At 42.2% G+C, this 132,779-nt stretch overlaps 2 protein-coding genes across 6 annotated transcripts in view; both read left to right on the forward strand.

Moving 5' to 3' along the window:
- LOC147625950 (uncharacterized) overlaps positions 1–831 on the forward strand; it is a 16,972-nt gene extending 16,141 nt beyond the window's left edge. For all 3 annotated transcript variants that reach the window (XM_086817481.1, XM_086817482.1, XM_086817483.1), the window contains exons 13-14: positions 291–379; positions 538–831. In XM_086817481.1, coding sequence (XP_086673607.1) covers positions 291–323 — 33 coding nt within the window. In that variant the 3' untranslated portion in view covers positions 324–379; positions 538–831. The remainder of the gene's footprint in view (positions 1–290; positions 380–537) is intronic.
- A 22,107-nt stretch (positions 832–22,938) lies between these two features.
- On the forward strand, positions 22,939–99,403 carry LOC147625951 (uncharacterized). Of its 3 annotated transcripts, none has more exons than XM_086817484.1 (21): positions 22,939–23,965; positions 24,047–24,504; positions 45,878–46,526; positions 46,967–47,053; positions 47,821–47,867; positions 47,999–48,108; positions 56,040–56,140; positions 56,415–56,507; positions 58,116–58,217; positions 58,371–58,454; positions 59,034–59,102; positions 59,189–59,248; positions 59,331–59,402; positions 90,262–90,369; positions 90,474–90,550; positions 90,659–90,742; positions 96,657–96,789; positions 97,362–97,445; positions 97,569–97,634; positions 97,721–97,816; positions 97,930–99,403. In XM_086817484.1, the coding sequence occupies exons 1-21, from the start codon at positions 23,513–23,515 to the stop codon at positions 98,488–98,490; spliced, it is 3,594 nt and encodes a 1,197-aa protein (XP_086673610.1). In that variant the 5' UTR covers positions 22,939–23,512; the 3' UTR covers positions 98,491–99,403. The 3 variants fall into 3 exon arrangements, with proteins under 3 accessions (XP_086673610.1, XP_086673611.1, XP_086673612.1); XM_086817485.1 differs by having other exon boundaries at positions 90,492–90,550; XM_086817486.1 differs by having other exon boundaries at positions 45,904–46,526.
- The last annotated feature ends 33,376 nt before the right edge of the window (positions 99,404–132,779 follow it).

Here is a 132,779-nt window from a genome sequence, read left to right on the forward strand (position 1 = left end):
GGCCCATGAGACCAAAACAAGGTACAACTGATGATGATGATGTCTCATCATAACAAATCTGAAAGAAAGAATGAAAATAGTAACATCCTAAGAGAGCTAAGAGAGAGACTTAAAAGGTGATGCTAGCACATTTACTCAGTGTCAATCTTGCCAGAGTGTAAGTACTACAACTCTTCACAAAAATTATGTCTAGCATCTGTTTCCGTTTGTAATTACGTCCCATGAATGCATGGATGCTGATAACAAGAGCGTTGTTTTGAAAGACCCAAAATTTTTTGGACTTCTCACAGATTCGAATCCTGCTGAAGACATTGGGGTTTTAACAAGATAAAGGGCACAATGCTTGCAAAACACTTGAAACTATTTGAGGATGGAGCTGGTAAGTGTTCTGGCAGACCATGTTTACCCAAAAACACCTAACTTTTACATTACTATTAGATGGATGTAAAAATGTGATTTGATGTTTCAAATCTCCAAAGTTGGCCTAGTGCATGCACTAGGAATTAAAAGATGAAGGGACTGTGTTTGTGGTGACAGGTAGTTCCATGAAGCTGGAGGAGGAAGCCAATGAAAGAAATACTTTCTTCTGTACCAGAGCAGTAACAAATGTGTGCCTCTCTTTCTACGTGCTACTGCATACGGGATGCGAGCTATGCTACACCCCTTACAAGAGATTGTAATGTTGCACCTTTTTCCATTCCATGAGGGGCAGAGGAGCATTTTAGAATGATTGGCATTGAGTAAAGGTTCCTTATCTCTCCCTCTATGATGGCTGCAATCAAGTGCATAGAGGGCCAGAGAGCTTCAATTCAATCAATTTTTTTTATCATATTCAAGCTTTTACCCTTGTCCTTTTAACATTTTTATTTGTGCACACTCGTGTGACTAGTCATTCCTCGTGTCAACAAGTATGATGAAGTACCCAATTTAATGTAAGTACATACGTTCATCCCATCAAGCTAAGCAATACATATAATCAAAACAGAAAGCTTGTCACATACGCTTCTCACTCCTCACTCCTCACTCTCTATCACCCCACAGTCCAACTGCCGCCACAACCCACTCGCCCCTTCACATCTGCTATCCCGCCGTCCACACACACACCTCACGTCACACCATAGGGCAGGCCTAACCTTTACTCCCTTCGTCGGCCTTCATCCTTGCCCGTTCACACCTTGCAGTCTCCACGCCTTCACAGACGGGGCCAATTCCACCTTTTCCCTACCTTTTCACATGGGCTCTTACTCGCCCCCCTCTTGGCCCCTTTTTTACATACTCGCCTTCCCCATGGCACTTCTCATACTTGCCTCCTTCATTTGACATTGGTCTCCTCGCCGCCCCTCTAGGTTTACTCGGCTCCCCATGGCACTTCTCATACTTCCCCCCTCCTCCAAGGTGACAAAATTTATCGTACTCGCCTTCTCCTCAGGACTAAGTGCCACGAGGTCTTAAAGACCCTTGTCACGTGACATCAATGGATGGCATTGATCAAAATCGCGATGCCTTTTTTCGACCGTTGGATAAAGTAAACTAGGCCGAGTAAACTAGGTTACTAAGCGATCATAGTTTACTTCTTAGTTTACTAAACGGGCATAGTTTACTAAGCGATCATAGTTTACTTCCTAGTTTACTATGCGGGCATAGTTTACTTCCTAGTTTACTCAACAAATCATAGTTTACTTCCTAGTTTACATCATGGAATGAGGGTGAATTTGGGTTTGGGACTTAGAAAATTTTGGAGCAAGATGTTATGTGCAAAAGAGGATTTGAACTGGAGACCTTCGGTCACACTACACTATACCTTCAAGCAACGAAATGATGTGGTTTCAAGCCATTATTTTCTATGTTGTTCACCCCTAGTTTACTCAGCCTGGTTTTACTTCCTAGTTTACTTGGCCTAGTTTACTTTATCCGACGGTTGAAAAAATACGTCACGATTTTAATCAATGCCATCCATTGATGTCACCTGACAAGGGTCTTTAAGACCCCGTGGCACTTAGTCCTGAGGCTCGCCTCCCCTTGCTCCTTATCATACTTGCCCCCCATGCTTTTTCATACTCGTTTCTCCTCCAAGGTGGTCAATCTTTTTTTGACAAAAAATTTCATCCTCTGTCCGCTTCTTTCCTAATTGCCTCTCCTCTTCCGTTTTTTTTTCATCCTTTGCTCCCTTCTTTTCTCCGTTTCTTTTTGGAAAAAAAAAAAACTTGTTCCCTTTTCCCCCCCCAATATAACTTTTCATACTAGCCTTCCTTTGGCCACAACCTTCATACTTTGCCTCCCCCCTTGCCCCGATTTCTACTCAATGTCCCCATGGCCTTCCTACTCGTCCCCCTCCCCTCCTCCTCCTCCTGCTCACTCCCTTTCCTACCATCTCCTACTTGCCTCCCTCCCCATCGGCCTTTTTGACTACCTCACCCACGTTCTTCTGCACTACTCCCCCCATTAATACTCACCTTGCTTTTTGACCAACACACCCATCCCATTGATACTCACACTGCTTTTTGACAACTTCTGCATTACTCATGCCATCACCTTTTTACGGGACTACTCACCCTCTTCCTACCCTACTCACATTCGTCGAACCCCTTCTACACTATTCATGCCATTACCCTTTACTGCACTACTCACCCTATCATGCCAGATCTCCTTTTGCATCATCGCCTTTCACCTCCCCTATGCACCCTAATCACTTGGCTGCCATACTCGCCACACCTTCCTCTCCCTGTCCACACACCCTTTGGCATCCACTTGTCATTGCATCACTACTTCCCTCTCCTCCCACGCTTCCCCTTCAATTTTTAGTGTCTCTTAAAAAAAGCAAATTGTACTTTTTTTCATCCTTTTTTGCCACTAGCCTCCTTTGAGGCCACCTTCTTTTTCTATCTTACCAAGGACAATAGCACTCTAGTGGTGGGCAACTTGTCGCCACTAAGGGTGCCCACGCTGGAGTGTTTCATCTGGACCATCTTAAGGTGCCACACTGGATCACCCTGACACTAAACCTATAGCCACCACTAAGCGTGTCCACACTGGACTATTTCGGCCGAACCATCCAAGTGTGCCACACTGGATCACCCCAACACTGGAGCATTCCACTGGACCATCATGGAGCATTTGTTGGACCATCCAGAAATGGAAGTGCACCACCAAAGGATACATGAGAGGGGCATGCACCGACATTGAAGGCTCTGCACGGTCACTCTAATCGGCATCTATCAGAGATAGGAGATGCCACCGACTCCACCTCTTTGCAAGGACCATTTAAAATGGCCCCTTAGCTCATCTTGGAAGGCATCCTTTTTACCTTGACCTTCCATCTAGTCCTACAGGGACATCCTTTATCCAACCCTTGGACATCCTTTCCATCTAGTCCTGTTTATTGACTCTTGTTCATTGAGTGCTATAGTCACTTGTCATTGTGTCTGTGTTGACCTACTCACTGTGACCACTGTTGGGTGTGTGCACATTATAATGAAGGGCATGTAACAACGTCTTGGAGTAATGCAAGTTTTGTTTACAATATTCTTGTCATTGTGCGATGCTCGCATTCTAATCTTTGTCTATTCATGTGTGCATTGTGCCGTGAGTATTGAGGACTCTGGATATACTGTCTAGAGGAGAACCACCACTTTAGTGTGCCGGGCCACCAACCCTGCTACATTCATTTGAAATCATGCTTAAGCTTAATTAAAAACATTGTTCGAGAAGTGTGATTTTTTGTTATCTTTCCCTAAAGGTTGTAACATAAATATATTGGGCAAATGACTTCCAAATCTGATGTAGTAAAGGACTCTTTGTTATCTTATGTCAAAGGTGGTAACAACATAACTTGGGCAAATGACTTCTAAATCTAATGTAATAGCTCATGTAGCTTTTGTTCAAGCTTATAATGTCCCATGTATGAGGTATCGAAATCCTACTAGCTAATAAAGTTAAGCCTACCTTTGTTGCTATTTCTCAAGTTCACTGGTGATGATGAGGACTTAGCCTCTTGAGTTGGCTTAGAGTGGGTTCTTGTATTCTTAATCCTTTAATGCTTGTGGAGGCCACTAATTGCATCAAGAGCATAAGAGTTGAGCTCTAAAGACATGAATCCCAAGGGCTCAAGCGTGAGTAAGAAGAATGCAATGTAGAGTCAAAGAGCTCAAGGGCAGAAGAGTTGATCTCTAAAGACGTGAATCCCAAGGGCTCAAGTGTGAGTAAGAAGAAAGTAGAAGAGGAGGTCGAGGAATGAGAAAGATGAGGTCGAGGCCATGAAAGAGATGTTTCTGGTCACTCAATGCAAAACCAAGGTGAGAACTCTTCATTTGATTTTTAGGTTTTGTGTGGAAGGGGATTATAAGAATAATGTTATTCTTCGAGATAATATTGCTGAAGGCATTGAGGGGTATGGTGATATCCAAATTCAACTTCCTTTCAATGAGAAAGAACATATCAAAGATACTTTTCTAATTCCAAAATTAGCGAGATACTTTCTTTTTATAGGTTGTCTTATAGATCAAGATACAAAGATAGGTGCCTCATCAAGAAAATGAAGAATAACTTAAGGTTATTACGTGTGGAGGGAAAAAAAGAAATCATTATAATCTTGATACTTTTGTGGACCAACATTTGGTAGCTTCAAGGAATGACAAAAGTCAATTTTGGCATGAGGGGCTTAGACATTTGAGTTATGGAAACCTTCAATTGCTTCATGAGAAAGGTGTGGTTCTCGGTCTTCCAAAGATAACAACAATGAATTTTGATGTTTCTTAGCCATGCATGATGGGAAGTAATTAAGAGCACCATTTCCATATAGAGTAAGAGGTGTGCTTGGCATGATTCATAGTGATATTGGGGGACCCTCTTCAACATAATCTCATAGATATTCATCATATTTTATTACATTTCTTGATGATTACTCACAAAAGTGTTGGGTGTATGCATAAAGCTTTTGGATGTTTTCAAGTGCTTAAAGTTAACTTGAAAAATTAGATTGAAAAGAGGATTAAGGCCTCGAGAACAAAAATAGAGGAATCAAGAGTGTTGAATGATTTTTGCAAAGAGCATCAGCTTACAAAACAACATATTCTTTTCAACAAAAATGATTTGGCAAAGACAAACAAGTGTACTTTACTTGAACTTATAAGAAGTATGCTAAAAGCAAGTTAGCTTAATGATGGCCGAAGTAGTCCAAATAATAGTATACTTGCAAAATAGGTCTCCGCAATAAAAGCATTAGAGGGTATGACTCCTCTAGAAGATTTCTCAAGTTTCAAACTAAGTATTTCTCAGTTGAGAGTCTTTGGATGTGATATATATATTGGATGAAAGAAGGAGAAAGATTCTAAGAAGTGCATATTGGTTTTGAATGAAATAAAAAGATCATACTAAAATATTATCATTATCTTTTAGCAAAAGAGTATTGATTTTTGACATACAACAATTATTTATCTTGGTTTAATAATGATGATGATGTGAATAATGAATGTTTTTAGCATAAAAGTGACATGAATGAGTCAACCCCCAATGAAGGTGTGATATAACTTTAAAATTTGGCTAAAAATAGTTCTAAAGAGAATGCAAATAATCACGAGGTGGAGTAACTTCTAAATGTTCTGAAGAAGCCTCCAAAATGATGCTTAAAGACTATTAAAGATAGGAAGATTAGATATCCACTGAACAAGCTTCAAAGCATGTCTTGTGGAAAAGAAAGACAAAGAAATATGAGAATTTTACATTAATGGAAAATGTGTTGCAAGTTTTTGAATCCTACATCTTATATAGAAGCTTGTAAGTTGTAAAATTAAGATATGGAAAGATATCATGGATAGTGAGTATTAAATAATCATACATGGAAGCTTGTCTCACTCTCTTAAAAAAAAAAAGAAGGCAATAGAAACCAAATTAGTTTATAAGTTAAAGTATAAATTTAGATGGTAGCATTGACAAGGTAAGGTTAGTAGCAAAGGGATATGCTCAAAAAGAAGGTATTGACTATGAAGAAATATTTGCTCCACTTTGTAAAATGAACACAATCAAACAATTGCAACAATCCATAATTGGAATGTTGTTCAAATAGAGGTAAAGAGTGCTTTTCTTAATGGTTTTCTTGAGGAAAAAATTTGCATTAAATAAGTAGGGTTATGTGGTAAAAGGAATGCAAAATTTTGTATCTAACAACTTGACTAAAACTTTGTATGGTTTAAAGCAACATTTTGTATATATGTAACAACTTGACTAAAGCTTTGTATGGTTTAAAGCAAGACCAAAGAGCTGGATACTCAAGAATTAATAAGTATCTCCTCAAGAATGGGTTCATTAGAAGTAAGTTTCATCTAAATCCTTTTATTCTACGCAAAAAATGGCCATGTTGTGTCACTTCTTATATATGTGGATGATCTAATTATCACTAGCAGCTTCAATGTTCTCATTGAAAAGTAAAGCAAAGTCTTTTGAATGAATCTAATATGAAAGACTTGGGTGAAATTCACTATTATCATGGGAATTAGTCTTTAGAGATAAGAATCAAACATGTTTCTAACTCAATTAAAAGAAGCTTCAGTTAAAGCACATTAAGGAGCTTCAACATGATGGGTTTGAAAGATTCAACATGATGGTGGGTAAGAAGCTTGAACATGATGGGTTGGAAAGATTCAACATGATGGTGGGTAGTAAGGAGCTTCAACATGATGGGCTAGAAAGATTCAACATGATGACTACTTTTGACTCCAATCAAAAGCTTTTAGCTTTTACACATGAATCAAGTTTTGATAGTAATGACAACTTGTAGGAAGCCTAATAAATGTGATTATTACTCCTCTTGACATAGCTTATGATGTGAGGACTATAAGTCAACTTATGGCCGATCTAAAAGAATCGAATTGGAAAGGAGAAAAGTGCTGTGCTTAATATCTAAAGGAAACAATTAATTTTAGTATTAAGTACACATTATATTATGGCTGATCCAAAAGAATCAAATTGGAAAGGAGAAAAGTGGTGTACTTAACATCTAAATGAAACAATTAATTTTGATATTAAGTACACATTGTGATTTGATTCTTTCAAAATATTGTATTTCACAACTCCCTTCTTTTGGTGATATTTTTATGATCCCATGTTAGTACGACACATTGTGATGATAGATCAGTGTGTGGATGTATAATATCAAGATTAAGTATGGCATAAAATACCAAGCTAGTTTTCAAAGTTTGTCACAGTGCTATGACTTTTTTCCCTTTTGATTGTTGATTGATCTTGACATTTAGTAAGTGATAGATCAGTGTTTTTGGTGTTTCTTCCATGATTGATGTTTATGTGAAAACCCAATTTAGTTTTTCAAGATGCGAAAAATTAGAGTTTTCACAATGCCAAATTCTTGGGTAAATGATTAATTGAGATGTGGAATCATCCCCCTAGAATAGAAATTTTTGTTTATACCATTTTTATGTTTTTCTTGATGGCATGAAAAACCACTTTAATTTTTCAAACCACGTGATTTTTCGCGGCGGCATGAAAATCTCATGAAGGTCACTTTGGATGGATTTGAGTTTATGATAAGGTTGAGGAGAGGTAAGTAAAATTTGCATCAACTTTATCCACCCTTATATAACCGTTATCAATGGCCATGAAAAAGATTTTCAAGGTTGGTGAACATGTTGAACTTTTCAAGAGGTGGATCTACCTCTTCGATGAATATGCCCAATAATAATTAAATCTTTTTCTTGAATTGAATTGAAGATGTTGGTGTAAGCTCTCCAATTCAGCCTTTATTTCCATCTAATATATTAAAGTACCATAGACATTTTGATAGATTCTTATATGGATACGCTTGAGTTGTTCTCAGGTGGCTACCCTCCTTTTCTTAAGAGAGTGGGCTCTCGTATCTGTTGCTAAGCTTCTGCTGTTAGATCAAAAAGTGGGTTGTACATTAATATGTGCTCGATCATAAATCCATTATGGATGAAGTACATGAGGATGTTGAAGCTTAGAGTTGCTACTCATTAAGATAGTAGGACAGGTTACGTATTGGTTGCCCTTGTTGAGTAGAGTGCAAGAAAGTTCTTATGGATCCTTCGATTTTGGGAGAGTTCTCTATTGCTTTGGCCTCTGGTGGTGAATTGTTTTTGTTAATTTCTTTAGGCACCCATATGAAGGAATTTCCTTCATGGTACCCTTGCAGATGATGGAGTAAGCACATGGGGTATCTACTCCATGCACATGGGGAACCCACGTTTTCTCAACAATAACCTTTTGGATTGGGAGTCAGGGTCATTCCTATTGAGGCTTCTTCTTTTGTGTAGTCTTAGGGGATCTTATGGTATTCTTTGGAATCCATTCTTTAGCATTGCCTTCATAGTATCCTTGAGCTTACAACAAGTTACTGGCGGGTGTTAGTCATAACCTCTATGGGGATGCCCATTATTTTATTTCGAGATATTTTATTTTAGATATGCCTTTAATTTATATCCTCTACCAAGATTAATGTGTTTAATCAGTTGTGTGCGCTGAGTGATATTATTTTGGATGAAGGCAATGATTGTGTAGCAGATTATGTGTTAATTGAGAGTGAAACATGTGTTGGATCACTATGAGATATTTTGGAAGACATGTGAGCACCTATTCTGGTTTCATATTTTGACATTAATATTTTTGTAAGACTAAGGCCTCAAACCTTTGTAGATACCAATTATATTTTATACTTTTGGTAGGCCTAAGACTTTATATTTATAGCTTGCTATATTTTTGTAGAGCTTTTACACTCAAAAACTTAAAAGCATATGTGCTTTGTTTTTGGAAGTTGTCTTTTTGAAAAGCAAGTTTTTTCTAATACATATAAATATGGGTGAGTGGTACAAGGGCTACACTCATCTAGGGGAGATTCAACCCAATCTTGTGTCGACGGTGATTCTTTCTTATTCTCTAGCTCTCTTGTTTATTTAGTTGTATTTATTAAGATTTATGCTTTTAATTTGTGCAAGTATATGTTATGCTCTAATTATGTGTTTGAGAATTAGAGTTCCTTCTCCAATTGTCTTAAAGGTCTTGATATAGTGGTATCAGAACTTTGGGGACCACTCAAGGGAGAAGGATTTTTTAAGAAAAAATTAAAAGCAAGGTTTACTTTAATTACTTGGTGCAAAGATTGAATTTTAGTAGATACTAAAGCTTCAAATAAAGAAAGAATACTTGCACGAGAAGGCCAAAGAATTAGGACACTATCAAGAAATTTATTGTCAAGCAGAAGGCTACAAGTAGAAAAATCCAAGGAATAAAGAAGCCAAGGGTGTGAAAACTTTTGGACAGGTTTATGTGATTTTTGTGAACCATTGGATAGAGCTTTAGATCAAGGGCTACGGATCTTTGTCACATTTTTTCAAAGACCAATTTCCACTTACCAAATACCACCCTTAGTAGGAAAACCACATTTTGATTCTTTCACCCTTACCAAAATCCAACCATATGGAATGGAATGAGTAAGTTTTCAGCACTCCTCTTCTAATTTCAAAATTTGAAGAGCTTCTCAACTTAGCAAATCCATAATTGACGGTGGAGAGGCTTCTATTTTTCCTTTTAAGAAACTTTTTTTTCCAAAGAAAGATTTTTCAAATTCTCCTTCTCTTTGTGCACTCTGCACCTATTTATTTTCTCCATTTTGCAGTGGCTGTTTTTTTTCTCACCTCGTTGGCTGTTTTATTTTTTTCTCTTCCCTCTTTTGGCCTCTTTGCTGATTGCTCTTCTTTCATAAGCTTTTGCCAATCTATCAAGTTTTAAACAAAGCTTCACACACACACACACACACACACACATATATATATTTCATTGGCTAAATCTATTACTCTTAGCTAATAGCTAAAGCTATAAGCTATGATTTAGGCAAAGCTATTATATATATATATATATATATATATATATATATATATATATATATATATATATATATATATAATGGGGCTTTTGCAAAATGAGCATAAACGAAGTAATAGCAACAGCCCATTAATGAGATTTACACTCATAAATAGAAGATTAGCCACTTCTATTAAGGTTAATCTCAACGTTACCATAAATGCCCTTTATGACTGCCACCACAAGCTTGTACCAGCTACTACAAGCCACCAAACCAAAATCCAAGCCCACCGCCGCGTTCTTCATCATCAAAAACCCCTCGAGCTATATGGGATCAGTCTGATTTTACCTAATGATGATGGGATCTAGCTTTTTGTCAAGAAAAACAATGCCATTTTCTACATGATTTGCAGGTGATAGTAGAGAGCAAGTTGCGCGACGAATCCTTTGAGTTGCTATAGGAGCTTTGAAAGAGCTTCCTTTTGATGTAAAAATCTTGGCATCAGGTGCTCTATAGAGTGAGAACTAGCAGTTCCATTGAAGGTGGGTTTTTAGAGGAAAGAGGATAAAGGCCTAAAATTAGGATTAGTCTTAATTTGGGATTAACAGAGATTATTTGGAGGTTAACGCAAGTAGAGGGGCTAAGAACTTGGATATGATACCATGTTGGTTTTCATGGTGGATCCTCCATGATGATTGAACTCATAGTGAAGGCAACATTAGCACTAAGCAAAGTTGATTAACTTAATCACATAATGATTAGCATAAGCAAGGCATAATGTTGAGAATGAGAGAGATGATTTCCATTAGATGTGTGCCTCTTATATAGGCTGAGTACAAGATGATTAGGTCAATGCTAATCAAGCTTAAGTGCTGATAAAGTTCCATGATTCTCTCACAAATTCTCTCCATGATTGTAGCCTCCACATGCCCTAGATTCTAGCTTCCAAAGTCAACAAAGGAGGCTAATTTTAATGCCCCTAGCTCCTAGTACACCTCATGGATTCTTTCACCTTTACTGGCATAGTTTACATCTACTACAAGCCTTTTAACCTCTGAACAAATAACTTAGGCTTAATTCTTTTACATCCATAAATCCCATGTACATCAATTTGTCCAATAGTTTCTTCTCTCTCTAGCATGTAGTCAGTGTACCTTACATGTAATGCGTTAGGAAAGCATGGGTTATCGAGTTCAAGACTGATGGCATCATCAATTTAGATGTGCATTATTGGATCTTGCCTTTGTCTGCTATCCCCTTGGCTCTAACTTCAACCATAAAATGGCACTCCTTGTGATTTCGACCCAAGAACTCTTTGGGAGTTAGTCAAGAAGGTTTGTTAGTAAGGGGCCTTTTCTGTGCTGATCTTTGTTTGAGCTTTTGCTACCTTACTTGGGGCTAACCGTCTAGAAGGCAGAGCCATTCCTAGAGCTAGTGGCTTGGTCCCTTATGATAGATCCTTCGGATGCCCCCATCACCATTCTTGTTTTTGCAATCTGAGTTTCCTCATTCTCCTATATGAACTCTTTGATTTCCTCCCAATTGTCCCATGCCACTGTTCGTTGTGTGTTGTGCTAGGTTCCTACTGTGCTTACATACCATCTAGATCTTCTCTTCTACTTTGTCCTTTGTTTTGACTAGGTCCATAAGTAGTCTATTTTTGTCCTCCTGGAGTCTGCATCTACTGTTCTTTAGTGAACCATTCCTAAATTTATTTTTCAGGTTATCTTTTGTCTATACCTCTACTTTGTGCTTTTCTTTAAGCTATTGGATTTTGGCTTCTCTTTTTGCCAACTCAGCCTAGACATGCATGAGTTTAGTAGTTTTCTCCTTTGCTGCTTCTTTTTCTTGTGCTAGTCCATGAGATGGCGTAGGTGAGTTGTCCTTCACCTTGTTTTTTTAGCTCTTTTATGGCCTTTGTATCTTTTTCTTGTTGCCCTTGAGTTCGGAGTGCTTGTTCTTCATTTATTTTCACTTCTAGCTGTCTGGCAGTAGCCAGACATGACGTGCTTCCTCCTCAGGTATGTTATGTATTGGGGTATTGTTTACCTAGAGCACTAGATCTCTCTTGGAGGTCTTTTCATGCTCTATATTTGATGTCTTACCGTCTGCTTTTAGGTTCATAAACTTTTCTTTCCATTCTTGCACTTCTTTTTGTTGCAACTATTTGTTCTGCTCTTTAAGACCATCCGGGTTTCTAGAATCAGACCCCTGGTTCTCTCCAGATCCTTCTCCTACCTTTATATGCACCAATTGTGGAGTGTCCTACTATCCTTGGCCCTCATTTGGATTCTTGTCATTTTTCTTGTAAATAATTAGCTCTCTATAGGTGGGGTGGGTGCTTCCAGCATAGCTTTAAGCCCCCATCTAAATTTCTATCATTTTTCTTGTAAATAATTAGCTCTCTACAAGTGGGGGTGGGTGCTTCTAGCATAGCTTTAAGCTTGTTAATGTATTCCTCCCACACTGCTCTTAGCTCATCGTGGCATGTTCTTCCCATTCTTCTATTTTTTCAACATCGAGCTCATACATGACTAAGGCGTGGTCTCTGCATCATAAACTATCAATCTAGCCTCCGAATAGTAGTAAGCTTGACTTTGTCCTTGTTGGCTTTTTCTTGCATGCTTTGGACCACCTCCAAATGTTTTCTCAATATGTTATTTGCTCTTTGCTTGGCCTCCTCTGTTTTGGTGGTTGCATTAACCAGGCACTCCTTGATGATTATGGTTTCCTTCTTCTACTTAGCCACAATCGCCTTGAGGCTCGCCTTGCTGGCCAGCATTTGGTTATATTTCTTATAGTCCTGTGACTTATTGTTCCTTGAGCTTTTATCCTTGCTGTAGTTTAGCCTTTACTAGCAATAGTTCTTGTTTACTATCTTGGAGTCCTTATGCAGGATCATTTTGAGGTTTTGAACCTCACTTAGGCCCTCTATAATATACTTATGCATGTAAGTGCTTCCTGCACATATCTTACCTCTAGCGTGCTTGAAAATAAAGAAGTCCTAGTGGATGTCACCACTGCTTTAGATGTGTTATATGTTGGGATGGGAAAAGGTACTTCCTGCTCCATCTTTCCAAGGGCAAAGAGACCTTGCACTATATCATCTGATGCTCTATAGGTACCTCTATCATGTTGATGTAGTTGTTTATTACTTCATGCTAGGTAATCTAGTTTTCTTATCTCCAAAGTGAAACCTCCTTTTTTGAGAGGTCTCGGATCAAGTAGATTCCCTGGTTTCTGGAGTTGGCCTTAGGGGTGGCCTCTATCTCTTACTTCTATAGTTGTTTGCTGCTTCTTGCTAGGTAATCCAGTTTTCTTGTCTCCAAAATGAAACATCATTTTTTGAGTGGTCCCAGATCTACTAGACTCCCTTGTTTTTGGAGTTGTCCTTGGGGTGATAGGCCACATAGCTAGCTATGAATGAAACTATCTTGCTTGAAGTTTTTTCTTTTTTATAGCCTCTCCATATGCTTGGAGATTGATTTATAGCTCACCCCATTGTATGTAGCTCCGTGAACTCCCTTATGAGGCTGACTCTACACATGGTGCCTTTCTGTTTCATGTGGTGGGGTTGAGCTAAGGTGCTCAAACTCCACCATTTTTGCACATGGGAGATTGAATAGAGAGAGCGAGGAGGGTATGCAAGAGGTGAGGTTGCAGAGAGTGGAGATAGTTAGCAAGCACAAGGTCACAATTAGGGGAATGGGTTCATTCACCTAGACTTAGAGAGGTTCCTATGCTACTCCCTATTAGACCTTGGACCGTGCAGCACCAACACTAAACATCAAGATCCTTTATGATAGCCCATCATCAGGGTACTCGTCTCCTTTTGGGCTCTTTCTTCTTTTGAAAATTTGCTAATTTGGGTACATCTAGGTTGGGGTTTCTAGTTCTCTTGCTTGATTCAATACCATGATATGGCTTGAGCCTATATCCATTATAGCTAGCTTGTTGAGGGCTATCCCATCCAATATTATCTGTCTATGTCTAGACCATACACATGTTGAAATGTGTGAGGCGAGTCGTGTTCTAGTAGGCTATCCAAAAAGCTCATAATGCATAGTGCAGTTTCCTGTCCTAATTAATCATGTTCTCATTATCTGTCTTGATCAAAATTCCTTTCAAGATCCTCTTGGTTGACTCGGCGCCATTTACTTGTCGATAGTATAATGTGGACTTTTTATACATGACCATATGCTATTCTATTGGTTTCTTGATCACCTCATTTAGGAAGTGGGTGCCTTGATCACTTACCATCTAAATTGGCCATCAAAACCTTGTCATGATGACCTCATATAGGAACTGCAACTAATTCTTCCTTGCAATCTCTCATTGCCTTTGCCTCCATCCATTTGGTGCAATAATATGTGGCCACTAAGATGTATTTGTTTCTTCTTTTCTAGGCTGCATGTTTAAATGGTTCCTCAAAGTCCAAGCCCCTCTTTTGGAATGGTTCTAGAGGTAATCTATGAGCTTCCTTAAGAGGGCAGTGGGCCAACACAATCCGGCTTGGAATACCTTCTTTCCTGTTATATCTCCAAATACACGACTCTCCACTTATACCTTGATGTGATTCTTCTAGGACTGCTTTGCTATTCATGATTTGGAACGTCTTCTCAATATTTGGTCTATGCCCATATTGTACAACTATCATGCTATCCTCATGAATGACTTGTTCCTCAAGACTAGCTTTTTTATATGACCTCTATTCTTATTTTTCCAAAAAGAGAGATCTCTCAAGAATTGCAACATCTCATCATACCAGATTCTCTTGTATTGATTTACTAGGAATAGATGTACATCTAGAAAATCATCTTCTACTCCCACAAGGGCTCCTCTAGACTCCCATCTGGATAGGAAGTCTACCACCACATGTTCCTTATGTAGAGTGTGCTTGTTGATGAAGGTGAATTCCAATAGTATTAAACAACATCCACCTTGCTAATTTTTTTGCAGTAACAACATCCATCTTGCTAATTTTTATGGTAAATCTAGCTTGTTTACTAGGTATAGCAATGCCTTGTGATCCATATAAACTTCAAATCTAGCTTGTTTACTCGGTAGCAGAGCCTTGTGATCCACATGAAGTTCAAATAGCAATAGTAGATAACGCATAAACTTCTTAATGGAGTAGTTCCTCTCTACTTTTTCCTGAACTTCTCTATGGTGGAGTAGTTTCCCTCTACTTTTGCTAGTCTTCTGTTCGCTAGCCTTCTGCTTGCATAATACATTGATCGGAACCAACCTTTATGTGCTTCCTATATCAATGCACTCCCGATCACATTTGACGCATCCATGAATACATGAAAGCTTAGCTCATATTTTTTTGTTGGAGAATGGGTGTAGATGCCAACATCTTCTTCAAATTTTAGAATACTTCTTAGCATCTTGTAGACCATGCATACTCCATGTTCTTTATAGTTAGGCACTACAGTGGCATGTGACATTGTGCAACATTTACCAAGAATCTTTAGAACTTCCTATGCCACTTGCTTTGACCCATAAATCTAGATAGTTCCTTGATGTTTCTTGGTGCTTATAGCTTCACAATCACCTCCACTTTGGCCGGGTCTGTTGGGCCACTTACTGACACTACATGGCCTAGTAGGGATCCAGTATTCACACCATAAATGCACACTTTGCTAGATTTAGCTTAGTCTTGCTTTTTTACACTTTTCCAGACATAGCATTAGATGATGCTTGGTCTTCTTTCTAAATGCACACTTTGCTAGATTTAGCTTAGTCTTGCTTTTTTACACTTTTCCAAACATAGCATTAGATGGTGCAGATGCTTGGTCTTCTTTCTAAACACACTGAAGTCATCCATGTAGGATGGGTGCGAATGCTAACTTCTTCTTCAAATTTTGGAATGCTTCCTGGAATCTTGTAGACCAGACATACTCCATGTACAACAAAATGTATGCTCATAGGACATCTTTGATACACTCCTACCTTTGTATAATGCCAAGCAGCCATATATGGAGCAAAGCAGCCATATATGGAGCAAATAAATGCTCAAAAAGGTGCTATAAATTAACCCATACTGGTTGAAAATTAGCACAAATTTCAGCCCATAGATCAGCCAATTGATGAGACAATTATGGATGATGCAATGTATTAGGAAAGGGAAGCCATACAGGCACTAAGAGTGCCTGTATGGCTAGTGTTGACATCACAAGATAGCAAATTAGCTAGTCCTTCACTGAGTAGGACATGACACGTGCAAGTTCTGATCATGCATTTTATTCTTTTATGGATCATGCTCTCATTGCCAATATATGCAATGAAGAGGAACTTGTTTCCTTTAAGGAAGTGTAGGAAGATAATCATTGGATACAAGCCATGCAGGATGAGTATGACTCAATCCTCAAAAATGACACTTGCTATTTAGTAGATTTGCCTTACAAGAAAAAGGCCATTGGTGTATGAAGTGAGTTTATAAGTTGATGGTAGCATTAATCATTACAAGGCAAGGCTTGTTGCAAAGGGTTATGCTCAAGAGAATGGCATAGATTATGATAAGACCTTTACACCCACTTCTCGTATGACTATAATTAGGTGTATTATTACATAAACAATGCATTATGGTTGGAATGTACATCAAAAATTGGATATTAAGACTACCTCCTAAAATGGTGACTTGCATGAGGAGGTTTATGTATCTTAGCCTTATGGTTTTGTTAAGATGGGGTAGAAATCTAAAGTTTATAGGTTAAGAAAAGCTTTATATGGTTTTGTTGAGAAGGGGTAGGAATCTAAAGTAAACAGGTTAAGAAAAGCCTTATGTCATCTTAAGTAGGCTCCCATGGTATGTTGTATGAGAAGATAAACGTATACTTAGTTACAAATGATTTTTGCAAAAGTTCAACTGAGAGTATCCTCTATGTAAAGAGGAGTAAAGATTGTCTTTTAGTCATCATTTTATACGTTGATGACATGATGCTTACATGCCCTAATGAGGAGAAGATTTCTACCTTCTAGGCTAAATTATATGTGTCATTTGAGATGATAGATTTTAGCTCTTTACTTTATTATTTAGGCATACAATTTATGTAGTGTGATGATGGTATTGTGATGTTACAGTCAAAGTACATACAAAGGCTGCTTACAAGGTTTGGTCTTAAAGATTATATACATGTTGCTACAGCAGTAGAGATAGGAGCTAGGCTTAATCTCTCCAGGACGTAGGTGAACCATTTGATGCATCACTTTATCATCAAGTTATTGGATTTCTCATCTATCTATGTAATACGAGGCCAAAGATTTAGTTTGGGGTCTCCCAATTGAGTAGGTTTATGCATAGTCCCATAAGTAAGCATTAGCAGGCTACCAAGCGAGTATTCAGATACTTACAGGGCACTCAGTCTTTTGGCTTATTCTATTATAAGGGGGGGGATGTTCAATTACATGCTTTTAGTGATTTTGATTGGGCTAGATGTTATGACACGCGAGTATCCACTAGTGCCTTTTGCTTTTACCTTAGTGATTCATGTATGTCATGGTTTAGCAAAAAACCAGGTAATTCTAAGTACAAGGTAGTGACGGTGGAGTGTGTATGACTTAGATGCCTTTTGGTAGATCTTGGTATTGACCCCTACCTACAACTAATAGCCAAAAAACATTAGCCGTTTGCGAGAGGAACCCAGTGTTTTATGCTCGCACATAAAGCACATTAAGGTGCATTATCATTACATCATGGAGAGGCTTATTAGTAGGAGAGATTAGCCTGGCTTATGTCTCTACACATAACAATGTGGCAGATATGTTTATGAGAAGGCTCTCTCATAGAGAAGTTTGAAGCTTTTCACAAAGCTTCATGCTTATTTCCATTTGGGGATTGAGATCAGTCACATGATCCCTGTATATGTTCACATCATCACTACAAGGGGGATTTGTAGAATTTATATGGTAGTGGTGTGGAGATAGGCTAATAATGGGTCAAGACACTTCTTTTATGCTTATTTTTATTTGGGGATTGAGATCAGTCACATGATCCCTGTATATGTTCACATCATCACTACAAGGGAGATTTGTAGAATTTATATGGTAGTGGTGTGGACATAGGCTAATAATGGGTCAGGACACTTCTTTTATGTACACACTCTTATGAGTGTGAAGGTTACCTTATCATGTCACTTCACTTGTACTTCACTCATTCTCATCAATCTGCTCTAGATGTTGTGCTTCCATCTATCTTTCCTTGCATGTTGCTACATTAATCTCCACTCCAACACTAGAGGTGTCAGAATGGCTTAATGTTTTATATGCTTGAACTCCTTGATGTAATGAGCTTTGGTTCTTGATAGTAGTGGATTCTGAGTTGATTAAGCCCCTTAATGTAAATAACTTTTTGAGTCCACGACTATTTAGAGTGATCCGCACATAGTAAAATTATTTAAAATGGGTCAAGCTTTAGTATATGGTAAGTCTAACCATTACTTTACACACCTGTGACGCTTTGTAGGCACCTGACATCATCTACTTCCTGAAAGTATAAGGCATAGACATCAGTTTTGTAATCTAGGTAAATCTGCTTTTGATCCACATCTCTGATTTGAGTGTTCTTATAGTCAAAAATCATTTACAAAAATAACTTTCCATTTGTACAGATAGTTTGCAAGGGTACTATATAAAATGTTATTGATGTTTAGGGGAATTTATCCTTGTGTTTCAATCAAAAAGTTATATTATACAACCTTTGTCCGAAGGTTACTTCTGCTCTACAAGCTTAAAGTAATAGTTCCCAATATATGATGTCCGATGAGCATGTGGTTTGATATGCTTGAAGTATAAATATTAAAAATATCCATGCATAGCCTACGCTAAAGATGTCTGATGAGCTGTGGTTTGATATGCTTAAAGTATAAATATTAAAAATATCCATGCATAGCCTACGCTAAAGATGAATTCATTAGCAGGCCAATTTTGACATTTTAAAAAAAAAATCAACTGAATCACCCTATCTTGTCAATGCCATAATTTTTGATCCACAAATCCAACCACAATGTTCTTACTGTCAAAAGTTTTTAAAAAAATGATGCATTCGGTTTACAAAATAAGGTACTCTAGTAGAAGTTATAGATGTTTAGCGTATTGTCAGTTTTGCCCCTACTCCTAGTTCACTATTTACATGTTTTTAATGATTTATGTGAACTAGAGTTATTTCCATGATTTGTTGTTTTTATTTCCATTGTAGCACTACCCCTGGGATTATTTTCTACTTTTGTAATTTTTGATGTTGGCTTAGAATTAGAAGTATCCATTCCTCAATGATCTCTAAATCCACCACACTGTACCCTTGTCTGATCTGATGTCGATAACTGCATTGTCAATGCCAAATGAAACCTGTGTAGGTTGACATTTTCTACCTTTGGGCTTCTATCCCACCATCATGGGTTGTGTTGTGAGATTTATAGATATATGCATTTTTCATTTCAATTTATTTGTTTCGGCTGGGGATTTAGACTTCTTAACTGGGAGCACTAGTCACTTATCCCCCCCTCCCCCTCCCCTTCCCCCCCACACATAGACTACTACCCTTGGAGAGAGAGCCTCCCCTTCCCCAACACACATAGACTACTACCCTTGGAGAGAGAGCCTCCCCTTCCCCACCACACACAGAGTACAACCTTGAGAGAGAGAGAGAGAGAGAGAGAGAGAGAGAGAGGAGTCTTTGCGAATGTTCCAGCAAGCCTTGCTTGTTTTTCTTGCTCTAATGTGAGAGACATAAGGACAATAGAAAGAGCACAGAGAAAGAGAGTGAGAAGAAGAAGAAGAATGTATATTAACATCTTACAGAAGACCCAACAAGTTAAAGGTGTACAATGTGTCCATGGAATCTCATCATGAAAAAAAAGACAATACAACAAAAAGAATTAACACTAATTCTTAGTAGGTAAATGTAGATATGTATGGATCATCATCATCATGGAGGATCACCATCCTCATCATCGTGGATACAAAGTAGGTATAGAGGATACAGGGGATGTGAGTGTGGAGAGGGAGCTATCCATTGATGTGTGGTAGGGGTTCATAAAGGATGTCCAGCATGAGTGAGGGTGGCCCCTAGATCTGCAGGGCTGAGGAGAAGTTGGGGCGAGGTAGCAGCCTATAGATGCTCGGTGGGGCGGGCGAGGATCTCATCGTGAGCCTGGGGTGCTTAAGGTCCAGGAGGGTGAGGCCATCTAGTTCTTTGAAGTGCGATGGGATGAGGCAGGGTAACTCCAACCCAGGGGCGAGATGGTGGGCCCCTCATCGCTATTGTGGTGGCCTTATCCGTTTGAGTGTCCTCCTCCTGTGTGGGCAAAAAAACACGGTGATGGTAGAGTGAGTTGGGTGCCAAGGTCGAGGATCTCTGAACAGTAACTCTTTGTGTCGTCGGATCTCCAACTGGAAGAGTCTGAGACAATGTTGAACTAGATACTCCCCATAACCCAAGAATGGCCCAAACAATAGGCAGTGGAATCTCTCCCTGATCTCATAATACACTGGGGATTGACAAATATAATGCTCCACTACTCCATGGAACAATCTACAAAGTCTGCTCTCTCTAGGGATCCCTACTCCTCTGTCAAGCTTAATCTTGAGCTTATGGGATGAGACCCTAAGCACACCAAGTGCTATCCTCGTGGCACGTGACATGGAAATATCCAAGTACCCTCGCCTTTATATGAATCCATCCTTTGTAAGCCTCATAAAATGGTCAATGTAGTACTACATCTTGGGTGGTAGGGGCTCCCCTGGGGTAGTCCATGTATCTCGAATGTGTAACTATAGCAAGTTATGTCGAATTACCTAGCTCCTATCCACATGTATGACATATAGAAATGGGGGTAGTCGGCTCATCTGTAGTCTTTAATGTGTGGTGAACCATGTGAGGATAGAAGCATACCAGGATGGATGCAACCCTCTCTCTGATATCGCTCGAGAAGACTGTTGTGCCAAGTATGGTAATTGTGAATCCATTGCTAGTATCCTCTGTATGGCAATCATACGAATCCATGGCTAGTATCCTTTGTACATGACAATTCGGAATAAGGCCTCTACCACCATAGTGATGTAGCAAACTCTATTCGGATAATATGGTAAGGGATAGATGGTTTGTTGCGTATCAATTTGGAGCATCAAAATCAGTGGATAGTCCATGTGAGTGTTGCCAATATGCTGATAATATAAGCTTGGTGCCTAGAAGTGTAAGGCCTTAGTCTTCCTCCGCTTTTCTTCTTCAAGTGTCTCTTGTATAATGTTCCTCTTCTCTTCCACTATGATGGGCGAGGTGGAGGCTCGATATTTCTTGACCCATTGCTGTCCACTCCTCCTCCACTTCCTGTTTTACTACGTCAGCCCACCCTACACAAGTTCTTCCCTTGTTGCTACTATACTCTCTTGAATCTTTACCTCTACACTCTTGGTAAGCTCTTCCATGTGTGCGAGGTCCCCCTCCTTGATAGCACCTTGGCATTCTTTGAGCTCGTATGTGCTTACTCTTTGTTATGAGACTGTTATGATCCATGTTATTTGATGGACGATAGTCATGCTCATGTATTATTTGATGGGGACGCCCGAGTATTTTAACTAGTCAGTAATGGATGGATTTCCATGTGTGGGTGGACTCCCACGTGTATTTGGTGACATTTTAGTATTTGATTTATATTTTTTATGATGATGCCTATTTCTCATGAACGTGTTAGGATTGATTGATGTGATGTCAATTGATTGTTACTGACGTGGTTTATGTTTATGAGTTTAGGTGATGAGGTGTGCAAGGGTACCGACTTAGGTGTTACACATTGCGAGGGTACCAATTTAGGTGTCGCACCAGATGGTGGATTGAGCCGTGGTGTATGGACAGATCTCATTATTATATTCACAATATTTTGTGGCCGTATGATGGCGTTTGATATTATTTTGACATCATTGTGATGTGTGTGTGCGCACGTGTCAATTTATTATACAGTGTGCGTACAAGCACTAGTTGATTTATTTTGTAATGTGCACAAGTTAGATTATTATATTAGAAAATTGTGCAAACCTTTGAAGGCTTGAGGACAAAGGCTAATTAAATGGCAAAGTCCAAATATGAATGTGTACTCTATTTTTGGCAAAAAGCCTACTTTTGGAATACATCACAAATACGCACGCGAGAAGAAGCCACTCACGTTGGGGGGGGGGAGATTGTACCTAGTCTTGTGTTTTTGATCTTTCATGCTTTTGATTCATGCTCTTGATTTATGCTATGATGTTATGGTTTAATTTCTTTTATTATTGAATTTGTGGAGTAATTTAATCTCCATGTACCATGGTCCTATTGCACTCTTTCAATCGGCTCACCTCATTGAAGAGATTCTCAACTAATAAGGTGTGGGCTTCCTTCATTTCCCTTGGTGCTTTCTTATAGGAGTCCTCTTGGATCCCCATTATGTCCCGGATTGCCTTAAGGCCATCTTTGAGTAGTGAGCTCAGAACTTGTTTCTCCGTGCATGCATTCAAGTGTGTTTCCATTTGACCGATAAGACTATTCAGTTGTTGGGATAGGCCATCCCATTTCCGTGACATTCGTGGCATTCTGTTCAACTAGGTGGGCACAATTTAAGACCCCCATTCAGAGAGAGATGACTATGTTGTTGCCTTGGGGGCTTGAGCAAGGGTGGGTGGGGAAAGGAGGCACATGTGGGGTAGTGAAGAGAGAGAAAGGAGGCGCACGTGGGGCATCGGCGTAGCTAGGGTAGTGGCAAAGAGAAAGGGGAGAGGAGGAGGCACAGGTGGGGCAGTGAAGAGAGAGAAAGGAGGCGCAGGTGGGGCAGTGAAGAGAGAGAAAGGAGGTGCAAGTGGGGCAACGACTTAGCTTAGGCAGCAAAGAGAAAGGGGTGAGAAGGAGGAGTAGGTGGGGCAACGGAGAGAGAGAGAGAGAGAGAGAGAGAGAGAGAGAGAGAGAGAGAGAGAGAGAGACTTGCATGCAAATTGGCCACGTGCATCTTCAGAACGTGGCAGATAGACTTGCAAAGAAGATGACATTTAATTTGTCAACCATAGGATATGTCGAATAAACCTTTCGAACACTAAGTAATTAGGGGACATCCCATATATATTGGTACCAAAATGTTTTTTGCATTTCCATTAAATATATTCTGTGAGATTTTCAAGAATAAGAGTGTTTTTGTAAGGTTTGGCCTACGGTTGGAAGAGGATTGAGGCCCTAGGGTTTATCACACCCTTCCCTCGCCTCCAATAAACGTCTGCAATTTTGCACACCTTGTTACAGAAGAGAGGTGTTTGATCATTCACATGCCTGTCGCAAAGAGCTTTCGTGGCGCCTGCCCTCATGCTTAGTTTCGATAAGCCTTTCTTAGAAAGGTTTGTAAGGAGACGTTCATCCAGTTGAAAGAGAGCCTTCTGTGAATTCTTCAACAAGCTTTTTACAGTTCACAGAGGCTGGGCGAGCCTTTCTGAAACAGTCCGGAAGCTGTTTACAGCTCACAGAGCGTGTGGTAGCTTTTCAGAAACAGCTCGTCTGTGACAGAGAAAATGCAGTCTGCGATTTCTAGGTTTAAGAAAAAGAGACAGAGAGAACAGAGCCTGTGACACGGAGTAAAGCAATTTGATGTATTTTTGGCAAGGAGGGCGAAACGACGAATGGTTTTTTTCATCTGCCTTGCACTGCATTTGCAGTAGCACTACCTTTCTATGGGATATTGCACAGGAAACATGTGTATCCACAAAGGGGGAGCTTCTATGCCGCATATACACTGCGGAAACTTGTTAAGGGGAACTGTGCTGAGGAGCCCAAGGTCTCGGAGCATACAGAAGTTTGCTATGCGTCATGTTGCCATGGCTATCACTCCAACACCACCATCCTCACTTTCAGCATCATCATCGTTATCCTCATCAGCATCATCGGTATCTCATCTGTGCTCTCAATTGACATCCCTGCGATTTGAGCAAGGTCGAAACTCCTTGGGTCCTCCTTTTCTGCACAAGCGTAGGTTCAACAAGTGCATAGAAAATGCTTCCTTGAAGACCAGTCCAATTGCCAATGGTATAGTATGGGGAAAGCAGGCTTTCGAAGAAGGTGCGGCGTTGAGTTGGCTTCCAGTCAAGCAACACTACGCTCATGGTGTTCTCATGCCCTCAAAAAAGGTGCGTTGGTTATAAAGGCAAAGATTTTGTGTTTTCTCATAATTGTGTATCTTCAATTTTCTTAGTAGGGAGTGGCTCCAGGTTTTGGCTGGGATGCATTTCCTGGGAGTACAGCCTACTACTTATGCCACAACTTGGAGGTCATTAAGCTCAGCTAGTGATTCCCACGAACAAGGAGGTGTTAGTTACAGTCACATGCCTGCAGAGAATGAGCACAATGAAGTTGTGTCAATGTCAGCTTCAAATGGTACTTCAAGTAGCGTGTCCGAAGCTCTAGGTATATCAGGGGATTTAGACTTGATATCAAACGAATCGGCCAAAACAAAGAAGTTTGTTGTTGTGGTTGAGTCTCCTGCCAAAGCTAAGACCATCGAGAAATATTTAGGAGCTGATTTTACTGTTTTACCTACTTATGGCCATGTCCGGGATTTAGCTGCCAGGGCAGGTTCAGTTCGACCTGATGATGACTATGCAATGGTATGGGAGGTTCCTGAAGCAGCTCAAACTCATGTCACCAGAATTAAGAATGCTCTTAAAGGGTAAGTCTGGTCTGTCAACATCTCTGCTTTTTTTCTGATTGCTTGTCAATTTTATTTGCAAACTAATGTAGAAAATAGGATTAAAGAGTTTATCTTTTGTTTGAATGAGGCACACTAATTGACTATGGTAGTTTTTTTGATGGTGTGTGTGTGTGTGTGTGTGTGTGAGAGAGAGAGAGAGAGAGAGAATGTTATATTAAACGTCTTCAAAAGATCCAATGGGTCTATGAGACCAAAAGTGATACAATGTGTCCATGTAATCTCATCATGGTACAAAAGAAAACAAAGACTAGAGCTATGAGCTGGGAATTTCAAATCTGAGCCATATGATACATAATGGGATCATCATCATTATATGGTAGGAGGAGTGTGACATGTGAAGGGTTTGACCGTCGTAAACACAACCTTAGGCTGACTAAGCTGCACTTAATGATGCTTAAGAAATAGACAGATAGTGTCAATGCAATGCAATGCAGCTATATTAGATGAATGGGCTACAATGAGATCTGAATAGATCTATGATGCTGTCCTAGATGACTATCCTTCTCGGGATGAGAGGAATAGGCTGAATGCTGATGCTGAGGACTGTTCCTTGCTCCAATGCCGAGGTCCACCCCCTTCGATGCCGGCTTCCCTCTATGTAGGAGATAGGAATGATGAACTATATGCTGAACATGCTGCTTATATGCTGAATATACTGATATGCTGAATGTACTGCTGTCCCACTGTCTTTCCCTTGTCTCCTGGGAAGGAAATGCTGAAGGGATGGCGGGGAACTGATGCTGAACTGCTGAACTGAAACGCAGATGCTCTCCGGACGGAGATGATGCTCTATGCGTTTGCTGATCTGATGGACTGATGCACTCAGATGCGATGATGGACTCAATGCTGAAAACGCTGATGTGAGATGCGATGATGGACTGAATGGTCTAGAGTGCCTGGTGCTGGTTGGCCAGCCTTGCTGTAGTCGGCCAGCTCTGAATGCTCACGACTATCCCTGAATGCCATAAATGCCATCAAATGCTGGTCGGTTGACTTAAAGGCTATCGGCTGATGTAGATATGCTGTCGGCTGATGCTGACAACCCTGACTTGATGCACATTAATGCCTTATATGCTCATGATGACTAAGATGCTGATGTTGTGTCACATGCATCCCGCACTTGGATGCCACGTAGACATTTCTGTACAGAAGGTGCAGGACCTGGGATGGTGAACTGGTCCCATGTGAGCCCAGTCCGGGACGAGTCAGCCAGGGATCCATCTCAGTCGTCCGAGGTCAGGTGTGCATTGTCCTGCACATGAGTCCGAGGTCAGGTGTGCACTGTCCTGCACATGAAACAGTGCCATTCCGCGCTGTGAGTCTCCCTCTAGAATGATGTCAGTGGTTCTGTGTATCTGGTATGGTACCGGATGCCAGATCACTGAGTAGATTATGTTTAGGACAAGGGGCCAGCCCATAGGGCTACCCCGGAGTTTAGTATGGGCATGGGAATGGTGTGAAACCATCCCCATGAGGGCCAGGAAGGCCCAGGCTGGACCCACCAGCCATGGAAGGGCTGTGGGACAGTCCTAGGGCAAAGATAAGGCTATTTTCAGGAGCATACAGCCTTTAAGTGGCTGTAGGGCATGTATGGGGCAGCCCATACAGGCTGCCCAGCTTTGGGATTGTGGGCAAAAGATGTGCCCAGCCCTTAAGAAGCACGCGCCTAATGACCAGCCAGCAAGGAAGTGATGCGCAAGATTTATGGGGATTTTTCCAGCATTTAATAAGATTTTTCAGCATTAAATGCTGAATAACCAGTCGTGGGACATATCTGATGCTGGCCGCCTGCCCTTATGCTGGCCGCCTGCCCCTGAAGGGTAGTATAAATAGAAGAGAGCCATAATCCCATCATTCATCTCAGTTTTCACCAAGTGCTCAAGCCAATCAAGGGCCAATCAAGCCAAGGAGATTGCCAAGCAAAGGAGTGGACTTCTGAAGGTCAAGGGCAGGATTTTCCAGCCAAGAAAAGGTCAAGTTTTCTGTATTTGTTTTCAGATTTACATCATTCTAATAAAGCAAATACACCATCCGTGGTGGGGGCCCTACAGAGGGTAATTGGGACCCAATACTGTGTCCTCTCCATCTCCCCCTTCTCTCTCTATTTTCTGCACATCTCCTTTCAGTTTGTGCGTTAATTCCGTCTCGAAAAGAGTGCTGATTTTTGAGTTTTGAAGTACCGATCCTTCTCCGAAGCTTCCGCATATTACAGTGGTATCAGAGCCTACTTCAAGGACAAAGATTCAGCAAAGAAAACCAGAAAATTTTTTCGCTCGTGTGGTTGGTTTTTAGACGCCGGTGGACTACCCCTTTCAGAGTGACTCCTGTCCCTCAAAGGACGGTTGGTTTTTAGCCTCCGGAAGCCTCCGGAAGCCTCCCACACAGATAGTGGATGGTCAGATTGCGTTCCGGAAAGGAATTGCATTTTCCCGCTATGGCGAGCTTCGGCGACGAGAGAGAACCAGAACCATGGGACCAGAGTGCACCAGGCAGCCCAGCTAGGGCACCAGGCTTGAGTGTCACAGACATGTTCCAGCAGATGATGCGAGCAATCATAGACCAGACAGCCAAGTTGGATGAGCAGAAGGCGCGGATCTTGGCTCTGGAGGAGCGTTCTCGCTCTCCAGCGTCGCGTTTTCCATCTCCTCCTCCCTCTCCTTCCGTCTCCCAGATACCAGATCCTCGTCACAGGGACCCTCTCGCGGGGTCACAGCCGCAGCCAAGCTCCTTGCTTGAGTTGCAGATGCGTGCATTGGAGATTCGACAACGAGAAGACGACGCCATGCGACGCGTGGAACACAAGCGTTACCTCAGAGCTTTGGACGCCAGATTGACACCGGCGGCGCCCTCGAATCATTTTCCCGAGAAAATGAATTTCAGTAAGTATAATGGGAAACTCGATCCCACAACTCTTTATTCATGGTTGCATCAATTTGAAGCTTACTTTGCCGCAGTTAGGAAAACAGATACTGACAAAGTGATCTTAGCTAGTTGGTACTTGGAAGGTGAGGCCATTCCTTGGTGGACTCAGTGGGCTCATGCCCACACCAGAGCAGGTATGGCAGCTTATGGGTGGGACGAATTCGTCCGAGACCTTAAGCAGCGGTTTCTACCGCCCCACTACCTTGAGCGACTCGAAGACGAGTTCAGGGGAGCGCGTCAGAACGCGCAACCAGTCCTTCAATTTGCCAATAAAATTTCGACCTTGTGTTTGCAATTAGGCTTATCTGATACGGACAAGAAAGGGCAGTTTTTGTATGGCCTGGAAATCCAATGGGAGGTGCATATGTTTAGGCCAGCCACCTTTGAGGACGCACTCTCGCTTGCGCAGAGTGTAGAAATGAAACACAATGGTGGCAAGCCCAAGACTTCCCAGCCAGCTTCTCCCAGGGCTAATACCTCGGGGGGCAAAAGCCAGAACCAGACGGGGTCTTTCCCAGGACAGAGCCCGGGAGCCTCTGGCTCCAAGAACTCGAATAATGCGTCTAAGCTTACTCCAGACCAGAAAGCGGAGGCAGGCAAGACAGGTGGCAAGTTGAGTGCTGAGGAGCTTTCTCAGTACAAGGAGGGTAGATGTTTCTTTTGTCACACAAAAGGACATACTTCTCGGGATTGTCCGAAGAAGCCTCCAAAGGCCGCCGCGCCTCCACAGCTTCCGTGGTGAGCACAGCTCCCACACAGACCCCAGCGGCTACCCCTAGTTCTTCAACCCCCGGTGCTTCAGTTGGAGGAATTATTAGCTGGGAGCTCGAAGATAAGCAGAAGGGCGCCCATGACCAGGAGTATGAGCGCAACGAATTGCTCAAGTCCTTTGGCAACATAGGTGGCCAGAGAGTCGTCGTCTTGTTTGACAGCGGCAGCATGGAGGATGTGGTCACGGAACAGGCCGCTAGGCGTGCCCGTTTCGAGTTGACTCCGGTGGACAAACAGGTGGAGGGTTTTAGCACAGGTACGACAACGAGCGTCAAGTATGAAGCTGTAGGTGCTAAGTTAGTGATTAAGGGCATCGAGTTTGTGCGTGACTTTATGGTTGCCCCTCTTGTAGGAGCAGACATAATTTTGGGTATCCAGTGGTTTCACAAGTTTCTTCTTAATGTCAAGTGGGACAAGCACACGTTTCAAATCAACCGGAATGTGTCAAACACCACCGTGACCATTAAGTGTGAGCCAGGTATTCCAAACTTTCCGCTCATAAGCCACTTGCAGGCTAAGTGAGCAGTTAGGAAAGGCGCACAGTGTGCGATGATTTACATCCAGATAGCCCAGACGGTGGCCAGTTCTTCCGAGAAGTACTCGGTTCTCCATGAAAAGTTCCAGAAGATTTTTCTTCGGGACAATCTCCCTCCCCAGCTCCCCCCATCCAGACCGGAAGATCACAGGATTGACCTCCTCCCAGGCTCGGAACCCCCGAGCAAGTTTCCGTATCGCCTTTCTAAGGCAATGGAATCAGAGTTGGACCGCCAACTCCAAGAATTGTTGCAAGCTGGGGATTCATATTTCTGGACGACATACTCATATTTTCAGCTACAGTTGAGCAGCATGACATTGATGTGGAGAAAGTCCTTAAGTTGCTGGAAAGCAACGAGCTCTATGTTAATGAAAAGAAGTCAGAATTTTATCTGTTCCAGGTACATTACTTGGGATATATAATTAGTGCTGAAGGCATTCGACTTGATCCGGCTAAGGTGGCCGAGATTGTTAACTGGGAAGTACCTCAAACGGCTTATGACATTAGATCATTTGTGGGTATATGCCAGGCATATTCCACCCACATTGACAAGTTTTCTGATCTCTCGGCAGATCTCACTGATCTGCTAAAGGGAGTGAAAACCAGAAGGCAAAAGATTCGAATGACTCCACGAGCGTTGGAGGCATTCCAGAACCTCAAGGTGGCTTTGTGAGAAGCCCCTTGTTTAGCCCTTGCCTCGTGGGACGAACCATTTCAAGTGATCACCGATGTGAGTAACATCGCAATTGGAGGTGTATTGCAACAGAATGGTCATCCAGTAGCTTACATGTCTCGTAAGTTACTGCCCGCCGAAAGGAACTACTCAGTCTATGATCGTGAACTCCTAGCAGTTATACATGCCTTGAAACATTGGAAACATTTCCTGTATGGCCGTGACTTCGAGGTTCGCATTGACCATCAGGCATTGCGCTGGATTCAGACGATGCCAAGTGCACAGTGGAGTGATCGACAACACCGCTGGAGTCGGATATTCCAACAATTCGGTGGTATGATTGAGTACCTTCCAGGAAAGGCCAATCCAGTGGCCGATGCGTTGAGCAGGAAGGGACAAGTATCTGCGATTCAGACCACTAGACTTGACCTTGTTGGTACAGGACTAGAAGACATGAAGCACACGTACGCGGATTTTGAGGAATTCGATACTCAGTGGGAACAGGCATTGGATGCCACAGGACATTGCCATTTTCTGATACGCGATGGTTGGCTTTTCTACAAAGGCCGACTATGTGTCATGAAGTCATTCCGGGTGGCTCTTCTCCATGATGCCCATGACGCCATTACAGGTGGTCACAGGGGCATGAATTCGACTCTGGAGAAATTAGAACGGCAATACTATTGGCCAAAGATGAGGCGTGGTGTGTTTACATATGTACAACGCTGTGACATTTGTCAAAAGGTGAAAGCTCCTCGTGGAAAGAAGATAGGGTTGTTACAGCCTTTGCCAATTCCTGAGGGTCCTTTCCAGGACATTTCGATGGACTTTGTCACAAATCTGCCTCCCAGTCCGAGCAAGCGTAATACGCAGTGTTTAACTATTGTTGATAGGTTCAGCAAATTTGTTATGCTTATTCCTTGCAGGGCCAAAGTGACCGCCGAGGATGTTGCCCTGCTATTCATTCGGCATTGGTACCCGATTGGCGGGATTCCTAGAACCATAGTGTCAGACCGAGATGCCAAGTTTACCAGTCATTTTTGGAGGGCATTATTTGATAATTTTGGTACTAAGTTGAATTTTTCCAGTGCATTCCACCCAGAGACAGATGGCCAGATAGAGATATACAACGAGTTGGCCTTTGATGTGCTGAAGTGTTATGTCCACGATCAGCAAGGTAAGTGGGAATCGTTTTTGCCTTTAGTTCAAGATGTTTTGAATGACTTTTTTTCTTCAGCTATTGGCAGGACTCCATATGAGGCAGCGTTTGGAAGACCCTTCCAGTCGTTGTTAACCAGGACTTCGTCTTCAGTACTGGAGGCGAACAGAGTGACGGAGTCTTACCAGGAGATCCTAGAGTCAGTTAAAGACAGATTGACTAAAGCGCAAGAGGCCTACACTCGACAGGCCAATAAAGACCGAAGGGATATGAAGTTTTCGGAAGGAGATTGGGTGTATCTTCGGATTATGAAGCAAAGATTGAAGCAGGTGGGCAAGCGATGCCCAAAGTTGTCTTTCAGGAGCTTCGGACCATTTCCCATCCGGAAAACGATTAATGAGGTGTCTATGCAGTTAAAGCTACCTCCGAGTTAGACTATGCACGATGTATTTCATGTCAGTTGGTTAAAGCCATATGCAGGTCCACCCCCTTCAGAGGTCAAAGACGAAGTGGAACCAGACATTGTTGATGAAGCAGAAGTAATGGTTCCAGAACAGATCCTTTTGCACCGTTTCAAGCATGGCTCAGGCCGAAGATTACGACAATTCCTCACGAAGTTTCAAAACCGAGGAACTCATGAAGCGGTATGGCTCGACAAAGAATTTTTCGAAGACTATCCGGCATTATTGATGGATTATTTGGAGGCTATGCAGCTTCTGTCAAGTTAAGCAGAAGGGAATGTCACGTGCATCCCGCACTTGGATGCCACGTAGACATTTCTGTACAGAAGGTGCAGGACCCGGGATGGTGAACTGGTCCCATGTGAGCCCAGTCCGGGACGAGTCAATCAGGGATCCATCTCCGTCGTCCGAGGTCAGGTGTGCATTGTCCTGCACATGAGTCCGAGGTCAGGTGTGCACTGTCCTGCACATGAAACAGTGCCAGTCCGCACTGTGAGTCTCCCTCTAGAATGATGTCAGTGGTTCTGTGTATCTGGTATGGTACCGGATGTCAGATCACTGAGTAGATTATGTTTAGGACAAGGGGCCAGCCCATAGGGCTACCCCGGAGTTTAGTATGGGCATGGGAATGGTGTGAAACCATCCCCATGAGGGCCAAGAAGGCCCAGGCTGGACCCACCAGCCATGGAAGGGCTGTGGGACAGCCCTAGGGCAAAGATAAGGCTATTTTCAGGAGCATACAGCCTTTAAGTGGCTGTAGGGCATGTATGGGGCAGCCCATACAGGCTGCCCAGCTTTGGGATTGTGGGCAAAAGATGTACCCAGCCCTTAAGAAACACGCGCCTGATGACCAGCCAGCCAGGAAGTGATGCGCAGGATTTATGGGGATTTTTCCAGCATTTAATAAGATTTTTCAGTATTAAATGCTGAATAACCAGTCGTGGGACATATCTGATGCTGGCCGCCTGCCCTTATGCTGGCCGACTGCCCCTGAAGGGTAGTATAAATAGAAGAGAGCCATAATCCCATCATTCATCTCAGTTTTCACCAAGTGCTCAAGCCAATCAAGGGCCAATCAAGCCAAGGAGATTGCCAAGCAAAGGGGTGGACTTCTGAAGGTCAAGGGCAGGATTTTCCAGCCAAGAAAAGGTCAAGTTTTCTGTATTTGTTTTCAGATTTACATCATTCTAATAAAGCAAATACACCTTCCGTGGTGGGGGTCCTACAGAGGGTAATTGGGACCCAATACTCTGTCCTCTCCATCTCCCCCTTCTCTCTCTATTTTCTGCACATCTCCTTTCAGTTTGTGCGTTAATTCCGTCGCGAAAAGAGTGCTGATTTCTGAGTTTTGAAGTACCGATCCTTCTCCGAAGCTTCCGCATATTACAGTGGTATCAGAGCCTACTTCAAGGACAAAGATTCAGCAAAGAAAACCAGAAAATTTTTTCGCTCGCGTGGTTGGTTTTTAGACGCCGGTGGACTACCCCTTTCGGAGTGACTCCTGTCCCTCAAAGGACGGTTGGTTTTTAGCCTCCGGAAGCCTCCGGAAGTCTCCCACACAGATAGTGGATGGTCAGATTGCGTTCCGGAAAGGAATTGCATTTTCCCGCTATGGCGAGCTTCGGCGACGAGAGAGAACCAGAACCATGGGACCAGAGTGCACCAGGCAGCCCAGCTAGGGCACCAGGCTTGAGTGTCACAGACATGTTCCAGCAGATGATGCGAGCAATCATAGACCAGACAGCCAAGTTGGATGAGCAGAAGGCGCGGATCTTGGCTCTGGAGGAGCGTTCTCGCTCTCCAGCGTCGCGTTTTCCATCTCCTCCTCCCTCTCCTTCCGTCTCCCAGATACCAGATCCTCGTCACAGGGACCCTGTCGCGGGGTCACAGCCGCAGCCAAGCTCCTTGCTTGAGTTGCAGATGCGTGCATTGGAGATTCGACAACGAGAAGACGACGCCATGCGACGCGTGGAACACAAGCGTTACCTCAGAGCTTTGGACGCCAGATTGACACCAGCGGTGCCCTCGAATCATTTTCCCGAGAAAATGAATTTCAGTAAGTATAATGGGAAACTCGATCCCACAACTCTTTATTCATGGTTGCATCAATTTGAAGCTTACTTTGCCGCAGTTAGGAAAACAGATACTGACAAAGTGATCTTAGCTAGTTGGTACTTGGAAGGTGAGGCCATTCCTTGGTGGACTCAGTGGGCTCATGCCCACACCAGAGCAGGTATGGCAGCTTATGGGTGGGACGAATTCGTCCGCGACCTTAAGCAGCGGTTTCTACCGCCCCACTACCTTGAGCATGTATGCGGAGTTCGGGTCATACTTGAGTGGTAGGAGGCGATCCATCCCGAGTCCTTGCCTCGTGAACCAGGTGTGTACTCGGCTATACCATAACTCATACTCATTTGCTGCTAGCTGCTGGGAGGATTGTAGGGCGAGCCTTGGGAGTCTCTAGTGGGCCATGGCATTGATAGTGTCAATGTATGTGACTGTCTAGAAAAGCGCCTCTACTACCATGGATGCTGTAGCAAACTCTGCCAAGATAATATCATGTGGGACGGATGGTTTGCTGGGTATCATACGGGAGAGCATCATGACCTAAGGCCTCTCTATCTTCAACATTTGGCGGTTGTGAGATCAGGTGCCCAAAAGGGTGCTCCATACATCAAGGCCGGAGTGACCAAGGGGTCAAATAGCCACATCTTGGTGCTCGGCTCCTGGAGATGGGCTTGGAAGCACTGTCTCTCCATGAGAGCGGGAGAAGCATACCCTCACATCAATCTAGCTTTTGTAGTATGGCTCATTGAGAAGAGTGGTCCGGTAAAAGTGACTCCTAAGTACACATGAGTGTGCAATGGTTGCCCATGTAGGTTAAACTTAGCTGAGATGTGAAGAGAGGGGATGTGTTGAAGACCATAACCTTGGTTTTCCCAAGGTTTACTACGAGATCCCACTGTACACAAAAGTCCTGTAATGTGTCGAGATGCCTTTGGAGAGACTCCGGAGAATTTGCAATAAGCACGATGTCGTTAGCGTAAAGTAGTATCGAAATAAGGATGCATGCTAGTGATATGTCTCCTCCCCCTCCTGTATCAATGAAGGCCGAAATCTTGTTGATGTAGGGTGTCGCAGCAAACTTTGCTAGGATAATATGATGTGGGACTGATGGTTTGCTGTGTATCATATAGGAGAGCATCATGACGTGAGGCCTCTCTTTCTTTGGTCGTTTGGCCGCTGTAAGATCAGGTGCCCAAAGGGTTGCTCCATACATCAATGCTGGAGTGACCAAGGCGTCAAACACCCACATCTTGGTCCTTGGCTCCTGGAAATGGGCTTGGAAGCACTCTCTTTTCATGAGAGCAAGAGAAGCATACCCTCACATCAGTTTAGCCTCTTTAGCATGGCTCATCGAGAAGAACGGCCCTGTAAAAGCTCCCAAGTACACATGAGAGTGCAATCTCCATTGGGCTGCCCATGTAGGTGAAACTCAGTTGAGATGTGAAAAGAGGGGATGTGTTGAAGACCATAACCTTGGTTTTCCCAAGGTTTACTAGGAGATCTCGATGTGCACAAAATCCTGTAATGTATCAAGATGCCTTTGGAGAATCTGCAATAAGCACAATGTCATCAGCATAAAATAGTATGGAAACAAGGGCATGTTCTTGGATTCATCTAGGTATATCTTTATGTTGTATTAGCGGACATGCAAATTTCACATTGTGAAGTTTTCGTCCAAGTTGCAGCCAGCTGATATTGTGTCGGTTCTTTCTATCTTTAGTGTTGCATATGCCCTATCAACTACCTTTTGGTTGCATTAATTCTTTCTATCTGTTATGATCCCTTAGTGCTAGGCTTCATTATGATTGAGCATCTATGGAGCTTTGAGAGAAACTTAGTACATAGACCTTTGTACGAATGTATGCTCTTATGTGTGTGTGTGTGTGTGTGTTGGGGGGGGTTGTGGGAGCATATATTGATACCTAGTTCTACACCCATTATAGGGCACTGATGATGTTATAGTGGGGATGTCGTAGTATCTAGTCCATACTATGCATGATGGAGTTGATCTTGTGGATGACTACCGCGAGGTTATAAATTGCACTTTCTTATAAGGTGAATTTGGGCATGTTCTTGGATTCATCTAGGTATATGCCTGCTAGTGATACACCTCCCCCTCCTCTATCAAAGAAGGCCGAAATCTTGTTGATGTAGAGGCCAAAGAGAGTAGGAGATAGTCGCCATCCTTGCTTCGCTCCAATGGTACTGCAGATCTCCTCTGATAATCCTCCTGGGCATCTCAGGGATTCTCAAAAAAAAACTGGCTGTTTATATTAAGAAGTTAGAAAGAGAGAGGTTACAACATGTTGAGAACTCTAATGAGACCAGTGACTATGCAACATGACATACAGTTCCGCAAGCCCTGAGCTTGCCTTTGACTTAATTGAGCAGTTTCTCTAACTGTGAAACCAGCTTTTCCCTCTTTTCGTGAGTGTGACTTTCAAAAGGCATAGAGTGCTTTGATGAGCAACACATCCTTCGAGATGACGGCCTCTCTCGTCTTCCACAATTCCTGAATTTGCTTCTGAATTTGCTGTGTTATCTGATCCACTTGCTTTCCTTTAGCTTTTTCCTGCAGCCGATGAAGCTTGGAGTCCAAATCTTTCAACCTTCTTTGTATGCATCTTTCACCTACATGAATCAAGTTTTCTTTCGGCCTGAAATTGTTAGTATGCATACTATTAAAAATGGAATCAAGTCTATTTAACCATAAGCACCATAACATTTCGGTTCTCAGGACAGCCCATAGTTCCAAGGTGCACCTGATGCCTTCTCCAAGTAACAAGTTTTTCCAGCCAAGGGTGCAGCCATTCCATAGCTGAATGCATTTGGCCAATGACTCGAAACATTTCTTTGCAGTAGGGCAATGCATGAAAATGTGCAGGTCATCCTCCGCCTCCTTGCATCTATGGCACTTCCCATCCCCTATGTTAAGTCTGAAGGCTTTAAGGTGGGTCCAAATAGCTTTGCACATGACCAACCAAGCTAGGCATGCTTTTTTTGGTTCCACATACTTATTCCATAGCTTGTCAAACAGACAATACCATTGCACTTTGTCTAGGAGGATTCCCCATCTCTTGTTTAGTGTGCAATGGATAGGATCCGTCCTCTGTTTGGGGGGAATAGGGAGAAGTCCTTTTTGATTCTTCCATTGGAACGCTGGCATATCTTTAATCGAAAGCAGCCAAGTGTCCGATTGGTTCCATAATCTGATTCTTATCCCAATAAGGTCTAATTCTGCATATGAGACATTATAATCTCTGATCAGATCAGCTCTGGACATCCAAGCATTGATGTCTCTGTCCCAAATATCCCACCAACAGCATATTCCTTTCCTGTGCATTCTCAAAGCCGCTTCAGCTTGGGCATTATCAATTGGGGGGAGGGGAATGCTTGGCCACCGGATAGTCTCTCTCCTGCGAACCCCCCATGTGTAGCTAGGCTTCTCAGACAGGATAAGGTCAGTCTTGATAGCATTCCAGGCGGACCAAAGTGAATGGACCAATTGGCTGCCCACCGGTTTCACCAAGTATTTGCTCGCCATAATTGTGAGCGGGGGGAGCTTCTTCCACTTGGGGAATTGTTTAAGTTGAAATTGTTCCAGCTTCCTAGTGATCAACCAGGCCCAGTCTTTAGAGGGGTAGAGAAAGCTTCTCAGCACCCACTTGGCAGCCATTCTATTAGCCAGATTGGACACGTCTTTGATTCCAAGGCCCCCTTTACTTGTATCCAAAGAGCACCATTCCCACCTGACTTTAGGGATTTTCCTAATCCAGGGTCCCCCCCCCCCAAGGTAGTTCCTGCAAAGCCTTATGAACTGCAGTAGATTAGAGTCTGGCGGTCTCCAGCAGCAGCTAAGAAAGTAGATGATAGAAGGGATAATGAAGTGGTTAATTACCATCTTTCTACCCGCCAAGTTTAGATGCATTTTTTGCCATCTGGTAAGTTTCTCTTCCACCTTGTTTAGCACCCACATCCATCTTTGCTTCAGGGTGACCTTGAATCCCATGGGAATGCCCAATAATCTGAAAATTACTCCCTCTTCCAGGACTTTGTAGCCAGCTTTAATCAGCCATTTAGGAGGCTTGTCAATAAGGGACCTGATATCTATTTTTTTATGGTTAATGACTGAGCCAGAAGCCCTGCAGTAAATGTCCAAGCACTCCCAAAAGCACTTTATACTTATCTCAGTATTGGCAACCATGTCATTAGTATCATCAGCAAACATTTGGGTGCATAGCTGTTTATTGTTGGGCAGAGAGATACCATTCATTTCCCCTTTGTCCATCCTATCTTTAATCAGCCAGTTCAGACCATCTGCGGCAATAGCATAGAAGGGGAGCTAGAGGGCAGCCTTGTCTGATAGATTTGGTCAGGGAGAACGCATCAGAGAGCACACCATTGACGTTCACCCTAGCCGTGGCATTCCCAAAAAGAGTACTCACCATCTGGATGAAGTGCTTACCTGCACCCATGTGTTTAAGGGATTCTAGAACATAATGCCAATCGAGCCTATCATAGGCTTTGTCAAAGTCAATTTTGAAGAAGATGTAGTCCTGTTCAGATTCTTTTGCATACTCCATACCCTCCCACAAGGTGATAATGGTATCCAGAATGTACCTTCCTTTGATGAATCCCTTCTGCTCCTGTCTGATCCAATTCTTTAGATGACTCGACAGTCTCAGCGCAAGGGCCTTGGCAAATATTTTGTAGGCACAGTTTAACATGGTAATTTGTCTTCAATTGCTCAAGTCATTCTTCTCCCCTTTCTTATGGATAAGTTTTATCCACCCTTCATTGATCGGGCGAGGCAACGCCCCAAAAGAGACAGCCTCTTGCCACACCGCCAGTAAGGGAGACAGCAAGAGATCCTTGAACGTCTTGTAGAATTCAGCGGGCATGCCATCAATCCCCGGGCTTTTCCTCAACTTTAGGCAGTTTATGGCCTTGCCAATCTCTTCCTTGGAGATATTGTTTTCTAGCTCTTTAGCAAGTGTGTCAGGTATGGTTGGCTTCCTGGCCTGCCCTATGAGAGCTATGCATTTGAGTTGGTCATTGGTCAACCCTCCCCCTTTACTAAATATATTGTTAAAGTACTGGAAGACTCTTGATCTTTTCCCTTCCTCAGAGGTGTTATCCAGATCGTTGGGATCATGCAGCGTAGGGATTGCATCCTTACATTGTTTGACTTTTAGCATTTTGAACATCTCAGGAGTGGGCATGTCAGCTTTTCTAGCCCACCAATCTCTAAAGAAAAGAAGGGCCTGCTTCTGGGTTACCTCCTCTTCTCTCCTAATTTTAGCCCTGGTGCCAAGAACGGCTTCTTGAATAGCCGCATCTTCCTTATTGGCTGCAGTTTCCAGTTCTTTTAGTTTCAGATATAGCAGATCTCTTCTGTTTTTTCTGATTCTGGTTACCTCTTTCCTAATGCATATCAAAAGAGCTTGGGTAGATTTGATGGCCAGACTCCAAGCCCTCGCCAGGGTAATGCCACAGCTGAAGAATTCAGTCCAGATTCTTTTGACTTCCTCCTGAACAATAGGCATTTTGAACAGGGCAGGATCCGTGTGGAACCATTGATTAGAGACCTTTTTGTCATGGTTGTCCAACACTAATATCACGGGGTAATGATCAGAGAGGCAAGTAGAGATGCCGGTTCTACATTCACATCTGATGTAGGAGCTACTGAGGGTTTTGCTAATGTATCCTCTATCCAATCTTGCTTTCCTGGTCAATTCCCCATGGGCATAGTTGTGCCACGTGAAGTCTCCCCTATTCCCCACGTCACATAGCTCAAAGTGATCCGCAGTGCGTTGCCAAGCTAGGAGCTCTGCCCCTTTTATGACTTGTCCCAGCCCTCTTAATCTGTCATTTTTGGATTCTACCATATTGAAGTCTCCCATTAGAATGATAGGATCCGGGACGCTTCTCAGTGAACCCCAAGTTCTGATTCTGCTCGCCTGAGGACCCCCAGCATAAATCCCAATGAAGGAGAAGGTTGTCATTTCAAATGCAGTCCATTGATCAAACGTATCAATCCTCACGTCTTTCAGATCATTCTGATGGTCCACATGCATCCCCACAGCCACTCCTTTAGATCCCTGACAGTGTGCTGAATAGATCCAGATGTGCTCTTTAGAGATGTTGAGCAGCCTTTTTTCAAGCTCATCTCTACTAACTTTGACTTCCGTTAGAGCTATAAAGTCAAATCTTCCTTGTTTCCTTAGCCATTGTTTCACTAGTTGGACTTTTGAAAGGTCAGTCAACCCCTTGACATTCAAAGTGGTGCATCTCATTTGCTCTTTTTCTGGGCGTTGACCTTTTTAGGTCCCACTTTTGATGCAGCTTGAGGTGTGGTGGAACCCACCTGCGCATGCATTCTTTTCAATTCCTTGACTATCTCCATTTCTTTGGGCAAGCCATTTTCTATATTAGACAGAGACTGCTCAACCCTATCTTGCTCATCTCCCAACGGGCCAGCCATCATTGTGAGGGGAAGGAGCACTTGGTCATGGTCCATTTGATTTGTTCCGGCCAGAATTCTAGATATATCCAACGGCGTGGATTGACTGATCTCTTGGGAGCCAACCGAATCATCTGGGTCAGATATGCTATCTAATAAGGCAAAGGAGTTGGCAAATGCCCTCTGGTTTCCCGCCCTATTCTGTCTAAAGGTCTTCTTCCTATTGGGCACAGTAAACTTTTCTCCCTTTTCTTTTGATGTAGAGGGAACAAGGGGAGAAGGCACCGTAGTATTCTTATTCATTCCAGTAGGCTGAGCTTGGTTGATGGCTAGGGGAGGATTAGGGGCTTCTTATGTAGTGAAAAAAAGCTATTGTGGTCGATGGCTCTAACATGATGTTAACATATTTTTAATTCCCCACATGATGTGAACAACATAAAATTCTCACACTTTCCACACGTTCGCATATCTGGCAATTGGATGACTGTATAACTACACTCGGTCGATAGGGTTTCTAGGTCCTGAAGGGTTGGTGACTAGTTGCTAAGGCCTTGGTAAACATATAAGGTGCAACCTATGGTGCCCCACGAGCCTAAGGTTCAAAGGCTGGCCCCTCCAGGGTGGTCTAAAACCTTAATACCTCTATATATTATTATATGCTTTGTGTATGCACCTAAAGGACTGACTTTTCATGCACTAACCTTAGATGACCTAAATGCTTTGCTGGATGTTGTACTCACCGCAATTGATTTCAATCTCATCAATAAGGGGCCTGTCTAGATCCACTTCCACAAGGACTTGAGGATGCCAAGCCGGGTTGTAATCATTCTTGGGTCTCATGCCTAGCACTTTCCCTATAGGGGAGACAATTTTTTTTAGCCAAGGGTACAAGTAGAAGGGCAGGTTAGGAAGCTCCACCCACACCGGGCAAGCTGAGGGTTTAGGACCTTGAGGGTTAAAGTTCTTGGACCAAGTGAAAAAATAGAATGGGATGTTCTTGTACATCCATTGTCTTGAACCTAGGACCTTAAGGGCCATATTTGGGTCCTTGAATAGAAAGAGGTAGTATCCATTTGGGAGGGCTTGGATGATCTCTACCTCGATACCAATGGAAGTCCAGTTATCTTTGACCCACCCCCTAAGGAAATCTACTGGTGGTCTTGGTCCAAACATTAACCCAACTAAACAACGGGCTGTGTAATCAGTTTCCACCGAATGAACCAGCTCAGGAGAAGACAAACCACAGGATTAGTGGAAGAGGGTTTACCTGATGTGTCCATTACCTTAGCTGGAGCTTGCTTGTTGATTTGAGCCTCTTCTTCGACTTGTTTCTGCAGCAACAACAGGTTTAGCTCTTCCACTCGGGCTCTGGAATCTTCTAGCTGTTTTTTGGTATCCATGAAGTCTTCTAAAACCTGCTCATACTTCAGCATGGTTTCTCTGTTGCCATCCATGGCCGGGGCCAATGTAGGAATTGCTGAAAGGCAGCTTGAGTGAACTGAGATGGCTTACTCCCAGAGCAAGATCCCTGTTCTCTGAGAAGAGTAGGAGCTCCCCTCCACTCGGTGCCCATGCACCTGAGGGGGGGGGGGAGGGGGGGGGTTGTGGACAGTAGGGAAGGAAGCACACAGAGGGCTTCAAGCCTCTGGGCAGGGCAGCAGTTGCAGAGGGGCAAGAGAAAAGAGCTCAGGTGCAGCAGGTGGACATTGTAAGCTTCAGCTTCGCCTGCAGAGAGCCGTTCGCCTACGATATGAGGGATTCTCACCCTCCCTATGACCGACTCATATAATGCCATGGTCCCCCAGAACATGTTTGAAACAAATCCTAGAGTCTTTGCAGTAGTCCGGCTTGAGGCACTGTATCAAATGCTTTGTGGAAATCCACAAAGCAACAGTAAACCCGTTGGTGTTGTCCTCTAGCCTCCTCTATGATGGCTCGGAGGGTGAAGATGCGTTCCAAAGTAGAGAATGACGTGTGGATGCCTGCCTACCCTGATGCTCTGTGCCCATGTCTCTGTGCTAGTGTGTTGAGCTCAATTTGAAGTATTGACCCATAAAGTTTGGCCAGTGTGTGCCCAATCATAATAGTCCTGTAATTGTTGGGGTCCATGGGATTTCTGGCATTTATGGATGGGTTTGATGATATGGGCTATCTAGCCATTTCGAGTTGGTGCACATTTCCACCACTTCTATAACTCGTGTTTTGGGAACCCGAAGACTCATTACTTGCCTCCCGGTTTAAGTTCTCCGGTCTCCCTTGGCTCTTAGGAGCATTGTTGTTGCCCGTTGCAGTTGCGGAGGTCTTTGCATTGAACCGCCGTTCGCTTTCTGCATTTGCCAGTCTCTGTGCCATGACCATAGCTTCCTCAATAATCACGTGGGTTTTGCTTCTTGACTATCTTGTTGAGCCCAATCTTTCAATCCAAACAGAAAACCATAGAGCCTTTCCACCGAGTTTATCTTGGCGATTTGTAGTATGATTTGTCAGTACTCGCTTATGTAATCTGACAGTTTGCTTTCTTCCTTATTTAGGTTTCTCCATCATCCCTGACCTTGAACACTTCATTCCTAGGCACGGAGTAATTCATGAGGTCATTTTTGAATTCTTCCCATGACCGTTAGGGATCGGCTCCAATACCTCCTTGTTTCTCTACTTCAAGGAGCCACCAATTTCTTCCCGTTTCTCTACGACAAGAAGCCAATTGAATGCATTACCTGTGAAAAACCGTGAGGCAATTTTGATTCTATGTTTTCCCACCAATTGATTCATTCCTACGTCTCTCAGATCCATTTATTGAGGACCAACGAGTCTCTTTGCCCCACATAATTCTCTGGAGGTTGCGGTTTATATCTACCAAACCCTTACTGCATCGCGCATCGATGAAACCATCGCCCGTGTCGATCTTTTGGTGTTCTCTTGCCCCTTGCCCTGAAACTTTGGACCAATACAAATGCTGTTGCTTGCAAATGTGAGTGGTAACTATCCCACTATGAGGGGCATAGCTCTCTCAAGTCCTCAAACGTGTCAGCATCTAGCTCAATCTCCCTAATGTGCTCCACCATCTTATCCAGTCCCTTGCCAATGCAAGGGTCATCACCATCAACAAGTCTCATCATGTGAATGATGGGTGAGACAATAGCAAGCACATGATGAAACTGTTCGTAGAAGCTCTCATCGCGTACAATCTAAGAGCAATCTGTGTCGGCACTAGGGTTAGACTATGGCCAATTCACCCACTCATCACTCACCACAAGCTGCCTCAATGCATTCTTGCATTCATCCAGCCGCTCCAACATCAAGAAGTTATAGGCAAAGCGTGTGCTGGAGTACTTCAATAGATCCTTGGAGCCAATCTTGCGATAGATTGCAAGAATATAACGATGGCGTGTGATGAAGGTCACCACCTCCCTCCCCATCTCAATGACAGGCAAGTAGTAAGGCAATTTCTCAATGTCCTTCTTAAGACAATGAGCAATGCATGGACTAAAACAAATGTGGGGATAGCGTGCTCCAATGATTGCTCCTGTTGTCCTATTGGCGTTTTCCCTATCTCCAATAAACTACAAGACATTCGAGGCCCCAACATACTCAATGGCCTCACTCCAAATTGTCAGCAAGTCTCCTTGCGGTCTTCCTACCTCGGAGTCGTCAATGGAACTCTCAAAGTATGACTTACTGTGTGAGTATGCAACGATGCCCTGAATGGAGCGAGACCTTGTGTCACTCCAACCATCTCCAATGAGAGTGACTCCATGCTTATGCCGCCCCTCCTTGATAGTCTCCAATGCTAGTTCAATGGATGCCTTCTCATCGTGCAAAAGCTTGGTCCTCAAAGCCTCAAAGCTTGGTGGCTCATAAGTGGGATGAAACCTTGCAATCTCTTGAACCATCTCCTTGTAATAAGGAGATCTTGTGGCATTGAATCTTCCTGTGCCGTCCTACTTGGATGCCATGTAGCTGCAAGGCTCACCTGCACGAGAAGGAACCGCAAAGGGCCCTACATGAGAAGCCCTGGAAGGAGTGGAAGAGGGGGCTCCACCTCCTTGTGAGCCTGATGAAGAATGCGGTAAGAGCAGCCTTCTTTGGCCTCGCCGGTTTGGGTGCATCCAATGAAGTTGCGAATGCGGTAAGAGCAGCCTTCTTTGCATCTGGAATGAGAGGGCAAAAGTTGATGCCGTGGCCTCTCTCCAATGAGATGGGCACGGACTCTATTTTCTCCTCCGTTCTTCTCGCTGCCACAATAGTGGCACTTCCACTTCCTTTCCTCCCTTGCTGGAATATTTGCTGCTGCTATCAACCTCATCCCACCACTTCGAAGCCATGTTGCTCGGAGACGGAAAGTGACAAGTGCTTAAGCCTTACTGTACAATGTAGTAGGCTAGGCCCTTGGCGGCTACTAGCCAGCCCTGCTGCTCTAGGTGGTAGGGTGTGGGGCTTCAGGGGCAGCCGCGGCTGTCAACAGTGAAGACAGACAATGAGCAGCAATCACTGTGCAGGTGATGAGCTGCGAGCAGTAAGCACAGGCGAAGAGCAGGCTGCAGCTAGCAAGCGATGAGCAGTAGCCAGCTAGCACATACAGGCGATGAGCACTCAGCAGCAAGCAGCCAGCACAGGTGAAGAGCAGCAACCAGCTAGCACATGCAGGTGATGAGGACTCAGCAGCGAGCAACTAGCACAGGTGAAGAGCTTAGAGCAGGCTATAGCTAGCAGGCGATGAGCAGTAGCCAGCTAGCACATGCAGGTGAGGAGCACTCAGCAGTGAGCAGCTAGCACAGGCGACCAGCTAGCACATGCAGGTGATGAGCACTCAGCAGTGAGCAATTAACACAGGTGAAGAGCTTAAAGCTAGCAGCGATGAGCAACATCAGTGGAGTCTGCACACCGGTGGATGGTCGCACAGAGAGTTGGAGAGACAGCGACGTGCTACTCAAAAGACATGCGGTTCTTTTAGGTGGCTGCCGTTTTCTGTCCACAAATACAGCAGTTCCAGAATGGCACGTAAGTGGTTTGCGGTTTCACCCGGCCGTTTCACAAATCGAAACGTTCCAGGGCATTCTGGCGCATTGCAGGTTATCGTCTAGCAAGGAACAGCGTTCCCACGTTCCTGGAGTTTGGAATGACGTTCCGTGGTAACACTTCGTGGGAGTCCAGGAGGAGACAAAGGGATGATGATAGTCATCCAGATTCCAAAGTTAAAGGTTGGAATCCTGTCATCAAATTTAGCAGGTGGGGATATCATTTGTACACATGGACATGGCTGGTTTTTCAGGCTAAATCCTGATTGGGTAGCAGATAAACAAAGGTTTAGAGCAGTAACCAGGCCTTGACAGGCACCGGAAGTTCTTCTTTGGGACACACAGACCTTGTTGGCCAAGCTTATGAGGTGTTGGCAACATTTTATGTATTTATTTGTCCCATGGGACTGGCCGACCAGCAGTTGGCCAGAGAACTCTGCAATTTATGGGGACTTGCCTTTTGTCGTCAATGTTGGTTCTTGGAGCTTGAGCTATGGAATGAGAAGCTCCAGGCTATGGTGGTTGAAAGTCAAACATCGCTATGGCTGTTGCAATAGACAGACAGTGAGAGAGAAGAGAGGGAAACACAAGCTAGAGAGAGAAGAAGTACAACATGACTGAAAATGATGTGACTTGCATTAGTTGTATTTTTCCAATGAAGTACATGTACCTTTATAAGTACAAAGGTTCTCTTCTCTTGACATCATTGCCTATGTCATCACACAAAAATATCTAGATATTATTGTGACCCCTCTAAGAGGTGGTTCACACACACAAACACACATATAAATGCCTAGCCAGACCTTCAGTGGTGCATCCGCACATCTTGTTTATCAATCCAAGAAACCTAGGCAAGTATTTGCCTATCAATCCCTAATCCCGGGGCCTCCTAACCCCGTTGGATTAGGTCCCTAATCCATATATTAGTGTCGAGGTACAAAACACATATCCAGACGCGTTGGGTAGCCCACTCTCAAGGCTTTGGTGAGTCTCTATGTAAACATTTAAAGATGATATCCCTCCCTGTGAATGCCTATGCAAAACCTCCCCGGTTGGAGTATAGAGTTGCATTGCAATTCCATGCAGCCATGTGAATTTTGTCTATGGTTTCACAAAACCCTGCGCCATGACGCAGGGCGATTTGGACCATTCTTGCTTTTCTGTGCACCATTGCAAGGGAGGGTGGGTGAGAGAGAGAGAGAGAGAGAGAGAGAGAGAGAGAGAGAGAGAGAGAGTAAAAGCTGGCATATATTTGTCTTGTGCAGTGCTAAATGTTTGGTACTTGCTTCAGATCCTGACCGAGAAGGCGAAGCGATTGCATGGCATGTTTCTGACTTGATGAAGGCAGAGGGTCTTCTGAAAAACAGGAAAATCAAGGTTGTAAGGGTTGCCTTCAACGAGATTACGAAACACTCTGTTCTACAAGCTATGCAAGCTCCAAGAGATATATGTTTGAATCTTGTGAATGCGTACCTTGCACGGCGCGCTCTTGATCATTTGATTGGATTTGCGCTTTCTCCTGTTTTATGGAGGAAGCTTCCTGGCAGTCGGTCTGCTGGGCGTGTGCAATCAGCTGCACTGAAGCTGGTTTGTGAAAGAGAAAATGAGATCGAGGAGTTTGTGCCACAAGAATATTGGACTGTGGAAGCTGTTGGTTGCTGTGAACAATCAACAGAAGAATCCACTTTGTTTCCAATACGGCCTACTTTTTTTGATGGGAAGAAGATTGAACAGTTTTCTCTTTCTTCTGATGCTGCCAAGCTCTTGTCAGAGAAGCTAAAGGCTTCGACAGTGAAAGTATCGTCAGTAAAAAAGAGCTCAAGGCGAAGAAATCCACCTCCACCTTACATCACCTCAACACTTCAACAGGATGCTCAAGCGAAATTGGGATTTGGGGCTGTCTGGACAATGACTGTATGCTTTTCATTCTACTGCTTTGACATCCTTGTCCAGGGCTGTGGTCTTTAATTGTATGGAAGTATGGACATTTTCCAACTGGGCTGAGATCATATTGCTCTGGTATTCTTGTTGAGAGTTGTGGTCTTTGGTTGTATCAAAATAGGAATGTTATCCAACTGGATTGAGATCTATCTGCTGTCAAATACTTTTAGATATAGTTTTGCCATTGACTCAAACTTCTCATTGGATTTTCATGTTTAGTTTTTTTTATAGAAGATCCTTAAGAGGTTTCTGAATGGGGTCTGGGACTTTTGGTTCTTTTGAGTATTTTATTTAAGCATCATTGTGTTGAGTTATAGATCAAAACTAAGTGTCTGGAAGATCTGTATGGTGTTGTCTTCATCGCTGGTTATTCATGTATTGTACTAACTTTGTTATGGTGGTTAGGTGAACAGTTGGCTCAAAAGCTTTATGAAGGTGTTAAACTGGGCTGTGAAGATTTGACTGGATTAATAACTTACATGCGAACGGATGGACTTCAGGTATCTTTCAAAGTACTAGTTGATAATCTTAAATTGATAACTTTTTAAGAGTTGATAGGACTTTGTAATTGATGGACTGCATTCAAGGGCTGGTCTTTTCTTGGGCTTGAATTCAACATGCAACTTCTTAGGAAAGCAATCTTTTTCTCCAATGGCGAACAGCTTGTCCTCATTTGATCCACAAAGCAGACAAGGAGCATCCACCACAAGTGCTGATGAAGCTAGATCACACTTTCATTTTCATAAAGTTTTGGCAAATCATGGAACCCTGCCCCTGCCTTTTTAGCTCTGATATGGATTTGGGCACACAAGGCTATTGGGGCGCTTGTCCATCCTGCCTTGTGGTGGACTATAACGACCCACATGGCATGTGTGTTGCCTTGGCTCTTCACTTGACCTAGTTAAGGTTGGAGTGCTCATTGGGAATTTTGATATGCTAGCACCTCGTCAGTGGGGTGATGTCAACTCCCATTTTGTATGAAAATTCCCATTCTGCACAAACTTGCTTGTTATTGTTCAGAAAACACTTATACCTTTGTTTGGGGTAATGGCATATTAAATAGAATGGAGTGAATATATCATGAGATGAAAGTAAAAAGACTTCCCCTTTTCGACTTATGGATGCACATTGATGTATCCATCAAATTATAATTGGGCTTATAATGTCTTTCTTTTAGTATTTGTTTGTCATTTTTTAAATTCTCATGCATGAAAAACTAGGTTACTAATGTTTCCTTGTTTTGAACTGTTTTCCTAAATTTTTGCAGATGTCAAAGGAGGCAGTCCAAAACATCCGTGCTCTTGCTGCTCAAAGGTAAAAAAAAGTACTTTCTTTTCCCTTTTCTATGTCACTGCTTTTAGGCTCCTTTATTTATTTAAAGTAGAGACTGGAATTATGCAATTTTTTAAAAGGTAATTTTACAAACTTTCACTAAGGTTATGCAGGTACGGAGTTGAGTATGTTCCTGCAGAATTCAGGATGTTCAACTCAAAAGTGAAGAATGCTCAAGAGGCTCATGAAGCTATCAGGCCAACGGACGTTCAGCGGCTCCCTTGTAGGTTTCTTACCTTGAAAGTAAATCACACACACACAACACGCGCGCACGCGCAGATGCGCACACATTTTTTTAGTAATGATATAGTACACTAGTGGGAAACCTTAGTGCGAGGTGAAAACCCACGAAGAAATATGCATTGTACAATGATGAGGCCGAAAAGGACCCATACTAGAGTTCCCCAGATCAAAGAAAAGAGAGAAAGTCTACAAATCAACATCCTGTCTCGCATAACATTAATGCAATGTCTGTTGCAAGGACAGCTTGAAAAAGGAGAAGGTGTTTGACATGTGCTGTCCGAACATGAATCGGTTCTGGTTGGTCCAAATTGTCCACAGAGCCCAAAACCGTACCTAGGAGAAGAGTGCAGCATAAGGCCAAAGCGCAATTGTGAGCACTCCAAATATCCATAACTGTTTTCCAAAAAAGTGTGCGTGAAATCTAATGCGCAAGCAAGCTGAAACCGTGTCCAGGAGCAGTCTGGAATGTGGATAGGACCAAAGAAGGTGCAACACCATCTCAGTCTGTGCACCACAGTGGCGGCATGACGAGGCACAGATACGCCATGAGTGCAGAAGCACTCCCACTAGGAGAACTGCAAGCATTTATCTCCAAAGGAACATGTGTTCTTTCAATGGTAAACCGCTCCTCTAGATCCCTCTTAAACATTTCCTCCACCATAGTAATGGTTTTGGTAAGTGCCACATATCATTACATACATGCGTAATCGATGGCAGTGGCTGCAGCCTCACATATAAATTCTCAGCCGATATAATATCCAAAGGCACCCCCAAAACTTTCCAGTCAGCCAGGCGGTCATGCATACAAAGTGGTGGTATTGGAGCAAAGGGGGACATCAACTCATATATCTCATGCCACAAAGGTCTATAATGCATACCCAATCCAAAACTATGTCGAGCCATAGGGAAGGACTTCATGTTTCCAACGTGTTCCACCACATCATGGATCTCAATTATGCCCTTTTTTGCCAAGAAGAAAGCTTTCCTTGGCTGTGTGAAAGCCAATGGGAGGGCAAGAGCCCCAATCCAATGCATGCTTTCAGCCCTCAGCGAATTCCCTTGCACCATGTCACGGCCATTCCATGTTACATGCTGTAAAACTTTCTTCCAATCTTGAATAAGGTGCGTGTTGTAGGTATCTTTCCAACAAAACGACCAAACACCACCTCCGAGTGTGTAGTAGTCTAGTCACCAAAGCCTAAGGATCTCATTGTAACACACATGGGGGCTAGCATCCATGACCAAGGCTGCCGCTGTGCTGCAAAATCTGACAACAAAGTAGCTTTCCGTGCAAGGACATGTATATGTATGTTGAGGATGTTCAATCCACCATGCATGGGGGGGGAGTACATAGCTTTGCCATTGACAATAGCTTGGGTGGTTTCTTATGGTGTTTTGATTTCCAAAAGAACTCTAATATTTCCGACATAAAGGCATCAATCCGGTCCCTTGGCCAAAACAGAAGAGGTAAAAAGAACTGAATATGTGCAATGAGTATGGATTGCACTATCCTTAGGCGCATATGCAGAGGCCAAGTGGAAAGCTTCCAATAGTACAATTTCTCTTTTATGCGTTGTAATATCTAGTCTGCCTGTGCATTAGCAGTAGTGTTCCATGCCAACGGATATCCCAAATGACGCACAATCTGTGAAGGCTCAGTTATTTGCCTTGGCCATATATAAGCATGCCAAGCTTTAATTTTCAGTGGCAAGAATTTGGATTTCCTAAAATTGACTTTGAGGCCTGCCGCACATGCGAAGAGGTCAAGTGCTTCCATTACGGACTTGAGATCATCCGGATGATTTCTAGGCAGAAAGAAGGAATCATCTGCATATGCTTGTCCCACAAGTTGATCACCTGATTGCAAAACCAACCCATGCAAAGTATGCGTGGCGAGAAGGTGATCCATATGTAAAAGCAATGGATGTGTGGCAATGGCATATAGTAATGCACTCAAGGGGCAACCTTGGCGTACCGATTTACCTAAGCTCCATGCCTCTGTGAGTTCTCCATCCGATGCCCGGCTATCTTAATAAAGCGGCAAGCCAGTAAACAATATTTCTCATTTTGTGACTAAAGCCCATACGGTGCATGGTTTCTGCCACAAAGTCCCATTGGATTGTGTCAAAAGCCTTTTCAATATCTATTTGCATCAGAAGCACATCTTGTTCTGTGTATTTAGCATACTCAATGCCAAAATACGCATTTGCAAGGTGTCCATACTGTGTCTGCGAGGCACAAATCCATATTGGGCTGGATGCAAATTGGTATAGAGAGAGCCCTTGAGGTAATTAACCAGCATTTTTGCAACCAATCGTATACCATTGGCATGAGTGTGATGGGTCTCCAATCTCCAAAAGACTCACACAAGCTCTTTTTAGGAAAGAGTTTTAACATTCCGTCTTTCCAGGAAGAAGGAAATTCCCAATTTTCCCATGCAAGATTTATCATATATAGCAACAGCACTTTCAATCGGTCCCAAAATTGCACAAAGAATTCCACCGTTAGTCCATCCCAACTAGGGGCTTTTTATCTCCCCATGTCATGCAAAGCTTGCTGTAACTCTGCTTTAGTAAAGGGCATTTCCATATTACTCGCATCATCCAGGGATAGTATTGGATGTACATGAACCAGTAAGGTGTCATGTGCACACACATGTACATGCTTATCTTAGAGGCTAACCCTAAGAAGGCAACAAGATAAAGAAGAAAAGATCAGAACAGAACCAAATTTTGGAGCATTTACGGTGGACTATCTTGTGGAGGGACACAGGGAATATTCCTATCGACTGCAGCATTTATGTGATTTATTTGTCCAGGAGCTGGCCGACCAGCAGTCGGCCAGTCCATGAGATAATCTCCAGCCTATATAAGACTTAGGTGCTCATTGTTGTTACCATTCAGCCCCTTGTTGGCTGGGTCGTAGTACTAGGAATTTGTTAGGTATTTTACTACCTTTTCAGGGCAGCCTATGGCTGCAAGGAGCTATGTACCTTTTTGTACCATATGAAAAACTAAATTTCTAGCTCTCTCTCTCCGTCTCTCACTTTTGTCTGCGTTTTTGCGTCAGCATGTTCTAGATGGTGTTTAGGGCTGAAAGAAGCATCTCAGAGCTTCCGCATATAACATAAGGCTTCCTTGGCCCTCTGCATTTGCAGCAAAGAGGGCTGCGGGGCAGCAAAGAATGTTGCAAAGTGAGCTGCATATGCATCTGCAAGTTCTTGTTTTGTGGATGTTCATCTTCCTGTGTCCATTTTAACCCTGTTAATGTTATCTTTTTGTCGGGCATGATGAAGCTGTTAGAAGAATTGTTTATAGGAGCAGCCCTTATCCCGCAAGTATGTCTCCCTGGCTCTCACTTTCCATTTTTCTAGTTTTCTCTTGTCATTTGCAGCCAATTGTTCTTTAGCAATACAAAGCTCTAGGTTCTAATGGGTGTGCATCAGCCAGTTTTTGCAAGACTTGAGATTTGACTTTGGCCTCTGCTACCATTTGCCTTTGTTCATACAAAAAGCTTCTGCCATAATGTTGAATAACAGCTTGCATATGGATAACAAATCTATACCATGAAACATTTGGATTTTGAAACATCTGAGCGGCTATCGGAGGTATGATATCCTTCACCATTTTTTGGAAGCGGTCATGTAAGAGAGAGCTATTGTTTATTTGCAACAGGCGTTTGTTATACAAGGGCATATCATCTATTGGCAGTCCAAAATAGAGACCCATCCGTAGCGGAGCATGATTTGATAGTTGCAATGCATGGTCAATCCACATTTTGCAAACAAAATCATCAAACTGATTTGCATTTAACAAGTACCATCTGTCCAACCTAGCACGGTAAGAAAATATGGCTGAATGCGAGAAAGTGCAACTAGGCATCCTTTGTCTGACATGTGACCATAAATATAGTGCATGTATTTCACCAACCATGTTTGCCCAAGCAACCTTTTCCAAAGCTAGCATATGTGAGTGCCTCCAAGAATTATCTCCCAACGGGGGTGCATTATTGAAATCACCACAGATAAAGGCATTGTGCAACCATGGATAAGCTCTAATTTAGCCCATAAGGCAGCCCGCTTGGCTGAGGCTATGTGTGCAGACTGTAGCAAACTCAAAAATTTCCCTGTGTAACAAACATTGTACAACCAACCAGCGTCCAACTGGATCATGTGTAATTCACTATTGGGCATTGATGATGTTAGTGGGGATGTTGTAGTATCTAGTCCATACTATGCATGATGGAGTTGATGGTTTATTGCCTTGTGGATGACTACCATGAGGTTATAAATTGCACTTTCTTATAAGGTGAATTTGGGCATTTTCCTGTATTCATCTAGGTATATATATGTAATTCATTCGGACCATGATAAGCACACCGGAGTAATCCCTGTGCCTGCATAAAATATACTATATCTGGCAAAGTAACCCAATTGACCAACAAATTCATGTTGATTATGCTCTTGCAAAGATATCACATTTGGCTTCATGCTAGCAATATAAGACCATAAAAGTCACCATTTTTCAGGTTTGCACAACCCACGAACATTATATGTCATGCATTTGATTGGTGCAAGTCATGTATATACAATGCAGTGTATGTGCAAGGCCATGAAACTGTAATTACAGGACATTAGGCGGTGTTCATGGGAACATCACCCGGATCCAAAACATCATTACCAAGATCATCTTGAAAGTAAGCATCAAAATGTCCCCCAAGATAGGACTGCTATCCTGAAACTGTGAGGACATCCTTATCAATGCCTTTTGCAAGTTTTGCCCAAGCATCAGCAATGGTTATACCATCATCTCCCTTATTCACATAGACATTTGGTTGCTTCCATCAGACATTGTAGAAGTGCAAAAACTATTTCTAAATTCTCCAACTAATTTCCCATCAAACAAGGTCATGCACAAGGCTTATGTTTCAACCTCCCAAGGCTTAGAATCTAATCATGCAAATACATGTAACAAGAAACCTAGGATATAAAGTTTTTGCTTGCATTCATATGTGTATGTGTGAGCACTTATGTGTCTATATGTGTCTGTGCATGCATATGTGAGGGTATGTTTCTCTAAAAATATGTGTGTACACACATACACTCAAGTGTGTTTGTGCATGTACGTGTGAATATGTGTGCATGCATGATTGCAAGTGTGCGTGTGTATTTATATACATATATAAATACATACACACACACACACATAATAGATATAAATATCTTAAGTTCATAAATATATTCCACCTCACACACACACCCACCCCCCCCCCCCCCACACACACATGCATGTGCAACAGTTTTGCCCTTTTGGTTTGAGGTAGACACCAGAGTTACTGGCTGAGATACCAAGACTTGCTTTCCTTTGCCTTTTTCATTTACATTGTTCTGAGTTTGTGTAACATCTGGTGATTTAGCCTTGTGTTGGATATTGTGCCTTGTGTAACAAGATCTAGCTCCCTAGGGATAGCTGAGGGAGCCGGTTGCAATTGCGGTTTGAGACATTCTGACTGCATATGTCCAAATTTTCCACATTGGAAACATGCACCTGCAAATTTTTCCCATTTTAATTTGAAAGGCATTTCTCCTATCACATTTTAATTTGAAAGGCATTACTCCTATCACAGGGTCCCTTGAGTTAATGACAATACCTAGAAGGGTGGGTTTGTCAGTATCACACAAGATGCAAAATCGATTCATGTTTCCATTCATTCTGGGGGGGGCAAACTACTTTCCCCAATCTTGCCACAATTCCAAGAAGCAAGTGTCTTCATGTGCGGGGAAAGTCGACAACCTCGACCCATACTGGGCATTTATGTCTTATCAAACTTTGGAAATCCCTCATGAGTGACCAAGGCAACACATGCATCATCTGTGTGTTGAACATAAGAGGAGACATTTCCAACAGTTGATTTTTTGCATCATTGGCCGAAAGAAGACCTCATAAAACTCGCGAGCACCAAAGAAAACTCCTTGAACAGCATGTTGTTTCAAGACAGGGGCTATCCATTGAGCCACATCTTGGGCTTAAGGCATCTTGCCAAGGAAAAACAAAATGATTGCATTTTGCACATATTGCTTCATGGGGTCCATGAGAGCCTGCGCTGGAATCTGAAATTTCAGGTTTGGCAAGGGACCCTCCCATGTCTTCCTCTTTCTTGCGTTTGTAGGAGAAAATCTAGTAGACATAAAAGGGAAACTTGTGATTATTGCCTGTAGCGGACGTCGCCTGGGTTGCTTATGATATTGGGACGAGAACATAAGACGGTTGATTGAAGACGGAAAAAAAACACAGATCCTTATACACACACATGCACACCCACACGCGCGCACACAGAAAAAGTCGTACGGAGAAGAGGAGTGAAGGACAGAAGCCGGGCAGAGGAAGAAACAACGAGTAGATCAAAACAAAAAAGGGACATGTCCAAAACCCTAGCAATAGCAGCGAATGCGCAGTCGCACAGTAGGTTGCACAACAATCGCACAGAATGTAGGTTGCACAGGCCAGCAGGTCATAGCTTGACAGGTTGCAAGATGTAGGTGCATAGGGTCGGCAGGCGAGTAGGTCGCAAGATGCAATCAAGCAAGTCGCAAGTTGGAGAGGAGCGGGTCGCAAGATGCAGGTGCACGCAGTCAAGCATGTACTTGTGAAGAGTTTTATCCCTTATTTCTCTCTCACGCACGCGCGCGCGCGCGCGCGCACACACACACACACACACACACACATTTTTTTTTAGTAATGATATATTACTAGTGGGAAAAATCAGTGCAAAGTGAAAACCCACGAAGGAATATGCATTGTACAATGGTGAGTCCCAAAAGGAGTCCCATACTAGAGTTCCTCAGAAACAGTCAAAGAAAAGTGTGAGTTTGCAAATCAACATCCTGGCTCGCATAACAACAGTGCAATGTTTGTTGCAAGGAGAGCCTGAAGGAGGAGGAGGAGGTGTCTGACATATGCTGTCCGAACATGAATCGATTTCGGCTGCTCCAAATATTCCACTTAACCCAAAACCGTACCCAGGAGAAGAACGCAACATAAGGCCGGAGCACAATTGTCAGCACTCCAAATATCCATAACTGTTTCTCAAACAAGTGTGTAGGAAATCTAATGTGCAAGCAAGGTGAAACCCTGTCCAGGGGCAGTCTGGAATGTGGATAGGTCCAAAGAAGGTGCAACACCATCTCAGTCTGCGCACCACAGAGGTGGCATGACGAGGCATAGATACGCCGCGAGTGTAGGAGCACACCTAGTGGGGGAACTCCAAGCATACATCTCCAGAGGAACATGCGTTCTTTCAATGGCAAGACGCTCCTCCATAACCCTCTTAAACATTACCTCCACCATAGTAATGGTTTTTGCAAGTGCCACAGATCATTATATACACATGTAATCCATGGCGGTGGCCGCAGCCTCACATATAAATTCTTAGCCAATATGGCATCCAAAGGCACCCCCAAGACTTTCCAGTTAATTGAGATCCATGTTGTGGTGGACTAGGCTGGAAACATTAATTCCTTCCCTATGGCTTGATGTGCCTTTGAATTGGGTATGCATTATAGACCTTTGTGGCGTGAGACATGTGAGGAGTTGTCCCCCTTCGCACCAATACTGCCGCTTCATATGCATGACCGCTTGGCTGTGCCCTTTTTGCCAAGAAGAAAGCTTTTCTTGGCTGCGTGAAAGCCAACGGGTGGGCAAGAGCCGCAGTCCAATGTATGCTTTCAGCCCTCAGCGAATTTCCTTGCACCATGTCACCCCCCCCCCCCCCACACACACACACACATTGTTAAGTACTATGGTCTTGAAGAGGTTAGAATGCAGTAGTAGGAGAGGTAAACTTTTAGGGTTGGGTTTAGGCTTGAGGCTTACAAACTGAGAACTAATGGTACTTTGGTGTTTGTGTTGATAGGGCAATTAAGTCACATATTGGAGAAAGATGCTTTGTCATTGTATACATTAATTTGGAGACGTACAATGGCATGCCAAATGGAGCACGCTGTGTATGATGAGGTTCCAATCTGTCTCATGCCCATCTTGCAACATACTGTTGTGTTACATTTCTGTGAAATCGTTAACATTGTTCAAACACTTAATTGTGTTGGATATTAGCAGCACCTTACAGCATCATTCCGTATTGGGTTCTAAGGTCAAACGTCTTTTTGCACTAAGCGTTTTTTGAGATTTTCTTCATTTAATGTTTTCGTAGTACACAACAACCTTTACTGCTTTATATATGTGATTCTTTTTCGTTATGGATTTTGATTTTGAACTCTGTTCAATGCAGGTTTCAGTTGACTTTATGACAGAAGATGAAGCTGTATGCTTGCGGGCAACTAGCAGTTGCGTGTCATTTCCTGGATTTTTGGCAGCAATAGAGGTAATCGAGAATATATGCTTGATCCTGTTTTTTTTTTCTCTTGAGTAGATCCTTCTGTGGTAGCAACTGGAGTGCCCACCCGAAGGTGGCTTGGCCCATCGGAAGGAGGAGCTACAATTATGGCCATCGGACGCCACCAGGAAGCCTGTGGTGGGGATTTGTACTCGGGACTCCCACTTACCGGTCACAAGCCCTTACCACTAGAATACACACCCATTGGCTGCCAGATCTTGTTTCAAAACAGAAACTTAGCGCAACATTTCTCACAGTTAATTGCATGCAAATCAATGTCCATATATGACAGAAACACTCTTAGGAACTTTGTTGGATAAGCTAATATTCTGAGTACCTGTGAAGATTACTTCCTTTAGCGTTTTTTATGTAGTTGTTTAGCATATTTTGTAAAGGGGACATGTGAAGTTTGCAAATTACAGAAGAAGGGTATCGTTACTAGGTTCACTGTAAAGTAAACACGTTGGCCTTGTCACTAGGTTCACGTTGACATTAAGCTATGTGCGCTTGGCTTTCTCAAGTTGTCTCTCCTTGCTTTGGAACACGTCAACTCCTGTATGTACGGAAAACTTTTTTCAAATTTAACAATTCGAATCCATGCAGAAAAGATCATGGCAGGTGCCGTGCCTCAAGGGCACTGACTAAAGCCCAACGTCTAGTGTTGGAGACAACATGATATTTGCCATTCCATGGGTGGTCATGAAAATGAAGTAAATGGTTTGGGAGACATCTTAACAACATGGAGAAACACCACAAGTCTAAATTGTGTGGCTGCAGCAGTCTTTTGTTAGCAGGGATGCTAAGACACAGGAAGAGTGTTAGATCTTCTCAACAGTTTTCGGTTTGTCAGGCTGGCTGTACCATGGCCATAAAAAATGTTGTAGATTTTTCCGGATATAAAACTGCAAGGTAGAATCCTTATTGATGTGTAATAGGTTTGGGTAGAACTGAAAGTAAATCACACAAACGATTGAGGTCTGAGTGACAGAATGACCAGTTTAACATAATCTGCACATGGAATCTCAAGATGGAGTTGTTGATTCCTCGAGTGAGATGGTCTGTAGTTATAGACTTCAGTTTTACCCCGTGAAGCCAAATTAAGCCTCACTTCTCTGGTTAAGAGCCCTTAACTTGCTCTATATTTGGGATTGCATAGCTGATGAGATAAACATTCGGAAACTGATGTAAACAATATGATCATAAACCAATGTTCTATGGCTCTGTATTGTATACGGCATGCAAATCAGTTGTTGTTTATCTTGTTTTTTCCCGCCGTGTGTCTAGCCTCAATCACCTAAATGAATCAAAGAAGTTTTAGAAGAATTTTACTTGGGTCTCTATGATGGCGATTGTATGATGTTGCACAGCTTCAGGGTAAACATGGGGAAAGTGATGAAAACAACTTAATTTCTTATTATCATATCTCATATGATCATAAATCAAATGTTCTATGGCTGTGTATGGTGTACGGCATGCAAATCAGTTGTCGTTTATCTTGTTTTTGTCTGCCTTGTGTCTAGCCATAATTGTCTAAATGAAGTGGAGTTTTAGAAGAATTTTACTTCTTTGATGGCGATTGTATGATGTTGCCTGCAGGATAAACAAGCTACTCTAGATACCAAAGGTGAGGTGGTAATAGATCATGTAGGACATGAAGACATTGCAATTGAGAAGCGTGGAAAAATCCCTTGTTTGGAGGTATGTTAGTTCTGTGAGAAGAGGCACAGCTGTGTTGTGAGATTCTTTGGCTGTTATCCCACCAATTAACGTAAAAGATTTGATAGAAGAAAGTGTGTGTCGTACCTCTCACAAAGAGAAGTGGTTCTCAGTGTTGACTTCTGTTACTGGCAGAAAGGGAACGTGATACTGGTGAAAAAGGCTGAAGCACAGCAGCATTTTACTCGCCCACCAGCTCGATATTCAGAAGGACTTCTAGTAAGTGTGCATTGACATAACATTGCAGTTTGCAAGTGCAGTAAATAGATTTTTTATGCATCTTAAATTCCACATTGATTGCCATTGATACAGGTATCTATGCTTTCTATAGTTCAAAATGCTTTATGAGCTACATGTCTTGGTTCACCATTTAGAAAAAAATGCTCTTAGTAATTGTTAGCTGAATTTGAGAGTTTCAAAGCTTCTGGGTTCAACTTATAGCAGCTTTTTGTTGGATCATGGATGAGTATGGTGTACAAAACCTGGAATCTTCCTTGAGGTGACGTGAATGCCAAAGGTTTCTCTGAACGATGGTGCTTTTTTGTTGACATGCCCCCCTTTTGTGGGCTGCTGCCGTTAATGGGCTACAGCTTGCCAACTACCAGACGTCAATTGAATATTTTTTGGAAGATCCGTGACTCAATGATTCCACTTGCTCCAGTCACACATAGAGGAACCCATTTAGTTATGATTTAGAAGTGTGTGGGGCAATTTACAGATATGGGTCGACCTGGGTCAAGTTTGCTGTTGAGGTTCAGAGAACGCTTTATTAATATCTGCCATTGTTTAAATCTAAAGGTGAAGGCAATGGAAGATCTAGGAATTGGGAGACCTTCCACGTATGCGGCGACATTAAGAACACTTCAGGTGACATTGTTGCTATCTTTGTGCTGTAGTGTGCTTAGGGATTGGTTATTTAATTGCGCTCTGAACTCAGTGTGTTTCTTCTGCAGTCAAGAAAATATGTTAAGATTGAGCATCATCGGATTATTCCAGAAGCTCGTGGTCGCATGGTACATATAAGAAAACGTATAATCTGTTCAACCCTTTGTAAATGCAAGAATTTAAACACATACAATTGTATGCTGGATGCAGGTTACAATCTTTCTTTCCTACTATTTTCCTAAATTTACAGATTACAGCTTCACAGCCCTTCTTGAAGAGCAGGTAACACATTATGTAGTTTCTAGGAATCATATTGTTAATGATGCCTGTGAGATTAATTATATGATGTAGGTGCCAGGGATCATTCCCAACTGGATTTGGTTGTTCATAGTGCCTTAAATTTTGCATTGTAACTATGCTTACCTCAGACCTAACACCAGCCTCTATTCGACCCTGTTTCTTCCTTGTAAATTTAACCAGTCTGCCCTCAATCTTGTTTAAATGCGCCCCCCCTCCCCCCCGCCCCCCCCCGCCCCCCCCCCCCCAACACCCCCCCAACCCTACCCCACCCTACACACACACACACACTTTTTTTTTTTTTGGGTGGAATCATAAGTATATTAGATTTACAAGATGACTATCCAAAGTAGATAGTCCCAAAGTACATCAACTGAAGATGTCAATATAAGACAAATATACATCATGATCTATTTGGTTAACCTGCATGCAATCGAAGAAAGATTGATGCAAGGAGTACCGAAAAAAAAGAAAATGCAGAAAAAACCGTATCACCGAAAACTCCATGGTTGCAAACTTTCCATAGTGTCCATAAAGCCCAGTAGCGCACCCATGAGAAGAAAAGAGAGAACTCTGGTCTGGGCAAATGAAGACCAAATAGCCAGAAAAACTTTTCAAATATTATATTTGGAAATCTAGCCCGCAGAAGCTGGATGAGAGGAAGAAAAAACTGACGAGAAGGACAGCTCCAAAAAATATGAATGATTGTCTCCCTGGAAGCAGAGCATCTATGGCAAGTGGATGAGGATATATGTCTGCGTGCCAGAAACTGTCCTGAGGGAATAACAGCCAAAAGAACGCGCCACAAAAAGAGCTGTTGTCGAAGAGGAAGCTTCGACTGCCAAAGAGATCGCAATCGTCTTTTCCACCACCAAGATGACCGATGCATATGCCAGAAGAGATTTGCCCGTTCAGAAACCCAAGGCAATGGCAACAAATGTTTATACAGACCAGCAACTGTAATATCAGATAGCCTCAAGGGATGGCATGAAGAATCAAAAGAGGAGATAGTCCAATCCTGCAGAGGCGATCTCGAATTTCCAACAGTGGAATCGGCAAAAAAGGCTGAAGCATCTAAATTATATCACGCCAAAGACGACGATAATGAGGTCCCAAGCCATAATGTGCAGCAGCCTGTGGAAAAGAAAGAGGGGAGCCATCAGGATGGATGACATCTCCCACAGAGGTAACACCCTTTGAGTGGAGAAAATATGAACGCCGGGGTTCTTGCACTGCCAGGGGAACTGAAAATGCTTTGGACCAGTGGATGCTCTCAGCGCGGAGAGAGTTGCCTTGTAAGGAGCCACGACCATTCCATTTTAAATTTGAAAGGACAAGCTTCCAATCAGCAAGTAAGCCAGAAATGAGAGGACAGTCCTTAATTTTGCTAGTAATGCAACCAAGAATAAAATCCCAATGAGTAGGTTGCCAATGGCCAAAAGCTGAAGTCGTCAGATGAAGTAACAAATGACGGATCATCGCTGTCCAAGGCTGAGTGCCTTCCAGAAATTGAAGCATCAGTTTACCTCTGTGGGCAAGAATATGCACCTGTAAATTAAAGATATTCAAGCCTCCATGCATTTTAGGGGTACACAAACGATTTGCCGAAAGCAAACGTACACTCTTTTTCCCCTGCTTCGACCTCCAGAATATCTCCAAGATGGTGGACATAAATAATTTCAGCTCTCCCTGAGAAAACCTGATGAGAGGAAGGTAGAACTGAATATAGGCAACCAAGATGGATTGGAGAATCCGTAAACGAACATGCAATGGCCATGTTGCAAGTTTTCAGTATTCCAACTTTTTCTTGAGCTTTGCCAAGACCCAATCTGTTTGTTGACGGCGAGTGACTGTCCATCCCAAAGGATATCCCAAATGCCGAATCAAATGAGTGGAGTGAACTATTTCCCCTGGCCATAGCAAATTATGCCACTGTTTTGAATGCAGAGGCAACAATTTAGATTTCTGAAAATTGATTTGTAGGCCAGCCGCAAGTGCAAACAAAGAAAGAGCCTGCATCAAAGTAGAGAGATCCTGATGTGTATTGCGAGGAAGAAAAAAAGAATGGTCAGCATATGCCTGAGCCTGCATCAAAGTAGAGAGATCCTGATGTGTATTGCGAGGAAGAAAAAAAGAATGGTCAGCATATGCCTAAGCAACCAACTGACGTCTATTCTGAATGTCCAATCCATGAAGACTGCCAGTATCGACCAAATGATCCATATAAAGAAGCATGGGATGCGTCGCTATAGCATACAAAAGAGCACTTAAAGGGCATCCCTGCCTAACTGAACGATGCAAAGTCCATGATTCTGAGAGATCTCCTGACAATATACAAGCCGCCTGGCTATCAGCATAAAGCCAGTAAATGATATTCTGCATTTTTTCTCCAAATCCCAGAGCACGCATGGTTTCTTGAATGAACCCCCATTTAATAGTATCAAAAGCCTTAGCAATATCCACTTGCAATAATACAACATCTTGCTGCGTGTATTTGGCATATTCAATGCCAATATAAGCATTTGCAATGTTATCTGTAATGTGCCTGTGAGGAATAAATCCATACTATGCAGAATGGAGTCCATCATTCAAGCAACCCTTAATGCGATCGACAACCATTTTACTGATAATCTTGTATATCACTGGCATAAGGGTAATTGGTCTCCAATCTGCCAAAGACTGACATAAGTGTTTTTTAGGCAACAGCTTCACTAATTCTTTTTTCCAGGAAGTTGGCATTTGCCTTGTCTCCTAGGCAATGTTTACCATACGCAACAAAGGTAATTTGAGGGTGTCCCAATATGCAAGAAAAAATTCAACTGTAAGGCCATCCCATCTTGGAGCTTTCCATCGGCCACAAGACCTGATTGCATCAGACAGTTCTTGTTCAGAGAATTTTGTTTCTAGTTGTTGCGTGTGAGTAGTAGAAAGGATGGGGGATACATGCTGTAATAACCGATGACGTGCATCATACACTTCCATGGCGTGAGAATCGTCCTCACCAAATTGAGAGGAGAAATGGGTAACACAAGTCGCAGCCAATTGTGCTCGGGTGGAGGTCCACGTGTCATCTGAAATTAAAGTGCGACATATAGATGCAGCTTGTTTTCTGGAATGTAAACTCTTGAAAAATTCTTTGGAAGAGCAGCCTTTGTTCAAAAGCGCCTGTTGTCGTGCCTGTATCTCCCATTCGACAAGCTTTCGATGATCATTTACCTGAATACAGTGACGAGCTTGACATAAAGAAGTGGCTTCAGCCAAAGTTAGGGAGCGAAGATGACTAAGCTCGATTAACGATTGGCATGTTTGCTTAGCATAAGCAACAGTCTGTCTCCAACCTTTCAGATACTGTTTACCATAATCACGGATGACTGATTGCATGCGAGCAATAAAAGCTGTCCATGCATAATCCAAGTCAATGAAAGATTGAGGAAAGAGTGGCTGACAAGCCTCAAATATCAGTGCTTTGAATGCATCATGCTCCAAGTAACTATTATTGATGATAAGCAACCTTCGAAGTGGCAATCTGTCATCGGGCATGTCGTGCAGATGAACTCTGAGCCATAAGGGTACATGATCTGAATATGTAAATGTATAATCCACCCACAATTTGGTCGTGAGAGTATCATAATGAAACGGATCAAGCTGATACCATCGATCCAAGCGAGCTTTGTAAGTGGATTGTGCATTATGTTGGAAGGTATACCCAGGCATCAGAGGCTGAGATTCTTTCCAAAGATCAATCAGATTAAGCGTTGCTACAAAATCTGCCCACGAAGACCTCTCAGTAGCAAGCATATGTGTACGACCGGATGTATTATCACCAGGTTGAGGGGCATTATTGAAATCTCCACATATGAATGCTTTCTGTCTGCAAGGGTACAATTTCATTTGTTGCCATATCTGTCCTCTAGCCTGAGAGGATTGAGGTGCATATATTGATGCAAATTCAAAGATTTCACCCTGAATAAAGCACTGCATAACCATCCATCTGCCTTGGAGGTCATTAAATGCCATGACTGGTTGCAAATGATGTTTCACAAGAAAAAGTACACCCGAAAAGGCATGGTGGCCTGCATAAAAAATATCATAACCAGCATAATGGCCTTGCTGTCCAGCGTAGTGATGTTGATTGTACACACACACACATACACACACACACACACACACACACACACACACAAGAAAAAAGGAGAGGGAAAAAGGACCTCTGTTGTGTCCTGCTTCCATCTTTTTTTTCAAATTCTGTTCCCTGCCTTATTGGTGCATGATACTTTGAACAAGACAACGATTGGATACTGATTTTTGTTTGTGCATAAATCCACATGTAGAGGTCGAGTTGCAACGAACAAGTATTTCTTTAACCTTGTGAAAGATAGTCTCCAGATTTGGGTGTGTTGATTATTGAGATAACTTGGTCTCTGTATGAAACTATCTGCTGTGATCTCTCTGGAAATGATCTCTGCAGTACTGCATCTTGGTAGGCAATGGGCCTACTGGTGTGATCCATGTGTTACGTGTGTATAGCCCCAGTAGATGTATCGGATCACCTGGTTCCTGTCCTCATGTGTAAGCCTAACGTATGGGGAATCTGGATCTTACTGAAATGGAGGGAGCCGGTCCATCTGTGATCCATGTGCCTGAAACTAGGTAAGTACTGTGCCATACTAAGATGAATGCTCTCCTCGGGCTGCTATTTGCTGTGATGTCTGTAGTGCAAGTTGGGAGAGTCGAAGTGGATCCATCTCCCTCACCCTCTGTATATAAGTGACTCTGTGTGGAACAGGGCCTCCATCAACATAAGAGCCGCAATAAACTCTGCCTGGATGATCTGGTGGAGAAGAGATGGCTTGCTGTGTATCATCGCATCATGATCTGAGGATGCTCTTTGTGCTGCCAATCTGCCCGGGGATAAATCTGGTGCCCAGAAGGGAGCTACATATATAAGTGCTGGGGTGACTAGGGTGTCAAAAAGCCAGCCCTTCGTCCTCGGCTCCTGAAAATGCGCATAGTGAAGGTAGCTCTGAGATAGACATATGAATGCACCACCTCAACCTTGCTACTCATGTAAGTGATCTTTGTACGGCCTGCAACAACTGGGTAGGAGGTGTGGAATACCATAACCTTGGTTTTCCCAAGGTTGATCGAGAGCCCCTCTGTGCGCAAAAATCCTGCAAAGCATCCATGTGCTTCTATAGTCCCTCCTCAAAATCTGCAATGAGTGCAATATTATCAGCATATAGTAGGCGGCCATCTGCCTTGGCCTGGTCGATGATAGCCCGAAGTGTGAACATGTGATCCAGCGTGGAGAAGGTCCTCTTGAATCCTGCCTGCCATAGTGCCTTGTATTCCTCTCTATTTGCCAGTGTGCTGAGCTCAAGTATAGATCCATAGAGCTTTGCTAGATATGGTCGATCATGATGGTTTTGTAGTTATTAGGATCCATGGGGTCTCCCGCCTTATGGATAGGCGTAATAATGTGAGATGATGAGGTGGGGGGAAATCCCTCTGAGAGGGTCCTATGGGTAGGAGGGGTGCTAGGGTGTTGCCTGCATAAGAGGTGTGCTCGGCCATAAGCCCCTCGTGATCTTGTGATTGTCCGGAAGCGTGCGTATAGCCTTCACCACCATGTCTCTTGAGAAGAAGGTGGATGTGGTGGGATGTGCGTGTGGTGGATGTGGGAGGGAAGGTCGGTGGGGTATGTGGTATAATGCGTGTGCATATGAGTGCCAGATGTGTGGGTCTGTGATGGGTGTGGGTATGTGGCGTTCCCGGATCCTATGCCAAGCCTCGTTAGATTTCCCACTCAAGAAGAGTTGGTGGAAGTCCTCGTGCTATTCACGACAATGTGCTCGTTTCTTGTGGCGAGTAAGCGGCTAGCAATCTCTTCCGGGATACACACTGAAACTTCTCGGAAGAATACATCTATCCGAGAAACCTATTGATGTCAATATTAGCAAAATCTGCTTTGAAGCTAGATCTCAAATTATGTGTATGCATGTGATGATCCTTAGAACTATCTCTTTGAAGCAAAGAAGCTTCACCTAGTGCCTGGCAAAGCATAACCCCTCCAAAATATAGACCCAATCATATTTGCAAATAGCAATTACATATTACTCTCTCTGATCATCTACAATCCACAATCTCATTCGTCCTTCCTGTAATTGATTTCTCAAATCAATTGTTGCGTCCTCCCATTCAAGACATTCACCAAATAGGAATATGGATATACCAAGAAGCGTTCATACCACGAGGATACACTCCATATAAGACCCCAATCTTGCCTTGAAAAAACTAGCCTGAGATTTCAGCCCCGTGCATGTGCCTAAAAAGCAACCTCACCTGAACATTTTTTTAAAGCCCCACGTTTTTTCCACACAAGCTGGTCGTGCCTGTGTAAACACCTATAGCTTTTCTTATTATTATTATTATTTTGCCAAAACCAGAGGGTCACGCTTTTCAGATCCATTCAACCCACTGCACATACTTTTTTCCTGCTGTGCGCAGCCCTCAGCCATTGCTGCTGCCTTGAACAGCCCATGTCAGCCCTCGGCCCTGTATGCCTGCCGTACAGTATGCTGTACTCCCTTGCGTTGCTGTTCTTTGCTGCTACTGCATGATTGCTGCTTGGTGGTTACGTGTGTGAACATTGTCATCATGAGAAGCAACAAGGCTTTGCAAAGCATAGTATGCTAGTGCTTAGTACCATAGCCAAGCACAAACTAGGCTTCTTGCATATGGTTCCACAGCTGGCTCATACCTGCCTCTCTCCTTCGACTTTGCACACCCACAGAAGCCTGACTGCTAGGTAGCTTGCATGCAAACACATGTGACTTAAACCTCAGGGCTGCACACAAACACACGTGTTGGCACATTGGTGTTAGGGTTAGGGTTTGGACAACAATGGAAGCTCTACACACACAGAGGAAGCAAGCAAGAGAGCTAGAGTGGGAGAAGTTCTTGCACATATATTCACACAATGAAGATGAGAGACAAGTACAAGTGATAATAATAAAACCTAGTCTAGGTGTCCTTTCACACCAACTGTCAGGGGGGAAAAAGTTAAGAACTCGTAGGACAAAAGTGCCCTTGGAGTTGGTGCCTGTTCACATGCAGCACTACATATAGTCATACACAATCTATTGTAGTAGTGAAGGTTGTCTTGTACTCAGCCTCACAAGTAGATGTGGCAACAATGGGTTGTTTCTTACTCAACCAAGATATGCATGAGTTGCCAATTCAATTCGCACTAGTTGATTGCCAAGTGTCCTAGTCTCTAGCCGAGTCTTAATCACTATAAGCATATAACTGTAAGTTGCCCCCCCCCCCCCCCCCCCGGGGATAGAACAAGCCAAGAACCAGAGTGCCCTGAAGATATCGGAAGATACGCTTAACTGCTTCCCAATGCTTAGTACGTGGACTATGCATAAATCTGTTTGCTTGAGAAACACCAAACTGAATATTTGGTCTCGTGTTGCACAAATGTATGAGACAACCACAACTACTTGGTTGTACACACTCTTGTTATAAGACTCTCTTGCATCATTCATGTTCAATTCAAGCCTTGGTTCTACTAGGGTAGAAATGGGCTTACAATCGTGAAAGCCAAACTTATGCAAGAGCTTCTGTACGTACTTGGATTGAAACACCATAATGCCTTTATCTGTTTGCACAAATTAAATGCCCAAATAGTAGTGCAAGAGAACCAGATCTGACATCTCAAATGAGGTTTTTAATTCAGCTTTGAAGGCTGAAATTGCATTGTCATTGTTCCCAGTCAGCAGCATATCATCCACATAAAGTATGAGCTCAAGCAAAACCCCATGATCCTCTTTAACATAGAGAGTGCTCTCCGTTAGACTGTTTCTAAAACCCTCGTTGGCTAAATAAGAGTGTATCTTCTCATATTAAGCTTTGGGAGCTTGTTTGAGACCATAAAGAGCCTTTCGGAGCTTACACACTTTGCCTTCTTGGCCAGGCACCACAAAACCAATGGGTTGACTCACATAAACCTCCTGCAAGTCCCCATTGAGAAAGGTTGCTTAATGTCTAATTGATGCATTTTCCATCCATGATGGGCAGCCAAAGCAACAAAACATCTGATAGTGGACAGCCGTGAAGTAGGTGCAACAAGTCTAGCCTTGTACTTGTCAATGGTACCATGAAATTTTCTCGACTTTATAAACCCATTTTGTACCAATTGGTTTCTTGCCACGAGGCAATTCCACTAGATCCCATGTGCTATTTTCTATATAGCATTGATTTCCTGTTGCATGCTTCTTGCCAATGCTCATCCTCTTGAGCCTCCTCGTAAGAGTGTGGCTCATCTCTGTCATAAAGACTACTCATGCAAGCTACATCAACATGTTCTCTAGCATTCTTGGAACCAGCCCTTGTCTTGCTATGAAGAGGATCTAAGAGTTTACTCTCTTGCACAAAGTACGGACCAGCCAACGAGGAATTGTTCTAGCCTTTTCCAAAGCTATCCGCTCTTCATGAACTGCTTCCTTTATGTCATGATCTGCAATGGGGTGGTTTAGGGGCTGATTTTCAGCGCCTACATGCTGTCCATTAGGCATTTTTAGTGGCTGGTCATGTGTGACACCTACACCCAATCGGAATAGTCCCTCAAACATATCCTGTGAGCCATTTTTGAAGTCTCTACTGGATTCAGCCAATGGTTGTGCTGAATTTTTAGCAAATACTACATCTCTACCCTCACAAATCCTGTGTGTGCGGGAATTGTAGAGATGATATCCTTTGCTACCATTTTACAGCCTCGTCATCTAATTTGCCTCGTAACTACGGAGGCACATGTGCATATGCAAGGCATCCAAATGTCGTGAGGTATTCAACCTTGGGTTTTCTATTGTACCAAGCCTCTAACAGAGTAATGGTTTTCAAGCATTTTGTAGGGCACGTGTTCAAAACATGTCACATGCACTTTGCATTGTAGTGCATGGTGGCAAACTGGCTCATCATCATCAGTGCAACATTGTAACAATATTAGTACCATTCAGGATGATATTTGTCGTACGCCGTGACCCCATTGTAATCCTTAGTCCAGGATAAGTCAAGCACGAGCTACGTAGGTCATTCTCAGCCATAGCAAGTCAGCCAGTCAGTCTAAGTCCCTTAACCCACTTAAAGAGACGCATTCATGCATATACAGTCAGTAGAAACCTTAGGGTTTGCATCAGAAAGCATTCTGCATATTGCACATCATTCATCCATTGCATCTAGACCATGGCAAACACCCTAGATATCATCTAGATCAAGATATTTACTAGGATTTTTTGGTATTTTTTCCATTATTTTCAGCATTTTACACATCATTTATGCATTTATGGTGGACATGAGCAGTCGGCCAGCTCTATAGCTAGCGGACTGGCTCATTGTGCCCATATAAATAGATCCCTAGCATATTCAGCCATTCATTCAATCATCAATCAGCATTGAGCATTCAAGCGCTTGGCATCTTCAGCACAAGGAGCAAAGCGATTGCAGTTTCAGCCACCAGCCCTCAGCGTTTATCTCTTACAGCCCTAGGCGCCTCAAACGCATGAGCATTCAGCACTTCTACATCAGCAAAACGCATCAGTTCAACATTCACCGAGCAGTTCACCTTGCGTTTTCTTCATCCATACAGTTTTCAGCATTCATCATCTCATCAATTTGCTCCAACCACTGGGTGAAGGTAAAACACAGCATTCATAAGCATTTATAGCATTCATATTCAGTCTAGAACAGTCCCAAACAGCCCCTCTCTCAGCCTCAGCTTTGCATCCCTCCCTCATTCCATTGGGAAGGGTGCGGAGGCTCAAGATTGGTCGTCAGAGGTCTTGCGTTTGGCCTATCGTCAGTCACACCATCAGTCTCTTTAAAGATAATAAGGCAAATACTATCTCAGTTTCAGGATAGGGGGCTCTTTAGTGGGTAATTTGGGACTCTATACGGTGTAGAGTTCTCATCTCTCTCATATCTCTTTAAAGTTTGAAGTCATTAAAGTGGATTGCTAAACTCGCAAAACTCAGGATACAGAAGACGGTGTGAGCATTTGTGTGACAGGATCCTCAAATACGAATATTTCTGTTGCGTGCTACATTGGTATCAGATTCAGCTTGTCCACACACATCGTATCCTAGCATGAGGGCATCCTTGGATGGTCAGATTGCGTTCCGGCACGACCAGCGACTTCAGCATCATGTCTACAGAGGAGAGTACCCATCAGCCGCCGGAAAAAGTCCCCCCCGAAGGAGACCTTGCTCTTCCGACTACAACAGACACCATAGGTCTTCTTAGAGCTCAGAACCAGCTGCTCATGGAGCGTCTCTAGCTCTTGGAGGCAGCAGCAGCACGTCCTCCTCTACCTCCAGCAACCCCCGACTACATCTCCCTCTTCTTTCAAATGGAACAACAAAGAAGATAAGACGAGGCCCGAAGGAGAGAAGAAAAAGCTGAAGCAAAAGCAAGAAAACAACAACAAAAAGCAGAAAGACGTGACTATGAGGAAGCCCAACGCAGGATCGACGAAGACCGGCGTCAGGCTGAACTCGCCGCTCGGGAGCACCAACGAGAGCTCGATCAAGAACGTATGTTACTCGAGCACCAAAGGGAAAAGGAGGCCATTCATCTTAGATACCAGCACCTCTCTTTAGCTTCCCCCGCCTCAGGTGCCACCAGCCAGCAGTCCACAACATCAACTACCGTCATTCGCAATCAACCAAATTTCAGTAAGTATAATGGTAAGTGTGATCATTTAGGAGTTAATCAGTTCATTCATCAATTTACTGCGCATTTTCCATTAGCTAGGATCACAAATCCTCAAGATAGAGTCCATGTAGCGGTTCCCCATCTCACTGGTGAGGCAGTCACTTGGTGGGAGCATTGGTCTAATCTTTATATAGACCAGACCACAGGTGTCATAGCTTTTAGTTGGGATACATTTGTCCATGACCTGAAGACCAGATTTCTCCTGCCCCAGTACGTGACCGGTCTGACGACAGATGAGTTGTATGGACGCAGACAGAACGGATCCCGAGTGCTTCAGTTTTCCGGTAAGGTTATTTCTTTTAGCACATCAGTTAGGGCTATTTGCGCAAGCCAAGATGGAGCTATTCATTCGTGGATTGGATCCTAACATTCGGTTCACAGTTCGTAACTTTGAACCCAGTACATATGACCGGGCCTTGACTCTCACTCAGAATGAAGAAATGAAAATGAACGGTGGCAAGCCCAAGCAGTCAACCCAGTCCAGTACCAAACCCCAGTAGCAGCAATCCGCTGCACAGCAAGGGAAAGGTAATGCATCTTCTAAAGATGCTAAGAAGGACGACAGAAATAGCTCCAGTTCAGGGGGTAAGAAAGATAAAGAATCTAAGCCTAAGAAAACCCCCGATAAAAAGGCTAAAGCAGGCATTACTGGAGGTTATCTTCCTCTAGAGGAGCAAAAGAAGTATCAGTCACAAAACAGATGTTTTTTCTATCACATCGTAGGGCATGGTAAGAAGGATTGCCACAAATGGCAAGCGGAACAAGCCGCCAAAGCTCCTTCTGCCACAGTTGCCACAACCTCCCCAGCTCCTCCAGCCCCACCTACTACCACCAATGCGGTTCAACTTTTACCTTCTATGTATCCTATGCCATCCGTGGTATTTGATGCTAAGGAGGAGGGTGAGAGCGATGCTGCACAAAAAAGCCTCATCCGAGCTTCTGGCTCTGCCCAAGGGCCGACAGTTTGTAGTCCTTTTCGATATGGGCAGTTCTGAAGATGCCATCTCTCCCCAGTTGGCTAATAAAATGAGCTGCACATTGGGAGTGCTATGGGCTGTCCATAGTTGTCCTGCATGTGCTTGATGCCGGAAGTGCCCTCTTGTGCTGAGGATCGTCAACGAATTCTGCATGTGTTTTTGTTTTGCTTTCATACTGTATTGGAAGAGATAGGTGCTAGTCAGTGGAGAGGAGTTATTATCCGTGAGAGAAGGTTGAGATTATGAGGTAGCTCTCATCTTATTGTCTGGCCTCGAAAGAGGTTACTTTTGGTTTAAGCAGCAGTGAGCATGTGGAAAGACTTCGTGGCCCTCCTGTCTATGTAGGGCCACTGTTGCACCCTTGCAGTCTATTCAGTATCATACTTGGGAAGCTGCTAGTGAGTGGTTCTGGGGCACGGAAATTCTTTTCTTTCTGAAAATCTGGTAGATACATTATGGCCAGCCAGTCAGATCATTCTGTGGAGGACTTTATCACCCATACTCGCCGCATGCGAGTAGAGGATAGAGACAGGGATCATGTTGGGGCTTTGGTAGATAACGATCCACCGTTGTCTATTAGGGCTGAAGATCAGCAGGATATGGATGCCTTGATGAATGGGCTTAAAGAGCTCCGTGCTTTGTAAAGGGGCCCAGATGTACAATGGGTCATTGAATCAAAGTCTCATGTCAAGGTTGATGTGGTCACTTTTGATGCAATTGTCCAATAGATGGGAATTGCCCATCACCTCCGCAGAGTGATAGAAACTCGGTTCGCTGGTTTTATAAAGCATGTTCTTTTGGACTAACCTTATACAAACGTGCACCTACTCTTGGGCATTGATGACGTAAGTAGGAATGTCATATCTTATTGTCCACGCTATGCATGATAGAGTTGATGAACCTACATTCATGTTCGGACCTTTTTTGGAGCTTAATGTTTGGTTCTGGCTCTTAAGTGCTTTAGGTCTAGAGTTTACAGTTCTCTGTTTTGTGTGTGTTTTTTATTTTTTTATTTTTTAAAGTTTCTTTCATTCATGTAATTGTTTTGTTCAGTTTTCTTGTTTTCTTGTTTCTTTTTTCTTGTTTTTTGTTTGTTTTGTTTGGTTTGTTTGTTTGTTTATTTTTTGTTTGTTTGTTTCTTGCTTTTTTGTTAATGTCTTAATTAAAAGTCTTCTTTTGATTTTCTCTCCTTAGTAGCTAGGTTTGTTAGTTTATTTATTTATTATCTTTCAAATGGTTTGTTTTTGTCTTTGTCCTTCTTCACTATTATTTCTTTCTCAAATCTCTCAATTCGTAAGTTCAGATTCTTCCAACCTTATGAAGGTATATATATATATTGACAAACCTCGAGAATTGGCTGTTGCCATTTTGAAAATTTGTGGCGATGTTGTTTCCGATGATGAGGGCAAGTGGGTCTTCTCACGGCAGCCTCGCAGACTATCCTGTGAAGGGAATTCCGATGATGTTGTGAGAAGGCATGCAGTCTGCACCAGTGATGTGAGAGGGCATGCAGCCCGTACCAGTGATGTAAGTGGGCATGCAGCCCGAGCAAGTGCTATGAGGGGGCTTGCAGCCCATGCAAGAGATATGAGGGGGCATACAGCCCGAGGAGATGATGTACATTGACATGCAACTCGAGGGGATGATGAGGGGTTTTCAGCCCATTTGAGAGATGCAAAAGATCTCCATGCATTGTTGGTAGTATCTCCACCTTCTAGGTATGTTCTTGCTCCCAGAGTTCCATCTAGAATGGAGGGTGTTGCATGGGAAATGAGCCCTAGACTTGGGCACCGTCGCCATCGTAGACATGATAAGGAGGAGGATGTTTTAGAGCGTCGGGATGCTCGTCACAGCAAGAAGGCCAAAGAGTTCAAGTCAGGAGACAAGGACATCAAATTCGAGAGCTATAATGGAAAGCTGGATACCACCAAGCACTTGCTTTCATAAGGCAATTTGAAATAGCCTTATGCACTGAAGAATTTACGGAGAAATCTATGCTCAGGCATGTGGGTATGCGTCTTAAAGAGACTGCAAGTGATTGGTGGATGGCAAAGCTTTTGGATAGGACAGATGCTCGCACATGGAGTGCTTTCAAAGAGCAATTCTATGATCAATCCCTTTCTCCTCACTTCGAGAAGGATGTACGAAAGGAATGGGATTGGCTAACACAGGATGAAGGCGAATCCGTTTCCTCTTATGTCTCAAAGTTTTTAGCGGATTCTTCTCAAAGTCACACTGTTCACGATGATTAGTGAGGACGAGAAGAAAAGAAAGTTTGAGTCAAGGCTGCAAAGAATCATTCAGAAGAGCCTTGCAATGTATCCACACAACATCTACAGGAGCTCATATACTCGGCTACTATTTCTGAGGAGTTACATGGTAAGGGAGCATCAAAAAGACAAGAATTCAGCTTATACAAGGGAAAATTCAGAGCTGGAAATGAGCATGAAAAGGGTGGACAGCCACCTAAGTTTATGCCCAGTGAGTCCAAGGATGCAAAAGGGGGCTCGGAAAAGAAGCTGGGGGATAAAAAGAATGACCCTAAGCTGTCCAGACACCATATTTTTTATTGCATGAGAGAGGAGAAGTGCTTCACATGTGGGAGCAAGGATCACATGAAATCTCAATGCCCCCAGAATCTCAAAAAGAATAATGTGTAGGATGCAAAACTGAGTGTGAATGTTATACCCAATGTTCACGGTAACACTACACATGAACCAAAGAGCAGAATCTTATGCAAAGCTTGGGGCAAGTTAAAGGACCAAACAACTCTATTCCTTTTTGATAACTTTATATCCGTACAGATGGTTGCTGTTCTTGGGCTAAAGCTCAAGGAATTGGGCATGGACTTTCATGCAGATGTTGCCTTTGAGGACAAGAAAGTCAAGGTCACTCCCATCATTGGGAAGCTTTGCATACAAATACAGGGATATTTGGATCATGAAGACTTTCTTATGGCACCACTTATGGGATGTGATGTGATACTTGGGATGCCTTGGCATTATCATTTGGATCCCAAGATTTTGCACAAAGAAAAGAAAGTTATGTTTACTCATAGGAGTAGAGAAGTTTGTATTAATGCTGGTACTACTAGGAGTACCATACTTGTTGTAAGCCACATATCTATTTCCAAGGCAATAAAGAAAACAACTTGTTCTTACTTGGTCTTTGTACGTGATAATGTTGAGCATGATGCTGTAAATCTTGTAGATCAAGATAAGATTGATTTCTTAAGTGAATATACTGATTGTTTTACTTACTCCCTTCCAGGACAATTATCCCCAGAGAGGCCAGAGAATCATTGTATTGACATAATCCTTGGTAGCTCTCCTCCTAACCGACCTCCTTATAGGGTGAGTGCTGCCCAACAGGAGAAAATCATGACTCAAGTGAATGATTTGCTTAAGAAGGGGTTGATAAGGCCAAGTTCTTCACCTTATTGTTCTCCAGTTTTACTTGTGCAGAAAAAGGATGAGACATATAGAATGTGTGTTGATTACAGGGCCCTTAACAAGATTACACTCATGAACAGGTTTTTGATTCCTCAAATTGATGATATTCTTGATAAACTTGAAGGAGCTGCTTGTTTCATTGATCTTAAGAGTGGCTACCATCAAATTAGAGTGGTACCTTAAGATGTGCACAAAACGGCTTTCAGAACATCATTTGGGCTATATGAGTATTTGGTGGTGTCATTTGGTCTTACAAATGTTCTCGCCACTTTCAATAGAATGATGGACATAATTTTTAGACCTCACCGCAAGTTCACAGGAACTTTCTTTGATGACATTATTATCTTTTCAAAGAGTGAGGCTGAGCATAAAGAGCATCTCACCATTGTTTTTGAAGAGCTAAGGAAACACAAGCTTTTCATCAATGGAAAGAAGAGTGAATTCTTCTTGTCAAAGATACACTATTTGGGGCATATTGTCTCAAAAGATGGTGTACGCATGGATCCTGCAAAGATTCAAGCTATCAAGGATCGGCCAGAGCTTCAGAATGTTCATCAAGTTAGGAGATTCATTGGTTTAAACTCTTACTATCGTCGATTTATTCGACACTTTACTTTCTTGGCTTCTCCGTTGCATGATTTAACGAAGAAGAAAGTTGCATTCCGTTGGTCTGATCCAAAAAAGACAGCTTTCCAAGAGCTGAAGGATACCATCATCTCAGGGTCTGTTCTTATTATTCTAGATTTACATAGACCTTTTGTGGTCGAGTGTGATGCATGTGGAGATTGTTTGGGGGCTGTTTTGAATCAAGAGGGATATGCAGTGGCTTTTGAAAGCCGCCGCTTGCAACATGCAGAATTGTATTTGCAAGTCTCTGAGAGAAAGAGTTGTTGGCCGTCATTCATGCCCTTCAAACATGGAAGCATTATCTCTTGGGGGTTGAATTTATGGTAAAAACAAATTATCAAAGTTTACGGCACTTTCTTACACAACCTAAACTCTCCGAAAAGCATCGAAGGTGGGCAAATTTCTTGTCCATGTTCCATTTTCAGATTTTGCATACTCTGGGCAAGAAGAACTTGGTAGCGGATGCTTTGTCATGCAGGCCTTAAGTGCATGCAGTGACTACCGCTTATCATCAGGACTTGTCAGTGATGCGAGATATGTATGCTTAGGATACAGATTTTCAGCTTATTTGGGTTGATTGGAACGATGGAATTGCTGTCCCATCTTATTCGATTCAAGATGGGTTTCTGATGATGCAAAACCGTATTTGTGTAGTCCATGAATTGCGCCAAAAGGTTATGAAAGAGTGTCATGCTCCTCCATATGCAGGTCATCGTGGTATTCTGGCTACTACACAGGTGTTGGAAAGATATTTCTTTTGGCCAGCTTTATGCAGGGATATTGAAGCTTATGTGCGAGAATGCTTCCTAGTGTGTCAGAAAGTCAAGTTTGACAGGCACAAGACACTTGGTTTGCTTCAGCCCTTACCCATTCCGCAGGAACCATGGGAAAGCATTGCCATGGATTTCATTATGGATTTGATGAGATCGGCATACATGGTGATGATGCAATATGAACTATCATTGATCGTTTTAGCAAATAGGCACATTTTATTCCTGTGAGAGTAAAACCATCAAGCTAGAGCACATGGCAAAGTTGTTTTTGGCTCATATTTTCAAACATCATGGCATTTGTGGGAGATAGAGATCCTCGGACTACCAGTTTATTTTGGTGGGCATTGTTTGATAACATGAGCATAAAGCTGAGTTTTTCATAAGCTTTATCATCCTCAAACAGATGGACAAAGTGAAATTGCAAATTCAACCGTACTTGATTTGCTCAAGTGTTATGTATCTGAGCAGAAGTTAGATTGGGAAAAGTATTTGCCATTGTTTGAATTTGCATACAATAACACTGCGAATTCTTGAACAAATAAGGCTCCGTTTAAGATAGTCTATGGCAAGGTGGTGCTTCCACCTATCTTACGAACAAAAGATGAAATCTTTGCAGCAGATGAGTATGTCCGAGATTTGGATATTGCAGTTGCACAGGTTCGGACAGCCATAGAAAGATCTCAAGCTAAGTAGAAAAGGCAGCTGACAAGCATAGGCGAGAGGTTATTTTCAAGGAATGTGATTGGGGATTACTTAAGTTTGAGAAAGCATGTCTTCAGAAGTGGCGAGACAAAGAAGACCGGTTTCCTAAGCTCTCAAACAAGTATTATGGGCCATTCTAGATCTTGCAGAAGATAAATGAAGTGGCTTATAGATTAGTATTGCCCGATCACTGGAAGGTACATAATGCTTTTCATGTTAGTTTACTAAGGCCATATGTGGGACCAAATCTCGCAGAAGATAAATGAAGTGGCTTATAAATTGGTATTGCCCAATCATTGGAAGATACATAATGCCTTTCATGTCAATTTACTAAGGCCATATGTGGGACCACCTCCTATGGAACCAGTTTTGGAAGATCCACCAGAAGTGGATGAACTTGAGGAGGTATTGCAACCTGATCAGATAGTTTTTCGTACAGGGCGTAAGCATGCAGGTGGCAAGCTAGTACGTAGGTATCTTGTGAAGTTTAAAAACTATTCGGCTCTGAATACAAAATGGATGGACGAGGATTATTTTGCGGATTATCCAGAGCTTTTGAAGGCCTATTTGGAAGCTTTTCAATTGCGGTCAACTGCTTAGAAGCTGGGGGGAATGTCACAAAATTCCTCACAGCTTCTGTGTTTTGTTGTTCATGTGTGGCATGTGGAGCCTGACATGACATACATGTATGGCTGGTGGAGCCTGACATGGTGTGTCTATGTGGCATAGGGAGCATGACATGGTGTGTCTATGTGGCATAGGGAGCCTGACATGACAGTACATTTATGGCTCATAGAGCTTGACATGATAGTATATGTGTGGCTTGTGGGACCTGACATGGTGTACATGTATGGCTGGTGGAGTCGGACATGATGTGATTCCTTGGGACTAGCTATCCTGGTCATTTTCTGTATTTATGTTCTGGGAAGGTTCCGGAAGGATCATGAGTCCTGGACATTTTATCTGATACAACTGAGCAGATGGGTGTTTCTTTCAATCTAGCTGCACTCATGTGTGTGCATGACTTTGATTTTACCTTTGGATGACTTGTCTTGTTTGCTTCGACAATGCATGAGATTTCTGCCTGCGTTGTCCATGGAGCTAAGGACGCTTGGGCACCCTGTGGACGTGTATGTGTACACCTGCTTGGGTCTGACAGGTGGTCTACATGAAGTGTTCCAAAAAACCCAATTTACAGCTTTATGATTTCACATACTAATAATTATGGGTGCAGGTTCACACTCTTATAAGTGACCGGACAACTTATAAGTTGTACACACTGATCGGGACTTATTTAATACATGTAGCAGCCATAAAGTGGGCACCAGACCTGATTTGTACAAAACCCTTGTAGGCGCCTCCTTCTCGACCTAAAAGCACACGTTTGAGCTATTTTCGGCAGGGAGTCTCTATCATTGGGTGACATTCCAGATTTTCTGTAGGCGCATGCTTTTTTGGTGCATGAGAGCTGGTCGACTGCTGCTACAGGCTGTTTTCAGCCATCTACCACGACAAAAACCCAACAGGTGTATGGGAGATGCTAGCCGACTCCTTCTGGATGTTCCCTACTACTGGCCGACTGGTTTACAGCTCTGAAAAGCAGCTGGTCAGAAAACAGGGGAGAAGAGCTGGTCGAATCATCTGGACAGGTTTCCTATTGATCGAAGCCTTATAGCTTTGTGTACGGCTATTGGTCGCTTTCTTTTTGTGGCTATTGCGGGCTGTTCGATTGTTGTAAACAGCCTTTCAAGGTTGGTCGACATGTTCTGTAAGCCACACAGGAGGAAGGTGAAGAAGAAGGGTTGTTCCGGGCTGATGTGGGAGTGCTATGGGCTGTCCATAGTTGTCCTACATGTGCTTGATGGCAGAAGTGCCCTCTTGTGGGCTGAGTAATGTCAACGAATTCTGCATATGTTTTTATTTTGCTTTCATATTGTATTGGAAGAGATAGGTGCTAGTCAGTGGAGAATCCTTGGGCACCCGTGAAGTTGTATTTGGAAGTCGACTCCTTTTTGATAATCTAACCATAAAGGGGGGGGGGTCGGCCCATCTTCTGGCCCCTAGTGTGTAGTGTGCAGAGTTGTCATCTCCTTTTATCTGGCATGCTTATGTGTACTTTCAGTTTTCATTTGATAAGATTTATGTGTTACAATTGCCCTTTCGCTTACAACTCCCATCTAGTTTTTCCTCTTGGGACAAACACCAAATACATGTTGCATTCTATGCAATTTTACAAAATACAGAACTGGCAACGACTAGCAAAAGGCAAAAATATCCTGTATGCAACCCAAATATGCACTAATGTGCACTGCTAGGCACAATGAGCACAAACTGCCACCAAGTGCAGTAAACTGTACTTACCTTGCGCAACCCTGTTGCAAGAATCAAAAGGAAAGAGTGGAAAAAGCCTTGATTTTGCACTTACAAATATAGTTTTTTGACACGGAATAGTGTTGTGTAGCCAATGTTTTGAAGCTTGGGAATCCCAAAATCAAAAAAGTCCCAAATTAATTGTTGGCGTAGCAATTGCAAGTACAGCCTGTACAATTGTGCAAGCAGATAGTATGGACATTAAGTACGCTGATTGTACGGATGTCACGCAAGGAAGTACGGGGGTATGGGTGTCACGTGTGTGTGCATGTGCTAACGCCCAAGGCAGATTTAAGCCACGGCTATGATACCAAATGTTGGCACACAGGTGTTAGGGTTAGGGTTTGGACAGCATTGGAAGCTCTTACACAGACAAAAGAAGCAAGCAAGAGAGAGCTAGAGTGGGAGAACTTCTTGCACGTATATTCACACAATGAAGATGAGATACAAGTACAAGTGATAATAATAAAACCTAGTCTAATCGTCCTTTCACACCAATGTCTAGGGGGAAAAACCCGTAGGACAAAAGTGCCTTTGGAGTTAGTGCGTGTTCACATGCAGCACTACATATAAGCATATGCCTGCAACATGAGAGTTAACCTCATGGTTGCACACATCTCAACCCTCTCACACGCACACTTCCCTCTGTCAACCATACATGCATGACCACACCATGCAACATGTGTGACAGAAAATGCAGATGACAATGATGACAATCCTCGCATACCTTTCATTGAGATTCAAAACGCAGATATGGTGTGGAGAGAAATATGTACCAAGAACAAAGTAAGGAGAATACTCTGCACATTGCACAACACTAGGTGATGGAAAGATGGGTTGACTCCCCCTTCTCATAAGCTGTTGTCCGCAATTGTCAGATAATAGTAGTTCATAGAAAAGTTCAGTTTTGAGTAGCATATCTCTTAATGTCAGATCCATCCAAATCCAAATTCTTGTCAAGCGTAGGCATGAGAGCCAATTGTGCTGCTCCATAGAATAAGCGATCAGCTACCAAAAATCAAAGCCAACCATATGGCGAGAAATCCATAAATCCATTAACCGTGATGACCACTAGGCATTCCAACAGTTGTTCATCAGGGAACCACCCTGTTCATGAGTCTTTCAACTCTTCTGCCATGCCAGTGAACTCCATATGAGCACCGCCCATATGATCTATACGCTACCATTCTGCGATGTTCTTGGACTCCATATGAGCACCACCCATATGATCCATATACATACGCAAACCAGCATAGATCTCTTCACAGGTTCATATGCCCCGTACAAGAGTCAGAATGGTATGATTCGTAAGAGCGTGGCTTGTCTAATCAAGAGTACCACTCCTATCTGTAGCAGCCCGCCACAGCCATGAATGAGAGCACTGCTCTTATAGTGTTTACTGGCTGAAAACAGAGATTCTGGGCCGGACAACGAGGTTCTTTGTGACAGACAAGGGTTTTATGTTTCTTTTTGGGTGCCAGAGATGTTTTCATGGTAACGCGTGCATAGACGATGCCTCTAAGAGCGATTCTGGAGAGTTTCATCGCCAAAGGATACTTGCTTTTTGAGAAATCTTGAAGACTTTAGCCTTGAGTTACAAGTGCAGAATTTTGTGAGTTCGTGGGACAGTGTTCTCAAAAGTACAATTTCTCTCTTTGATTGGAGATCATATATACTTGGAAAATTCTACCGGCATCCTTTTTTTGAAAGATTACTCGTGAGGAATAGAGAATTCCGTCGAAGGGGGGCTGGCCTTTCTAGTCGCAGTGTGGTGTCTCGTGCATATGATTTTATTTTTCAACATGTGTGATTATGTTTAATGGTTGTGGCGAGTGTTTAAATGTTTAAGTTTAGATGATGGTTATGCAAAAGTGTGGCGAAGATCTTAGTCCCCCAAGCCCAATTTGGTTACATGTAGGTTGAGACCCACTCTCGACAAGTGTCAACAACAATAATAATAAACCCACAAGTCACTTATATAATGATTGTGGTTGCTATAAATAACCAACTAGTCATAAATAGCCAGTAACTATGGTTTTACTAATAATCCGCCTTAGCCACCCATATTAGCTCTCCTTCATCCCATGCCTCACTTTACCTTAATGGATTAGGCCATAATCCCAACGATTAGCGCTAGGTACATAACACAAGGGATCGTGGATAACGCACTCCGGTTTACCTTGCAACATTACTACTGGTGGCGGGTAAATTCCTAGCCATCCCGGTGGCTTCACTTTCCCAAAGTCGTCATTGTTGGTCAACTCTAGGTTGTTATTGCTGAATGCCTTAGTTTATAGGGTGAATAAGCTATTGCTTGTTTTAAGTTAAAAAACAGCTAGGCTAGCCACAATCTATCGCAGCCATGCGATGCTTACTCTATGAATCCTCTTTAAGGTTTTTGTTCTAGGTTAGAGGATCCTTGGGCTTGGTTTGTGTAGACCTGACATTGGTATCAGAGCATGGATCTGACAACAGGTGCTAGAACCCGAGGCATGGGGGTCGTACAAAACAATACCCTCATACGGGCTGAATTTGATGGGAAGGCTCTCATAGAGAAGTTTGAAGCTTTTCACAAAGCTTCATGCTTATTTCCATTTGGGGATTGAGATCAGTCACGTGATCCCTGTATATGTTCACATCATCACTACAAGGGAATTTGTAGCATTTATATGGTAGTGGTGTGGACATAGGCTAAAAATGGGTCAGGACACTTCTTTTATGTACGCACTCTTATGAGTGTGAAGGTTACCTTATCATGTCACTTCACTTGTACTTCACTCATTCTCATTAATCTGCTCTAGATATTGTGCTTTCATCTATCTCTCCTTGCGTGTTGCTACATTAATCTCCACTCCAACATTAGAGGTGTCAGAATGCCTAATGTTTTATATGCTTGAACTCCTTGATGTAATGAACTTCGGTTCTTGATAGTAGTGGATTCTGAGTTGATTAAGCCCCTAATTTGGTTAGATGTAAATAACTTTTTGAGTCCGCGACTATTTAGAGTGATCCGCACATAGTAAAATTATTTAAAATGGGTCAAGCTTTAGTATATGGTAAGTCTAACCATTACTTTACACACCTGTGACGCTTTGTAGGCACCTGAAATCATCTACTTCCTGAAAGTATAAGGCATAGACATCAGTTTTGTAATCTAGGCAAATCTGCTTTTGATCCACATCTTTGATTTGAGTGTTCTTATAGTCAAAAATCATCTACAAAAACAACTTTCCATTTGTAGAGATAGTTTGCAAAGCTTGGCACTATATAAAATGTTATTGATGTTTAGGGGAATTTATCCTTGTGTTTCAATTAAAAAGTTCTATTGTACAACCTTTGTCCGGAGGTTACTTCCGCTACAAGCTTAAAGTAATAGTTCCCAATATATGATGTCTGATGAGCATGTGGTTTGATATGCTTGAAGTATAAATATTAAAAATATCCATGCATAGCCTACGCTAAAGATGAATTCATTTGACCCCTCAAATAGCCAAGCGTGGACAACCCTAGGCCAATTTTGACATTTAAAAAAAAAAATTCAACTGAATCACCCTATCTTGTCAATGCCATAATTTTTGATCCACAAATCCAACCACAATGTTCTTATAGTCAAAAGTTTTTAGAAAAATGATGCATTAGGTTTACAAAATAAGGTACTCTAGTAGAGGTTATAGATGTTTAGCGTATTGTCATTTTTGCCCCTACTCATAGTTCACTATTTACATGTTTTTAATGATTTATGTGAACTAGAGTTATTTCCATGATTTGTTGTTTTTATTTCCATTGTAGCACTACCCCTGGGATTATTTTCTACTTTTGTAATTTTTGATGTTGGCTTAGAATTAGAAGTATCCATTCCTCAATGATCTCTAAATCCATCACACTGTACCCTTGTCTGATCTGATGTCGATAACTGCATTGTCAATGCCAAATGAAACCCATGTAGGTTGACATTTTCTACCTTTGGGCTTCTATCCCACCATCATGGGTTGTGTTGTGAGCTTTATAGATATATGCATTTTTCATTTCAATTGATTTGTTTCGGCAGGGGATTTAGCTTTGAGCTATGTTCTTGTCAATAAAGTAATACATGCAACTACTTTTTGGGATAATATAGATGCATGCGTGAGCTTATATGAATCATGAAATTTAGACTTAGACTTATGTGAATAAGATTAATAGGGTACATGCCGCACAACAGCTTTGAAGCATAGAAAAGCTATGCTTTTTCCCTTGTGATGTTCCCATGGGCTTGCAAGATAAGCGGGCACTAGTTTGTAGTCTTGGAATTCACCATGAGGTCTTGCCTGCCCTTGGTAGCCCTCCTATCTACACTACGTGGATCTCAATAACTCATAAGTGCCCCCAATGTCACTTATATTTTATTATTAGCCCTTGCTTTATATACATGAGCTTTCTTGCATTATTTATAAGCTTTTAGCCTAGGCTTCATTATGGTTGAGTCTGCCCTGCATCTTCGAAGGTTTGACAGAAACTCAATACGAAGGCCTTTGTGTGAATATATGCTCTTATGTGTGTGTGTGTATGTGTGTGTGTGTGTGTGTGTGTGTGTGGAGTGCGTGTGTGAGAGCATATTTTGATACAGAGTTCTACACCCGCTATTGGGCATTGATGACGTTAGTGGGGATGTCGTAGTATCTAGTCCATACTATGCATAATGGAGTTGATAGTTATATAGTCTTGTGGGTTGACTACCATGAGTGTATAACACGCACGTTCCTAAAAGGTGAATTTGGGCATGTTCCTGGATTCATCTAGGCATATATATATATAGGCTATCAATTATAAGCACTTAGCCAATCCAGACCTCATGTTGCTATCGTCCTCCTTAGTCCACATCCCTAGCCTTAACCCTAGGCTTGTCGGGACATAACCACTCTTTTGGCATGTTATGTCTAAAAAATCCTCTCCATCTATCAAACGTCGGAGTGGTTTGCTTTACGCCGATTTAAGAATCTTACATTATAGTTAGTGCTCTCATGGTGAGACTAATCATCATTTGCCATCCTTCTCTTGTTTCAACAGCTTGGCTGTAGATTCAGTTGATTTGTAGCGTAAGATCTCAAGTTGGACTGCATGCGGCTGAAGCTGCGCTCCCCCCTCCCCCCTCGCGCTTGACTGCACGCCTTCCCCCCTCTCCCGCCATCGCGTCTGCTCACCCCCCCCCCCCGCCTGCACTCGCGCTTGCCCTCCCCTCCCCCGCGTGGCTGTCCTGCGCGCCCCAGCGCCCGCCCCTGCTCCTTCTCCTCTCCTTTGCGCCCTCTCGTTTGTCTCCAGCGCCTCGCCCCCCCTTTTTTCGCCGCCGTCGCCTTATCTTCCCCCCCGCCCCCTGTTGCGTGCTGTTTCCGCCTCCCCCCTTGGGGGTATTTTGTCTTCGCTGCCCTGCCTCCCCTTTTTTTCTGATTTTTTCGCCCCCTGGTTTTGCCTTCCGCCTTCCCCCTCCGCCCTTTGTGTGCAGCTCGGCTCTTGCAGGACTCTCCGCTTTCGCTACGCCTTCGACTTAGCTTCAGACACTGATGGAGGCTCCTCCCGCCCCACCTCAGAGGGACTCTTTCGCAGCCCCCTCGCCCGCCCCCGAGGATACCCCCATCAGACTTTCTCTTTCGCCAGAAGAGGAAGCGAGCCTCGCCGCAGAGGTGGAAAGCCTCCAGGCACACTCCACCATCTGCCGTATAGTCGGCACTCGCCCCAGTAGAGGGGAGATCCGGGATCTTCTCCAGGCCCGCCTTCTTGCAGATGTGGGCAAGATCCTGGACGTTCAGCTACTGGGCCGTGGTCACTACCAGATCGAGTTCGAGACCGCCCAGAGCGGGGCCAAGGTCCTAGCCATGAGTCCCCTAGACATCAGGGGTGCTCGGGCATTCTTCAAACCTTGGCAGCATGGCTTTGACCCAGCAGCGGCCGAGCAGGGAGAGCGCCTTTTCCACGTTACAGTTTGCTTCCCTGGACTCCGCCGTGAGTACCTGCCGCTCCTTTCTAGGCTAGGAGCATTGGTGGGTTCGGTGCTAGAGACTGGCCCCACAGCAGCTTCAGTGGTGGCCAGAGCAGTTGGGCAACCTTCGGTCAGGGTTTTGGTTCCTGACATCTCCTCCCTTCCGAAGGTCATTCAGCTACCTCGGATAGGGGGGGATGGATTGATCAGAGAGTGGAGTTTTCGGGGCTCCCGAACCAGTGCTTTATTTGCAGGCAGGTCGGCCATTTGGCCAAGGCCTGTCCTCGCAGGAGACCCCGACCCTCACCGCAGCAGCAGGCCCCTGGTGGCCCGCCCACAGATGCGGCTCGGTAGGCAGCCTCCGGGACACCTGCTCAGGCCACACAGAGACCTCGGAGTGGCAGCCTGGACAGGGGCGCCGTCGAGGGAGACAGCCACAGCAGCACGCCCACAGACCGATGCAGCAGCAGACACAGTCTCAGCATCACTGGGTTCCCGTGAGGAACAGCTTTGCTCCCCTACAGGAGGAGACCCCTGCGACGACTGAGGACCAGGAGATGCCAGCACCCCCTCCTTCACCCCCCCCACCTCCATCCCCCCCTACCGCCTCGCTTCCACCTTCGCCGCCTCCCGTCCCCGCTCTGGTTTCGACAGTGGCTCCTTCTCCACCTCCCTCACCCCCCCCCCCCCCCCCGCCCGCCTCAGCTCCCCGGGAGGCCCTGGCAGTCCCCTGGCGTTCACCTACAGTCAGGAGGGCTCTGAGCACCGATCTTGATCGAGCACCGCAGAGGAGATTTACCATGCCGATTCGGGCTTCACGGATATCATCTATCCGCAGTCGGCTGAGTCGCCTCGGCGCTAGACAGCGCTCAGAGGCTTTTGATTACTCCTTCACACGGCTTTTTGGAGCAGACGGCCCCCATGAGCCAGCACCCATCTGTATAATGGGAATCAGATATAGCCAATTCTGAATCACTTGAATCTCCATGTGCTTCTAGGCGAGAAGTTCTTGTAGTGATACCTCCGGCCCGCGGGGAGGAGGCACTTGATTCAGCAGTGGCCTTCTCGTTCCCTCTCTGTGGCCCATGTGACCAGGAGTGGACTCTGGAGCTCGCTCTTAGCACCTTGAAGACTCAGGCAGTCGAGTTTTCTCACCATGTGAGCGATCTGGAGGTGACAGATGTGATAGGCCGACTATGGGAGTTGGCTCATTTTTTCTTGGATCCCGGGAGTGTGGATGCCTCAGGGATTCGTCATTTGGTCGTTTGCATAGTGGCAGACTTAGCACGCGACCCTGGATATGTATGTATACACGAGGTTGCTCTGTCTGAGCGGGAGGCAGTCGCCATGGGTCACAGCCACTGGCGCCTGATCCGTGATTCTTATCTCATGGAATGTACAGGGCCTTGGCGGAGCACATTTTATACGCTATCGTGGTTGCTTGAGGCAGGAGCTTCAGAGATGCCTGGTTGGTGGCAGCATTGATATTTTGATGATGCAGGAGCACCACTTGGATGAGAGTAGGATCCGGAGATATGGTTCGGTGATGCCTGGTAGATGGGACACCTTTTGGTCTGCAGGGTTTGGTCCTTTGGGTGGACAGGGAGGAGTATGCATGGTCATTGCAGATGTATGGCGGCATTGTGGATCGAGGGATCATTGTGCCTGGTAGAGCACAGTGTGTCATTTTGAGGATGCATGATGAGCTATTGGGCGTGCTCAACGTCTATGCGCCCAACCATGCTAGTGCCATAGCAGAGTTCTGGACCCAGGTTACGGATGCATTGCCAGAGGCCGCACATTGGTGTGTCGGGGGAGACTTCAACATGCTTGAGGACCCGGCCGATAGGGTGGGAGGCAGTCATGTTACAGTGCACGGCACAGAGCTTGCAGCTTGGGAGCGGTTTTGCATGTCACTGAGGATCACTGATGCATGGCAGCATGGGGCCTTCTCCCGCTCTCAGGACAGTCTTAGTTTCTCTCGGTCGGATCGCTGGCAGGGAGGGACTAATCTATCACGGATCGATCGCTTTTATGTGGGCGACTGGTTAGGGGAGCGAGGGGGCTCCGTCGGCATTCTCGCTGGCACCTCATTTTCATATCATTTTTAGATCATGCGCCAGTTATCTTGACATTTGAGGGACACGGGAGCCCAGCTTGCAGTTGAGGATCCCAAAGAGGGTACTTACAGATCCTAGTCTCGCTGAGGACATTGAGAGGATCTGGCATGATAGTCAGTGCTCTGACCAGGATGCAGCAGGCCAGTGTGCCCAGGGACTCATCGAGCTTAGCTCTTTTCTTCATGCTGCAGCTTTGACACGGCTGGGAGAGATTCGCGAGCGGGAGCATCGGCTGAGACGCAGCCTTGCTTCGCTTCAGCGCCTTCAGGAGCAGCAGCCTGCATGTGAGTGGGTGGCGTCCCAGCTGAGCCAGGCACGCCAGGAGGTTAGAGAGGCAGCCCCGCCATGCTCTAGCAGGAGTCCGTCAGCTTGGGAGGCCGGATGGATCGGTAGCTACTGAGCCCGGGGAGATCAGAGCCATTGCCACTGGATTCTATAGAGACTTGCTTTCAGCGGAGCCAGCCACTGAGGATCGGGATGCTTGCAGACAGACTGTGTGGGCCCATGTGCAGAGGAGGGTCACAGATCGTATGCGTACAGTTCTTGGTGCGCCTCTTTCAGAGGTTGAGCTTGCTGAGGCCTTGAGGGTCCTGCCGCGACATAGTTGCCCAGGGGAGGACGGACTGACGCCTGCCTTTTTTATGCGCTATTGGGACTTTTGGGGCCAGGCCTCCGCAGGGACTTTCAGTATGTTTTGGACACTGGGGTGATGCCACAGAGCTTTTCAGAGGGTTTGATCTTTCTTATCCCCAAGGGGGAGGGAGTATCAGATGATATTCGGCATTGGAGACCTATTACGATCCTCAATACTCTCTACAAGGTCTTAGCAAAGGCCTTGAGTTTAAGGATCCAGCCCTTCTTGGGGGAGTTGATTCATGCTACCCAGATAGGATTCGTCAAGGAGCGCAGTATCCTTGACAACATCTTCACCTTCTGGGAGGCGACGGCCCGAGCTAGATTTCTTGGTGAGGACTTGGTCGTGATGCTTCTCGATTTTGAGAAGGCATACGATAGAGTCGATTGGGGTTTCTTAGAGGGCACTATGCTTCGCCTGGGCTTTGAACGAGGTTGGATTAGAGGGGTGGCGGCTCTGTATTCCACAGCTCGTAGCGAGGTGTTGATTGCAGGAGGACGGGGGCCGAGTTTTGAGCTGACCAGAGCAGTCCGTCAGGGGTGTCCCCTCGCCCCTTTTCTTTTTCTCTTCTTTGCGGAGGCTATGAGCATGTATTTGACAGCAGAGAAGGTTGGTTTGAGAGGACTCCAGCTCCCAGTCCGGGGGGAGGACCTGCTTGATGCTGAGTTTGCAGGCGACACGGGCTTATTTTTGCATGGCCAAGAGGCCAATCTTCTTCGGGCAGAGCAGTCGCTCCAGGTTTTTAGTGCAGCTTCGGGAGCATTGATCAATTGGCGCAAGACAGTGGCCTTTTGGATCAGTAGCGCTCCCACTCCGGCATGGAGCCCGGACCCCGGTTTTAGATGGATTCCTCCTGGCACAGCAGTGCGGTATTTGGGATGCCAGATTGGACTAGATTTGTCACCTGAGCAGCAGATTGCCCCACTTCTTCTGAGCATTCGGAAGAAGCTTTTGTATTGGAGTACAACTCGACTATCCTTGGCTGGGAGGGTGGTGGTGGCAAATCAGGTGCTGTTAGCGACCATGTGGTACATTACGTCTTGCTGGATCTTCTCGAGCTCTTGCATCAGCCAGGTACAGAGGCTGATCAGGAACTTTCTTTGGTCTGGGCGGGACGGTCAGCCAGCCCGGGCAAAGGTTACATGGGCAGTTATTACACTTCCGCTGGCTCAGGGAGGCTTGGGCATTATAGATCCAGTCGATCAGAGTAGAGCCTTATTGGGGAAGCTTATTGTTCGGGGGCTGCTTCCAGGCGCTGAGCCTTGGAAAGAGCTTCTCTTGCAGCGGCTGCAGGATTGGCGCATATGGGCATATGCAGCGCGTCCCTTGGCCCGGCTACAGTGGGACCCTGGGGAGTACGAGTGGCATGATCCTTATGCATCCCTTGAGGCCACAGAGATCACCTTTTTTTAGTATACTGTTCGGCTGGGGTGGCATATTTTGACGGCGAGGAGGATGGTCTCTCCAGCTGCAGCGGGGCACTGGCGGCTACAGGGACTCTCACAGGAGTTCCTGAAGGATTTTTGGGCCCGGCTCTGGGCTAGTCGACAAGCCCGCAGGATCTCGACTTTCCAGGGGCTGGTCGCCCACAGGGGCTCAGCAGTTGGCACCTGGCTTGTTTACAGCGGTCTTCCGGCGGCCTGCGTCCGATGCGGCCACCCTATGGAGACACAGAGACATTGCCTATGGGATTGTCCTCAGGCGCAACAGATTTGGCTGCGGATGCTGCGTATTCTGGCCCCCCTCTCTCGAGAGGGTATGTTTACGTGGGGTGCCGCTGCTTGGTCGACTTCGTCAGGGCCTGCTATGGGCTATGAGATGGAGGAGGACAGTCAGGCCATCAGATTCATTAGGGGCCAGCCTCGCCTTGTTCCGTCACCGGATTTCTCATCCGCCAGCTGGACACAGGAGAGGGATTTACGATGGGAGCTCCTCAGCAGCCTCACCATCTGGTTCACCTGGAGGGCCCGGTGTTTCAGGGCCTTTGAGGGGAGACTGGAGCCACCAGCAGAGACTGTACGGGGGATTTGGCAGGAGTTGATCCACACCCTGCGGGGACAGCATGACCGCATCCGGGGCGACTCGGATGAGGCAATCTTGCGGCGCCAGGCCTTTCACACCACCTGGCGCAGCGGCCCCTTCTATACCCTACATGCGGGATCCCCCCGTTGGCATTACAGGCCACCTGTTTGGCTTTTCCCCCCTCCTATCGTATGATTTAGCCCCTTAGTTCTTTGCACTGATGCTTGTAATTTTCAGCACCTAGGGAGAGTCTCCCGGGCTGCCTTGCTTTGTTCACTACTCTGTTTTTCTTGTGAGCAGGAGAGGATCTTTTGTAGCCCTACGGGCGTTTTTATATAACTAATGAAAGGATCTTTTCTCGAAAAAAAAAAAGTTGGACTGCATGCTGTGAGGAACGAGAGTAACTTGCAGAAGTTAACCTACGACACACTCATTTTTCAGTTGGATGTAGTTTCGGGAGGACTGCTGGAATGGAAAGAAGTGTTGAGAGGGTTTTGGCCTGATTTTCATGGAGACGTGTCTTCAGTCATGAAAGTCCCAATTCAAAAGGTAAGTTTTACCATAACGTTTTTTTTTGGTCCCATATTTTCTCCGTGTCAGGCAATCCATGTGAGGTGAGTTCATTTTGCAATCCATCCTGGCCTTTTGGGCAGATTGTTGAGATGTTGCAGGAGACCTTTGCTGCTCAATGTTTCAAAGGGCTTGGGGTAAATGGACACTCGTGTCCAAGGTACTACTGGATTGCATGCCTCATACATCCTTCCACCTTATCTCTTCTGGATTATTTCTAAGACATGTCAAATTGCCAAGTTAACACAACCTTCTTGTTTTGTTTTAGTTGTGGACTGGGAAAGCTTACTCTTAAATTGAGCCGCTATGGGTCAGGTTACTTTTTCGGTTGTGACAGTTATCCAGATTGTAGGTATTGCTCTGTCATCACGCTTAATTTCTCAATTCTTGTCATCCCTTATTTCATGTTTGTTGCTTCATTAACTGTTTTTTACATAGCAATGATTGTGGGTAATTGGGAAGGACTTGCTAGGCAATATTCTTGATTTCAACTGGGTAAGTCACAGTGGGTAAGTCACAGCAACTATTAAGTGTGGAGGTAATGCCCTTGTCGCTTTCGAACTGTCCTTGTAATTTACTGACTCACCCTTGTTTTTAGAGGAGCAAGGAAGAAGAGTAGTGGCGGCAGTAGCAAAACCTGGTCTTGGGGGGAGGGAGAAAGAAAGAAAGAAAGTTATATTAACGTCTTCAAAAGATCCAAAGGGTCTAGGAGACCAAAATGATGTGTACATAGTGGTCATGAAATCTTGTGATGGATGAAATAAGAGAAAACAACAGTAAACTAAAACTGAAAATTGAAAGCTAAGATCTCAGACTCTGAGATTATACAAGATGAAAAATCTAGATCCTACTATGCTAGGTATAGGTTAAAATAAGTGATGGGATATGCAAGAGCTGCATAAAAACAGTCAATCAATTATCAACCCTGTATGTCAGGCAAGGGCCCATCCAGGATGTCCATCATGGGTGATACAAGAAGGCTAGAGATGTCGATAGTTTGCTGTGAGGATGAGGCTGCTTGATGGCAGGCCAGGATCTCCTGAATCCAGGGCTGATGAGCTGGGGGTGGTCGGGGTCCGCCGATGGGGACAGAGAGAGAGAGAGATATGCTTCTACTCTTAGTGCACGTGAAAATAATATATCATAGCTGTGCTGTGCTTTGTGGAAGTTTCTTTGTCAGAAGACACATTCAAAGGTTTTTGAGGTTTCTATGGGAAATGTTTGGTCTCTCAGGAAAAAGTGTGAGATTTCAAAGAAGTAATAATTAAAATCAGTAAGCATACATAAAGTTATTCTTAATTACTATAAAACATAGTTTAATGTTTTAAAATACATGTAGCTCAGAAAGAAACCGCGAACAATTCACTGAATCGTGAAAATTTAATGTTCAAAAAATATATGTAGCTCAGGAAGAATGTTAAAATATAGTTTAATATTAAAAAACTACATGTAGCTCAGGAAGAAACTGCAAACTGAATCTTGAAAATGAAATAATACTTAAAAGCAATACACTGAATGACTTGGAAACTGGAGGAAAGATGTTTTAAGAAAAGAGGAGGATGCCATATGTACTCAAGATTTCCATGGGCTAGATCAAGGTGTCATCACACAAACTCTTGGGAGACAGGCGGTACCCATGTGATTCAAGAGCTACAAGTATGCAGGGTAGTGACATGCATGAAGCTGAGACTGAGGAGCAGGCTTTTCTTTGATGCCCAGGATACTAGGAGGGTAGAGGTTGCTTCTACTAACTATACAGAGAAAGGTCTGGTCCTTATAGCTGAGTTGTGGAGTATGTAGTCCAGAGATGTGTCTTTTTTCTTGCATGAGATAAACAGAACTAGGGACAAACTCGTGAAGGATAAAGAAGACAGGAGGACCATGGTCAAACATTCCTCACAGATTTTTTCCAGAATGTTGCATAGCACACTTGAAAAAAGTATGCTGGGAGCCTTGTGAGTCCTTATCACAGCTTTTAGACAGTCAGGTGCACCTAGACGCAATGGACTTGTTTGTCTAAGGACGTCATGGCGACCCATAGCATCTTACAGACTGAGGATTGTGTGGAACCACATTCATTATCTCAGAGGAAACTAGTGTGGGATTGTGAATGTGTTCCATATGCACACATGGAAGGCTCACCATTCTGTCCCTCAAAAGATGGAAGGGGGATTGTGAACGTGTTTCATGGACACATGGAAGGCTCACCATTCTGTCCCTCAAAAGATGAGGTTCTCTGCTGCATTTGTAACCCCATTGCTTTGACAAAGAGTGAGCTTGCAGGCACATGTGTCCAGAGCCCATGGGTGCTTCTTAGAAATAATCGCACATATGCTTTGTTACAATGACCTGCACAGTTGACCTTTGTTGTTGCAGCGGTTAGGGATGCTCTCACGATTTGGCCACCCAAATGGTCCACCCTTGCTTTCTCACTATGTGTATGCATTGGTTGGCATCCATGGCTATTGGTTTATGCTTATGCATGGGATTGACGCCTGTCATGTGATACTATGGACATGATCTTATGCTGGGACTTGATGTGTTCATGCTTGGAATGTCATGTTTGGGATTAGATGTTCCACTGGGACTTGTGCCTGTGTGTACATGCCCAGAATATCTAGTGGATTTGGCTTTCCGTTGGGACTTTGTACTCGTGTACTTGCCCGGAAGTGTTCCTTGGGTATAGTCTCATGAGCGGGGGTTGTCCATATCAATGCTTCATTTCATAGCATCTTTACATGCTTGCTTGCAAATTGAATTTGTATGTTGTTTTCATGCTCGCCTGACAATGTGTAGTTCTAGGTAAGGGAACGCTCGCCCGTGAACCATGCGTGTGAAACTATTTGTTGACATGGTTATGTTGCATGTGGACAAGTGGTAAGTATTGGGTTAATTGCGTTAATTTATTTCTTAGGACTTGGTGTTAATTTACAAGTGAGTGTATTCACACTTTAATAAGTTTTGGGCGATCAAAGCTCACTTATAATTTATGACCAACCTTGTGTGCACACTCACTAAAGTCCTGAGGTGGTTTCTCAAGCATCCAAGATTGTTTCCTGGTCATATTCTTCCTCCTACACACTCCCAATGGCTCAAATTTAGCAAAATATTCCATTTGTTTGCTGTAATTTTTGGTCTTTTGGCTGAAACCCTAATTTCACCCATCCTTTCTTAAGTAGAACCATAGGGAAAGCTTTCCCAGTGCTCACTACACTTAGTTTGAAGACTTTTGTCACAAAGTATCGTGACAAATTGAAGATTTCAGCCTTCTAAATGCTTTCATCGCGAAGACTTCCGCTGTTGTTGACTTTGCTTGCAATCGGTAAGCTCACATGACCAATTGTGGCAACAAGTAGGAAGACAAAAGGGCAGGACTCCGTTCTTACATACCTTGTGTAGTGTTCTTGTGTCCTACGTGCTCTCCTAAAGATTGTTTCTGCCATGTTTGGGTGGAACAATAGAGGGTAGATGGAAGGGAACATGGGCACTTGAGAGGGTAAGGTAAGAAGGCATGTCCTTGGAGATCTTCATCGACAACTATATTCGTTTGCAATATAGTTTTCATATACATTGGTATGGAAATCTAGTCAGAAATGCTCGTGATGCTATGTACTTGATTCTCCCAAGGCCAATATACATTATTTGAGGGAGGGGCTGGCCTTATTGTGCATCTCTTGTCAATTCAGCAAATTACATCTTGTATTATGCTTGTTGTCCATTAAATCTTAGTGTATTTAAGTGGATTGATTAGCATTGTATTTAACCAAACATTCCACACCAACTGGTGGAATTACATTGGTATCAGAGCCTACGGTTCTCTTTCACTTCTATCATGAAAGACGATCACCGTGAACACAAGCTATGTTTCACTTAGAACATTATGAATATCCATGCAATTAATGTTGAAGATGCCAGCACAAGAGGTAGGGACAATGGTATGCATGCTTCCAGTGCCTTACAGGAAGAGCATACTCATGTTGTGCATAGCAAGGAATACGAACGTGTGCGACAACTGTCCCATGGTAAAGAAGAAAGAGGATCCACAGCATTGTGGGATGAACTTACTCGTCTGTAAGCTCTTCTTAATGCACAAAAATAAGATCTAAAGTTCTACTGCCAAGATCCATTACTCCATGACCGCTTAAAGGCCAAGAAAGCTGAATCTTTTATGGATCATGCCATGGGAGTAATAGCTCGAGAGTTGCATATGCAACCAAGGGATGCAACAAGTGTCCATACTCCATTGGGATATTTGCATTTTCTTCATAGGTCTAGGTACCTCCACTAATGGTTGAGCAAGAGCACATGCCTAAGAGAATGAAGCCACATGCAAATAGAGAGAAACCGTCAGTGACTTCGTGCCTCATAGGTGTACCCCATGCAGTCCATGAAAAATGCAATGTATATGGTAGTGGTCAAAATCATGCTCCTAAGCATGCTTGTGAGAGAGGTTATGGGTGAGAATGCACCAACATATGTTGAGGGACTAGCCATGCCTATGCTTAAAGGGAACATGTTTCTATGCCTAATGCAGTCCCCTTTTGTTCCCAAAATGATGCTAGTCATAGAGGCTGTCCCAATGGATGTGGACTCGGGGAAACATCTTGAGATGCAGGATAATGTATCAAAGTTTCAAGACTTCAAAGCCAGTGAGGCAGAAAGGAAGAGAAAGTTTCAATTGGGATTACAACCTGTATACAAAGCGGGATTGCAAATATATCCTGGTTACACCTTACAACAACTAATCATAGCCGCCACTGCCAGCGAGCAATTGGAGCTCAAGTTAAACCAATCTTATAAAGTTAACCTCTCATTCCAAGGCAAAGAGAGGGCTACCCCAAACTTGCAAACTAGTAGACAGTCATCTAAAAGAGATCAAAAGCAAGCCAAAAATGATCCAAAAGCTGAAAATAAGTATGCTAAGAAGCGTACCTACAAAGTGGCTCTCACTGTTGAGCGGAAAGAGCAATATATGCATGACGGCAAATGCTTTACTTGTCAAAGCATTGAGCATATTGCAAAAGCATGCCCATATATGAAAAGTGTGATAATGCGAATGCATCGAAGTCCAATGTTCATATGGTTTCTGATGTGCAGGGGAATACATTACACCATGGCAAAGACACGGTTGTATGAAAAGCTTGGCGACAGCTTAACAACCAGTCTAGTGAAGATGAAATTTTTATAAGAGTATAATAATTGTTTTGCTGAAAAGTTACCAAATGAGTTGCCACCCGTTTTCTGGAAGATCATTGCGTTGATCTTGTGCTAGGTAGCTCACCGCCTAATAGGCTAGCCTATCGTGTAAGTGCATCCCAAAGAGAGGAGATCATGAAGCAAGTAAATGAGCTTCTTGAGAAGGGTTTGGTTCAAATTGGATAGAGCGGCATGTTTTAGCCGAATTGATCTCAAGAGTGGGTACCTTGTTGTGCCCGAGAATGTACATAAGATTACTTTTAGAACAACATTTAGGCTTTATGAGTATCTTGTTTTTCCTTTTGGTCTTACGAATGCTCCGGCTACATTCAATAGAATGATGGATCACATTTCCTATGGGTACAAGAAATTTATAAGTGTACTTTGATGATATCCTAGAAGAAGAGCATAGAGCTCATTTGGCCATTGTTTTTTAAGAAGTCCATAAGCATAAACTCTTAATGAATGCAAAGAAGAGTGAGTTCTTCTTGTGAGAGAGACACAATCTTGGGCATAGTGTGTCGAAAGATGGAGTGTGGATGGAGCCCGCAAAAGATTGACTCAATTCGGAATTGACCCGAATTGAGATCGGTGCATGAGATCTGTAGTTTTCTTGGATTATGCTCTTTCCATGGCTAGTTCATTTGGCACTTTGCATGGATTGCTTCTCTTTTGCATGACTTGACAAAGAAGAAGGCTATATTTAAATTGTCTGATATTAAGAGAGGTGCATTTTTCAAATTGAAAGATTCAACTACACATGGTAACCATATGGAAACAACGTTCTTGGAGTTGATGTTACTGTGAAGACAGATCACTAAAGTTTGAGGTATTTTTTTACCCAAACTAAATTGTTAGATAAGTGTAGTTGTGTTTAGTGCATGGAGCTCGAGGTGTGGTTTTCTTTCCTTACAGAAATCAAACCAGAAAGGTTGCTTTAGGAACTTGAATATTTGTTTGCCTGATGTGTCTGCAGCCTGTTGCCTTGAAGATAGTGAGGTAAATGTCTCATGTGTCGGGTTTTTGAATCATTTTTATTCTTGGGATTTTTTGCTTTGGGTATCTTATAGCTACAAAGCAGAGGTGCTTGGAAATGAAGATGCAGATTCCTCTTTAGAGGAGGAGAAAGAAAGTAACGGGGTCTTCAAGAAGATTGAACAAGTAGATTTGCTGATCGGCTTGGATCCTGCTACAAACTTGGAGGTAAGTCTTATGGGTTTTTACATTCTGGTGTATATTTCTTGTTGATTTCGTTGGATGGGTAGCTTTTGTAAACCAATACATAGAGATGCAAGAACATATTGCCAGAAAGTTTACTTGTGTTTGTTTGTAATTCTCTACATTAGTCCATGATCTTAATATCACTTCGAAAATCTTCCCAAAAACAGAGTAAAAGCCAATGGTCCAAGTTTTTCAATGCTGGGAGTAGTGTATGAGGGTGGTTACAGAACAATCCCTGCCCATGGGAAAAGTTGCCTGACAGGTGGCCAAGATGGACCCCTGCTGGTGGCGGGAGATTTCTCTGTAACCAGCCTGAAAATTATGTCCATTCTTTTGGCTCGACTCTGTTAATTCTGGTCATGCCAGTTTTATATTTACTTGATGTTGTTGATGCGAGTGCTTGGCTCAAAATCAGTTGCTCCTAATGCCTTGAAGAGGTTGTGCCATTTCCCAATTTTTGAGGTTCTGTAGATGGTGAGAGCACATTCTAAGGCCAACCTGGTGGGCAAGGTACTGATGCACGCAATTCTCAACTTATGTCTGGTTGGGGACAGGTTCGCGTAAGAAAAGGACCATTCGGGTTTTACATCCAGTTGGGGCAAGAAGGCAAGAGAAGGCAATTCTTTAGACTTCCAGAGGTATGCTCTTATTTCAAGCTTTTCTTCTGCAAGGCATGGAAATGGCTCATTGTGCTTGAGTGTTTGCAGTACTTGGGAGGGTTCTTTTTACAGTAGCCTGACTTAGTTCGAACTGCATGCCAGGGAGTAAGCCCAGCTGATGTCACTCTTGAAAAAGCTATCCAACTGATGAAATATCCTTTGACACTGGTATGTTAGTCATATCAAGCTGACAGCTTTTGAAATAGACCCACTTTTGCTGGCAGGATAAAAGCTTTCTACCTTGTTTCATGCAGGGTAAGCATCCAGAGGATGGAGAGAGGATTATTCTTGGCATCGGTAAAAAATCCTTCTTTATCAAACATCGCAGTGCTATTGCTCTTGTGCCCAAGGTAACTACTGGTTTAGCTTTATGCTGTACACACATGTTCAACTGCTCTTATCCATGAATTTTACCTTAACACAGATTTTTTATTTTATTGTGTTTTTTTTTTTGCATTTTCAGGATGAAACAATTGAAGAAATGAATTTAGAGAGGGCTCTTGAGCTTTTAAAAGGTAAGGATGTCAAACGAAGAGGGCGTAAAAGCCGTGCTGTGCTTGCAGCTGAGGAAAAAGAAAGAAAACTTGCAGAGCAAAAAAGAATTGGAAAGTACTTAAAGAAAAAAAAAGTGGCAGTGGTGGCAGCTGAGCCAAAAGCCAAAAAAATTGTGGGGCTAAATAAGGCTAATGTGGAGACAGCTAAGTCAGAAGCAAAAGAATCACCAGGGCGAACGAAAGCTAAGGTAGTGGAATCTGAGGGAAAAGAAGAAAAATCTATAAAGCAAAAGAAGGCTAAGGTGGTAGCAGGTGTGGTAGAAGCAGAAAAAATGACAGGGCAACAAAAAGATGTGGTGGAAGTGGAGGGAAAAGGAAAACAAAGTGGGGGTCGAAAAAAAGCCAAAGCTATGCCTGCTGAAGAGAAAGGGACAGAAAGTAGGGGACGGAAAAACAAAGAGACATTGGCAGCTGAGATTAAAGGAAAGACAAAGGGAAAAAGTGGCTCCCTTGTGTCTAGTAAGCAGTAGAAGTCTGAAACAGTTTTTTAAAAAGATAGTAAACCAAAATGATGAGGAAGAAAGAAAGTTGACAGGATTGCAACAGGTGAGGAGATAATTTAGTGCATGTGCTGAGCATTGGAGCAAAGGTCAGGGTTCCTTTTTTTTTGGGCCTCAGGATCATGGCAAAGGTAACTTTTTAGTGAGGCTTTTCTTATGCCGCCTCTGCTTGAAGAGTATGAAGCAATTTGGAAGAGAATCAATATGCTTTGTAATGATGTGTACAAACCTTAGGGGAAACTATTGAGTTTACATCCTAATCAAGAGGCTCATGGTCCTTCAGTCATACGGAAGCCTTGGACCATGTAGCTATGAGCATTTCATGCATCATGCAGCATTGTTTTGTCACTAGCATGACGTGGCTTTGGCAGGGAGGAGATCATAATGGCAGAGGTTTCACTGTGTGGGGGAAACTTTTTTATTGATGGAATCCCTCGTGTGAACAACTGTAATGCAGAGCCTGTATGAAAGGGGTTCCCTTCCCCAGATGTTTTGCTTTCATCAGGGAGTCTCATTCTTGATGGTGACTACTTTTGGCAACTGGCAAGGAAACATTTAACTAGTGATTAATGCAGTCTCTTAAAAACTAGCAGGCAACGTCTTTACTTTCTCAAAAACTCACAGTGCAGGTGTACAGGAGTGTGCCAAACCAAGTTTGATGCGCCATATGCTCCCATCATTTGTCAGTTTTAAATTCAGAGAATGAGAGAATGGGTTGCATATAGCTGAAGTAAGAGCACGACATCTACTTAGATATGCAGGCACACAGCAGCTGAAATTTTGTTTGACGTACTGTATAAGATCCTACATTAATTTCAAGGACCCTTGTGAGGGTTGGCAACTTTTAAAAGGACCATTTAGGAAATATGAATATGTTCCAAACCTGAGTACTTTTTGTGCATTTTTTTGGTGGCCACTGGAAATAGTGACAGTGCTGCAATGGAAAAATTGCAGGTGATTGTGAGTGCATTACTACCTTTAATTTTTTTTGTAACCAGTGCTTAACCATATCAATTTTGTTACTGGATTTCAAAAAGGTCACATCCGGATTGAGGAAAGTAGTAGCTCACAGCTGATGCTCTGCATGTATGTGTGTACATCACTGTAATTTGAAGCCTCTACTTTTGAAAGTTTTTGAGGTGGTGAGGTGTTTAACAATTTATATTACTGGTGGAACCCTAGTCCCTAAGAGAGAGGCTGCTCTTGATAATTTTCAGTGTGTAAGAATTAGGTGTTCACTACATCCTCAACATGAGACTAGATGGATCCAACCTCAAATTTCCCTTTAAAGGTTTGTTTGTATATTTTTATTTTTTATTTTTTTTATTTTTGGGCAGAAAGGATAAGCATGGCCTTTAAAGGCTTCCTTTAGAACAAGTAGAACACAAGAAGCCACAAATACATCGTCCAGGTCGAATTGTTGGAGTCAAACTTTGCGGAGTCGAAAGAGATCATCATGACAACATGGAATGAAAAAGAAAAACCAAAGGGGTTAGAGGCTTCCTTTATTTTCTACATGCAGCAAGAAAACCTTTACCCAAGTATCAAGTCTGTATGAGCCATTGTAATGTGGACTTAAGTCTTCCAGAAGAGCAATCTGCAGTATTTTCACAATGCATGAAGGGTAAAGGCATGGAGATCTGCACTTCTACATGATGTTAAGGTACCTTTAAAAAGGAGAATTACTGCTAGAGCTTACTGTTCTTCTCGAGGTAATAAAGTTTCAGCTATACAAATGAAATAAGATTCCATCCCAACAATGAATCACACTTCTTTGGAATAAATGCTAAGGCTCTAAATGTTCTTGAAGGATTTGCACAGGTTGAAGGGGTTCAAGTTTTGGGATACATTTCCTCTCATGGCAACTTAACATGTATTTACTAGCTCAAGGAGCATGGCTTCTAAAACTGCTTACAGAACAAAGTAAGGTCATGTGGCTTAGTTGTAGATGCGAAGTATTGATGAAATTCATGAATTGCGTGCATGCTTGAAACTAATTAATAATGCAAGATTCGATTGTGTACAAGATTATGGGTAGGGTCTGATAAGTTGTTTTAAGTTTTGGAAGATTGTAAGACTTCTTGAAGGGTGTCTAGTTGTTTCTTGAGTCCTTCCTCCTACATAAACACATCTTCATTCTAATTGATCCTTTCTTGCTCTTATAGCCTTTGCATTAGCTCTTGCAACTTTTGATCTCTTTGCTTCATCTCTAATGGGCTTTGCAAGGCTTTTGTTGAATCCTTCCTCGTACATAAACACATCTTCATTCTAATTGATCCTTTCTTGCTCTTATAGCCTTTGCATTAGCTCTTGCAACTTTTGATCTCTTTGCTTCATCTCTACTGGGCTTTGCAAGGCTTTTGTTGGCTCTTACATGTGTTGATTTATTTGCTTGATTTCTTCAGTCTTTTGTCTTGCTTCTTTGCTTGGTTGCTTGAATTTACTTTGTATGTTGATGTTGATTTATCTTTGTAATCCAACAATTCACTCCACCTTCTTGATTAGTAAAAAGCAACTTATAGTGGCACTTTCTTTGACAAAGGTTGAGAGGCAACATGCTATGCTGCATGTGAAAGTCTAGTTGTGGGAGACATGGCTCATGAGCAACCAACTAAGTTCCTATGTGATAATCAAAAATGCATGGAAAAACCTAGTGTTTCATTCTCACTTGAAACACATTAAGCTACATCATCACTTTGCATGCGAGTTGATCTTGGATAGAGAGGTCGAGCTGGCTCTTTGACAACAGAGAATTGTGTGGATATTTTCTTAATGGTTCTTGGAAGAGATTTGTTGGAGCATCATCTTTATTGACACAGTGTTGGACCAAAGAAGTAGTTTACCTATGGGTGGACATTGGGAGGGGGGGTGTTGGAAATCAATTCTTCACCCTCATTGTTATGAATGTGTAGGTGACAGGTGACGACAAGTTGCTCTGTTTTGAAGGGGCCTATGAGAAATAGATGTTGTGTACAACTCCCTAGGGCGGCTCACCAATCCCTAGTTTAGACATTAGTTGGTTGGCCATGTTGTTTGGAGCACCGATGGCTCGCCAATCCCTAGTTTAGACATTGGGACACCTTATCCTCGGGTTGCAAGGTTGCTTCATGTAACCATGTATCCATCTACCCATATTCTCATGTATCCATGTACCCAATTCAGGTATGGTTAGTTGGGGTATGGTTGGCTATGATTTGTTGGTCCAACAATAGCCAACTGTGCTAGTACAACTCATTACTAGGAGACTATATATAGTCTAGTGGTGGCTCATATCTCGTATATCTTATCTTATAGATACTGAGATCTATCTTCATCACTATAGTAGTGCATCCTTGGATGTGCATGATGGTATCCTCTATCTAGAGTCTGCTTAGATCACCACCAAACCTCCCTTCCAGAGTGTCACAGGGTGGCCACACGCTATCAGTTTGTAACTTTGGTTTGCAATAGTGATTCATTGTTATTATCTATATCTCTTTCTTTAAGTACTTTGTCTTAAGATCATATTTTCTTATAACTATTTTCTTTGTGATAGAAATTCAATAGCCTAGAACATCTTCACATCTGTGTGGATGCCAAATTTATGCAGGGTTTCTTTAGTAATCTCGTTGTCTGAAAAGTCTCGATCTATCTAGTAGAATTTCTCTAAATTACCCTGCTTGGTCCATTGGTTATAGTTATCTTCAAGAAGTGAAAACATCTTTGGATAGTGCTTTGTGCAAAGAGTTGGGTGCAAGAAAATGAAGAAAATAGAAGAAGATGAAGAATGAAAAAGAATGCAAGTAGAGATTTTAGGATTTTTTCTTAGTGCTTGTACCTTCCTTTAGGCATGATGACATCGTCTATTGTTATTGTTAGTCCACTTGTCGAATTTGATTTATTAATTTGCACCACCTTTGCATGGTTGGCTTCGACCTAGATTTTTGGTTATTCTTGGTCTATGGTTTGGGAGTTGTTTCTTGGATTATGGAGAAGCAAGCAATATTGGGAAAGTATGTATCTTCTTGTTTAATTTCCAAGGCACAAACCATAGATGGAAATTTGGAGGATGTGGAAGTAGTGTAGATGCAACCAACCAGTGTAAAAATGATGGCATTGTAAAAAACTAGTGTAAAATACATCGAGAATTAAAATCAATTTGTGCGTAAGTTGATCATGAAATGAGAGGTCGAAATGGTCCATTACTTAATGCAAGAGCATTGTGCTAAAGTGTCCATCAAGACTCTTATCAAAGATTAAATATAGTGGCATATTCCATTGGGCCTCAATGAATTGGAGTGGCATATGCGTCGGGCCTCAATGGCAATGATCACACTCATCTACTCATGGAGGGAGAGGGGATTTCACAGATCAATGCTCCATCCCCATCATTTTGCTATGTTTGAGGGGTTGGAGGCAGTCAAATCACCGAGCTACATAGGACCAAGCGAGGTCCTAGATCGAGCTAGGAAAGAGCTAGCATGACATTATATTCAAATTTTCCCATACTTGCACATGTATGTTTGTGTGCACATACACTTACACACATATATAAAAATTGTAATCTACAAATATTGATATCCCCCCCTCCCACTAGCACATATGTATATACACACATCCCCTCACTAATTTACTATGCTTGTATCTTCTAGTCTTGCACCTATTGTCTTATTTACCTACATCACCTATGTTTATATCTCCATTAGAGTGAAAATACATTTAAAGCATAATTTGTAACTTCAACAAACAAGCTCAAATTGAGTGTGATTTATACTCAATGCTCCATTCAATATATTAGCTATGTTATTTGTTGCATAGAAATGAATAGAAAAGTCTTATGATTGTAGATAATAAATAAATATTTACTATCTTGAGTATTGGCAAAATAAAGGTTCTTCTAAAACACAAATTTAAAGGATTCCAATTCCACAAACCAGGTAATAAGCCACATTTTATAACCAAATTCAATCCTCTTCACACTCAAAGTCCATATAGGGACATCGTGCAACATGCTTGTCCTTTGTGAGATGACCCGTGGGTTCCCGATGAAACCAGTGGGGGTTTCAGTTTGGTAGCATAAGCTAGACAATTTGCTGGCGGCGGATTGACGTGGCCATAGTCATTCCACCTCCCCATGCTATCTGAGTGGATGCACCTCACCTCACCCTTCCACTGGACCCGACTTATTTGTATAAGGTGGCGGAGAAGGAGTCTAAATCAATGGACATTAATGAAACCGTTAACTGCACTCCACACACACTAGCATGCCCAAAATGGTGTCAATCTCTGACAACAAAACACCGAAATATCTCCATGCCATGTTGGATGATATGCCTTTCAACCCATGAGACACAAGGACCTACAATGTGAAGATAAATTCATCAAAATGCAACCAAGCCATGAAGTAAATAGCAAGCATCATTTAAGTTCCTACACATCACACCTATGATGGGAGCAAGTAACACTAACCATCCCGAATCTGAAAGTGAAGCATTATCAACCCCAACTCCTTGCGCTTGAGATGATCCTCTGTAGATCATCCCATCCTGCCACCTTCACATCAGACCCTAGCATGGCACAATCCATAGGAAACTCTAGTAATATAAAGATGGTAGCCCATTTAACTCTCGAGTCTTGTTAAGTGCATTCACTTAAGCCTTGAGAATGAGAGAAGAAAAACTCATGGATTTTTGCAAACTCGACATTCTTCTTGTGAAGTGAAAAATCCACTCCCATGGTGATGTAGTCACCAACACCACAAGCAAACATGGAGGAAGACCAGTCATATGTCTCGATATCAAGACTTGGAGGCCGAACATATGCATAGTTAACAAGGGTAGATGTCATCTTCTCACCGGACAAGTCACCAGAAGCATATCATAACATAAAGTTACAAAAAATAAACATGGAAACTATGCCAATGACCTCTATGAATGGCAATAGGAGTCCTAAATGTCCTATGCCTCCATCATCCATGTCCATTGAAATATTATTGTTAGTCATGAACTCTATGGTTAAGTGGGGATACCCATGTGATCATTGCTTTCACATAGGAATGTGGGTCATGCTATTATTTTATTTCCATATGTGAAGTATGTAGATCGGATCAGTATTTGTGTATGGATGTGCCTTTTATTTATATCATTTTTTAGGATTAATGCGTTTAATCATTTGTGTGCGCTAGTATGATATAGTCGTGATTAATGTGTTTAATTGACTGTGTGCAATGACTCAAATTATTTTGGTGTAGGCAATGATTGAGTGGCGGACTATGTGTTAGTCGTAGGTGGAACATGTGTTGGACCAGAATGAGACATGTGATCACCTCTTAGGTTTTCATATTTGGCATTTATATTTTTGGAAGGCCTTAGCCTCAAACCTTTGTACATACAAATTAGTATTTTATGCTTTTGGTATGGGTGAGCAAAACGATGGGCCACACACCCAGGGGAGATTGAAGCCAACCATGTGTCGATGGTGACTTCTTCTCTATTTTCAAGCTTTCATGGTTTATGCTATTTTGTTAAATTATTTACATAAGGTTTTGGTCTTCAATTTGTGCAAAGTCTATGTTTTATTAATTTTTTGTTTGAGTTTAAGTATTTTTTCTCCAAAGTGTCCTAAGATCCTGATAGGGATCCATATATGAAGTATGTAGATTGGGCCAGTATTTGTGTATAGGATGCGCCTTTTATTTATATCATTTTTCAGGATTAATGCGTTTAATCAACTGTGTGCGCTGGTATGATATATTCAGGATTAATATGTTTAATCGACTATGTGTGCTAACTAATATTATTTTGGTGTAGGCGATGATTGAGTGGTGGAATATGTGTTAGTCATGGTAGGTGGAACATGTGTTGGACCACAATGAGATATCTTGGAAGACAGGTGATCACCTCTTACGTTTTCATATTTGGCATTTATATTTTTGGAAGGCCTTAGCCGCCTCAAACATTTGTACATACCAATTAGTATTTTATGCTTTTGGTAGGCCCAAGGCTCTTTAATTAGGCTTGCTATATTTTTGGAAAGAGCTTGTATGCTCAAACACTTAAAAGCTATTAGGCTTTATTTTTGGAGTATCTTTTTGTAAAAGTAAGCATCAATAATATATTTAAATATGGGTGAGCGGTATGAGACCCAAGAGAGATTAAACCCAACTTCTTCTCTATTTTCAAGCTTGCATGGTTGATGCTATTTTGTTGAATAAGGTTTTGGTCTTCAATTTATGCAAAGTCTATGTTCTATTAATTTGTGTGTTTGAGTTTGAGTAATTCTTCTCCAAAGTGTCATAAGATCTTGACAATTATCATCAACATTACCATCTACACAAATGTAGATTCACTCTTAAGGATACAAGAAGAGCACATAAGAATCAAATAAGAGAAACACTCACACTACTTGAATGAAAAAAAATACCTTACCAAGTGTGTGTGTGTGTGTGTGTGTGTGTGTGTGTATGTGTGTGTGTGCGCGCGCGCGCGCGTTGGCTTTTGTATTTACAAAATATCCAAAGATGGTGGTTTTTGACTTTTGGATAGTTGGGTATGGTTTCTTCTACCTCTATCTAGTAATATACGTAGCATAAAACAATTGTGAAAGAAAGAAATTGACAATGCATGAAGACTTACCAAACTCAAGACGGCTTACCAAGTGTGTGTGTGTGTGTGTGTGGGCTTTTATATTTACAAAATATTCGAAGATGGTGGTTCTTGACTTTTGGATTGTTGGGTATGGTTTCTTCTTCCTTCAATCTAGTAATATGCAAAGCATAAAACAATTGTGAAAGAAAGAAATTGACAATGCATGAAGACTTACCAAACTCAAGAAAAATTATTCTACCTTGTGGTGGTGGAGGATTTGTAGCTTGATCCAAAGTCCCTCCCATTTGGGCCTTGTAGGCATCCCTTTCCCTCACACAAGAACTTGCCCTCTATGCATGTCCAGTGGTTAACACAGAGCATGTCAAATCAAGGAGTCAAACAAGGCCATCCAAGAGGATAATATGAGAGTTGCCGCCACTGCCATCATGTTGACTATGACTTTTGAGGTGGAATCGGGAGAGGGTAATCTCTAGATCACTTTCTATGTGGATGTACCACATCTAGATGTGTAAAAGGAAGAATCCACATGATTTTTACTATGATAATAACTCCCCACCTAGGTGCTACTCTTAGTAAATGTGCATGGCAAATAACCCCTAAATTATCATATGATCTATCAACCTAAGAGAATCTCATCACAAGAACAAGGCGAGCTGAGTCACTTTTAAAAGGAGGGAAACCCCAATTATGAGGTGGGTTGCTATTTAGTCAATTTTAATTATTATTATTTGCAATTTCAAGGTTTTTATGTGCAAGATATAATGCCTTACATTTTCCTCAAGTTTTTTCTCTTACTGTGTAAAGTTCTATTGTTGGACTCCATCTAGAGCCTTTCTCCTTAGAGAATCCATATATGAACACTATCTTCAAAGTTTTAAAAATTTCCTTAATTGTAGGTACCAAAGTAATGAACCATTGACTCGCCTTTCCCACTAAGCATAGATTCAATGTATGTACTACCTTGGTGGGGCAATTTAGATTTCTAAAAGCTTCACATCGTTGCTCAAACAATTTAATGAGTTGAACATGATTTGTAGATCCATCATGTTTTCTCATGTTCTTGTAGATCTCTATGGCCATGGTTCTTGATGACTTGCTTGGGATGTATTTATGGTGGTGGTGCTACACCATCGTAGCCACCAACAATGCCTCAATTCACAACCTCTCGTGCTTTTATTACCACAGCTCATCTCATGCGATCTAAATCTCCTCTATGGTAGTGTGTCCTCACATTCTTCCCTCAAGCAAAAAACTTGATAATCTTCTCTTGTGGATTACTTCCATAATAGCAGTGGGGATTCATCCCATTGCTTGTGGACACAGTTAGGGTTACTGATCCAACAATCTTAAACAATGGATGCAACTTTTCATAATTATCAACAAGCAAGGGTGATGTTTTAGCTCTTTTCACTATATGTCCACCCATGGATATTTAGACCACAATGTCCCATCATCATTGGTATATCTAGATCTTTCGACCCCCCAAGTTCAATGTGGGTGGGTGGGTAGCATGGAAACCACATTCTAGGCATATAAGCTTGTGCCTATGTGTCCATACATGCCATGGGTGTGGCAAGGTAGATTGTGGTTGTGGCCAAGCAACAATCAACATGAAACTTATTGGCGACCAGAGGCAAATGTAGCTACCTATGAGGTAGACTCTAGTTCTCTTAAGACTGAACGCCAAGCACATCTACTGGCATGTGGTTTGGGGCATGGGTGGTGGTAGATCTTTCCTTGTCACCTTTGTTAACAGGACCACTCGAGGAGCTATTTTATGGCAGTGACCTTTCTAGCTAGTTTAGATATAGCTTGTGGAGGATCATTAGAGGAGCTCTCTTATGGTAGTTAATAACCTTTTGCTACTAGGCCAAGAATATTATGACACAAGCTAGGCCCACATTCTTCGACCTATGAACATGCTAAAAAGAGCACTATTGGTTTTAACACGGGTGAGATCACAAGTCTAGATATTGTTGTCTAGAATTAAGAAAATAAATTTTTTAATAATGTAACAACAATGAGACACAGAGAGAGAGAGAGAGAGAGAGAGAGAGAGAGAGAGAGAGAGAGAGAGAGAGAGAGAGGATGTGTACATAGACTGAGCGAAAACCTTTGAGCAAGGTTTTCCAAAGCGGCTATTTTTAGACTTATGTAAAAATCATTTTCTCAAAAAAATATAGTTTAAGTGCATAGGCACTAAAAAGAAAATTTTAGAACTCAAATTCCTAAAATATTATCAATATTTAACTTAAATTGATGATAAATCTACTAGCATCATAAAGTTACCTAATTTATATTATAGACATGTCTAATTTCTACCTTTATAATGATAACATAATAAATCTAACCTAATTCCCTTCATGATATTTAAGTAAATATATGACATAACTAAGAACAAATTATTTGATTAATACTACAGTAATGACTAAGAAATGGTAAATATTATTTAAATAAATACCTTATTCTAAAGAAAACAAAGAACATAGAAAAAATAAAATATGTCTTTATTCAAGTGATTAATAAAAATTTTAGTATTTTCATATGATTTTTGTGTGTTAAATAATCATCAAATAAAATATAAGTCAAAAAAAAGAATAAAACATAAATATTCTTATTAAAAGATCACATGAATAACTAATTTTAAAAATAATTAAGAGGGGAATTATGATTACAATAGTGATTTTGTGAGATAAATTTTACATAAAGTATCACTAATATAAGGTTTATGCCTCTTAAAAAAATATTTAATTTAAAAACAACTATTGTAAATGATGAGATTTTTAAAATGTAACCCCTTCAATGCTTTCAAATGGCTTTACCTTTGAGTTGAGCGATTTGAGTGTGGTTGAATGGCTATATTTGGACACTAGATGTAGGGAGTTATTACTACTTTAAAAGCCTACAAACCTAGTTTTGCCAGCAAAACTATGTTTGAAGAGTAGAAGTCACACATTTTTACCTTGAGGTTTTGACATACAAGAAAAGATTGCCACACTTTTTGTATGGAAATAACATGCAAAGAGAAACATTTATATTGGTTTTCTCTAAAGAACTTGACATAAAACTAAACAACTTGTATAATGTTTTCATTTTTTTTGTTTAAATAATTAATATGCATATCTAAACAAAACTTCTCCTACTTTTAATTGTCTCATATTTTCTCCACAGAAAATAAGTCTTGAGAATATGTGAAGGGGCTCTCAGAAGTTTTGGGTAAAGTTATAATTTTGGGATTTTTTATTGGATTGAAAACGTGCATCGTGTACATTTTTTAAATAAGCAAGTAAATGAAGAATATTTTTACATGAATTCGCAAAACTTATTTTTTTCACTAAAAAGGTTTGGAGAAGAGATAAAGATATTTTTTTACACACCCCACCTCGGGGCCCTCAATTCCCTCTCTAATTTTTTGACACACACACCCCCCACACCTGCTCACACACAAAATAACACACCATGCACAAGTGCACACATACCAAAACACCACACTCACACACACAAAACAAACATAGTCTACACGTATGTATGCTCAACTTATAGCGGATGCAAGCAATATGTAGACGCACCTAACATGCATCCTAACCCTTCTCCACATCTTCCCCAAATCACCCATTCACCATCTCATCCATCGGCCTATTGTTGGCATAGAGAAAAGAGAAAAACTAGTAGCTTGCCATTTGTGTGTGTGTGTGTGTGTGTGTGTGTGTGTGTGTGTGTGTGTGTGTGTGAGAGAGAGAGAGAGAGAGAGAGAGAGAGTTAACCCATTTTGGGATTAACAAAAGCGCTCTCTACCACATACATGAGTTAGTTGGGATGTTCACGCCGCATGACTTTACCTAGATATTCATGATGTGAATATCTCAAGTTTGTTGCCTCATTTATGTATGCATTACGAGGCCGGACATTCAGTTTGCAGTCTCACAGGTGAGCAGGTTTATGCATAGCCCAGGGTCTCAGCATTGGAAGGCAGTTAAACGCATCTTTCGCTACTTGAGTGGCACAATACATCTTGGGCTATTTTATCCCAAGGGGGGATTGTTGCCGCCAGATTTACATGCTTTTTTGGAATCAGATTGGGCTGATTGGGCTGACACAAGAGTGTCCACAAGTGGTTTTTGTTTCATGTTCGGTAGCTCATGCATATCTTGGTTGAGCAAGAAGCAACCTACTGTGGCCACTTCTAGTTGTGAAGCTGAGTACAGGGCAGCTTTCATAGCTACGGTTGAGTGTGTGTGGCTCAAACGGCTTATGGTGTGGCTGACTTGGGTGTTGGACAGGAGTCTGCCACCTCTATCTACACTGACAGTCAAAGCGCATTGGTAGTTGCGAGAAACCCAGTTTTTCATGCTCGCACAAAGCACATTGAGGTGCATTATCACTATGTCAGGGAGAGACTCTTAGCAGGAGAGATCGGCTTGGCATATGTGCCAACAGAGGACAACCTCGTCGATCTTTTCACAAAGGCGCTTCCTCGTGAGAAGTTTGAAGCTTTCCACAAAGCTTTGGGCTTGCTCCCCTTTGTGGACTAATCTAGTTGGGCATGACACTTCCTTATACATGAGTGCCAGCTCTCGTTCACACCATCACTCCCAGGGGGGATTTGTTGCCATATATATAGGCAATGATGTGTGTGAACACACTTAGGACCGTCGGGGTACTTTTTTCCTCTTTAGGAGGTCCTAAGTGTGTGAACACACTTAGGACTGTCGTGGCACTTTTTCCCTCTTTAGGAGGTTTTTTCCCCCGGCTTGTATATACGCCCATTCTTCTAGGGCTAACTTATCTTTGTACATTGACACAATCTAATACACTGTGTGTTGTGTGCATTCTTGCTTCTTCTTCTCCAAGCAGTGATGTGTGTGAACACACTTAGGACCGCCGGGGCACTTTTTCCCTCTTTAGGAGGTTTTTTCCCCCGGCTTGTATATACGCCCATTCTTCTAGGGCTAACTTATCTTTGTACATTGACACAATCTAATACATTGTGTGTTGTGTGCATTCTTGCTTCTTCTTCTCCAAGCTTTGTGTGCTTTTCTGCAACCCTAATTCCAACAATAATAATATTTTGAATCCATTTTTCCTTAAATAATTCATAATCATTCAATGTGAGTAGAGGCTACTCAGATTCAGCTATAACAAGGGGTCAGCGAGCGGTTGCGTGAGTTTCTTAAATATTCAATCAACCCCATTATCAGTGGAAGATTAGGTAGACTGAGAGACCTTCCCAAAACAGTAAAGGAAGGTCTCTAATTAGTTATATCTCCCTTCCCATAATCTCGCTTATGCTAGCAATGTTGGGTCGGCTACACGTTTAACATATCAGAACAACTGATACAGAATCATTGCGAGCGATGATAATACAAGTTGCGATAATGTTTCACGATGCACTAGAACGCCAATGTGAGATCGATATAGAAAACCTAGCGTAGCTGGAAGGGGAGGAAGTGTATAAATGGGCCATAACATTTTTGGCACATTTCCATTTCCATTTCTTATTAAATGAGAAAGAGTTCATGAGGGGGTAGAAACAGGCCATAACATTTATGGTGCAAAAAGAGTTCACAAGGAGTAGAAATGAGCCATAACATTTTTGGCACCAAAAATGTTATGGCCCATTTCTACCCCCTCATGAACTCTTTTTCATTCAATAAGGAATGGAAATGGGCAACAACTATCATGCCTTTCTTTTAAGATTCGGATTTTCATGACTTCCAAGCTTCACTAATGGTAGCTAGCTCACCTTCTAAGCCTCCCTCTTGCTAGTCAATAAGAGGTTTGCTACACCTCCTTGCAAGGATATACCTCTCTCATTCTCTACACTCTCTCACACAAAGCATAAAGGGGCATATGTTCCAAGAGTAGTCAAGTATCTCCTATCAGCTCTCCCTCACTCTCACATACACAAGCTGGGCATCTCCATGACGTCCAAGCTTCACCAGCGGGCGGCAGGTAGCTATCTCCAACCTTCCAATCCTTCGTGTTGCTGTAAAAAAGAGGTTTGGTGCACCTCCACACCTCTCTCGCACAAAGCATAAAGGGGTACATGTGCTAAGAGTAGTCAAGTATCTCCTATCAGCTCTCCCTCACTCTCACATACACAAGCTGGGCATCTCCATGACGTCCAAGCTTCACCAGCGGCAGCAGGTAGCTATCTCCAACCTTCCAATCCTTCGTGTTGCTGTAAAAAAGAGGTTTGGTGCACCTCCACACCTCTCTCGCACAAAGCATAAAGGGGTACATGTGCTAAGAGTAGTCAAGTATCTCCTCTCAATTCTCCCTTACTCTCACATACACAAGAGCAAAGAGCTAAGAGAAGACAAGGGCTCAATCAACATAAAGGGGGATTGTGCCTTTGCATTATGAAAAAATGTGTTATATATAATTGGCTCTTATTCACACGAGTGCCCAAAACTTATGAAACTAACTACTTTTTTTTATACATGCCTTTCAAGGGAGTAAAGGAATTTCTTGAGTATCCTTTGATTATTTCAAATGATCAATAATGTTGTTTTGAAAAATGTGTTGCACATGAATATTTTGAGATGGTGACGGCATGAATCTCTCCCTTAGTCATGTATACCTATTCTTTTCCTTCCTTATTCATGTATATTTATTATTTTCCTTCCTTTGGATCATTTACTCCCTCGGTTACTCTATTTGGTAGGCTTCCAAGTACCTAATCTCTTCCTTGGATCTTAAGGGATATTGTGGCAAAGGTGTTCTATCTCCCTTTTTTAGCATTGCACCTCCTCTTCCATCCATTAAATGAAGTTGGTTTATGCATCCATGTTGGATTCTGGTTCATGTTTTTCCTTCACTTTCTTCTTTCCCTTGTCACTAATGAGGTTGATCATTGATTATTTTATTTCTTCATGCCTCATTTTAGTATGTTGCTTTTCTCCATGCCAAAGCCGAATAGGATGTCTCTTGTACCCTTTTTTCCCAAACAAGTGGAGGATCTTGTGGCTTTTCATCTAGAATCACCTTTGCCTTGCTAAGTTTGCTTTTTGCTCTAATACTGCTTGACATTTGCTCATCTTGTGCTCTTAGCCTTCATCTCCTATGGCTTTGGACTCTCTTTGGTATCCACATCCAGTTGGCACCTTGGTAGTATCCATGTGTTGTTAAAGTGGCTTTAGGTACCCAAAAAGCATGGCTTCCTACTTGTAGTTACTGTCCCCCCATTCAGGTCATCAACAACGATGCAGGTTATTTTGAGTCAAAGCTATGGATTTATTCATCACTCTCTACTTGGGTATACAGACCTGTTTCTTTCCTTCATAATACCCTTGTGTCTTTAAGAGGCTTATAGGAACCCATTGTTCTCTATCCTATTGACTCAGGTGATGGTAGTTCTTGGAATCACCAAGAAGGTTTACAACTATTATGCTCTCTTCTATGTTGTCCTTATCATTCCTTTGATCTATCTTTGGGTTTGGAAAGCTTTCACTATATTCAAAAGATAGGCATTCCACATTAGTTGGAGTCCAGATTGGTGTTGTTACTTTGTAGCCATCTTTTTGTATATAAATTATCATTTCTCTCCATTGAATAAAGTAGTCAATAGCACTAATCCATTGAATAAAGTATTCAATAGCACTAATCCATGATCTTCACATCAACACTTGTTCTTCTAGAACTCTTATAGGCATAACATAAACCTTTCTGGCCACAAGGTTATTTTTTACAAATGATCTGCACTTTCAAACTTCCTTCAATCTTTACCATACTTGCATGGAAGCTACAAGCCCTAGCATTGATAGGTTCTAATTTTGGTCTACCCAAAGCTTCCCATGTTTCAAAGGATAGAAACTTGGGGATTTCCTCTATGTTAATTAGAGAAATGATTGTGGTATGGTTTCCTATTAAACACTTGAACCTTGACCTATGTAGGATCAATTTCCAAGTTTTCAACCTGAGGGTAGACTAGTGTAGCCATATTTGTTCCTAGAGTCCTTTTTTAAAAGTGCATTTTAGCCTTGGTTATTCTAGCTCTAGCCTCATCTTGGGCTTGTCTCCTTACTCTTTCTTCTTCCTTTTTCTCTTTCATTTTTTCTATGGATTTAAGCAAGCATGTCTTAGGTCAAGGGTCCACATTAGTTTTTCATCTTACTTTCGTTGATGTACCCATCGATATCTACGCCATCAAGGGTTCCAATCCTTCTAGACCCTTGTGGTGTGATCTCTATGATCCTGAATGGTCCCATACCGTGAATTTTTATGTTTTTCTTTTTATTGCTTCTCGTTCCAAATAGAAGATCTAGGTCTCCTTCCTTAAGCTCCTTACCCTTATTGTTTTGGTCGAACCATTTTTTCCATCAAAACTTTTCTACCATCACAGCATACATGGCCACCAATAGTATGGTTTCTTTCATAACGTTCTCAATCCTCAAGCTTTCTGATACTACATATTCTATGGGGATGAGCATTTTCTTAGCAAAAGCTTTCGAGCACACGAGCAATGATGAAATTACCATTAAAATATGTCTTCCTTGTTTATTTAGTTTCTCAACAAAATACACATAATGCATGCATAAATATAAAATAAAGACTCAATATCGTAACTTTCCCCAAAATGTTCTCAATAGATCACCTCTTTTTAAAACCTTTTTTGGTAAAATAAAATAGTTTTTTCAAATTCCTTAAAAGTATTATTCTCATTTTTTTGCTTTCTTAAAAAAGTACACCACCTATGCATGTTTTCAATATAACAAAATAATAGCAAAGGGGGAGTGTTGGAAAAGCATTTTCTCAATACTCCACCCTTGTGATGTTTCTGTGGGGGGGTGATGGATGGGCTCTATTTAATAAGGCCCCTTTATAAGGAGTAACCATTATGGTGAGCATTTGAGCACCCAACAGTTTCTAATTTAGACACTGAATGGCCAAGTGAAGACAATTTATGTAAACTTTGCAATCTACCAAGTAGGATGCATGCTTGTGCGGGTTGTGTGATTGCATTAGTAAGTGCTGGTGGATAGCAAACTGAGGACACATTGTTCTCGGGTTGTTACGGGGCCATTTGAGGGTCTAAACGATTTCACATGGTTGTGAGAGTTGTGCATTATTCCTACGGGATGTTTTTATACTCTAATATGGTCCCAGTAGTAGTAGTTGGATGATGTGGTCGGTTGGTCATTTTGGACCAAGTCATGGGTTGGCCCAACATGGCTGACCTAGCCGACCTTGGGTGTACCATATATTAACTAGTTCAGTAGCCTTCATTTATCATTGTGTTCAAGCACTCTTGTAAGCAAGATACCTCTATCCAAAGTGTCTAGATCACCATCAAAGCTCCTAACCCAAATCACACAGGTGGGTGGATGCTATCAGTTTGTAATCAAGTTTTTGTAAGTAGTAATATTGTTTACTCTCCACTTCTTTCTACAATTTAGTGTTTTTGTACTGTGTTAATCTAGCTTCCTCTATTGTGTTAATCTAGCTTCCTCTATTGTGTATTCTTATAAGATATACCTTTCTTAAGCTAGGTGGTCCTTCTACTTTCATAACTTTTCGTTCTTCTTTGGCACAATGACAATGGATGACACCTAGTCAGTGTGCTCGATTTCATATTACCATGGATAATAACTTTCTATAATTCCTCACTCCAATTGTTGGAGAGAACTCTTCATGCACCTTTAGAACTTTAACATATCTTAGCCACTAGGCATCTATTAGTTTACTTTATAACATGTTATTATGTCTAGCCTAATGATGCTTTTTCCTTAACCACCATCTTTAGAGGCGTTTCCCTTTCAGTGAACATATTATGCATGACAACTTTGATTCTAAATTATCAGCAACAATCCCAACTCTTATCATAAAGACAAAGGTCTATGGACCTTGCTCTGTTGAGTCCTAATCAATGTACTTCGTACCCCAACTTGGGAGTACATCAATGGTTGACAATACATGCATGTAGTTTTCACTAAAATCTAGAGGAGGGAGGGATGCATACATCGTGTCCTCTTCTTCCCCATCATTTGGAATGGTTTTTTTGCTCATACACTTATACCAAAGGGGTTTAATCAATTGCCATAGATTCATTCCCAAAAAGTTTACCCTTTATTATTAGATAAGTCCTTCATGTTTATAAGTTTACCTTTAGAACTTGGGCATCTTCTTGTAAATAGACTTGGTTTAAGCCGATCACGCACCCACTTGGCCTCTCTCATGAAAGGTTTGCTAAGTATGACTTTATACAAATCTGGTTAGTGCAATAAGTTCTCCCTACACGAATGTGTGTGATGATACTAGAATGGTTTTGTTTTTTAAGTTTGAGTTGTTTGTAAGACTCCCATGTTTTGCTGATGTTCCATCAGCCTCCTGCATGATAAGACATGTTCATTCTAAGGCAAGTTTTACACATTTTTCCCAGCATTTTTTTGTAATGATGCTTATTCCTTCTCCCTCATCTAGGATCGCAGTTGCCTATTGTGATGGATGGATGTGAATGGGAGCATTTGTATAATCATTTTTGTAGTAATATCCCATCTGTATTGGCATTTTCACTTCTAATGAGAAGAATGACATTAAAACTGGCCACATCTTGTGGCCTCCGAGCTGTTTCATTCATTTCTCACTCCTTCCATTGGATAGAGATTTGAAATAATGGAACTAGCATAGCTCATTCCATAATATAAAAGTCACACATAATACCCTAATAGTCATTTTGTTAAGCTTTGACGCACAAGGATATTGTTAAGCTTTGACGCACAAGGATATTCACTTTCCTCCAGGGGAAAACCTCATTGATTTGGTGTTTTCTTTAGTGGAGGTGGTTATGGTGGTAGGATTAGTGGTGGTAAGGCTATGTCAAGTACCCTATACATCCCCCACATGCATAACCTTATCCTTATGTTTACGTCGATCTAAAATTCCCATTATGTTCGAAGGTAATGCCAAAGTAGGTTTAGCTATTGTTAATTGAGCTAGAAATTGGGTATATCTACACATAGATATGTCATGGTTCCCCAAGCATCTGTAATGTATACGACAGAGTAGTGGTCTAGGTTACAAATGAGGGGCACTCTGTGCTCATGTGGTTCTATTTGCATATTGATTACCAAACTAGATCTCTTCTTGGATAGAGATGTACATTTTTTAGAGGTTCCCTTGTCATCGAATTCTATGGCCATCTTGCAAAAGTATCCAACGTAGCTGGTGTAGGCAAAAGTAAATCGTCATGGCTTTTTGGAAGCATAGCAATAATTGTTATCAGTCAGCCTCTCCCAAAGCTTACGTTGAGAGTTCAAATGTTTGAGACATGAGACATACTCTCTCATGGAGTTATGGCTCTTGTTGTTTTATATTATAGAGTTGTGCCACTAGGCTTCACTTATCATCACTGATTCTTGCTTGGTTGCAAAGCTTGGCATGAATACATTCTTAAGCTAAGTAAAATTGACTTTATCTACCATCTTTAGAGTTATATACCATTGGTGTGCCTTCCCTCATGATGTTAGGGAAAATGGTCTTTGTTAGCTCATCAATGGGTCCACAAGTTTTACACATAGGCTCGAAGATTTCCAAATTATGTTGGACAGGTTCACCATCTCCATTAACGTTTGCATGAGTTTTGCAATATGATATAGCTTCATGGGGTTTTGCCTTGGGGCATAAGTCCCACTCTCTTGCAACCCCCCTACCTATTTTCTTTGCCATTTTCAACAAATCAACTAAGATTGTTGTGGTCGAGATTGGAGATGGCTCATAAGTTGGTCTTGTGGGGAGTGTTACTTCTCTTGCCCTTCCCCTCCCCCTTCTTGGGTTTGTTTCCTAGTGGTAATCATCTATGCCTAAGGTCATGGAGAAAGGTTAAATTCCCATATTCAATGCATACTCCTCCATGGGAACCCTTTTTTGTCCTTATAGCAGCAATGATTACATATATGCTAGGGAATTCAAGGTCAATCATCATTTTATTGAATGTCATCATTTGTATAGAGATTTTCTTAGGCTCTTCCTCCTTTTCTAGGTTGGACCCTACTAGCTCGTGAAGGCTAGTTGTTTCCCATTCTTCCTTAGAATCTTCCCTAATCGTTTCTAAGGGTGGAATTCCTTTTGCCAAAACTTGGACACAAGGGCTTGGGCTTGTTTCATAGCCACTTCTCTGTTCCTTTGTATAGAGCTATTTCTTAGGCCCTTGCTCCTTTTCTAGGTTGGGCCCTACTAGCCCATAAAGGGCAGTTGTTTCCCTTTCGCCAAGACTTGGACACAAGGGCTTGGGTTTGTCTCATAGCCTCTTCTCAATCCCTTACTTATTGGGAGTCCTATTCTAAGGCTTGCATTCTCTCAAGGTTTCTTTACTCTCAGCTAAGGCCCTTCTTGAACATAGTTCCTATTTCTTGTGGTTTAGAGTTTGCATTCGCCTTTGGGTGTCTTTGAGTTTTACTTCCATCTCCATCTCCCCAACTCTTAGAAAAACTATCTCGCTAGTCCGTGTTTAATGTCCCTCTTAATCCTAGGAGTGAAAGAGGCTTGCTCGTTTGAATGAGTAAAGGTTTCCCTTTAGAAATTCTATATATGGGAGGTGTGGTTTGCACAACCACTCTTCCTTTTAAGACCCTTTGGACATTGCCCATTACGTTGAGTGAGCCTTTGTATCTGGTGTTGTAATCCAAATAGTCCTTTAGTGGCAATGTTCAAAAGACCACTAAATATTTTGGGGGAGGCTGCAACCCTCTACTCCACTCGCTCTTCAATCATGTGATCTTCCTCCATGGATTCTTCATTTACTAGTTTTGATTGAATTTAGACATTTCTAAGCAAACACACTGGTGTGTGCTAGCAGAATGACAAGATTCGACACTTCTCTAGTAGGAAGATCCTTAATAGTCGGTGCACTATCCTCTGGAGCAATTTCGTCTCTCTGAGTATTTTTCTAGATCTCAAGTGCATGTACAAAAGTTTCAGCAGGCCATTTTTCCATTGTCTAGACCCAATTTTTCTTTATTTATTAGCCTCAGGTTACCCAAGGGCTGAGTTATTAATGACATGAATAACTTTGGCATTTCACGTGTAAGTTTTTGCTTACCCTTTCATTTCCAAGATGATAATATGTGCTAGCAACATTTCACGTGTAAGTTTTTGCTTACCTTTTCATTTTCAAGATAATAATATGTACTAGCAATGTTCCCATAGTTGATTAGATTAAGCACAATCCACATGTGAGCTAGTCTAGAAGATAATCATGGTGTGAATATCTTTGAGATAGTCACACATGAAAGCCCCTAGATAGCCAACGTGAAAATTTTTGGTTTCACATGCCAAATACTAAGACTTTTGAGCTCAAATTCACTCCATTAAACTTTAACAATCAATTTTCAACACTTAATTACCTTAGCAATCCCAATATATGAAATAATTTTGGCATGATTTTCTTAGGTAATTCATGGTGTGAATATCTTTGGGATAGTCACATGTGAATGAGGATAAGAATTTTTATTTTTAGCATAGTAAAATCTCGGTGTGACTTTGGGGGTTTTTTCATGGCATGAATTTCTCAAAGTTATTCATGGTATGAAAAACTCAATTGTTGTGAAAAACTAGTTTTGGCCTTAGATATGATTTTGGGGGGTCCAAAGCTTGTTTTTTCCCTACTCAAAGTGTAGTTTGAGCCTTCCTACCCAAGCTAAAGCGATGGTACCTTCAGCAAGACTCAAACAACATTAATTTTTATGATTTTGTAAAAAAGAAAAAAAAAAGAAAAATCACCCTGGTTTTTATGTTTTTGTAAAGAAGCAAAAAATAACAAGCATAAGCTGGGATGCATAGAACAACAAAAATCAAATGAAAGATATTTGAATTTTTTTTCTCTAAGGTTCCCAAGTACTTACAACTCAATCCCAAGTACTTACAACTCAATCCCAAGTACTTACAACTCAATCCCTTAATAAATAACCAAAAAATATCCCTTAATTTTTTTTCTCTAAGGTTCCCAAGTACTTACAAATCAATCCCTTAATAAATAACCAAAAAATATCACTTTCACCACACTTTTCATCACATAACAATAACCTTATCCACACATTCCTACACCCAAAACTTCACCATGCAAGGAAGGAGCATAATGCTCAAAGAAGAAGGAAGAATTAAGAATTCCTCCTCTGTAGTGGCAGTGCCAAACATGTTATGGCCAGTTTTAACCCCCTTAGGAACTCTTTCTCATTCAATATGGAATGGAAATGGGCAACAACTATTGTGGGGATACTTTCGTCCAAGCTTGGGATCTCCATGACCTCTAAGCTTCACTAGTGTTAGCTAGCTCCAATCTTCTAAGTCTCCCTCTTGCTATCAAAAAGAGGTTTGCTACACCTCCTCTCTCACTCTCTACACTCTCTAACACACAAAGCATAGGCACATGTGCCAAGAGCAGTCATGTATCTCCTCTCAACACCTTCTCATTCTCATATACACAAAAGCAAAGAGCAAGAGGTGACAAGAGCTAGGGTTTTTTGCGAATGATTGCATATTTGTGTGAGCTTTTTTTTTGCAATCATAAGCAATGTTACATGTGATTAGTGTTAGTGGGATGCTAATATATGTTAATAATGGGAGAGAAGAGAGGGAAGGATCCGGAGGAAAGTAGACTTGATCATCAGAACAAGATGGTGATTCTCAGTTCCTCATTTGATTAATTGAAGTGACATTCATTATTTGAAGAAATTGGCCTTCGATGATGTCCCTCTATGTGTCAAGATTTTGTCGAATATTGTAGAGTAGGGCCTGTTCCTACTTTCTTCTAGCCATGTGCTTTTTTTTAATGTATATTTAATTGCTCTTATGAAGTAGATATACATGGAGTACAAGAAGTGAGTCATATAGACTCTTATTGAACTGCTCTGTGTGTTGAAGTAGCCACTTGTTGGTGAGGATTGAAAGACTTACGTCAACTTGCAAGGCTAATATAGATATCTTCACTAAGGATTGAAGATCATTGATTTGTGAAGATGGTGTTGTCGTTTTTTGGAGAGGTTTGTAATTTGAAGGAAAATTCAAGGCGATGGGTTATACCATTGACTAGGCTTTCGCCCACCATGGGCCCCCCCATCCAGAGAGGTACCTGGAAGTTGTCGATGGTGAGGCTTTAGTGTAAATGTTCTCCAGTGCTGCATGAGTATGGATATGTACTCATGGAGCAGCTGCTGCTACATTAATTTAGCCAAAAGAATAGTAAGCAATAAGCTTAACAAATATATAATGGCTATTGAAGATCGTTGGGAAAGTGTTAATGCATGAGATGGCTTAATCCATGAAAAGGCTTAAATCGTGAAAGTGCAGGTTCTTAAGCCGTGAAACTGTAATTCGTGAGAAACTTGAACTCGTGAGATTGTAAATTTTTTAGTCGTGAAGGGTTATTCCGTGAGATGGCCTAATTCCTTGAGAGTTAATCCCGTGAAATGATCTTTTCGTGAAAGTGTAAACCGTGAACTAGAATTCCGTGAGATGGAATTCCATGAAAGTGCAGGTCGTGAGATGGAATTCCGTGAGATGGAATTCCGTGAGATGGTATTAAGCCGTGAAATGGAATTCCGTGAAAGTGCAGGCCGTGAATTGGAATTCCGTGAAATGTACTTCCGTGAGATGGAATTCCGTGAAGTTGCAGGTTTTGACCCCGTGAAGTTGCAGGTTTTGACCTCGATGGTTTTTTTTTAATTGATTTATGGGACAACTAGGTCTTGACTTTTGCGAGCAACAGGTTCTTGTGCACTCATTTCTCACATCCAAAGGGGTGACAAGAGCATTGTTATTTTGTTCTTGATATGCTCATAAGTCTCCATTGCACTGTTGAGGACAAACTTGATGGGACTAGCTACCCATTGTGGTCCTATATAATGAGGCTAAAGGCCTTTGGAATGTGGTCAGTGTGGTAGTGAAACTCATCCTGTTTCAAAAAACTACCAATGCAACCAGGTGCTGCAGGTACATCTGAAGTAGAATCTGATACAGATGTGACTCCTCCACATGCACCACCAGTACCTCCCACTGCTTCTCAAATGAGATGGGATGGAAGAGATGCACAGGCACATGCATGCTTGCACTTTATGTGAAGCGAAACATTATTCCTCATATTCGGTCATGTAAGACTTCAAAACAGGCATGGGATGCACTTGCTACATTATACTAGGTACGCAATGAAGCACGTGTTGTATATTTGCGCAAACAGTTGGAGTCTGAGCACATGAATGAAGGAGACTCAATGGATAGCTTCTTGACCAAGATCAAAGATTTTAAGGAGCAGCTCGCTGACTAGTGTGGTTGAGATATATCCTGATAGTACATTGGTGCCCACAGTTCTCAATGCATTACCGGATTCTTATCAGAGTTTTGCCTTTACCCTTAGACTCATGATGAAAGGAAATCCAAATGCCCTTACATTTGATGAGCTGGTTTCAATACTCTTTTTGCAAGAAGAGCAGTCTAGGCAAAACAGATCTATTATGCGAGTTGGTGAGACCAAGCTTTTGTTGCCAATCAAAAAGGCAAAGGTAAAGTTTCTTCGCATGGTGGCTATAAGCCAAAATCAGAATCCTCAGGTAAGGATGAAGAGAAAGAAGATGATAAGCCTAAAAAGAAGGGCAAGTGTCACTATTGCAGGAAACCAGAGCACTACATAAATGAGTGCAAGAAAAAGCTAGAGAAGGAGAAAAAGAAAGAATCGGGCATGGTTGTGGGGTTGATGCATCTGCACTAAGTGTAGAGAAGAAGGAATCTGCAAGTTTTGCTCAAGATGATTTGGCATGGATTGTACATTGCAGTTATGATCCTTTTTGTTCGTGATGTATGCATGTCATGATAGAATCAGATGCTTGGTACTTTGACAGTGGTGCTAGTAAGCACATTACTTCACAAAAAAATTTGTTCTCATCTCTGGAATCTATCCCAAGTGTAGGAACCGTCACATGTGCAAATGGTTCCTCATATCCTATTATACAAAGGAGTTGGTAGAGGTGTGGTCACTACTACAAATGGAGGCACATTTACTCTTTCTAAAGTAAATGCAAAGGATGGATTTGTGAGAGGTGTTAAGAAATTATAGCTTATACATAGTGATGTATATGGTCCTACGAGGACACCATCTATTGGGGGATATCTCTACTTCGTCACTTTTATTGATGATTACTCCAGATATAGCTGGGTGTATCCATTAAAGTAGAAGTCAGAGGTTTTTATGTGCTTTAAGCACTTTTTATTCATGGCTGAAAATGCATGTGAATGTAAAGTTGGCACCCTTCGTTTAGATCGAGGGGAGGAGTATATGTCCAAGGAATTTCATGCATATATGGCTGAAAAAAGCATAAGGCATCAATGTACAGTGCCATACACACCTTAGCAAAATGGTGTGGCCGAGAGAGGAAGAACTTGTATGGAGATGGCACGATGTATGGTGAAAGCCCAAGATTTACCTCATGGTTTTTGGTTAAAGGCAACTATGTGAGCAAACTATATGTTAAACAAATGCCCTACCAAGGCCTTGCAGTCTAAAACTCCTTATGAAGCTTGGCATGGCAGGAAGCCTTCTGTGGCTCATTTGCGTGTTTTTGGTTTTCTTCTTATGCTCTTGTGCTTGAGCAACAATGTAGTAAGCTTGATGATAAGGCAGTTAAATGCATATTTGTGGGATACAGTTCAGAAAGCAAAGGATATATACTCTACAATCCGGCCTCAAAGCAGATTTTGGTAAGTAGAGACGTTGTTTTTTGTCGAAAACTCAGTTAAGCCCATGCTTTCATGCAAAAAACAGCATAATGTATGCTCACATGACATGTTTGATTCGCTCCTACCTTTGTTTAATGGAGGGTAGCCATATGTAGAGCAATTGAATGCTCACATACATGTTTGATTCGCTCCTACCTTTGTTTAATGGAGGGTAGCCATATGTAGAGCAATTGAATGCTCAACCAAGTGCTAAAATGTAGGTGCAAAATCAACTTGCAAATTAGCCTTTTGATGATGAGGCAATTATTGAGAATGTAGTGGATGAGGAGAGAGCAACTATAGAAGAATCTAGGTGTATGCCAAAATGGCTTGTGCAAACATTGAGGGGTAGCAAGTTGGCAGCTCCTTTACCTACTAGCAGAACTCGTGCACGTTCTCATCATGCAGATTATTCTCATGTGGATCATGTTCTCATTTCTACGTTATGTAATGAGGAGGAACCTATTTCCTTTGAGGAAGCACAGGATGATGATCATTGGACACATGCTATGCAGGATGAGTATAACTCTATACTCAAGAATGACACCTGGTATTTGATAGATCTACCTCATGGTAAGAAGGCCATTGGTACTAAGTGGGTTTACAAGTTAAAATGCAAATCGGATGATAGCATTGATCGTTTACAAGGCCATACTTGTTGCAAAGGGGTATGCCCAGCAAAAGGGCATTGATTAATGAGACCTTTGCACCCACATCTCGTATGACTACCATTAGGTGTCTCATTGCTTTGGCAGCACATCATGGGTGGAATGTACATCAATTGGACATTAAGACTACATTATTGAATGGTGATTTACATGAGGAGGTGTATGTATCGCAGCCTCCTAGTTTTGCTGTGATGAAAGGAGAAGAGTCTAAAGTATGTAGGTTGAAAAAGGCTCTTTATGGCCTTAAGCAGGCTCCTAGAGCATGGTATGAGAAGATTCAGTGCATACTGGTTGCAAATGATTTTTGTAGTAGTCCAACAGAGAGTACCCTCTATGTGAAGAGGAGTAAGGACACATTTTTTGTCATCGTTCTATGCGTTGATGACATGCTGCTCATGGGACCTGATATAGATCAGATTTTAGCCTTTAAGGTTGATTTGTAGTCATCATTTGAGATGTCAGATTTGGGGCCCTTGCATTACTATTTGGGGATTCAGTTTATGCCACGCAATGATGGCATTTTTATGCTGCAGTCTAAATATATACAGAAGCTATTGAAGAAGTTTAATCTTGAAGATTGTAACCTGTGGCTACACATATGGAGATAGGTACTGACTTAGTCTTCAAGATGTAGAAGACTCTTTTGATGCTAGTTTGTATCAGACAGCAAGGTTGTTGGATCCCGTCTTTATGTGTGTAACACGAGGCCAGATATATAGTATGCGGTCTCACAGTTGAGCAAATTTATGCATAGCCCAGGTATGAAGCATTGGAAGGCTATTAAGTGGGTTTTCTACTATTTACAAGGCACTCAGTATTTTGGATTATTTTATCTAAAGGGGGGTGAATCACAGCTGCATGATTTCAGTGATTCAGATTGGGTTAGATGTTATGACACATGAGTGTCCACTAGTGGGTTTTGCTTTCGCCTTGGTGATTCATGTATATCATGGCTTAGGTACAAGGCAGCTTTTACAGCTATAGTTGAGTGTGTGGTTCAGACGTCTTATGGCTAATTTGGGTGTTGAATAGTCGTCTAGCACTACGATTTTCACTAACAGCCAGAGCGCATTAATAGTTACGAGGAACCCAGTGTTTCATGCTCGCACTAAGCACATTGAGGTGCATTTCCACTATGTTAGGGAAAGACTCTCTGCAGCAGCAGAGATCAGCTTGGTCTATGTGCCTACACATGACAACATGGCAGATTTATTCACGACGAAGGCTCTTCCTCGTGGAAAGTTCGAAGCTTTTCATAAAGCTTTGGGCTTACTGGCTTTTCAGGATTGATCGGCCATACCCTGTACATGTTCACATCATCAGTCCAAGCGCGATTTGTAGCATTATATGGTAGTGATGTTTGTGAACACACTTAGGACCGCTGGGACACTTTTTCCCTCACTAGGAGGTTTTTTTCCTTGTACATATGAACACCCTCTTATCTACTCATTTTGGGGTATGTACTTATCTTTTGTATCGGCACACATTTGTTCATTCTAATCTAGTGAGTTTGTGTGCTCTCAAGCTTCACTATCTTGTGTGTGTGTATTGTTGCAACCCTAACCCTAATGCCAACAAGCATATGGATGAGGGAGACTCCATGGATAGTTTCCTTACAAAAATCAAGGATTTTAAAGGGTAGTTGGCTAGTATCAATGAAGTATATCCTGACAGTTCATTGGTGCCTCCTGTCTTTAATGCATTGTTGGACTTATATCAAGGATTTTCTTTTACCGTCAAACTCATGATGAAAGGCAATCCAATTGCCTTGAAGTTTGAGAAGTTGGTTTCTATGCTCTTGCATGAAGAGCAATCTAGGCAAAACAGATATGTCATACGTATAGGAGATTATGCTTTTGCTACCAGTCAACAAAAAGCAAAGGTAAATCCTTTCTTCAGGGTAGCTACAAGTCAAAATCAGTGTTATCGGCAAGCCCATAGACAAGGAAGGTGACAAGACAAATAAAAAGGGCAAATGAAACTATTGTACGAAACTTGGTCACTACATTAATGAGTGCAGGAAATGGCTAGAGAAGGAGAAAAAGAAAGACTCAGGTAAGGCTGTATAGTTGATGTGTCACCATCTAATGTAAAAAACAAGGAATCTACAAACTATACACGTGATGATTAGGCTTTCACTGTACAGTGCAGTTGTGACCCTTTACATAGGGATGTATGCATGGCTGCAGATATACATGTTTGGTGTTTTAACAGTGGTGCTAGTAAGCACATTACTTATGCAGCTTGTTCTCATCACTTGAATCTGCTCCATAGAGAAACACTGTAACATGTGCAAACAATTGCTCATATCATGTAAAAGGTGTTACATAATGCCCACCCTTTAGCTGAACAGGGACGCCCGGATGCTAGTGTGCCATGCTATTGAATTGGTATCGTGGTGGCTGCCCCGCATTAAATACTAGTTACCTAGTGTTATTGGTATAGCTTGAGACATGCTTGATGAGTGTATGTTGTTGAAGTGTAACAAGTAGTGCCATGCTTGTTAATGACTGTGTGTGGTCAAAGTGAAACAAGTGGACTATGCTATACAACTACACACGATCAAAGTGTAAAAATGCAAATGATGTGCCATGCTAATTAAAGTGTAACAAGTGGTAAGACACGCCATGCTAGATAATGTGTAAAATGATACTCTCATCAAAGTGTAGCAAGTGGTGATATGTTGTGTTTGTGCCTATCAACGTTTCATATTGGAATTAATTGTGGATATAGCAACTAATTAGAACAACTAATGTGTTTATATTTGTGAGAAACGTGATGAGCAGTGCGTGTATCGCACATGCAATATCATCTCAGATTATTATTATTTTGTATCAGTTATTTTGTTGGCCATGTGCTAAATGATTGTACATATTATTTATGCGTGCTTGTGCATGGCCTTGCTATATTACTAGTACATACGTTAGAAGAGTTGTGGTTATTTTACACTTAGTGTGTGAACAAGCTCTAGTGCTTGAGTTATTTTTGTAAAAGTGGAAAAACAAGCCCACTTTTGTATGCATAACTATTATTAGTTGCTTGGGCTATATTTTAAATACAATTCTCAAAATACTCATGTTGTGAAAGTGGAAGCTGCATGCATGAGGGGAGAGATTACACCCAATAGTGTGTTGATGGGTGATGTGTCTAATCTCTCATATTTTTGTGTCATGCGTAAATCTTGTTAATTTGATTCAAGTCAATGGTTTATTCCTTGATGTATACGTGAGTTTGATTAATTTCTTCAAGAAGTACACAAGGTCCTGTGTGAAACAATGGTATCAGAGCTATGGGTACTTGCACTTGAAGAATAGGGACAAGCTCACAAAAATCTAGAGGATAAAGAAGACAAAAGCTTAAGAACTCTTAGACAAAGCTTGGAAGGTTTATGGGAACTTTCTAAGCCATAGGATGAAGAACTAGATCAAAGGCTAGCAATTCATGCCACCCTTTCTTCCAAAACCACTTATGAGAAGCCAAAAACCACCCTTTATGAAGAAAAATGGTTTTTCTCAACTCTTAACCTCTCCATGATCTAACCGTACAGGTGGAATCAATAATTAAAGGAGGCTTAAGCTCAATCTCTAATTGCTAAGCCCATTGCAATGTCACAGATGCATAATTGATGGCTATGATGGGATCTCAAGTCAAATTGAAGAAAAGAAGAGAAATCGTTATTTTTTTTCTTTGTTCCTTTGCATGCCATTAATCTTTTGATTAAAGATTAATCCAAGCTAAATATGTATTTATGCTTTATATTTATTCTTTTTTTTCCTCTATGAATCAGCAAAGCGACAAATTCGGCTCTGACTAATTTTCTTCTTTCTCTCTCAATTGTCGCTGCTTCCTGTTATTTTTTTTTCTTTGCTTTTTTCTCTCTTCACCTGTTTGCCAAGCTTTATGTGACAAAATTTTAAAAGCTTTTATACTTAAGCTTTTATATCATAAGCTTAAGCTATAATATTTAAAGATGGTCTTCTCTCTCTCTCTCTCTCTCTCTCTCTCTCTCTCTCTCTCTCTCTCTCTCTCTCTGTGGGCCATCACTGGCTCTCTTTTCGCTAGCCGCCTAGCAATGCTTTATAACAAACTTTTAAAGCTTAATTATTAAAGCTTTACAAAGCCTATTAATGCTAATACCTAAAGGGTTCCACAACCCATGCTCCTTGACCTATAATCTTTTTGTGCTAAAAATAAAATAAAATTATAGAGTCTGCACATCCAACCAGAGAGCCCAAAATTGGAGGGTTTCCTTTCTTATTCAAGTAAGGTTTTTGGGGCAACTTTAAAGGTTACTTGTGGGGAATCCATCAAGGGTTCAAGGCATTACCTCTTCAAGCACAAGTTGAGCGAGCTTTCGACTTCTTAAAAATTACAGGTGAAAGCTAAGTATTATTATTATTTTTGCAATTTTCTCTTTCATTATGAACCCTCTACCCCCAACCATTCAAGAGAAAATTCAATCACTCCAAAACCAGATTCTAGCTGAGAAGGAGTTGAGAATGGATCTAGATAATAGGTTATCTTGCAAGAAGAGGAATAGACATGCTAGTAATAAATCTTCAGACTCCAACAATGACCAAATTCAAAGAAATATGCAAGCTACTCTTAGAGCTCAAGAGTCTAGAAAAGAGAAGAAAATTAGCCGCAAAGCTTTTACCTTTCAAAAATTGAATGGCAAGAAAGATGCTCACACCATACTTGCTTGGCTTAGTCAACTTGATGATTCTTTTTCGGGGGAGAAATTCTATGAGGACAAAATCAAGTGTGCTACCTATCATTTGGTGGACAATCAGCTAACAAAGATGATTCAAAGAAATGTTATAGTAGATGCAACGAAATTGGGCATATTGCATTGAATTGTCCATGGAAGTCAAAGTATATTTCACTTTGAATAAATATGATCGATGATGATGAAGACAAAAACCCCTACTATGACAAGTATTTTAACTCCTAAGGTAACATACCCATTTCATTTGATTATTTTTACAATAAATTTTAAGGAGAGTTTTTACGCATCAAAAGTAGTACTTCTTGGAGGAATTAGCTCTTCCATCTTAAACTATGCTTTATGAATTTTTCACTATGTATTAGTCTTGTAGTATGGGACATAAAGATTAATCTTGTGTGAAGGATTCTGATGCATACTTATCACTAGATTTATGTGGGATAATTTCTACTAATATGGGATATTATTTTATTACACATAGAGTTTCATTGTCTATCTGTCATAATTAGAGAAGTTACTATGATTTATATATTGTAAGACATTGATCTTCTTTGCTCGTAAAATAAGAAAACACATAATAGATGTCAGTTCCTTATCCAGGCAGGAGGGATGTTACATATAATGTCCACTCTTTAGTTGAACGAGAATGCCCAAATGCTAGTGTGCCATGCTAGTGAATTGGTATTAAATACTAGCTACCTAGTGTTATTGGTATAGCTTAAGACCATGCTTGATGGGTGTGCCATGCTAGTGAATTGGTATTAAATACTAGCTACCTAGTGTGCCATGCTAGTGAATTGGTATTAAATACTAGCTACCTAGTGTTATTGGTATAGCTTAAGACCATGCTTGATGAGTGTATGTCATTAAAGAAAAACAAGTAGGCCATGCTTGATGACTGTGTGTGGTCGAAGTGAAATAAGTGGACTACACTAGACAACTGCACACGATCAAAACGTAACAATGCAAATGATGTGCCATGCTAATCGAAGTATAACAAGTGGTAAGACATGCCATGATAGATGATGTGTTAAATGATACTTTCATCAAAGTGTAACAAGTGGTGAGTGTATGTTGTGTTTGTGCCTATCAATGTTTCATATTGGGATGTATTGCTGATATAGCAATTAATTGGTACAACTAATGTGTTTACGTTTGTGAGGTAGGTGATGAGTAATGCTTGTGTCACACATGGAGGATTTTGTCAATATCATCTCGAATTATTATTATTTCGTATGAGTTATTTTGTTGGCCATGTGCCAATGATTGTACATATATTTATGTGTGCTTTTGCATAGCATTGATATATTACTAGCACATATGTTAGAAGAGTTTTGGTTATTTTACACTTCGTGTGCGAACAAGCTCTAGATAAAAGCATGCTGTATGTGCAGTTTCTTGCACAAAGGCAATGGGTGATACTAAACTGTGGCATGCACGCTTTGGTCACTTAAACTTTGGCAGTTTGCTGCGTTTACATTAGCATGACATGGTGTCTGAGTTGACACATCTTGAAGTCCCTATCAAACATGTTTGTGGGGGTTGTATTCTTGGAAAAATGCAGCGCGCATTATTTTCCAAAGATGGTTTAGTTAGAGCTGTCCAAAAATTGCACCTTATACATAGTGATGTATGTGGTCCTATGAGGATACCATTTATTGGGAGCTACCTCTATTTTGTCACATTCATTAATTATTATTCCAGACATACTTGGGTATTGAAACAGAAACTAGAGGTTTTTATGTGCTTTAGACACTTTGCTGCTATGGTTGAAAATATTTCTATATGTAAGATTAGTACCCTATGTACTGATCGAGGGGGGGGGGGAAGAGGAGTATATGTCTAAGGAGTTTCATGCATACATGGGTGATCATGGGATAAAACACCAATGTATTGTGCCCTATATACCTTAGCAAAATGGTGTAGTTAAACACAAAAATAGGTCTCTCATGGAGATGGCACATTGTATGGTCAAAAGTTCGGAGTTACATCATGGTTTTTGGCTAAAAGCAATCATGTGTGCAACATATGTTTTGAATAGGCATCCTACAAAAAAATTACGCCTTTTGAAGCTTGGAATGGTAGAAAGCCCTTTGTGGCTTACTTATGCATTTTTTGGTTGTCTTGGTTATGCACTTATGCCTGAGCAAATTTGTAGAGCAAGCTTGACGATACGGCTGTTAAATGTATTTTTGTGGGGTACATCTCAAAAAGGGTTATCGTCTCTATCATCCTGCTAGCAACCAGATTCTTGTGAGATGTTGTATTTGAGGAAGATACAATTTAGCCCTTGCTTTCATGTAAAAAACAACGAAATGTATGTTCGCAAGACATATTTAACACTCTCCTTTCATTGTTTAATGCAGGACACATTGATGTAGAGCATTTGGGTAATCAAAGGAATGCTAAAAATCAGCCCATAGGTTACAAATCAACATGTTTTTTAGCCCACAGATTAGCCTATTAATGAGGCAAATGTGAATGATGCAGTTAATGAGAAAAGAAGGAAAATTCAGGAGTCAAAAAGTATGCCAAAATGGCTTGTGCAAACACTATGTGACAACAAATTGGCCACTCCTTTGCCTAGCAGAATACGTGCACGCATCTCATGTTAATGTAGGTCATGCTCTTATTGCTAATTTATGTCATGAAGAGGAATCTTTCTCCTTTGATGAAGAAAAAGAATCTAAAAATTGAATGAGTGCTATGCTATCTGAGTATAATTCGATACTAAAAAATGATACATGGGATTTGGTAGACTTGCTTCATGGGGCAAGAAGGCCATTGGCACAAAATGGGTTTACAAGCTTAAACGTAAAGCTAACGGTAGTGTCGAGTGATACAAAGCAAGGCTTGTTGCAAAGGGTTATACATAGGAAAAAGGCATTGAAACCTTTGTACCTACATATCGTATCACTACCATGCGGAGTATCATTACATTAGCATCACACAAAGGATGGAATGTACGTCAGTTGGATATCAAAACTACCTTCTTAAATGGAGATTTGCATGAGGAGGTCTATGTATCTCAACCTCGTGGATTTGTTTAGAAAAGTCAGGATTCAAAAGTATGCAGATTAAAGAAAGCTTTATATGGTCTTAAGTAGGCTCCCAAAACATGGTACAAAAAGATACGAACATACTTGGTTGCACAGGGTTTTTGCAACAGCCCAATTGACAGTACTCTCTATATTAAGAGGACTAAGGATGTTTTATTGGTCATCGTGTTATACGTTGATGACTTACTGCTCACACAGGCCATACTGATGATCATATTTCAGCTTTTATAGCTCATTTAGAGAAGTCTTTTGAGATGTTAGATTTTGGACCGTTGCACTATTATTTAAGCATTGAGTTTTGGTAGCGTAATGATGGCATTGTTATGCTATAGGGGAAATACATAGGTGCATTGTTGAAGAGGTTCAATCTTGAAGAACGTAAACCTGTGGGGCTATACCTATGGAGTCGGGTTTACAACTAATTCTTAAAGATGCAGGTGACCCTTTTGATACTGGCTTGTATCAAGAAGTTGTTGGATGCCTTATCTTTTTGTGTAACACCAGGGTTGACATTCAG

Source organism: Cibotium barometz, chromosome 23 (genome assembly GCF_041138505.1).
Source record: "Cibotium barometz isolate CiBa-2024 chromosome 23, ASM4113850v1, whole genome shotgun sequence".
Classification (NCBI taxonomy): Eukaryota; Viridiplantae; Streptophyta; class Polypodiopsida; order Cyatheales; family Cibotiaceae; genus Cibotium; species Cibotium barometz.

What these genes read in the sequence shown, in the direction of transcription:
- LOC147625951 (XM_086817484.1), top strand. Translation starts at nt 23,513, where the DNA reads ATGGGATATTGCACAGGAAACATGTGTATCCACAAAGGGGGAGCTTCT. An exon ending in TGAAAGTCCCAATTCAAAAG is followed by an intron (nt 90,370 to 90,473) that starts GTAAGTTTTACC and finishes CCTTTTGGGCAG; the next exon opens with ATTGTTGAGATGTTGCAGGA. An exon ending in GACAGTTATCCAGATTGTAG is followed by an intron (nt 90,743 to 96,656) that starts GTATTGCTCTGT and finishes GGTATCTTATAG; the next exon opens with CTACAAAGCAGAGGTGCTTG.